The 144,179-nt window shown below is 39.6% G+C and overlaps 2 long non-coding RNA genes and 1 pseudogene across 2 annotated transcripts; 2 read left to right on the top strand and 1 right to left on the bottom strand.

The window, feature by feature from the left end:
- Positions 1-4,264: 4,264 nt before the first annotated feature.
- Positions 4,265-100,440, bottom strand: LOC103880529. Its single transcript, XR_004179735.1, has 6 exons — positions 100,353-100,440; positions 88,746-88,871; positions 88,519-88,645; positions 84,315-84,386; positions 59,479-59,662; positions 4,265-4,537 (listed from the first exon to the last, which is right to left on the bottom strand). It is a non-coding gene; the product is annotated as an uncharacterized LOC103880529 (long non-coding RNA).
- Positions 100,441-100,768: 328 nt separating this feature from the next.
- Positions 100,769-108,207, top strand: LOC108583546. The gene is made up of 4 exons (XR_001898291.2): positions 100,769-100,849; positions 100,981-101,318; positions 103,749-103,962; positions 107,267-108,207. It is a non-coding gene; the product is annotated as an uncharacterized LOC108583546 (long non-coding RNA).
- A 10,088-nt stretch (positions 108,208-118,295) lies between these two features.
- Positions 118,296-119,692, top strand: LOC116271273 (annotated as a pseudogene).
- Positions 119,693-144,179: the final 24,487 nt, after the last annotated feature.

Genomic DNA, 144,179 nt, shown 5'->3' on the forward strand with positions numbered 1-144,179 from the left:
CTCTCTTGGGGTCTGGATCAGGACCCCTTTCTGGTAACAATTCCAGAGGGGTCCCGCCCCACACCCGAGAGGAAGGAATGCTACCCAGAGAGGTCAAGAAGAATCTGAATAGACAGGCCTTGCTGGGTTTCCCCAGCATAATCTATCACAATATTAGATCATTCTCTTTTCGTGCAAACACATTTCTACATGGTTGTCAATTCTTCACCGAGCCTAAGCATAAAAACAGTCTTCTCTGGGTGTTTGGATCTTCATTTCTGAAGGTTCCTGTGTCCTGTAAGACTTTGATTAAATAAATGTGTTATGTGTTTCGCTTGTTCACCTGTCTTTTGTTATAGGAGTGCTGGCCGTGACCCTTATGATGGATGAGAAAAGGCATCATACCTTTTTGCCCTCCCATTCCCAATTAAGAACTATAAAGTGTAAAGAGAAAATTAATTTTCCTCCCCTACATTACACAATGTTAGCCACAGTAAAAAGCACTAGCCGATGATTCAACGATGGAAAGATATTAGCTATCAAGCCATGAAAAATCATGGAGTACCCTTAATGCATATTACTAAATGAAAATGAAGCCATCCTCAAGGGTTAACAAGAATTTTGAACAGAAATACGTTATAATTAAGTATGAATTAGGCTGCACTTTGCTACACTCCCTTGTAACCAAAAGTCACGTAGTACTACATACTGACCACATGCATCAGCATTGTTCTTATAGATAGGATCTCTGAGGTTAGAATTATAAGGCTTTTGTTTAAGAATTACTTAACATGTTTCCAGATTCTGATTTCCAGTGCCCCACCCCTACGCCATAGAGAAACTGAATCAGCATGAGAATAGTTTCTTCATCTCCCTGTCCCATGAGATAATGGACTCTTTCCAATCAATGATCGCCACGTTCCAGCCCACTCCAAAATCCTTAAAAACCTTAGCCCCAGACTCCCCGGGAGATGACTCTGAGGTCTCCTCCTGTCTCCTCATTCAGCAGCCCTCCGATGAAACCTCTTTCTCGGCAGCAACCTGGTGTCTCGGCGACTTGACTTGCCACGTACATCACACAATGAACCCATCGTGTTACAAAAGAAGCCAATCTCAAAAGGCGACACACTGTATGATTCCAACTATATGACATTCTGGAAAAGGCAAAACTATGGTGACAGTGTAAGATCAGTGGTTAGAGGGGAGAAAGGAACGCATAGACGGAGCGCAGGGCAGTGAAACTATTCTGTCTGATGCTGCAATCGCAGGTACATGTCACGCACTTGCTGAAAACCACAGAATATACAACACCAGGAGTGAACTTTACTGTAAACTGTGGACTTGAGTTAATTAATGGTGGATCAACATTGCCTCATCAGTTGCAATAAATGTATCACACTAACGCAAGATGTTAACAGGGGAAACTAGACGGGGAAAGGAAAGGAGGGGCATAAGGAAACTCTGTACTTTCCCCTCAATTTTTTGTAAACCTAAAACAGCTCCAAAAAATAAGGTCTATTTAATTTAAAAAAAAAAAAATCGTACAAGCTGTCATTCTTTTCATGTAATTTGAGAGGCTATTTCCTCAACCCTAAATGCATTAAGACACCCAAAGTCTTATCCATTTTTTAGTTAATTACAACCTGTTTTCTCATTACATTTCTAGATTCTATGTAACAGATGGTGAAAACGTCTATTCTGAAGGCCTAAAACGTATTCCTGTTCAAGAATAGTGGCTATTACCCAGCATCCCCTGCGCAGGGGTTGGAATACCCAGGGCTGGGTGCAAGAAGAGGGGGCCACACATGGGGCTCCAGGGTGGAAAACAGAAAGCAAATCCTCAGGGTGCTAACAAGAATAGAGGGAACTCCTAGAGGAATTAAAAGTAACCCCTACCAGGAACCTAGGGAAATAATCTATACAGAGAAAGAAACGACTTGTTTGAAATTCATTCACACTGGCAGGGTCAATAGAAAAATTTCAATGTAAATAACAGGAGACCTTAAATGCATGTTTGCTGAATGCTGAAGGATCCGGGGCAGAAACTGTGCAGAGGTTTCTGCAGTGGCCAAATGTTGCCTCTTATCACAGCAGAACAGCCATTAAAAGGGAAGTCCTGGGAACACAGTGAACGGAGATGGAGCCAATCAGATACCCCTGCGAGAGATTTTTAAAGATTTTTTTGTTTTTATTCTCCTTGTAGTCCATTTGGATCGGATAAGATTTGAGAGACTGATAATTTGCCATTATCTTAACCTCAAAGTTGAAGCAACATTTAAAGGCATTAATGCGGCTTTTTTTCCCTCCCAGGGGCATCTTCAGCTTCACACCACCGACTCTTCATTCGTCATCAGCAAGCTGGGGACAATTACTCACAAGACAATGGCAGCAGCGCCACAGCACCCTGGGTTTAATGCTATTTCTGTCTCTATAAAATCTTCAATAATTTGTTTACGACTTCCAAAATTCAACAACAGTGTGCAAATGCAATTCTACTTATGTTAATGTGCACCTCCTTTTCTCATATCACATTCTGAATAAAAATGAGGCAAGTACTCTGTTTTGAAAATATATAAGATGTGAACTTGCTTGGGGGGTGGGGGGACCTCCAAATGTACTATCCTATCAACCACATTTTTTTTAACTTAATAACTTAAGTGAACTGTTAGTGAAATTACAACCTGCTTGTGACACAATAAATTTACAACAAAATTCATTCCATAAATTATTCAATTCCAAGACTGCAGTCAAGGAGAGAAATATCACCAGGAGCAGGTGATTAGCATGTGAAAGGGAAAAACCATCTCCCTGCAGAAACAATCACTGTCAAAGCTTCCTATTGGAGTTTTGTAAAAATTACTGTTAAGAACACACATTTAAGGCTTTGTAGTTCCTATAAAAGGGCTAAGTATTTGATTTACATTAGATTCATTTGTTCTTTCTTCAACTGTCTCTTTCTCCTGCAAACCATAACTGCCTCAATAAATGCTTGCTCAATCAAGTGTGCATTAAAACAAAGGAATTTAACTTCAATAAAAGTGATGAATCAGGGCCAGAAGTTAACTTTTCCCTCCTCTGTGTTTCTTGCTACAAAGTAGGCAAAGCAGAAATTTACATCTGATGCTCCACAGGGGAATATCATTGGTTTGTATTGTGTGGTTGGTCATATTTGTAGATTCTTGAAGAAATCATTTGAAGCCAAAGTTGCGGGACAAAAGGGTTTCAACCAAACTACATTTGTGAACATGGTCTATAGGCAACCTATCTCTGTAAATGGAACTGTCTGCTTTCTACCAACTCAACACACAGAAGACAGTGCTGGTGGACAAAGAAAAGAGTTCCAGGATGTTTTCTGAAATCTGGCACACAAATCCCCAGCTGGTGGTATTTTCAGCCAGGTACTAGGAACATTTCTTACCTTCCGTGGTAGTTGGTCTTCAATAAAACAAAGTAGATATTATCACCTTTTTTCTTAATTCAAACAACAATGTGGGCTGTTCTCACATATTAATACATACGCTGTTCAGCAAATGCCTTAGAATCTGCTTTTCTTTAGGGGTTGCTCTTTTTCTTATAGGCATGTGTGATAGGCAGAACAATAGGAAATGTCCATGCCCTATTTCCCAGAACCTGTGAAGATGTTAGAATGCATGGCACAGAGGAATTAAGGTAGCAGATGGAATTAAGGTTGCTAATCAGCTGACCTTAAAATAGGGAGATAATCCTGGATTATCCAGGTGGGCGCAGTGTAATTACAAGGGTCTTTAAATGTGGAAAAAGGAGGCAGGAGAGTGGGTATCAAAGGGACATGATGTGAGAAAGACTTAACCAGTATAGAGACAGAAAGCTGCAATACTTTTTCATATCCATTATAAAGGTCAGAGCCAACACTTGCAACAAAAAACAGGTTAACAAGAGAAATGCTATATTCATCTGTTCTCATACTACTAATGAAGACATACCCAAGACTGGGTAATTTAAAAGGAAAGAGGTTTAATTCACTCGCAGTTCAGCATGGATGGGGAGGCCTCAGGAAACACAATCATGGTGGAAGGGGAAGCAAACACGTCCTTCTTCACATGGCAGCAGGAGGAGAAGTGCCAAGCAGAAGGAGGGAACGCGCCTTATAAAACCATCAGATCTTGTGAGAACTCACTATCATAAGAATAGCATGGAGGTAACCACCCCCATGATTCCATTACCTCCCACTGGGTCCCTCAGGACACATGGGGATGATGGGAACTATAATTCAAGAAGAGATTTGGGTGAGGACATACCAAACCATATCAAATGCATAATAAATTTATTTAATCAAAATTGTACAGGACACAGCAGCCGTCAGAAATGAAGACCCAAACACCCAGGGAAAACTGATTTTCTGTTTAGGTTCAGTGAAGAATGGCAACCATGTAGAAACGTGACTGGACAAAGAGAAGAATCTAATTGTGATAGACTGAGCAGGGAACACACAAGGCTTGTCTGTGCAGATTCTTCTTGGCCTCTCTGGGTAGCATTCCTTCATCTTCGGTATGGGGCAGGACACCTCTGGAATGAGCGCCTTCAAAGGAGAAAGCAGAGAGTGACATTTCTAGGTTTAACGGCTTGCTTTGGATGGGAGGGTTTCTAATTTCTAGGATCTACCTTGGGGAACAGGAATTCTGGTTTCTAAGACTTTGGAGGGGGAACAGGGGTTGGGTGACAGGAGGACAAGAGAAGGTCAGAGAGAGACTTTGTTTCTGACTCTGCTTTTGAGGCCTTCCAATGTCCTAGTGTTCAAAGCACTCAGTATGCCAATGTGCCATATTTTGGGGTATTGTTTTCTAAGCCCCAACACTGGCTGCTGCTGGCTCTGAAAATAGAGGAAGGGCAGTGGCTCATGCCTGTCATCCCAGTACATTGGGAGGCTGAGGCAGGCAGATTGCTTGAGCTCAGGAGTTCAAGACTAGCCTGGGCAACATGGCGAAATCCTGCCTCTACTAAAAATACAAAAATTAGCCGGGCATGGTGGCACACACCTGTGGTTCCAGCTACTTGGGCAGTTGAGGTGGGAGTAATGCCTGAGCCCAGGATAACAAGGTTGCAGTGAGCCAGGATCATACCACTGCACTCCAGCCTAGCTGAGTCTCAAACAAAAGAAAAGATAGAGGAAGGTACCGCGAGCCAAGGAATGCAGGTGGCCTCTAGGAAATGGAAAAGAGACAGAAATTAATTCTCCCCTAGAGCCTAGAGAAAAAACACAGCCCCATGAGATCTTACTCTCAGGCAGAAAGATCCCTCTTTGTACTTCTGACCTATCACTAGAGCTATAAGATAAATTTGCATTCTTTTAGACTCCTAAGTTTGTGGTAATTTATTAAAGCAGTAATGGGAAACTAATACAGAGTATTGACACAATACACCTGTTAACAATCTTAGCAAATTAAATTTAAGAGAGTTTAACTGAGCAGAGAACGAGACACAAATCGAGTAGGCTCCTGAGCAAAAGAGGTGCAGAGAGACCCTAGCGCAGCCATGTGGTGGGGGAAATTTACAGACAGAAAAAGGAAAGTGACATCCGGGAAATGGAAGTGAGGGACAAACACAGCCGGCCCCGGTTTCATCTCAGCCATTGCCTGATCTGAACACAGTTTGAACACTTGCCCCCTTTGCCGATACCTCACACCTTATTCTGAAAGGTAAAATGGTATGGAGAAAGGAAAGGAATTTGGCACATTGTTACTGTTTGTTAATAAAGGAAATCACAAAAGGAAAGGCTTAAAAGTTAATTTTACTTAACTCTCCCTAAAATTACATAGGTGGGAATATTTGTGGTTTCTGTCTGTTTTTTGAAACACAGTTTCACTCTGTTGCCCAGGCTGGAGTGCAGTGGCAAGATCTCAGCTCACTATAACCTCCGCCTCCCAGGTTCAAGCGATTCTTATGCCTCAGCCTCCCAAGTAGCTGGGATTACAGGTGCCTGCCACCACGCCTGGCTAATTTTTGTATTATTAGTAGAGACAGGGTTTCACCATGTTGGCCAGGCTGTTCTCAAACTTCTAACCTCAAGTGATCTGCCTGGCTCGGCCTCCCAAAGTGCTGGGATCACAGGTGTGAGCCACTGCACCTGGCCAGTAGGAATAATTTGGATGTGCAATTAGGTTTTGTTTTTTGTTTGTTTGTTTGTTTGTTTGTTTGTTTTGGTTTTTTTTGGAGATAGAGTCTTGCTCTGTCACCCAGGCTAGAGTACAGTGGCACAATCTTGGCTCACTGTAAACTCTGCCTCCCAGATTCAAGCAATTCTCCTGCCTCAGCCTCCTGAGTAGGTGGGATTACAGGCATGCGCCACCAAGCCAAGCTAATTTTTGTATTTTTAGTAGAGACAGGGCTTCACCGAGAATTGGATATCAGCTAGTATCAACCAGGGCTTCACCATGTTGGTCAGGCTGGCCTCAAACTCCTGACCTTGTGATCCACCCCCATCAGCCTCCCAAAGTGCTGGGATCATAGGTGTGAGCCACTGCACCTGGCCAGTAGGAATAATTTGGATGGGCAATTATGTTTTTGTTTGTTTTTTGTTTTTTGTTTTTTGTGTGTTTTTGAGACAGAGTCTTGCTCTGTTGCCCAGGCTAGAGTGCAGTGGCACAATCTCGGCTCACTGTAAACTCCACCTCCCAGATTCAGGCGATTCTCCTGCCTCAGCCTCCTGAGTAGGTGGGATTACAGGCATGCACCACCAAGCCCAGCCAATTTTTGTATATTTAGTAGAGACAGGGCTTCACCATGTTGGTCAGGCTGGTCTCGAACTCCTGACCTTGTGATCCATCCCCATCAACCTCACAAAGTACTGAGATTACCGGCATGAGCCACCACACCCGGCCTGGATAGGCAATTTTGTTTTAATTGCAATTAGCCTTCTTCCATTTATCAAAAAGATTCCTTAGTGTTTATGGATAGATATATCTTCCACCAGCAGTGGAATACTTTACTCTATCTAAAGCAATTCCTTCTTTCTTAGATAATGCCTCCTTCTCACCTATTGTCTGATTCTCCAGAGCCATAAGCCATTGCCTGGCATGTAGTTTGTGCTTTGATATACAGAAGCCACCTAAAAACCACCTTGACTTCCAACAGTAAATTGCTATTAGATTGTTCAGCGTGGAAGAAAACCAACATATAACTGCAGAATAAAGAGCTGAAAGGAACCTTATGCGATCTAGTTTAACCTCTTTATTGTATCACAAAAGTAAGTAGGATCCAAAAACTGGAATTCTCTTTGAAGGTCATGCAGTCTGGAGTGAAAGTAGCTTGAAATGCCAGCCCAGGTCTCTTCCCACAATGCAAGCTGCTGTCCGCTTGGGTTGTTTATATTCAGTCCTTCATTCATCCAACAGCAATTTACTGAGGGCCTACCTGTGTGCTGGGCACTGCTTTAGACACTGGTTATGCAGTGGAAAATAGAGAAACGAAGACCCTATTTTTTTGTTTGTTTGTTTGTTTTTGTTTGAGATGGAGTCTCACTCTGTCGCCCAGGCTGGAGTGCAGTGGTGTGCTCTCAGCTCAACGCAGCCTCCACCTCCCAGGTTCAAGAGATTCTCTGCCTCAGTCTCCCAAGTAGCCAGGATTACAGGTGCCTGTCACCACGCCCAGTTAATTTTTTTTTTTTTTTTTAATAGAGATGAGGTTTCTCCACATTGGCCAGGTTGGTCTCGAACTCCTGGCCTCAAGTGATCCACCTGCCTCGGCCTCCCAAAGTGCTGGGATTACAGGCATGAGCCACCGCGTCTGGTCCTCTATGTTAACTATGTAGTAACTACATAGTGAATAGTCTAGTGGGAGGAAACAGACACTACACAATAAATATGCAAACATGTGACAAGTGCTATTGAAAATGGAACAGATTGATGTGATAGAAAAAGACTAGGGGTCCATCTCAGATTGGCTGATCAGCAAGAACTTCCCCAAAAAGACCTGAATAACAAGAAGGAGACAAGCAGGATGTGAGCAGAGCCTTCCCGGCAGAGGGAACACAGACACAGACTACAGCACAGAAGCTGGTCTGAACTTTTGGAGGAAGGTCACAAAGGCCCATGTGGCAGGAACCTGGCACGGGAGGGCAACAGGGTGAAGGGGCAGTGTAAAAGGTGGGCGATGGCCCAGGCAAGCTCTGTATACACCTGTATTTCTATATGTGTTGACCTCCGTTTTGGAATGTGAAATGCTCATGGGGACGGATTTGTTTAATACACAAAGCACCTAATACTACCAAGTCAAATGAACTCAGACCTGTCCTGTCTTCATGGGGAAGGATTGGTTTCTTTTTTTTAAAGAAAAAAATTTTAGGAGATAAGGTCTCACTCTGTTGCCCAGGCTGGAGTGCAGTGGCACAATCATGGCTCACTACAACCTCAAATCCATGGGCTCCAGTGATCCTCCCATCTCGGCCTTCCAAGTAGCTGGGACTATAGGCGTGCAACACCACATCTGTCTAATCTTTTTATTTTTTGTAGAGATGAGGTCTCACTATGTTGCCCAGGCTCTTCTTGACCTCCTGGCTTCAAGCAATCCTCCCACCTCAGTCTCCCAAAGCGCTGGGATTACAGGTGTGAGACACTGCCCCTGGACCAAGGGTTGATTTCAAAAAAACAAAATCAACAAAATGAGTGGATTGTTGGCACTGATCAGTGGCATTGTGCTGGGTTTTATGAAGCAAGGGTTCACAAGAGCACTTCAAGATGGGAACGAAATAATTTCAACTAAAGGGAAGTCAGATATTCCCAGCATGGGGAAAGCTATTAGAAGTTACTAAGCGCACACACTATGCGCAGACAATCCAGTAGCTGCTTCCGCTCCATTATCCCAGTTAACACCCCGCTCTACAATGTCATATAAGAAGCCCTTGGGGCTGGGCGTGGTGGCTCACGCCTGTAATCCCAGCACTTTGGGAGGCCAAGGCGAGCGGATCACGAGGTCAGGAGTTTGAGAACAGCCTGGCCAACATAGTGAAACCCCGTGTCTACTAAAAATACAAAAAAAATTAACCAGGCATGGTGGCGGGCACCTGTAATCCTAGTTACTCGGGAGGCTGAGGCAGGAAAATCACTTGAACCTGGGAGGCAGAGGTTGCAGCGAGTCGAGATCGCGCCACTACACTCCAGCCAGGGCAACGGTGCAAGACTCCACCTCAAAAAAAAAAAAAAAAAAAAGCACTTGGATGCTGAGCAACCAGCTCGAGCCTGTATGCTGAGTGAGTGAGAGAATGGAAACTACACACTGGTCTCTCTCACTCCAAGGGTCATTCATGCCTTTCCCCTTTGACCATCTACCACTCACTTGACCAAAAACTAGTTTGCGCAAGTCATGTCATCTCTAAACAGTCCACTCTCTTCTTGCATGAGATGACAGGTCGGACCAGATGATCTCAAAAATCCCTGTGCCTCCAACATGCTGGGATTACGTGGTTCTAATCTATTGGAAGAACTGCCCTCCCTCATTCTTGCAGGCCTCTGTACCTGGAAATTTCCTCCTCTGTAGGCAGTAGAGCAGTTGCTACCTAACGATGAGAAATGCTTCCTACCGTCCAGAAGTCAGATTATTGCTTGCGTCGCTGACAACAGCAAGCACAAACCTGCCTTCCCCCACTGGTGGGGGAGGATAACAGGGTCATTACCAGCTCATGTTTCCTTTCATTTCCACCTCCTCAAATAAAAATCAACTTCCAAATCCCTGCGTCAATCTCAACACATGTATGTGCCAAGACACTATTGTGAGGAAACTGCATTCCCAAATGAACTTGAAGGGCAGCTTTCAGCAGCTTAATTTGCAAAGGCCAGTATTTCCCCTCTCCATAACGGGCTCACCTTCGTTGGTTCAACGTCAAATAGAAGCAAACAGAAACTTTGCTTCTAGAAAGCACAGATTATTTCAGGGGAGTAAAGTTCTCTGCCTTAAAGACTTTTCTACTTAACAGCAATCTCGACAATTTGGGAGGCCGAGGTTGAGAGTTTCGCTTGAGCTCAGGTGTTTAAGAGCAGCCTGGGCAACATAGGGAGACCCTGTCTCTACAAAAAATCTTAAAATTAGCCAGGCGTGGTGGTGCACACCTGTGATCTCAACTACTCAGGAGGCTGAGGTAGGAGGGTCTTTTGAGCCCAGGAGGTCAAGGCTGCAGTGAGCCATAATCATGGCACTGTTCTCCAGCCTAGGGGACAGAGCAAGACCTTGAAAGAAAAAAAAAAAAAAAAAACAGAGAAAGAAAGGGAGAGAGTCACCATCATGTAACATGTCAATAAGTCACATTTCCAGATTTGGCGTGTGGCTAATCATTTCTTCTTGAATTGTAAATAAATGAGAATTATTTTTATATTCTGGAATAAAAATTAAATATTTGAATATAGAGAGCCATTATTTTTAATATATTAAATTATCAAACTTAAAATATCTCATAATTTGGGTCAATTCTGACTACTCCATAAGGCAATGCTAGGACCAAAAAGACCCAGTCTTCCTATATACACTGCTTTTCTTTATATAGAGAGCAGGTCTTCCATGCCCTGAAAAAGTCATCTGACTCTTCTGAGTTGCCATTTGTTGTAGACAGTTGTTGTTTTTGCCTATCCCACATTCTGCATCTAGGTTTTCCTTTGGAAATTACCCCAGCCCAATCCAGTGTATCCATGGTTCAGGAGGAGTCAAATCCACACCCAGATCCAGGGGCAGGCACATGATCCAGGCCTTGTCAATCAGCCTATCCCATCCCCCTAATAGCAATTATGGCCCATAACACAAGTCTAATCAGAATTAATCTCTAGTTCATTGCTAGAGAGTCCAAGATAAAAATGTTCTCTTTCTCCTGGGAAAGGCACATCAACCTGGAGCTGCTGGAAGCCACTTTGCCAATACAGGTGGCAGCTTGCTTGAGAATAAATGAACACAAAGGAAAGTAAAGTAAAGATACAAGAGAATAAGTTTAGTCCAATAACACCACCGAAACTCCTGGATCCAACTGAGCCTGAAGCCTACATGGACATTTTAGGTATATGAGCCAATTCGTTCATTTTTTTTTTAATTAAGTTGGGTTAAGTTGTACTTTCTGTTACTTGCAACCAAAAAATTCCCATTGGATATATAAATATATATATTTATTATATATTATAATATATATAAATTTACATAAATTTATATATCGATATTTATATTCATTATATATCTATATATAAATTTATGTAAATTTATATTTTTATATCCATATATTTATTATATATAAAAATATATTTATATATTACATATTTATTTATATATAATATAATATATAAATGTATTTAAATATATTTTATATAATATATAAATATATTTTATATAAATATATATTTTATATATTATATATAATATAATTATATTATTTTATAAATATAATATTTATAATATATAAATATATAACATATAATATAAAATTTTTATATAAATATTAAATATAAAAATTTATATTTAAATATATATTATATATAAATATATTTATATTTATTTAATATAAATATATTATATATTATATATTATTAATATATAATATATTATATAAATTATATGTGTGTATGTATATAAATTTTATATGTATTTGTATATATATAATATATATATATTTTTTCCCATTTGGGGGTTGCAAGATCACAAAAATCCTATGAAAATCTACCAAGTGCATCTATAGAACAGAAACACAAAGTCTTAGAGAATTACTGGAAATCTTTTTCGACTAAGAAAAAAAAAATCACTGGTTAGGCATGATGACTCATACCTATAATCCCAGCACTTTGGGAGGCTGAGGCTAGAGGATTGCTGGAGCCCAGGAGTTCAAGACCAGCCTGGGTAACATAGGGATATCCCATTTCTACAAATAATGATGGTGTGCACCTGTGGTCTCTGCTATCCCGGAGGCTAAGGTGGGAGGATCACCTGAGCCTGGGAGGGCAAGGTTGCAGTGAGCTGTGATCACACTACTGCACACCAGCCTGGGCGACAGAGCAAGACCTGTGTCAGAAAAAGTGAAAAGAAAAGAAAAGAAAATGTGCTTATGAATGATTTCTAAGAGAAATAATGTAAGAGGATCTATATTCTTAGTTCCAGCAGCAGAAGAAAACTGTGGCAATCTGTTTTTTAAAAAATAAGCTCTCCCTAAAAATAGTAGCGTTTGATCCTGCAACTCCACTACTGGGTATATATACCCAATGGGAAAGTAATCATATCAAAGAGATACCTGCCCTTGTATGTTTGTCACAGCACTATCCACAAAACAACGTTATGGAATCAATCTAAGTGTCCAACAACAATGGGGGATTGAATAAAGGCCATGTGGCACCTATATACCCTGGAATACTACTCAGCCATAAAAACAAATGAAATCATGTCTTTTGCAGCAATATAGATGGAACTGAAGGCCATTATCCTAAGTGAAATAACTCAGAAACACAAAGTCAGGCCGGGCGCGGTGGCTCACGCCTGTAATCCTAGCACTTTGGGACGCCAAGGCGGGTGGATCACTTGAGGTCAGAAGTTCGAGACAAGCCTGGCCAACATGGCGAAACCCTGTCTCTACTAAAAATACAAAAATTAGCTGGGCTTGGTGGTGCATACCCATAATCGCAGCTACTCAGGAGGCCGGGGCAAGAGAATCACTTGAACCCAGGAGACAGAGGTTACAGTGAGCCGAGATCACGCCACTGCACTCCAGCCTGGGCAACAAGAGTGAAACTCGAAAGAAGAGAAAGAGAGAAAGAGAGAGAGAGAAAGAGAGAGAGAGAAAGAGAGAGAGAGAGAGGAAGGAAGGAAGGAAGGAAGGAAGGAAGGAAGGAAGGAAGGAAGGAAGGAAGGAAGGAAGGAAGGAAGGGAGGGAGGGAGGGAGGGAGGGAAGAGAGAGAGAGAGAAAGTCAAATGGCATATGTTCTCACTTACAAGTGGGAACTAAACAATGGTTCCACATGGGCATACAGAGTAGAGTAACAGACATTGGTGACTGCAAAAGGTGGGAAGGTGGGAGGGTGGGAGGCAGGGAAGGGGGTGAGGGCTGAAAAATCGTCTATTGGATATACTGTTCACTATTCAGGTAACAGAGACACTAAAAGCCCAGATTCACCACTATACAATATATGCAGGTAAAGAATCTGCACTTGTACCCCTTAAATAGATTTTTAAAATTTTTTTAAAATTTAATTTCTTCTATCCCTGCCCTCATGCTACATTTTTATTTTTATTTTATTTTATTTATTTATTTTTGAGACAGAGTCTTGCTCTGTTGCCCAGGCTGGAGTGCAGTGGCATAATCTTGGCTCACTGCAACCTCTGTCCCACCAGGTTCAAATGATTCTCCTGCCTCAGCCTCCTGAGTAGCTGTGATTACAGGCATGTGCCACTATGCCTAGCTAATTTTGTTGTAATTTTAGTAGAGACGGGGTTTCGCCATGTTGACCAGGCTGGTCTCGAACTCCTGACCTCAAGTGATCTGCCCATCTTGGCTTCTCAAAGTGCTGGGATTACAGGCGTGAGCCACTGCGCCCGGCCTCATGGTACATTTTTAGTTTGAATAGGCCATCAGCAGGTTATCTTTGTGATACAACATATCTGGGATGCCACTAGGGAATAAATATAATGTAGATAAATACCTAAGTGATGAAATACAGTTTTCCAAAAAGTGTACAAATTATGTGTAAGTATTATACATTGTCCTATGCTTGAACCAAAAAAGCCTTCTCTACTACACCATATATGCTTTGTCTTTAAATTATTATACAATTTGGCAAAATTTGTTTTTCCATTCTTCTAGGGAACAAAAATGTTACAGATCTGTAGTCATTAGTAAATCTAACGGTAAAAGCGATCTAAATTTGAAAAGTGCTTAGTGAGTGGTGAGATCACAAGCCATCTGGAGAAAGATGGGCTGATAGAGAAATGAAAGCCAGAACACAGTGCCATGAAGGCAAATCCCACGTAGCCCATTCAGGGAAAGTGTCAGGAGATAATGCAGAGAACAGACAAGGAAATAAATAGACATCGCCTGCCTTGATACTCCCAGTAACATTAAATAGATCAAGCAATGACAGTGATGACACCATGCATTTACTAGGCAGTGCTTGTTCTCCAAGAATCTCAAAGTACTTTGCCAAACTCTTACATCAAACAGTGACAGTCACAAGAGATACTGGAAGGCACGATTCCTATTTTTCCCATATGACAGACCCAAGGCACTCAGATTCTGAGAGGTCCGCCTTGGAGGGGCATGCATTGTGGAACACCTCTGATGAGACATTAAAAGACAACCACCAGGATAAAAAGTGGTGAAGGAAAAAAAAACAGAAAATATTAATCCACAAAACAGAGGAAACAATTTTGTCCAACAATTATTATGGTATGCCCTAAAGCAATGTTTAAATGTACTGTAGTGACCACAAGGAATTGTAAAGCTTAAGAAATACTATCGTTACAGAGTCACATTAGAGGTCTTAAGGCATTAACCTGCGATGAGATTGGGGTGTCCTGACCTAAATGGCAGTACTTACTCTGGGCGGATGTGATGGTTAATAATGAGTGTCAACTTGATTGGATTGAAGGATACAAAGTATCGATCCTGGGTGTGTCTGTGGGGGTGTGGCCAAAGGAGATTCACATTTGAGTCAGTTGGCTGGGGAAGGCAGACCCACCCTTAATCTGGGTGGGCACCATCTAATCAGCTGCCACCGTGGCCAGAATATAAGCAGGCAGAAAAATGTGAAAAGAGAGACTGGCCTAGCCTCCCAGCCTACATCTTTCTCTTGTGCTGGGTGCTTCCTGGCCTTGAACATCAGACTCCAAGTTCTTCAGTTTTGAAACTCGGACTGGTTCTTCTTGCTCCTCAGTCTGCAGACAGCCTATTGTGGGACCTTGTGATCGTGAGAGTTAATACTTAATAAATTCCCATATATATATATATATTCCATTAGTTCTGTCCCTCTAGAGAACCCTAATACAGCAGGGAAGGGTATAACATATGGAAATAGGCAGAAAACCTCATCGTGGGAAAATGTAATTAGCATAAGGACACATGATCAAGCTTGGAACAAATGTGGGCTACTGTGTCTAACCTGGAGTTCAGAGTAGGATAGGAACCAGGACTCCTGAGCAGGAAATTGTTTCCTTAGAAGCCAATTTTCCAGGACCCATCTTGGAACCACTTCACAGAAAGCAAAATGGAAAAACAGTGTGACAAGACTGAAATGATAGAATCCTGAGATTTCTGCTATGAGGGAAGATTGGAAGTAATGCTCACTGAAGGGAGATGGTTCAAAATGGATATAAAATGAGGTTATCAAAATGGATGAAAATGATGTTATTAAGATGCACAAGAGGATGGCAAAGGGAGGGCCATTACCAAGGAGGGGTATTAGAGGCTATGTGCAAGAACAGCCCAAGTTCAAAATGGTGTGGATGTCAAATTCAACGGCTACAGACAGTGTACCAGAGGCCAGATTTTGAAGAGTTTGTTAATGAACTCAGTTTTATAAATATTTTAGAATACTATCTTATGCACTACTTAGTACAATTCACAGTGACGGTGTTAGAGTTGGGAGAATCCACATATCAAACACAGTAGCAATTTTTATAAAGCCAAAACTACAAGAGATAACTAGGAAATATACATAGAAAAATACTAACAGCAGTATGTTTAACTGACAATTCTCATCGCAAGACAGATCAAATGGTCAGGTTAAAGTGAGACTATAGACAACTTAGTAAGGTAACTATATGCACATCAGTCAAACCAGGTACTCTGACAATGGAGAATCTACCTTCTCAAACATCCATGAAACACTCATAAAAAGAGACCACATTGGCACAAAGAAAATAAAACAATGCCCCACAAAATAGAAAAGATACAGAAGTTTCTGAACATAATGCAATAAAATCATTATTTTAGCAACAAAATCAATAAGCAAAAAGGCCTTGATTAACATTCTCTTCATTAAAGAACTCAGTTTTGGGGGTTTTTTGTTTTGTTTTGTTTTGTTTTGTTTGAGACAGAGTCTCACTTTTTCTCCCAGGCTGGGAGTAGAGTGTCACGATCTTGGCTCACTGCAACCTCCACCTCCCAGGTTCAAGCGATGCTCCTGCCTCAGCCTCCTGAGAAGCTGGGATTACAGGTGCGCACCACAATGCTGGGGTAATTTTTGTATTTTTAGTAGAGATGGGGTTTCACCATGTTGACCTGGCTGGTGTTGAACTCCTGGCCTTAAGTGATCCGCCTGCCTCCGCCTCCCAAAGTGCTGGGATTACAGGCATGAGCCACCACACCCGGTCTACTTCACAGTCTTAAATACTTATGTCAACAAAATGGAAAGACTAAAAGTAAATGAATTAAGTTTCCAACCCACCAAATAGACAAAGAACAACAACATTAACTAGAAGAAAGTATTAAGCCACAATTACTTTTGCACCAACCTAATAGAAAGAATTAATAAAGATTAAAGCAGAATCACTAGGTTAGAATACAGAAAAATAGTCAAAACTAACATATAAATAAGTACATAAGAAAACAAGCAAGCAAGCAGGTAATTTGAGAAAAGACAGTAAAATAGATAAGTAGTTAACCTACTAGTACAAAGAAGAAAGCAAGAAAAAATTCATAAAATAAATGACAAAAGAGGGGGTAACTATGACAACAGAAAACTTTAAAAATTATGAGATTTTTTCCATAACTCTGTAAATAAATTTGAAAACCTAAATTAAAATGTATCCTTTCTACAAAAGTATAATTTTTTAACTGAAGAGATAGAAAGCCTAATAAATAAATTTCCATAGAGGAAATATGGGAAGTTGTCAGTGACTCGACCCTCAAAAAGGGCCAGGATTATTAGGTAGTTCTACAGAGCAATTTCACAGGGAAGTTCTACCAGCCTTAAAGATCACATGATTCCGGTGTTAAACTTCCAAATATAGGAAGAGAAGAGAAAACACTCCAAATTCTTTTTATGACAGTATAAGCACACTGATAACAAAATCTGATAAAGATTGCAATAAAAAGAAAATGACAGACAAATCATCCTTAGAAATATCAGTGCAAATATCCTAAAGAAAACATTGGCAAGCAGAGCCCAGTGGCACGTTATAACCCGGAATAAGAGTTTCAGGAATGGAAGAAATATTCAACATTAGGAAGCCCACTAGTAAAACTCACTATACCAATCTAAGAGGAAAGTTCCTATAATCAACTCCACAGACGGAAAAACTGGTGACAAAATTCAATGCTAAGTCCAGGTAAAAACATGCAATACAATAGGAATAACTGGTGATTCCTCAAATACCCGGAGTCAGAAATACCATTTGACCCAGCAATCCCATTACCGGGTGTATACCCAAAGGAATATAAATCATTCTATCATAAAGATACACACGTGCGTATGTTCATTGCGGCACTATTTACAATAGCAAAGTCATGAAATCAACCCAAATGTCCATCAGTGATATACTGGATAAAGAAAATGTGGTACATGCACACCATGGAATACAATACAGCCATAAAAAGGAACAAGACCATGTCCTTTGCCGGGACATAGATGGAGCTAGAACCCATTATCCTCAGCAAACTAACAAAGGAACAGAAAACCAAACACTGCATGTTCTGACTTATAAGTGGATGCTGATTGATGAGAACACATGGACACAGGGAGGTGAACAACACACACAGGGCCCCTGTTGGCGGGTGGGAGAAGGGAGAGCATCGGGAAGAACAGCTAATGGATGCTGGGCTGAGTTCCTGAGTGAGGGGATGATCTGTGCAGTAAACCACCATGGCACATGTTTACCTATGTAACAAACCTGTACATCCTGCACATGGACCCTGAACTTAAAATAAAAGTTGAAAAAAATAAAAAAGCAAAAACAATAGAAACGGTTGTATACTTCCCTGTTAGTCTGAGTCCCCCGAGACAAGGATGTGTGTACCAGTAGTTGATTTGGGAGGTGATTTTCAGGAGGCACTGTGAGGGAGTAGGGAATTGAGACAAGTAAAGCTAATGAGAGGTGCATGAGGGGTTGACATTGTGGGCAACTGAGGTTCAGTCCCCCTTGAGATCTTCTGAGAGCCCATGTGGAACACGCCACTGAGTTGTTCCCTAGAAGGGTGAAAAGTGGGAGTATTTATCCATTGACTCCCAGACCTCATTGGTTGGGGGTCCCTTCTAGGGGCCATAGTTTCACAGGATACCTGGTGTGCCCACACAGGGCCACGCCCTCCCACTGCTGGAGAATGTGCTCAAGCAGTAAGTGGCAGGAAGTTTGCCGTATGGACAGGAACTATCTACAGGTGACCTCTGGGGTAGCTGCTGGTATCTGGGTGGGCAGGTGCATGTGTGTGCACATATCCATGTAAAATTGGTGCAGAAGCCAGCTTCTGACATGGGGGAGAAGCACTAGAAGTATTCCTGCTGCTGTTACACACAAAGATGCTCACAATTACCACTCTATTTAACACCATATTAAACCAACACAAGTAGACCAGAGAAGAAAACTAGATGCATAAGATTGGAAAGAGGCAAAGCTATCTCTAGTTTGAGATGATATGATTTTGTACTCATAAGCCCAATGAAGAAACTGAAATAGCACAACAAAATATAAGATAATTCAGTAAAATAGCAGTATGTAAAATTAATTAAAAAGAAATCATGGCCAGGCATGGTGGCCCATCACTTTAGGAGGCTGAGGTGGGAGGATTGCTTGAGCCCAGGAGTCCAAGACCAGCTTGGGCAACATAGAGAGACCCTGTCTCTACAAAAAATTACAGAAGTAGCCAGGCATAGTGGCATGCAACTGGAGTCCCAGCTACTAGGGAGGCTGAGGTAGGAGGATCCCTTGAGCCTGAAAAGTGGAGATTGCAGTGAGCTATGACTGCACCACTGTGCTCCAGCCTGGGTGACAGAGTGAAACCAGGAAGAAAGAGAGGAGAGGACGGGAGGGAAGGGACGAGAGAGGAGAAGGAGCGAGGGAGGGAAGATAGGCAGGCAGGAAGGTGATAGAGAGAAAGAGAGAGAGAGAGAAAAAAAAATCACTACCCTTTATAGAGTAAAACACCAGTGAGAACATATAATAGGATGGAATATCCCACTTTCAGTTAGGAGCAAACTTAACTAAAAATGTGTGAAACCAAATAATATGAGAAAAAATTTGAAGTATTACTAATGGCTTTAAAAGTATTTAGAAAAAGAAACAGCATATTCTTGGAAAGACTCAAAGTCAATTCTTCTTAATTTAAAGCAATCCAACAAAAATAACAGCAGGATTTTTTTCTGGAACTAGGCAAATTGATTCTGAAATTAACATGGAAACATAAAATTTTAAATAGCTAGAAGATGAAGAGAAATGATAGAACAGACCTACTAGGTATCAAAATACACCAATTTAAAGTGTGCAACTGGTATTTGAAGAAACACATAAGCATGTGGAACAGAATAGAAAGTCCGGAAATAGACCCAAATGTATAAAGGCATGTATTATATCATAAAGAGGACATTCCAAACTACTGAGATGAAGAAGGGCATTTTAATAAATTACAGTGGGACAACTGGGTGGCAGTCTGGGGAAAAAAGATAAAGTAAGTCCCCTACTTCACATTGTGCACAAGTATAAATTCCAAAAGAATTCAATGTTAAAAGGTAGAAAATGAAGTGCTAGAAGTGCTAAAGATTAAAAATGGAGTGGGGGAGGCCTTTGCAAGTAAGACTTCAAAATTCAGAAGCAATATAAGGTTGATAAATTCGACTAAAAAAAATTCAAAACCTTCTGCACGCCAAAAAAAACAAAAAAACACACACCATAAGGAAAATTAAAAGGCAAATGACTAATGTGGAGAAGATGGGGAGGTTATAATTTATATTACAAAGACTGAGCTCCCTAATTTATAAAGATTACCTGGCATGGCACAGTGGCTCACACCTGTAATCCCAGCACTTTGGGAGGCCGAGGCGGGCAGATCACGAGGTCAAGAGATCGAGACCATCTGGGTCAACACGTGAAACCCCGTTTCTACTAAAAACACACACACACACAAAAATTAGCCAGGCGTGGTGGTGGGTACCTGTAGTCCCAGCTACTTGAGGGGCTGAGGCAGGAGAATCACTTGAACCTGGGAGGTGGAGGTTGCAGTGAACCAAGATTGCACCACTGCACTCCAGCCTGGTGATAGAGTGAGACTCTGTCTGAAAGAAAAAAAAAAAAAAAAATTACCTACAATTCAGAAAGAAAACAACCAACAATTTGAAATAAAGATGACAAACAGCACAAACAGTCCTTGCAGGCGTTGGAGGCAGGATGCATGAAAATGGCCATCAAGCATATGAAAAATGTCTCAACCTTGCTCACAGTAAGATAAAGGTCGATAAAACTACACTGAGATATAGACCATTTACCACCTATTAGAGTGGCAAAAATCCAAAACTCTGACCACACTCTTGTCAGTGGGGCTGAAGAGAAAAGATACCGAATACACTTTGCTGGTGAGAAAGAGAAAATGGTGCAACTCCCGTGGAGAGCAATCCGGCCATTTCTACCAAAACACAACTGCACTTGCCTTTTCACCTAGCAATCCTACTTCTGGGAATCTATCCCACAGATAGATCTACCCACATTAAATGGCATACGTAGAAGATTATGCATTACAGCATTATTTGCCATAGCACAAGATTGGAAATGATCCAACGGCCCATGAATAGAAGACTGACTGAAGAAACTATGGATATATTAACCCAATCAAACACTATGAAATCAAATGAAAGTATGAACAGTATTTCTACTTAGTGATGTGGAAAGATCTCCAAAATATTTGTTTAAAAAAAAAAAAAGCAAAAGTTAAAGCTAATTGTGTAGTATGCTCCCCTTTCCATAACAGAAATAAATAAATATACATTTATATTTGCTTTCCTTTGATGAAAGATACACTGAAAAAATAAACAGGAATCTAATAGAAATTGTTATCAATGGAGGGCAGAACAATGAGGAGGGAAGGGGATGGAAGCAAGAATTCTGAGTGTAACTTTTAATTATTTTTAATTTTGAATTATGTAAATGTATTACCTATAATAAAAAATAACAATCTGAAATATTCCAGAGAGGAAAACATATATAACCTACAAGGAAATAAGAAACAAACTGATTTCAGATTTCTGATGGAACAATATAACACTAATATCCAAAGAGGAAAAGATGTGAATCTAAAATTCTGTAAGAGGTAAAAATATTTTTTCAAAATAAAGACCTTTCTAACATGCAAAGACTCCGTTTGTCATATACAAACTCTCTAACAAGTTTCTCGTACGCACTGCAGCAGCACATATACTAAAATGGAAATGAAGGATAACATGCAAATTTGTGAAACATTCCATAATTTTCCAAAAAAAAAAATTTAAATCAATATTTTTTAAAAGAATTTTTAAAGAATGCACTCCAGGAAGAAAAAAAGAATCTGAGAGAGAAACTGGATATAAAAAGCAGGGGTGAGCATAAAACCCGGAAAACTAATTACATTTAAATAAATGTTGATTGCAAAGAAAAATATCTTTTAACAATTTGGAACTAAAGACTTGAAAAATGTTGGAGTAGATAGGAAGTAAAGGAAGTAAAAATACATCAAAGTTTTCACCTTATTCAGGGACAGGGGAAGGGTAGTTGTCTTAGTCCATCTGTACCAGTCAGGGTTCTCTAGAGGGACAGAACTAATAGGAGATATATATATATCTCCCCATATATATAGATATCTCCATATATATATATGTCGCTCCACATATAGGAGTTTATTAACTTGCACAAGGTCCCACAATAGGCCGTTTGCAAACTGAGGAGCAAGGTGAACAAGCCCAATTCTCAAAACTGAAGAACTTGGAGTCCGATATTCAGGGGCAAGAAGCGTCCAGCACGAGAGAAAGATGTAGGCTGGGAGGTTAGGCCGGTTTAGTTTTTTCAAGTTTTTCTGCCCGCTTTATATTCTAGCCACACTGCCAGCTGATTAGATGGTGCCTACCCAGATTAAAGGTGGGTCTGCCTTTCTCAGCCCCACTGACTCAAATGTGAATCTCCTTTGGCAACACCCTCAAGGACACACCCAGGATCAATACTTTGCATTCTTCAATCCAATCAAGTTGACATTCAGTATTAACCATCACACCATCTATACTACTATAACAAGATATCTGAGACTGGGTAATTTACAAAGAACAGAAACTTATTTTCTCACAGTTCTGAAGACCGGGAAGTCCAAGATCAAGGCACCAGCATGCTCGGTTGTCTGGCGGAGGCTGTTCTCTGCTTCTAAGGTGGTGCCTTGAGCTCCATCCTGTGCAGTAGAGAGTCGTGCTGTGTCCTCACATGATGGAGGAGCAAAAGAAAGTGAACTCATTCCCTCCACACTTTTGTAAGGGTTCTAATCCCATCCGTGAGGGCTGAGCCTTCAAAACCGAACACCTCTTAAAGGTTCCACGTCATATGGGCTATTAAGTTTCAACACCTGAATTTTGGACGGGACACATTCAAAACACAGCAGTAGTTTACATGATGGTGGGAAGTATAATGCACGTATAACACACGTATAATCAAATACGTGTGTTAAAAGTCTAAGTGTAACTACTAGAAGAATAGGAATGGGAGGTATAACTTAGAAACCTGGAAGAAAAAAATGGAATAAAATAGATGATGGGATAATCCAGTCAACCAAAAATAGGCAGAAAGAGGGGAAACTAAAATGGCACAGTGTAACAGAAAAATAAATAAATAAGTTCAAACACATTGGTAATAATCATCTGGGTGAAGGATGAATTATACATTAAAATAGAATTTTCATTTTGCAATTAAAAAAACCACAGGCTATTTTTTAAAGGCATACCTAAAGATGACAGAAAGAGAGAAGACAAGAGTATAAGAAAAGATATACCAAACAATTCTAAACATCAGGAAAAAACGTAGAATTTTAGGCAAATGCAGTAAAAGGATAAAAAGGGATGTTTGCCAAGAAGATGTAACATATAAACTTTTGGGTATATTTGAGAATTGCAGCTTTCAGGAACCAGTAGATAAAATAGATGAACAAAAAGTAAGAATATAGAATATTTGGCTAATCTAATTAACAAGTTTGATCTAATAGATATAGAATATAACATTGAACACAATAAAGAACATCCTTCTCAAACACTCAGGATGCTCACAACAGAAAATTGATCATGTATTAGGTCATGAAGAAAAATCTCATCGACTCCCGTAAAGCAGAAATCATAGAAGCCATATTGATTGATCACAATGAAATAAAATTAGATTCATCATCAAAAAGATAGACAAAAAAAATCCATAGACTTAGAAACTTTAAAACCCCCTTGAGAATAATTCTTATGTTTAGGAGAAAAATCAATACAGAACTTACAAACTACATTTAGAAATGAATGACAACAAGGCCATCATGATTTAGGTAAAACAGTATTTAAGGAAAACTTAAAAGCACTTCTGGCCCTGCTCTTCCACTTCCTGGTATCTTCCTCAAAGGAACGTTTTCACTGTGCATCAAGACTTGTACAAAGGCTTTTATCGCACTATTGTTTGTCATGCTTAGCCGTTCCTCTATTGATGAACACAGGTTTTTTTCCAAGTCTTTCTAGCACCATTCTATGGAATACCATACAACAGTGAAACAGAATGAAATAGAGTTATGTGTGCTGAAATGGTAATACTTCCAAGGCATAATGTTAAGTAAAATAGACAAAATGCAGAAATAAAGGAGATGTGATACTTATTATATTATGATAATTTAACAAAAATTAAAACTATTGCATTTCTACAAGTACATATTCTATTTTACAGAGAAAAATATCAGGAAGGATAGATGCTGAACAGTGTACTACTTTTAAGGAAGGAAATAGGATAGAAGGAAAGATCAAGGGGACATTCAATTAATTCTACTGTTTGATGGTTTTTTACAACAGGAAGATATTTACTTAATATTTGTGTACTAGCAAAAGAAAGTTCTCTATGTGAATGATTCTAAGGTGATCATACATGAGTCATCTCTTAGAGACAAATTTTGTAGAAACCACTCAGTCAGCTTGTATAATAATTTTTGCCCAGGCAAGTTTTTACTGATAAAGCTAGCTTCTTTTGATTTAGAACCCGAAGGGAAAGTAAGGCATTAGATGATTTTCATCGTGTTTTGTTAATTACATCATTTCACATTTCTAAATTACAGACTAGAAAAATAGCTAAGATAGAAGGGGCAGAAGAACTTAACTGAAGCCCTATTTTACAAACTCTATTTATTGTTTAGAAATTGTGACGCTATCATCTGTAAAATAAATCTTCAAAGCTCTTACCTTCACCAATATTAACATATTTTATAGCTCTGCATCTTAGGTTCAGCCTTAAACATAGGGGTCTCTTTTAGAAGAAAAACTCATCAATGTCATTAGCAGTGCAAGACAGAAAGCAAAACATAAACGACAAATATGGGAATGAAATAAAATGTTACATGAAGAAAGCACAAGGCAAAAAATGTGTAACCCATTTCACTAGCTGCACAACAAAATATTAAAATAACTCTCAGATACACTGGTTGTTAAATGGGGAGGGGTATGGGTGAATTAAAAAGTTACTCTAATTTAAACAAAATTAATAAAGAAATGTTCTGCATGAGTTTTTTTTTCCTGTTTCTACTTCTAATCATTTATCATGCAAATGAAAGCAGTAATGGAAAATGTAAAGAAAACAAATTCTGCAATGTACTAAAACTAGTATCCAGCAAGAGATAAGATAGAATATCAGAAAGAAGGAGTCTGAAAATTAGCTGTCTGTACAATAACTGGGAGGGAAAATGGTTTTGTTTAGCCTGGAGGGATTTTTTTGTAGCAAACTGACTAAATTAAAATCCAGTCTATTAAATCCAGTATCATACTAGAAAATGCCTTTTCCTTGCACTTTTAGATAAATTTTCATTGATCTCATTTTACGCATGATTACATTTTTAATGAGTTATGCAATATTTCCAGGCTAATTTTAAATCCCCTCTCTCCTCTCCCCCTTCCACTTACTGCTTGCTGGATTAACATTTCTGATAAATTGTTGGACCAGAAAGAAGGAGCATTACCAAGATGAAATAAATTACTTCCATTTTTTTTTTTCAGCTCCAGAGTGATAATAGGAGAATACAAATGCCCACTGTTTAATTATGCCACATCTTCCAATTCATTTCACAAAAACAATTATTTTATTTTTATGTAATAGGCATGTTACCTTGTATTCATTATACATAACCCCGCATGGTATATAGTCTATTAGAATAAAAAAATTTCACCCTGACATTGATCAGGTAAACTTGGTGTATGGACATCCTAAAAAGGAATAGCCAAGAAGCAACTCATAATATAAAAAGGATATGGAGACAACTGGAAAGCCTACATGCTGACAAATAGTTATTTTTTAAAAGATTCATACTGTTTAAAATTAACCTTCAAGCAAAATACAAAAAAATACTGTGCATAAGTGTCTCAAAGAGTCTCAAAGAGATCCATTTCTGTATGGGATGGGAGGCTAGGGGAGTTCTTTGAGTACAATCTCCAATATAAGGAAAGTAAGGTCATTTTTCTCTATCTGCATCTTCAGGCCTACATAGCAAGAGGAGAGATGATTTGATGGGAGTCACTGGAATTCCAGCCTCTATCCGAGAAAGGAAGTCAGAAACCATTAAAGTTGGGACCTGTGACCAAGACATTTGTAAGAGTTCTTAAATATCTTCCTCCCATTGCAGTTATTTTTATAACTCCCTGTCTGATTCCTTGAGATGACTAAGAGGAAAACTTTTTAAATAGATTAACCTTTCTAATTCAGTGACATATTAGATGATTAAAACAAAATTCAGCTCTATGGTGCTTTAAAATTATGGATCTTGAAAGATTGAAACTAAACATGGGAAAAAATTTACCAGGCAAATACCAACCAGAAGAAAGTTGGTAGATGGTATAATAATTTTCGTAATGTACACACATGCACATATGCACATACATACATACATGCAAATGAGCACACACAAAGCATTAGCTTGTATGTTCCTAATACAATATAGCTTCAAAATATAAAAATTAAACACTGACAAAAATTAAAAGAAAAAAATGATAGAGGAAATGACAGAGAAAAGATTGAACATATTAAGTGAATACCTGAAAGATATAAAGAAAAAGGGCACAAATTGAACTTCTAGCAATGTAAACTATAATGTTTGAGATGAACAATATACCATATAAGATTAACAGGAGATTAGGCAAAGCAAAAGAAAAGATTGGCAAGCTTCAAGACATAGCAACGTGTCTATAAACTAGAACTATAAAATGGAACACCAATTAAAACAAATTAAAAGACAGGAAAAAATGAACAAAACATTAGTGAACTATGAGACAGCCTCAAATGGCCAAATACAATGTAATTGGCATCCCTAAAAGAATGCAGAGGTGATATTTAAAGAAATCATTAATGGCTGAAATTTTTCCAAACTTAAAATCTATAAGCCTATGAATCCAAGAAGCTCAATGAACTCCAAGCATAAGAAACACAAAATTAAGGCATGTCATAATCAAACTGCTTAATATCAGCAATAAAGAGAAAAATGTTAAAAGCAGCCAGAGAAGAGAAAAACAGACATATTGTATATGGAGAAATAGAGAAAGGGGAAGGCAGATTTCTCTCTGGAAACAATATAAGCTAGATAATGGTGAACCAACATCTTTAAGATACTGGCTGGAATACAGGGGAGGAAATCAGTGAAAATTGCTAAAAAATGAAGATGAAATAAAGAAATTTTCCAGACATACAAATATTGAAAGAATTAATCACCAGAAGACTGACACTATCAGAAATGATAGATAAGTGCTTCAAAGAGAATACAAGTGAGACCAGATGTACACAAATGAAAGAAGAATCCTAGAAATAGAAACTATAAGAGTAAACATAAAGAATTATTTTAAATTTAAATCTCTTTAAAAGATAATCAACAGCTTAAAGCAAAAATAATAGCAATGTATTATAGATATTTTAACATGTGTAAAAGTGAAATGTATGATCACAGTAGCTCAAAGGCCAGGAGGGGAAGTAGAAATTAAAATATATTATTGTAAGGTTTTTATACTATAAGTAGTACAAAGTCACTTGAAGATATACTATAATATGTTAAAAGTATATAATATAAATTCCAAAGCAACCAATTCTTTAAAAGCAGAGCTAATAAGCAAATAAAGTAGAAACATAGAATAATAAAAATATTAATCTAAAAGAATACAGAAATAGAGGACAAAGGGAACAAAAAACAAAAAAGACACACAGAAAACAAATAGCAAGACTTTAGATTCAAATCAATCATCTTAGTTCATCACATTAAATGTAAATGGTCTGAGCATCCAAATTAAAAGGCAGAGATTATCAGATTAGGGGGAGAGAAAATAACACCCACTCTATGCTGCTACTTTTTTTTTTTTTTTTTGAGATGGAGTTTTGCTCTGTTGCCCAGGCTGGAGTGCAGTGGTGCGATCTTGGCTCACTGCAAATTCCGCCTCCTGGGTTCATGCCATTCTCCTGCCTCAGCCTCCCGAGTAGCTGGGACTACAGGCACCCATTATCATGTCCAGCTAATTTTTGTGTTTTTAGTAGAGACACGGTTTCAACTTGTTAGCCAGGATGGTCTCAATCTCCTGACCTCGTGATCCACCCTCCTCAGCTTCCCAAAGTGCTGGGATTACAGGCGTGAGCCACTGCACCCAGCCTATAATTTTTTTAAGTAAAAAGGATGGAAAAATATATTCTTACTAATGTAAGTTGAAAGAAAGTGAAAATGGCTATATTAATATCAGCCAAAGTAGATTTCAGAGCAAAAATTATTATTGGGGATGAAAAAGGTCATTTTATAATAATATAGGACTTGATTCATCAAGAAGACATAAAAATCATAAATATTTGTGTGTTTAATAACAGAGCTTCAAAATACATGAAGCAAAAACTGAAAGAACTAAAAAGGAAAGTAGAGGAATCTACAATTATACTCTAAGATTTTCACTCATTTCAATAATTGATGGAACAAGTAGACAGAAAATTAGTAAAGACATAGAACATATGAAAAATGCTATTAACCAACTTTATCTAAATGACACTCATAGAATACTCCACCCAATGACAGCAGAATATACATCTGTTTCACATGCCTATGGTATACATAAGATAGACCATATTTAGGATCATAAAAGAAGTCTTAATAAATTTAAAAAGCATTCAAGTCACATAAATGCTTCTCTGGCCACACTGGAATTAAATTAGAAATCAATAATAGAAAGATTTCTAGAAAATCCTCAAATGTTTGAAAACTAAATTATACACTTGAATATAATCCATGGATAAAGGAAGAAATCAAACAGAAATTACACTATTTGGAATTGAGTGAAAACTAAAGCACAACATATTGAAATCTGTAGCTCTATTCTTCACTGTATTTCTTGGAATCAAACATTTCTTCTAAAACAATGATGGTAACTAGGATTACACTTAGGAGGCTCATCCAGTATTTGAGGTCTAAGATGCAGTACCAATTTCAACATTAACTAAAAATCTTCACCCTGGCATTGAAACAATAGAACAGTGTCATCACGACTGCCCAGCTTTTGTACTCATGGTATAAAAAGATGGAAGTTAATCTCCTTATGGTCTTTTTACGATCTTTTTTAGTTATCTCTCTATTTGTCCTCTCTGAAAAATAAAAGCAAATTATAATAGGATTATAGTATTTAAACAAACACCCAACTCTAACCAATTTCTGGATATGTTTGTCATTTCTACCAGAGAAACAGGTTTCAGGGAATTGAAGAGTTATAGTAAAAATCCAAACCGGAGACTAACTATTTTTAGTGATAGTGAACAGTAAATACATGACTAGAAATATAAAATATTAACATGAAAGTGAAACATAGAAAGGCTCAGAAAGTTCTGAGAGCCTAAAGGAATGTAGCAGAGGGTTTAACAGACTATAAAGCTCACAACAGAACTCGACAAGAATCTAATGCTCAAAATAGTAAAAGTCAATCTTATATTTGTTTAACTCACTGAAAAATTCTCTGTAGTCTGGACAGCCACAGTCTAAGACTTCAGCAGTGAAAATGTAATTAAGATATGCTAATATTGGACAAAAAAATTAAGACCCAGGTACGTGGAAATGCCTTCCATACCACTCAAGTGGTCAATACTTGAACATGGAATGGTGAGGTTTATTTGGCGGGGTGGAAGAGGATTGTAGAATGGTAGAAGTCCTGAAAAGTGTTTTCGTATTAGAGAAGCAATAAATCTCAAAGCTTGGAAGCAGTTTCCGTTAATGGAGACATCTCATAGACCCTGTCCCAGTCTGCATGCTGAGAACAAGAATAACTATTTCAGGGAAATTCTCTAAGCAAAATTCAGAGAAATTAACAAATCTGGTACAGATGAATTTGACAGCAGCTTCAAATAGAAACTTCATAGTAGGGGGATGGTTAATGGATACAAAAATATAGTTAGGTAGAATGAAAAAGATCTAGTATTTGATAGCACAACAGGGTGATAATAGTCAACAATAATTTATTGTACATTTAAAAATAACTAAAAAGCTATAATTGGAATGTCTGCAATACAAAGAAAGGATAAACGCTTGAGGTGATGGATACCCCATTTACCCTGATGTAATTATTATACATTGTATACCTGTATCAAAATATCTCATGGGCCCCATAAATAGATATACCTACTATGTACCCACAAAAACAAAAAATAAATGAAATAAAACAAAATAAAAAAGAAACTTCATAGTAGACCTGGAAAAAAAAAAAAAAAACTATCATATTTCAGTGCCAAAAGAAAAACAAAACAGGCCAGGGAGGGTGGCTCACTCCTATAATCCCAACACTTTGGGAGGCTGAGCGGGGTGGATCACTTGAGGTCAGGAGTTCGAGACCCACCTGGACAATATAGTGAAACTCCTTCTCTACGAAAAATACAAAAAAGAATTAGCTGGGTGTGGTGGCAGGCACCTGTAATCCCAGCTACCTGAACCCAGGAGGCAGAGGTTGCAGTGAGCCAAAATCGGGCCACTGCACTCCAGCGTGGGCGACAGAGTGAGACTCTGTCTCAAAAAAGAAAACAACAACAACTTTAAAGTCAGTAACTTCTGGCTTCCAATGCTGGCTCTGCCAATTTATAAGCTGTAAGAACTTGAGCAAGTTTCTGACTTGCTCCAAGACCAAGTTTTTTAAATCAAGAAAATAGAGCTATCTTCCTCACTGAGTTGTTGAAAGGATTCGCTCATGTACATAAAGAACTAAACTCAGCACATAGTAAGGCCTGAATAGCAAAATTATTAAGAATAATTAGGAACGCCTTTCGCAAAGGACCAGAAAATGATGGCTAGACCTAGAAAGTGAATATAAGATTGTTTTTGTAAGGACAACTGAAGATACATGAGAAAATATAATTTATGAAATTAAATGGTGCTTCTATTCACAACAGCCAAGGTATGATGGACAAGCTAAAGGTCCATCAACAAGTGAATGGATAAAGAAAATGTAGTACCTGTACAAATGGAATATTACTCAGCTATTTAAAAAGAATGAAATTCTATCATTTGCAACATTGATGGAACTGGAGGACATTATGTTAAATGAAATAGGCCAGAAACAGAAAGACAAGGCCAGGCATGGTGGCTCAACCTGTAGTCCCAGCACTTTGGGAGGCTAAGGCATTGGATCACCTGAAGTCAGGAGTTTGAGATCAGCCTCTCCAACATAATGAAACCTCGTCTGTACTAAAAATACAACAATTAGCTGGGCATGGTGGCACACGCCTGTAGTCCCAGCTACTCAGGAGGCTGAGGCACGAGAATTGCTTGAACTCAGGAGGTGGAGGCTGCAGTGAGCTGAGATTGTATCACTGCACTCCAGCCTAGGTGACAAAGCAAGACTGTTAAAAAAGAAACAAAAGAAAAGAAAAAAAAGGAAGGAAGGAGGGAGGGAGGGAAGGAAGGAAGGAGAACGGGAGGGGAGGGCAGGGGAGGGGAGGGGAGGGGAGGGGAGGGGAGGGGAGGAAAGGAAAGGAAAGGAAAGGAAGAAATAATTCATATGTTCTCATTCATATGTGGGAACTAAAAAGATGATCTCATGGAGGTAGAAAATAGATGATGGTTACCAGAGGCTGAGACTGGGAAGGGTAGAGGGGAAGCAGGGACTAAAATCGGTTGGTTAAAGGGTACAAAAACACAATTAGATAGAAGAAATTAGATCTAGTGTTGCATAACAAAATAGGGTGACTATCGTTAACAATAATTACATATTTCAAAATAACTAAAAGAGTAGAATTGAAATGTTCCTGACACAAGTGGATGATAAATGTTTAAGGTGATGGAGATCCCAGTTCCTGTGATTTGATCGTTACGCATTGTGTGCTTGCATCAAAATATCACATGAACCCCATAAATATGTATAATTATGATGTATTCATAAAAATTTTTTTTAATTAAATGGTGCTAATTTAAAGTGAATAATGAGGCTGTAATAGGTCTTCTCCAAAGACAGCCACCCTCAACTCCTCCTTTCCCTGTAGAAGCATGTCACACTGCCTATCCAGAAGTGGGGTCCACTTCCCTTCCCTTTAATTTGGGTTGGCCCTTTAACTTGAGTGAGAGTGACACTGTGCCAGATCCAGGCCCACCCTTGGAGAGGGGTGGTGCTACTGCTTTCCCCACTGAACCCCACTGCAGTGTAAGAAGTCTGACCAACTCGAGTTCTCCATGTTGTTAGGAGGCCCAACCTAGCAATTGACAAGCACACATGGAGAAGCACAAAAGCTGAGACATTCAGTGAAGTTTTCTTGGAACTTTCAGCCTAGCCAAGATGCCAACTAAATGCAGCAACATGAGGAAACCCATGTTGACATATGAGACAGGAAACCCACCCAGTTAAACCCAGTCAACCCACAGACCCACAGAATCACGAGGAAAAAACAAAGCTTTGGGCAATAGATATATGAAGCAGAGTCTAAACCTGCCAACTATGAACCGTAATTATCTATAATCTGAGCCCATCAGAAGCTGCTAATCAAATCATCTTTCTTCTCTCTCTCTTTCTCTCTCTCTCTCTGTCTTATTTTTTAAGAGACAGTGTATCACTCTGTTGCCCAGACTGGAGAGCAGTGGCATAATCATAGCTCAATGCAACCTCAAATTCCTGGGCTTCAGTGATCCTCCCAACTCAGCCTCCAAGCACCACCATACCTGGCTATTTTTTTATTTTTTATTTTGTGTAGAGACAGGGTCTCACATGTTGCCACGGCTGGTCTCAAACTCCTGGCCTCAAGCTATCCTCCTTTCTCACATTCTCAAAGTGCTGGGATTACAGGTGCCACCCATGTCCAGCCTTGTCTTTCCTCTCTGAACAGATTATTATTGGTGTAGGTGCACTAGGAGCTGTGATTCCAAAAACAATTTTCTTTGTAGGACAAGCCCAGATTCACTGGTTAGGGTCTACAAGAAGGGACCCAGCCAGTGAAAACAGCCAGAATGCTTCTGGTACAAGGGCAATTCTTTCTTACTACAGATGAAAGAATGTTTTATTAAAAATCTTTCTGACAGAGCTCATAGAAAAACAACTTGCAACTTATGTCTCACTTTCAGGAAATCGGAATTTATTACCAAAAGCCACTTGGCTAATATTTTTTCTCTCCCTACACAGAACTGATACTTAAGACACAACCACAGTCAGCCCTTTCAAATTCATAACTTCACTTGGATTTGATTTATGGTTTCAGAACATGTTGGAGTCAGGGTATTCCTCCCTTTTGTGAATAATAAATTAATTAACTAGCAGCCAATGCCATGATGGCATAAAATGGTTCAAAAATACGAGATTATTCAATAGACATGGAGTCCTTGAAATGCTTAGCCTTGCCTTTTGTAATTCTCTTTCTTTCCTTAGAGTAAAATCATTCTTAGTCTTTAAATGACTTGGCTGTCTTATAATCACCTTCAACTAATTATGGAATATAAAAAAGTTTTTCACCCCTTCCCACAAATTTTCTCCCTGACCCATTTCCCACACACTGTGGCAGGAGATGGTATGAAGAATAATTCTGGGCATAAAAGCTTTTCAGGTCTTTAATAACATGAACTCACCTCAATTAATTAGGTAGAAATATTTCTCTGATTTGCTGCCCGTGACCTTGCTCTTAATAGCCTTCAATGAAGCCACCGCGGCTTTCACTCTCTACAATTTCAAGACAGTTATTTACTGGTTTATTCCTTTTACTCCATCATTTATCTTCATAAAATAAAATAAGTTCCAAATTAAGCAAATTTTAAATAGCAGTTTCTAATAGCCAGGCCAGGAAGACTTAACTTTCAATCTCACAATGACCTGTTTTTACATTCAAAGTGGCATTTATTTTCACACACATCTTCCAAAGAGAATGAAAGAAATGGGCTTGATTTTTAAAATACAGAGGCCAAAAATTAAAAAAAAAAAAAAAAACTTAAGAGAAACGTCCATTAAATATTGAGTGGGAGCCAATTATGTGCCAGTCATATCCCGAGTTGTGGGAGTAAAAAGAAGAAACAATCCCAACCCTTAGGATGCCCATGGGTTAATCCAGGAAATGACTCTCAACAACAAGCTACATCAAACACTGTAGGAAAGGAAAATCTGACAATGAAATAAGTGCCATAAAGGGCTAGGAATAAAAGACTGACTATGCAGAGATGAAGCTGGGGGTGAGGAGGATGAGAACAGAAGCCTGGAAGCACCACGCACCTTCAGGAAATGTTAAGAATGAGCATGATGATGAGCAGGTATCAGAAGGTGTGATGGTCAATACTGAGTGTCAACTTGCTTGGATTGAAGGATACAAAGTATTGATCCTGGGTGTGCCTGTGAGGGTGTGGCCAAAGGAGATTCACATTTGAGTCAGTGGGCTGGGGAAAGGCAGACCCACCCTTAATCTAAGAGGTCACCATCTAATCAGCTGGGGTCTGGGTTTATATGGTTACAGCCTAGGGGGTGTGGAGAGCTAAAAGGCAGCTTTGGGATGCAAAAACAGGAATGCCTTTCCTCATTTAGGGCCATGGGTATCCAGGCTTGAGGGTGGGGCCTTTGCCAGGGAACTGCCCTCTTCTATCCAGTATTTCCGTATCTTCTGTCTGTATCATCTACACTCAAAGTTGGGGACTATTGAGGAAATAAAATGGGTTCAAAAGAACTGTCATCAGGTTAGTGATGGCAGCAAATTACTAAATATGGTTGCAAAATCTAATTAACCAGAGACTCTGTTGCTGGACAGTGCTAATAACTTTTGGCTTCTTTCACTATCTTCTAGACAAAAGAGAAGAAACTTTGGTGGGCCGGAGAAAATAGCCTTCACTTTCATGTATAACATAGAGGAAATTCTCAGTCAAGGCTCATTCAAGACAATAAAAGTCCATGCCTGGAATTTTAACACATGATATTTTATATAGGGAACTGCTTATAAAGGGTCTGGAAAAACAAATGGTCAAAGAAAAGAATGAGACAATGGAGACATTTGCAACAGAAAGAAACCACTATCCAGTTTTTCAATAAGTTAAATGCAGAGTTGCCATAGGATCCCGCAATTCTTCTCCTAGGTATGGGTATCCAAGAGAATTGAAAATGTATGCCTATTTAAAAAAAACTTGTACATGAATGTTTATAGCAGCATTATTCTTAATAGCCCAAAAAACCCAGAAACAATCCAAATGTCCATCAACTGATGAATAGCTAGAAAAGAAAAATGTGGTATGTCCATACAGTGGAATATTACTAAGCCATAAAAATGAAGTACTGGCCAGGCATGGTGGCTCATGCCTGCAATCCCAGCATTTTGGGAGGCCAAGGTGGGCAGATTACCTGGGATCAGGAGTTCAAGACTAGTCTGGCCAACATGATGAAACCCCATCTCTACTAAAAATACAAAACTTAGCCAGGCATGGTGGTAGGTGCCTGTAGTCCCAGCTACTTGGGAGGTTGAGGCAGGAGAATCACTTGAACCCAGGAGGTGGAGGTTGAAGTGAGGTGAGATCATACCATTGCACTCCAGCCTGGGTGACAGAGCAATACTCTGTTTCAAAAAAACAAACAAAAAAAAGAAGTACTGATACATACCACAACACAGATGAGCCTTGAAGACAGTACACTAAGTGAAAGAAGCCAATCATGAAAGGCCACATATTGTATGATTCCACCAATAAAATGTGCAGAATAAGCAAATCCATAGACAGAAAGTAAATGGTTGCCAGAGGCTTTGGGGAGAGGAGAATGAGGAGAGACTACAAATGGGTATGGGGTGTTTTTTTGAGGGGGGTGATGAAAATGCTCCAGAATTAGATAGTGATGATGGTTTTACAAGCCTGTGAATATATTAAAACTCACTGGATTGTACATTTTAAAGGGGTGAATTTTACAGACTCTAAATTCTATCTCAAAAGGAAGGGAGGGAGGGAGAAAGAAAAGAAGGAAAAGGCCGGGCACGGTGACTCACGCCTGTAATCCCAACACTTTGGGAGGCTGAGGTCAGGAGTTTGAGACCAGCCCGCACAACATGGTGAAATGTCATTTCCACTAAAAATACAAAAATTAGCCAGGCGTGGTGGCACGTGCCTGTAATCTCAGCTACTTGTGAGGTTGAGGCAGGAGAATCGCTTGAGCCTGGGCAGCAGAGAATGCAGTGAGCCGAGATCACGCCACTGCATTCCAACCTGAGCAACAGCGACAGAGCGAGACTCTGTCTCAAATAAAAAGAAAAGAAGGAATGAGTAAAAGGATCCACGATCATTGATCATCTCTTGGGCAAGAGAGACAAAGAGATGAGGAGGTTTTACCAGAGCTTAAGAGCCGGAGCCCCTAGCAGAAACTGGAGCCACTACAGAAGGAGCATGCGGTGGGAGCTGGCCCCAGGGAGGGGACACAGTCACAGCCAGGCATTTGTTAATAAGCAGAACCCCTGATTTTTCCCTTCCTCCTGCCCACCATTCTCTTGGTATTGGCCAATCCTGGCCACAAACCAGTTAGCAAGGGAATCTGAGAAATGTGGTTTGCAGGTGTTGGCCCTATGATACACAGAAGAGTAGGGAAGGGCGGGGTTTTTGTCTGAAAACAAAAAGGCAGACACCTTGCAGAGAAGCCTATCACTTCAAACATGAAACTTTTCCTTGTTGAGATTATGAATACAACCTAGCCAACAGGATGGGTAGTGTCATTTATGAAAACTCAACACAAGCCCTCAATGAATGCTTTTTTGGAGATAACGGAGGAATAAGAGGAGGAAGGGAATAATTATTTCAAAAGTAGTTACAACATGAAAATGGGAGAACAAGCCTCCCTTTAAGCCAAATGGATACTCTCACTGGGTCTTACATTTCACCAATATCTTTGAGTACCCTAGGAATACAGTGAAAGTGACACTGTCCTTCCCTCAAGGAGATTATTAAGGATCTCTCAGTATATGGAAGGAAAAAAATATTAACCAGGCCTGGTTAACATAAATCAAAAATTCAGGAATTATAACAGAATGGAAAGTGTTTATTTAAATATACATTTGAATAGTGCCTCTCTACCAAATATCTCAAAGAGCTTACAACTGGAAGGACATCCTTTGGAAGTGTGTCGAGGAATCCTCCATTCTCACTGAATTTCAATCTGTCTAAACATCGTTACCTCTGGGCACGCTGCAGTTTTCTAAACCATATTCCCACACACCTATCCCCTGCTAACACAATTGCTGCTCATCTTGGTATACTGCAAGGAATAACCTACTTACACACAGAACGGAACTTGTAGCTTAAACTTCCCAGTGAGAACAACTGGGGAGAAAACAAAGTCAGACTGAGACTGATCCAAGTTTCTGTAAACCCTTCTGGACATTTAACATTCCCAAGCAGATATGGCTCCAAACCAGCTCTTGACATTCAAATGGCCAGTTGTTATTCTGACATCTGTGGGCTGTTGCACCTTGCTGTTAATTTCATCCCTAGAAATAGTGTTGGAGGAGAATCGACCCTTATAGACATTAATTTGAACTGAGGCTAGATTCCTGCTGACTATACGAATACCTTTAATCTAGGGCATATGTCATACCTTGAAGAAATCCTAAAACAGAATTATTAAAGATGTCTTTCTTTAAAAAAAAAAAAAAAATCAGAAAGTTCTTTTTCCTTTAAGCAAGCATATCACAAAAGCAAATTTCCTTTTTTTTGCTTAAGGCCAAAACAATGTCAAATAAAATAAAGCAAAAGATAAACACATACCTCTGAGGCCATTCTTGTCTCATTTCCACCTTTCCTCTTGGATAATTCTCAATATTAACACAGTTTGGGAGGGTGAGGTGACCAGAATTGGGAAGAGGCAAGAGACAGAATTTAGCAAAAGAGCAAATGAAACTATTACTGCTTATGCAAATATTTCCAAAGATAAACTATTTCAAAGCAAATCCATAAATAACAAAGAACCGAGTCACCATTATAGTAAAGTCAGACTTTTCAATAGTTTATTAAAATATACCATTTATTTTAGGCTCTAGCCATACATCAAAGCACAGCACAAAACCTAAACATTTTGCTTCTCAAAATGTATTTATGAAAAGTAGAGTTGTATCAAGCAATAAACATAGCCAGTTTTGTTCTTGGATCTTGCCAGCTGTGTACACCTCAAGAAGTAGTGCATTTGGCTACAAGACTTTGAAGAGGTTTTCCTTCTTTCCAGAGCTCCAAAGGAAAACTATCAACAATTGATGATGTATGTGTACGAATCAGAATTGCTGATCAACATCTTAAAACACAGAAAAGCACTAACAAACATAAAATTTACCCCAAAAGTGACTTTAAATGCTTCCTTTAATTCATTTAATGAAGACAATTCCCAGTTACCAGCTTATTTTGTTTTCGTGTTCTTACTGAAATAATTAACCAGAAGAAATTAAAAATTATAGAAGTTGTGGTACTCCTTATCTCTTGATTACTGATACTGTCTACAGCCCAGCTGGGAGTTTTAAACTAAAATACTTAATCATCTCATTCACACAGAATAATCTGTAAAACACAAATATAGAAAGAACAGCCCACTCTTCTGAGATTATTTTGTGCCTACTTAATATGGAAAGAAAATCAAGGGAATACTCTGGGCAGATGAGGAGTCATAAAGTGGAAGGTGGGCATGTTGGCTGGAGTGTCTGTGAAATTACTAAACGTTGAAGATACCTGGTATTCATATGTTCATGCAAATGCACAACAGCAAATCATTTTGCATAATCTTTTCCACTAATGTGATCATAAAAACTGACTATGAAACACCACACTCAGGTTACCATTGATTCTAAAATAAAGATGTGGATTATATCTGTGCACCATATCTGAGATTCTCAGACGTTACTGTTAGCAGTTTTTAGTGGTCCCACACAATTTAGTGACTAATAATACAATGTCTTACGTTATTGTTTGGTATAGTGATCCCATCTTGATAACTAGATTAAATATTCCTCTACACTCCCAAATTTCCTTACACATATGACAGGCACTCAAATAAATACTTCCTGACTGATAGACATGTCTGTCTATAGTAGAGGTTTCTATCCTATAAATATACTGGCTGATATCCAATTCTCGGTTTCATTTTGTTATTTTAATGGCCAAAAGTTTATGTCTACATGTCAGGAACACTCATATCAACATTATGCATCAATATTCTTTTATTTACATTTCCCAGATATCCAAGCACAACTTAAATTTTTGTCTTACTCTAGAAAAAAAAAAAAAAAAACCTGTTGTGTAAATGAATAAACAGTTCAGGCAATTACTAGGGAGGGTTCTTTCCTTTTTCTTTTGTTTCTCACTTTGTTTTGATTTTTATATATGAAACATATGTGTAAAGTATAGACTTACAAGTTAAAATACTAATAAAATGAATACTGATAAAATGCTGCTCTTCTTTTTACTCAGATTAAGAAATAGAGCATGGCCACTTAGAGACTCCTGTGTCTCCACCATCAAATCACCTATTCTCCCTCAGAAGGTAACTACCCTAACTCTTGTTTTGGTTATTGTTTTACCACCTGTGTGTCTATACCCAGACAGTATATTGTTCCATTTGGCTACTTTGGGTCTTTACAGAAATAAACACATGCTGTATGCATTCTTATAGTGATGTGCTTCTTGCAATGCAACTCTACAAGTTTTATTATGAGTCCATGCTAAATAAGTATAGAAATCGAGGGTGTTTTGAAATTTTTATGCCTATTTGATGGTCATGTTATGTTGCTTGTATACTTTTTGGAATTTCACTTTTCTTGTAATTTATTTTTATTGTATTTAACAAAAGCACTACTCTACAATGAATTTAAAATTCAAAAACAAACTGGATTTTCACTGCAGTTAGTGTGAGAAGCCACAGATTTGTTTAGACGTCTCAGCCTCCCAAAGTGCCTAGCCAGAATGTGGCAGCACCTGGGGATAGCCGTACTCTAAGCTCAGACCCCTGTCCCAGCCCCTCCTCACCAGGCAACACCTTGCTCCATTAGGAGCCTCAAGTGCATACACGTGATCACCCAAGACTGTAAATCCAAGCTCCATTCACCCCCAACCACACACAATTACACACAAACAGCTACCCCTTAAGGCACGATAGCATGGTCCATCCTTGAAAGGAGGAACTCAGGGTGCTTTGCATGGGGAATAGTCATGGTTCAAGGCTACCCAGCCCACAACAGATGGCAGGCAGGACACATTCCATGTAGCCACACCCCTTTGGCCATGCAGACACCTTGTCCCATCGTTAGGAATACAGTCAGAAGAGGCCAAGGGGAGGGCTCTTTAATGCTCAGGGCTCAGCACAGGAACCCTCTTACCCAGTTCAGGTAGGAGACGGGACTTGACTCTGGAGGTGGGGCTCAGACACTGGACCAGATTTAGGACTAGCTGAAACAGGGAAGAGGTGAAAGCACCTCTCCATAAGACATGCCCACCGGTGTGCCTTGTCAATTTACCATTGCCATGACAACACTCGGAAGTGACCGTCCCTTTCTGTAGCAATGAACCAATGACCTGGAAGTTAACAACCTTTTCCAGAAATGTCTGCAAAATCCACCATTAATTTGCATGTAATTAAAAGTGGGTATAAATATGACTGCAGAACTGCCCCTGAGCTGCTACTCTGGGTAACGTAAGGAGCAGTACCTCTGCTGCCGCTGCTGTATACACCGTGGCTTCAATAAAAGTTGCTGTCTAACACCACCGGCTCGCTCTTGAATTCTTTCCTGGGGGAAGCCATGAACACTCCTAGGCTAAGCCCCAATTTTAGGGCTTGCCTGCCCTGCATCACAGTCAGAGGGCAGTCATGGCTGGAGATGCTGAAAGAAGCTGGAAGCAGGTGCCAACTGTGGCAAGCAGAAGAAAACAGAGAGGAAGTACTTCATCTCCTCCTCCTGAGCCTCCCATCAGGTCCCCATCCATAGAAACAAATTAGAAACCAGTTGCTCAGAAGTCTGGGCAATGTGGTTTGTGAAATGTCAGCTCCAGCATCACACAGGGCTTCTCTAAAGTTTCTGGATACATGTCCTTTGTCAGATTCTGCATAAAATGCCTTCTCCAAGTTTATAGATCTTTGTGTCTGTGAGTGTTGTTCTTTTTCTCTGTGTGCTAGCTTTTGATGAATTCTTATCTTTTTAATTTCATTTCAACTTTTATTTTAGATTCAGGGGGCCATGCACAGATTTGTTACATGGGTATGTTGCATGATGCTGAGGTTTGGGGTGCATAAGGAGTCATCAATCTCTTCCTTTCTGCTTAGGGTTAGTGTTTCATGTTTAAGAAATCCTTCCCTACCTTGGGGTCATGAAAATAATCTCCTGTTATTTTCTGAAAGTCTTATTGTTTAAAAACTATAGCTTAAAGACTCATTAAGGACTGTAATGCATCTGATATTGATTTCTGCCTATAGTATAAGATAAAGGTACAATTCCAATTTATTTTCATATCCATACTCCAATGTCCCAGCACCATTTATCCTGCCCTCCACTAATCTGCAATATCACATCTGTCACCTATCAAAGACCCTCATACGTGTGGATCTCTAACTGGGCTACCTCTCCTCTCCTGCTGCTCTATGCCTATCCCACCACCAAAGCATCTCAATTACTACAGCTTTGAAATCTTGATCTTGGTAGGCAACTTCCTGAACTCTGTTCTTTTTCATTGAGAATATGAAATGAAATTTCAGTCCCTTGCATTGCCATACATACTTTGTAAGTAGCTTATCAAATTTCACAGAAGAAAAATAATCCTGTATGGATTCTAAACAGAATTACATTGAATCTAAATCAATTATAGAAGAATCGACATCTTTACCATATTGAGCCTTCTGAGCCAGAAGCACGGCTTACTTATCTCTCTGTTTAGTTAGATCTGCTTTAATATCTCTCAATAAAACTTTACACTTTTTCCATAAAGGTCTTGCATATGCACTGTTACATTTCTTCCTCAGTGTTTCATATCTTAAGCTATTACAAGCCCTTTGTATTCATTTTCTAAATGTTTGTTGCTGGCATGTAGAAATGCAATTGATTTTTATACATTGATTTTATATTTAACTACATTTCTAAACTCACTTATTAATTCTAATAAATTATGCACAGATTCCTCTGTGTTTTCTACATAATCATATCACCTGTAAATAGTAACAGGTTTCTTACCTCCCATCCATTCCTGATACCTTTTATTCTTTGCTTTTCTTTGCTGTACTTGTGCGAACCTTCAATAGAGCCTCCAACCTCAGCCTCCCAAGTAGCTGGGACTACAGGCACATGCCACCACACCCGGCTAACTTTTTGTAGAAATGGGTTTCTGCCATGTTGCCTAGGCTGGCCTCAAACTCCTGAGGAGCTCAAGCCATCCACCTGCCTAGCCTCCCAAAGTGCTGGGATTACAGGCATGAGCCACCATATCCGGCCCTAATAGATTGTTGATTAAAGTAACTATAGGGACATTCTTGTCTTTTGCTAATCTCAAATATAAGGTCAAAGTTTTACTAGAAGTATGAAAGTGACTTCTTTTTATTAGAAACCCTTAACCAGTTTAAGGAATTTCCCTTCTCATCTCAGTTTGCTAAGAGTATTTCCTAATTATATTCAGTTTCATTCAATGCTTTGTATCTATTAAGGTAATCATATGATTTTTATCTTTTAACATACGAATGTGGTAAATAACAATGGATTTTCTAAAGTAGAACCCACCTTATATTCCTGGGACAAAAACAGTTTGCTCATGATTCTTTACCCTTTATATATATCTTACTCGTTTGGGTTTGCTAATATTTTGTACAGGATTTTTACATGTATTTCATTATAATATTGGTCTACAATTCTTTCTTATATTATCTGTTTCAGGTTTTGATATCAAAGACATGCTAATCTTTATTCTACGCTCTGGAATATAGTAAATTTTGAATTTTTTTCTTGAATGATTGATTTTGCTGGGATTGGAGTGGTTTTGTGGAAATATTTTTGACTATGGGGTAATTGTTTTAATGATTTTGTTATTGCTTGGGTTTTCTATTTGTTCTTGAGTCAATTTGGGTCCACTGTATTTTTCTAAGATTTTGTCCATTTCTGAACAACTTTCAAAGTGATATGGTTTGGCTCTGTGTCCCCACCCAAATCTCACCTTCGACTGGAATCTTCATAATCTCCACATCAACAGCAGGACCAGGTGGAGGTATTCAGATCATGGGGGCAGCTTCCCCCATGCTGTTCTCATGACAGTGGGTGAGTCTCATGAGATCTGATGGTTTTGTAAGCATTGCCTGGCATTTCCCCTGCTTGCATTCATTCTCCTGCCACCCTGTGAAGAGGTGCCTTCAGCCATGATTGTAAGTTTCCTGAGGCTTCCCCAGCCATGCAGAACTGTGAGTCAATTAAACCTCTTTTTTTAATAAATTACCCAGTCTCGGGTATTTCTTCATAGCAGCATAAGAATGGACTAATACACAAAGTTATAGCTTGAAATTTATTATAATCTTTTGTCATTGTAATATCCAGAACACCAATAATTAAGGTTTTTTCAATCATGATAACGATTACTATTCCTTGATCAATATCACTAGGGTGTTGTCAATTACATTAGTCTTTTCAAATAACTTACTTAGCTTTGTAGATTATCTTCATTAAAAGCTTAATTTCTATTGTATTGATTTCTGTTTTTACACTTATTACTTTCTTCCTTCTACTTTCTTTGCATTTAATTAAGGTGGAAGCTTGTTGCATTAATTTTTATCCTTCCTTCTTTTCTATTATAGCTTTTAATGCCATTCAATTCCCTCTAAGTTCTGCTTTAGTTGTCTTCTACCAGATTTGACATTTAATATTTTTATTATAAATCAATTCTAAGTATTTCTAATTCTCATTATAATTCATTTATTGAATCTTTAAGTGTTATTTTTTCATTTCCTAACATATGCTTTTTCTGATTTTTCCAGATTCATTTTAGTTGTTGATTTCTAAATTACATTATTCATTTAGTTATTATACATTATACATTTAATTTCATTACATTGTTATTGATTTCTATAATTACATTATAACCCCCAAGCATATTTTCCTTACTTGTATCTACATATTTGTATATATTCATCTTCCTCCCTTCCCCTCATCCTGGCCATGTCTACCTCCCTTTCCGCATCATTTTATTTCACGTTAAGTGGCTAATTTACAATTTAGTCTTTACGTTACAGAATATCCAGGAGGAATTGTTACTGAATTAGAAGAAAAATTAACATCATTCTGAGATGGATTCAGTAATAGGATCACACATCTTCCATTTTAGGGAGAAAGCAACTGCATCTTTGTATAAAAGACATTTTCACACTGTTAGGCAGAAGCATAATGTTATTTTTATTGTTGTTTTAAATAAAAGACTGTATATATGGGTGCTGAGCAGCCAAAGGAGTGGATTGTGCTGAACAGTGTCTGCTGTCCTGCATGTGCTCTTCAGCCATGTTCTTTCTAATGCCAGGACTGGGAGCCAGCAACTACACTTCCCAGACTCCCTTTCCAGTTGTCCTCCTGTTGGGTCTGCCAGTGAGAGGCACTAATAAGAGACTGAAAGGCAGAGGAAGGAAGAAGCTACTTTCTCCCGGCTGAAACTACTTTCTCCTGGCCTCTACCAGTGCTGCTGGCTGTGCCTCTAGCAGGGATGGCAGTAGCAGCAAAGGCATGACAGTGGCATCCCAAAAGCACATAAATCATCAATTTTGTATAACCATATATTCTGTTTTGTTTTTCCAGGCCTTTCAACACCTTTGCAACACATTTTCTGAACCCTGTTTGAAATACCCAAAATGGTCTTACTAAACATTGATAAATTTATACAAGGTTATTTTAGTTATTTTTTATCATGGATTATATTGAGATCAGAGAATGTAGACTATATAATTTGAATGCCTTCAAATATTTTGTGACTTGCTTCAAGATCCAGAATATGGTCAATTTGCATAAATATTCCATATGTATTTGAAAATATATGTATTCTGGAGTTGCTGGGTAGAGTGTTTTATGTATGTCTATTAGGTTAAATTTGTTAATTGTGTTGATCAAATTTTCCATACCCTTACAGAATTTTTGTCTACTTGAGCTACCAATTACTGAGAGAGAATATTGTGGTTTTATCTACTTTTCCTTATAGTTCTCCAATTTTTGCTCTATATATTTTGAGACTTTGTTACTAGGTGAATAAAAATTGTAATTGTTATATTTTCCTGGTGAATAACACACTTTATAGTTACAAAATGATCCTCTTTATCTTCAGTAATATTAGTTGTCTTAAAATGTATTTCATCTTATATTAATATAACTACACAATCTTCCCTTTGTTTCAAATTTTCCTGGTATACTATTTCCCATGCTTTTATTTTCAATCTTTCTATTTCCTTATGTTTCAGATGTTTTTCTTATCAATAACACATTGTTGGATTTTGTTTGTTCTTTTTTAACTCAATCTGATAACTTTTGTCCTCTAATTTAGACCACTTACACTTAATGTGATTACTGACATATTTGTATTTATATCTACCGTCTTATTTCAGGTTTTCTATTTATGTTGTCTTTTCTCCCTTCCCCTCCCCACTTTTTTATATTCTTTTGGGTTTTTGTTTGTTCTCTTTCCATTTTTCTCCTCTACTAATTTAAAAATTATATATTTTGTTTTTATTATTTAAGAGGTGCACAAAAACTTATCCAAGTCAAAAGTTCACCAATATATTTACCTCCTAAAAACACCACAAGGGCATTAGAACACTGGACTTTCAGTCATCTACTCCTAACTTATATATATTTAGATTAGGTTAAAGTTCCTTCACATTTAGACAGTATGAATTTAGGCTAGAAAACCCTATGAATATTGACTTGTGAGTCCATGTAGACTACTCTGATGAAGGCACTTGACCTTCCAACCACCCTCAATAATCTTCACTTCTCACTGTGCTCCATCTTCTGTATCCCTGATTCTTTGTATATATTCATCCTTTGCCTGGGACACACTTCTTTATTTGTCATCTGGCTCCTTGTTCTTATACATCACCTCTTCTAAGATGCCTTCCTTGACCACCCCCTCATCTAATTGCATGTTATTTTCCTTGTTTAAATATTCTCATCTTGTGCTTCTTCCCATTATAGCACCTATCACACTATTTTGTAATTGCCCTTTTTCTTATCTATATAGGTTTTTTGACAATAGAAACTATGTCTGCTGTTTCACTTGTGAATCCCCAGTTCTTAGCACAATGCCTGATTCTATTAATATTTGTTGAACAAATAGAGTCCCTTACTTGAAAATCTTCACTGGTTTTCCATTGCCTTCTTACAAAACCTCACAGGACCTGGCAATTATGAAAGTCCCATTTAAGCCTTTATGTTTGGTTGACAGGACACTACTTTAATTGTAGAATCTGGCCTGGCCACTGATCAACGCAGATACCTATATATCTGCCTGGTAATGCATCTCAAGAAAAAAGGGGATTGTGATTATACTAAGGTGGTCCCATGGCATCCAATGTGAATTATCAGAAGGTGTTCAGAACAGAGAGCAGGCTTAGACACTGCCATTTGTCACTTATAAAGTCAAATGACAAGCCAATGGACCTAGTATACCATGCCATTTAAATGTAGCCAGACCGTGCCAAGCTATGAGGATGCAAAGGCCTAAGAATGATATGATGAACTTTGGGGACTAGGTGAGGGAAGGTTGAGATGTGGGTGAGGGATAAAACACTGCATATCGGGTACAGGGTACACTGCTTGGGCGACAGGTGCACTGAAATCTCAGAAATACCACTAAAGAATTTATCCATGTAACAAAAAGCCACCTGTACCCCCCAAAACTGTTGAAATAAAAATAAAAATTAAAAATTAATGTAGCCAGACCAACATCATCTTGCACCTGAAAGGGAAAGAAAAATCCACTTGTCTGCTTAAATAATAGCATTCTTACTGCTGAATGGCCATTGTAATTTGAGACTGCTATGACTCAGGATTGTCAGTTCTAGAGCAGTGGGCATTTAATATCTTTACAGCTGCTTGAGAGTACTTCTATTAAAAAGACTGTTCGATATATGCTTCCTGAGTAAGAAATTAACCTTCTATACTCCAATAATATACTATAAAAGACAAAATCATAGAATTCTTGAAGCCAGAAGGAATTTCAATAAGCTAGTAATTCAAATTCCCACCTATGAGTAGGACTTAATCTAAGTCAGTTGTTCAGCAAATGTCTGATATTCCCTTGGCTGGTCCAGTACTTCATCAGACCTATTGTTAGAAAAGTCATCCTTGTTATTCCTCAGCTTTCTCTCTGGCCCTTTAAACCCCCTAGGTGCTTTCCAGCATTGAACAAACTAATAAAAGACAAGATAGGCCAGACGAACTCGTGTCTGTACGAGGATAACCCAAGTGACCCAGGGCCACTTGCCTAGAGGTGGCCTTTTGCCACCTGTTTCCAGAGCCTGGTTCCATGCTTTGGAATTTGATATCTGACTCTGATTGCTTCACTCATTCAATGATCTATTTGGCCTCCTGGCTTTGGCCTATGAACCTTGGATTTCTGATGAAATCTTACTATGCACACTCCTGATTTCAGCATCACCTGCTGCTTTAGAGGAAATAGCCAATCCATCAGCCAGCCTCTTTCTATGGCCCTCCCATCAGCCAGCTTAGTGTTCTCTAAAACCTTTCTTCTTTTCTTTGCCTGCCCACCCTGCAGAGCTGATTCTGCCCCACCAACCACAGACAGGTACTCAGACAATTTGTCAGCTAAGTCTCATTACTTCAGATGAATTTTGTATTCTCTGATTATATATTCTATTAAGATACAGAATATTTGGAAATCATCCTTCGTATAATCACATTCCTTTAAAAAAACTTAATAATGTTTTCTTCAAAATGAGAATGGGTTGGAAACATCACTGACATTAATTATATTCCTGTGGATTATAACCATTCAAGTCAACTCAACTGAATGACAATATTTGGAGTAGCACACCAAGAACACAATAGAAAGGGAAACATAAACTATAATCTTTCTATTAATATAGGGAAATTTAGATAATAGCTTTTATTCTGATTAAGGACAAATCTACGTGCCACAAAATAAAGTAAAAGGCTATGTAACCATCAGATAAAACATACATGACTGAGAGAGAAAGAGAAAAAAAAATGGCAAAGACCTCATTCCCCTGCCCTCCCCCACACAATTTGATAAACAGGATATCTGGAGAATTAACCTAAAAATGGAAACCGATCAGAAAATAACAATTATATTGGGTAATGGATGAAATTTTAGGCAGAGAACAAAATTAAAGTCACAGAAATCACAGAAAAGGTATAAAGAATTACTTGAACTCAGTAGGAAATGATTCTAAAAAAATAAGCAATACTTTGCCAAGAACCAAAAAATACTAAGCATAATGTAAACGTTTTGTGTCCTTTTCAAGAAATGGCTCTCTGTCCTTTTATTATTTTAATGGCTTCTATTTTCTATTCACTCAGAATTACTCACTCAAAATCCTCTTCGTATGGGGTTGTTAATAATGTTGTCCATCTCCAAGGAAAAAACCTCCACATACAAATACACACATTTTGGCTTTTCCTCTTGGTCTTTGTTGGATACATTATAGGTAGATGTCATGGTACTGTGCTGCTGGGATCTAACACCAAAGGATATCTTTGTTCGTGTTTTTCTTTTACTTATTATTAACATTTTTCTTTTACTTATTCTTTGAGAAAGACAGTAAATCATGCTGGAGCCACTATAGTTTAAGTTTGTTTGAAATTATACATAAAAGACAGAAATGGAAAGTTGGAAACAGTAGTGTTAATTCAGAAACATATCAAGCATTGGCCTTACAACCTACAGAGATACAAAAATAATGCAATTTACCACTCTGTTTTACCCCATATTTTTAATGGGTTGCATTAAAAATATCAATCAAAGCCTACTACATGTCCTTTCATATTAATTGCCTCAACATTCTACATTGAAAATTATTGTTGAACAGATGGCTTCCTGTACCTTTACAGGAGTGTGAGACTGAGGTTTACTGACGCATCTATGAAGCTAAACATGCATGTATCCATAAGAGATTTAGCACTTATTGAAACTAAGCATGATTTTCTTCCTGCAAGTACTATCCTAAGAACCTTTGAGCATTTGAAGTTTGTTACAGGTTACTCATTTCTTCGCTTTTATTGGCCTTCCTCTTAGGGATATTTCCTGATCTTCTTTTTGTCTGGGTCCTATAGTAGATTAAGAAGGAGACACAGATGGACAGCGGTGGAAGGAGACATACACTACCGACTCAACTTCTCTCCACCTCCACCATCACCTCCATAATCCAATCTGCCATTATCTCTTGCCTAGAAACTAGCAATCATTTCCCAATTGCTTCTTACTTTCCCTCTTGAACCCATTCAATGTTCCATCATATCATGTAGCCAGAGGGGTCTTTCTGAAGCACATGATCTCTCTGCTTAAATCCCTTCTACATCGTCTCTCTGCTACTAGGATAAAGACCAACATCCTCAACAAACCAACAAAGCCCTCTGAGTTCAGTCCTGCCTTTCTTATCCATCTCCTTTTATTCTCCATACTCCTGCCTTACTGGCCCCTTATACTTCCTCATGTGAAACGGGCTCACTCCCATCACAGAGCATTTGTTCTGTCTGCAAGAAAAATTCAATATAGACTGAGGCATAGAAGAGTCCCACCAGCATTAATATACCTGTTCAGTGTGCCCAGAATTCAATGATTAAATTTATTCCTTTCACCTCATTTATTCACTCATACATGTGAGAATGAAAACAGGGAATAGGGCACCAGCCTCGTAGCTGATATTTCTATGTAACATAGTATAGAAGGAGACACTTTGGGTCCATGAATTCTTCAAGCACTGATGTAATAACTCTATTTCTTTAGTATGAGAATTTAAGATATACTTTTAAAAATACAAAAAGTGTTATCTTAAGTAGTCATCATAAATTACACCAGCAACTTATGCTAGTATAATTTTTAACAGATATAATAAAAGATCTGGGCCAGGTGACTAATGCCTTAATTCCAGCACTTTAGGAGGCTGAGGCAGGTAGGCCACCTGAGGTCAGGAGTTTGAGACCAGCCTGGCCAACATAGTGAAACCCCATCTCTACTAAAAATACAAAAATTAGCCAGGGGTGTTGGCAGGCACCTATAATCCCAGTTACTCAGGAGGCTGAGGCAGGAGAAGAGTGTGAAGCCGGGAGGCGGAGGTTGCAGTGAGCGAAGATCGCGTCACTGCACTCTAGCCTGGGCAACAGGAGGGAAACTCCATTTCAAAAAAAAAAAAAAAGATCTGAAAGACATACTGACAGAAGGGTAAACATAGCACAGGGAATTTTGGGTAACAAGTAAAATAGGGTAATCCCCCTGGGAGAGCTAAAGATAAATATTAACTGTTTTGCTATTCTGTCAAAAAGCAGTCAATTTAAACATGTCTCAGGATTAGTGATCTTAAAATAATTTTATGGGATTTCTTATAAAAGTGCTATCAGCAGAACACACATTCTTTTCAAGTTCACAAGGAAAATTCACCAAAACAGACAGGCTGAGTCATAAAACTAGTCTCAATAGATATCTTAAGATTGAAATTATGTGGCGTATATTCTCTGATCATAAAGGTGTTATATTAAAAATCAATTACGAGTAGCTATCAAGAATATACCCTCAAATACTTGGAATTTGAACAGTATACTTTTGAATAACAAATGACCAAAGAAGAAATCACAAGATGAGAAAATAATAGAAACATAGTTCTTCAAAGCTGTGGGATATAGCCTAACCAGTGCTTAAAGGGAAATGTCTAGCCTTAACTGCTTTTCTATAAATTTTTTTTTTAAAGAAAGGTATAAAGTCAGTAATCTAAGCTCCATCTTGAAAAACTAAAACAAATAGAAAAAATTGAATGCACAGTAAGTAGGAGGAAGGAGAGAATAAAAATTAGAATGGAAATCAATGAAACAGGAAATAATAGAGAAAATAAATCAAAGTTGGTTCTTTAAAATAATTAATTAAATTGATAAACCCCTAGCAAAACTAATCAAGAAAAGATATAGAAGTTACCAATATGAGGAAGGTGACTATATATTCTAAAGATATTAAAACAATAAGCTTTCAATAAATTTAACAACTTAGATGAAATGAAAAATTCCTTGACAGGTACATATTACCAAAATTTACATTGAAAGAAATTGACAATCTAAATAACCCAGTATCTATTTAAAAACTGAATTTAAAATCAAAAACTTCTCCACAATAAAACCTTCCTGAACCAGATAGCTTCACTGGTGAATTCTACCAAATGTTTAAAGAAGATATAATATTAATCCTATATAAACTCTTTCAGAAAATAGAGAAGAGAATACTCATCAACTTGTTTTACAAGGCAGCACAGAAGCCTGACAAAGATATTATAATTAAAAATATATAGACCAGTATCCTTCATGAACGCAGGTTAAAAAAAAAAAAATGTTTAACAACACGTTAGCAAATTAAATTCAGCAATATATTAGAACAGTAATACACCATGACCAAGTAGGGTCTATCTCATAAATTCAAGGTTAACTTTTGAAAATCAATCAGTGTAATATACCACATTCATAGAATAAGAAAAAAATCATATTATCATCTCAAGAGATGTTTAAAAAATCATTTGAAAATATTCAACACCCCTTTATGATAAAACTTCAGCAAATTAGAAGTAAAAAAGAACCGTCTCAATCTGATGAAGAACATCTACAAAACCCATGCCTATCTTTATACTTAATTGTGAAACAGTAGCTCTTTTTCCCTGAGATCAGGAACAAGGCAAGGGTATCCACACTTACCAAGTCTTTTCAATATTGTACTAAAAGTTCTGGCCAGTGCAATAGGGAAAAAAATGCATAAAGATTGGAGAAGAAGAAATTAATATATTAAAGATTTATTGCAAGAAATGTATGAAAATACAGATACGCAAGCATATATTTCTACCGCCCAACCTACCACTGTTAGTATTTTGTTACATGGCCTTCTGTCTTCTATAGTTTCTATAAATACATATGTTTTTTCCCAAAAACAGATCATAGATTTTGTAGCCTACTTTTTCTACCTAATAAGACATAGTGAACTCTTTCCCATGCCCTTATTTTTAATAGCATCTTTTTCATTGTTAAATAGTATTTCATTGTATGAATATTGACTGTTCAATACACAATTTCATCAAATCCATGCAGTTAGACATTTAAATATTTCCAAATTTTTAGTTACTATAAATGATGCAGCTTTAGTTATATAATAGCCAGATATTTATGTATCCCATATCCATAACTATTTGTCAGATACAAATTCCAAGAAATTGAATTTCTGAATAACATTATAAGCACATTTTAAAGTTTTTAATTCGTATTGCCAGTTTCGTAACAGGAAGTATATGTCAATTTTTATGTCCAGAAGCAATGCATGGATAGTGGACATTTTATGTGGTTCCCCAAAATCTTTTGTCTGTCTCTTGACAGCATCCCCAATTTTTTATGCAGGCATTTTCACCTCTTCTATCCAACACACACACTTTGAGGGAAGGTGGTCCCACTCTTGATCCCAGATGGGAGATGTAGCTCAAGCCTTAACTAAGTAATGTAACCACATGGATCCAGCTGTTGTTTCAGGGATGAGCATATGTCTCAAGTTGGGCCGATAGGATCTAAAAAAGAAATTGGGATTCTGTCAAAGGAAATTGCTCCCCTTCTGAGAAAGCTTCCAGAATAACCCTCTCATTTACCCTGCAAGTAGGAAGCAGAGAGTCTCAGGAAATATTGATAATCTATCTTCTAGTGACAGCAATGAGAAGACAGTCTTAGGATGAAGCCAACACTTTAGAAAGCAGAGGAGAAATAAAAAGAAACTAGGTTCTAGATAATATTGCTGAGTCCCTGAAACAAACCAATCCTCTGGAATTCAAATAACAAGAGCCAATAAATTTCATGTTTTAAGTTATTTGAATTGAGCTTTCTATTACTTGTAACCAAATATATCCTAGTGCAATAAGAGAGTATCTACATTACTCCTCATAATTAATAACAATAATCTTTTAAAAATATTGTCATTTTATAGAAAGTTATTTTAAATTTGCATTTCTTTGACTACTAGTGAGGTTAAAAATGTTTTCAGAAATTTACTGGTTATATGCATTTCTTCTTCAGTAAATTTTCTGCTAATATATTTTATTTTTTTTAATTGGTATGGTTATCTTCTTGATTTGTAAAATCTTTATATATAGAATACTAGCACTTTGGCACATGTATTACAGTTATTTTATGAATTTATTTCTTGTCCTTGTTTTATATAGACAAAGCTACCAGTAATTTTCTTTCTAGTTTTTTGTTTTTTGTTTTTTGTTTTTTTCTTGAGACAGAGTTTCACTCTTGTTGCCTAGGCTGGAGTGCAATGGCATGATCTCGGTTCACTGCAACCTCCACCTCCTGGGTTCAAACGATTCTCCTGCTTCAGCGTCCTGAGTAACTGGGATTACAGGCATGCACCACTACGCCTGGCTAATTTTGTACTTTCAGTAGAGACGGGGTTTCTCCATGTTGGTCAGGCTGGTCTCAAACTCCCAGCCTCAGGTGATCCGCCCGCCTCGGCCTCCCAAAGTGCTGGGATTACAGGCGTGAGCCACCATAGCCAGTCTTTTCTTTCTAGTTTTATCTTTTAGTAATAAGCCTAGAAAGTCCTGCAGCACATTAAGATTACATAAGTAATAGGTACATTAATGGAAGGGTAAACAATCACTGTTGATCCCTGAAATAATGGCATAGCAGTTAAAACAGAAGAAATATTTTAAAATCTAGATAAAAATAGAGATTAAAATCAAAAAGGAAAAGATCCCAGGCCTGAGGAAATAGACACTGGAAATCCAGGAGGTGAATAATAGCAGTTACACAAGGAGAAGAGTAAAACTATAGAGGAGAGGCAATAATTAAATAACAGGAGAAACTGCCCCTGAGTTAAAGCCTACAGAGGGAAAAGGTTCATGTAGTTTCAGGTAAGAATAAGAAGAAACACACACTCAGGCATCCTGAAAAATTCCTGAACTCCAAGGATAAAAAGAAAATATGACAATTTTCAAGACAGCATGTGTAGGTTACAAATAGAGAAAAAAGAAATGAGGCTGACATCAGACATTTCATCTGCAACACTGGAACCTAGATGATAACGGAATAACATTTTTAAGATTAATGTGAGGGGGAAGAATGAACACCAAGAATTTGGGGACCCAGCCAAAATATGAAAGAAAAACATTTGTAAACATGTAATGAGTCAGGGAAAATATCACCCAAGATACAACAGAAGTTCTGATCATAAACTGGGATAAAGTAGTAAATTATCTCAGCAAAATGTAGGACAATGAGAGTGGAAGAGGAATGAGAATAAATAAAATATCCCTTGTTGTTCCTTGAGTATGAGAAAAAAGGAGAAAGTAGAGAACTGAAAATATTCTTAAGAGTTTATTTATTGGGAGAATAGTGTCTCTTGCAGATACCTTGTTTTAATATGAAATAATAATGATGATAGCTATCTATGTAGTGTGTAATGTGTACCACACACTGTTCTATGTGCATTACACATATTGTCACTTAATCCTCATGAAAACTCTGAGTAAAATTAAGAGAAAACAATAAACAAAGTGAGATGTACAGAATATAATTAAGCTAATCCAGTGTTACACTAAGAGACAGACACTGTCAAAATGCATTAAGAAACAATAATTAGTTATATGGTATTTAATATTTATATTTTAAATCTGAAAACAAGTTAATACTGCAAAGTATTTGAACCTAGAAAGCTGTCAGACTAGTAGACTCAGCTGATCAGAGAAAGCAAAACCTAGGCTAGCTGCACAACTTCAGAAAGGTTCAAGAGAGACACCAGGCAACTCTGAAGTTTGGGGTTCGGGGCACTGGAAAGTTTGTATAAAGAGGAATTAAAATCCCTATTCCAATTCAGCACAGCCAAGGTTTGAATCCCAGCAGACACACTGACCTCTCTGAGTTCAATTTCTTCATCTGGAAAATGAAGATGATAGTGATACCTACTTCAACCTAATACAAGCAAAGCCATTAGAAGAGGGTCTGCCATGCATAGTAAATTCTGAATACAGTTTAGGTATTCATATGAGGTCCAGAAAGAAAAAACAGAGGGAAGGAAATTATCAAAGTTATGATATTAAAAAAATTCGTAATTAAAGGACATGAGTTTCCAGCTGGTGTCCAATACAATAAGGAGACTCCCTTCAGAGAACACAATCTGTTTTAAAAATGAAAAGATCTAAAAACTCTCAAAGTGAAAAAATATGTCTCACACAAAGTATAAGAACTCAGAATAGCATCTGACCTCTCAACAGCAACTCCAAAAGCTAGTGTGTCTCACAAAAATTCTAAAAGAAAAATGAAAGGAGACTAAAGACATTTTCAAACATGCAAGATCTCAAAAAAAAAAATTACCTCCAATGTACCATTTCTCAGGAAGCTATGAGATATGACAAAACTGAAAGCTTAAAGCAAGGAAGAGGAAGACAGGATACAAAAATTAGGGGATCCAACACAAAGGACTAGTGACAGGAATTCACAGGATAGTGCTGAAGGAAGTCCCAGGTTGATGACTCTGCAACATGCTTGGAAAGCAAGCAGTCCATAGTGAAGCACAATGATAGAAGGTTCCAGGAGAAATGCCTATAAGAAAATAAATATCATTGAGAAATTATCTGTAGCTTTTAATTACGTTTTGCAACTTGGCAAAGAATGTGAGGCTGAATTGGTAATACATACTAATACACAGGAAATAAAATGAGAAATGCAAAACAATTACCAAATCCAGGAAAAACAAAAGGTTGAACATGCAAGATAATGTTAACATAGCACACAAAAAAAGATATAGTTGTATATGTTTCTGTCATCATGATAATAAAAATTCTGGTTATTGATTGAACCAAACATGACATCTCTGTAACAAGCGGACAGAAGGAATAGAACTGTGTGTGTGGTTGTGAGAGGGGAAAGACATAAGAAAATTAAAACTCATCAACACTAATAGGAAGTCCATCAGTAATGTCTAAAAATGAAAAAAAAATCACTCAATGCAGTATTTTTTTATTCTAAAATATCCAAGAAAATAACAGAGAAAACACCTAAAATGTTTTCAAGTAATTGCGACCAGGGAACAGGACTTAGGACTAAGGACACCTGCAATGTTATGTATCACAGGCCTTGTAATATTCTGCATTCATTATGTGATATTATGTACTTTGATTAAAATAAAATGTAAATTTAAAACAATAAAACCAAATGATGGGATGATCAAAGAAATTCCAGACAGATAGAAAACAAAATAAAGCAAGCATAGCGATTTTAACTGCAAGAAAATGAAAAATAAATTTAAGTACTAAATAAAAAGCAAAATTATGTAATAAAAAGTTGAATTTTTTTAATGATTCAACATTTATAGATCTGCTTGCATCAAACATACTGGAGGTAAATATATGAAGAAAAAAAGTTTAATGCAAATTTATTTACAATCCAATTACAGGGATTTCCACTTCTAACAAAGATGGAGTAACAGGAACTAGATATATCCTCCTGCCAGAAACAAATAAATAACGGTCAACATATATGAAAAACTGGACATTCGGCAGTGGAAAATGGTGATCCCTATGAGATACAAAACGAATAAAATGAGCCCTATGATTGCCTCAGCTTACAGCCTTGAGAAAATTTCTAGACCATGGTACAGGAAGGGGAAACTGAGCCAGCACCCGGAAAATGCCCTGATGAGGAGATACAGAACTCCATGTACAGTGAAAACATCTTTGAAAAACAAAAGTAAATAAAGACTTTCAGATGTATAAAAGCTGGAAGAATGCATTACCTGTAAGACCTGCACTATAAGAAATGTTAAAAGAAGGCCTTCAGATAAAAGGAAAATAATACCAGATGGAAATATGGAACTATACAAAGGAATGAAAATTACCAGAAATGGTAACAACACGGATAAATATGTAGATTTCTTCTTCTTATTTAAATCTCTTTAAAAGATACTTGACTGTTTAAATAAAAATAACTACAATATAGTATGGATTTGTGACATACGTAAAAGTTAAACATGACAATAGTAGCACAAAGGTCAGGGAGGGAGAAATGGAAATATGCTGTTTAAGATTTTTATACAGGGAGAGCATTAGGAGATACACCTAATGTAAATGACAAGTTAATGGGTGCAGCACACCAACATGGCACATGTATACATATGTAACAAACCTGCATGTTGTGCACATGTACCCTAGAACTTAAAGTATAATAAAAAAAAGGTTATACTACACATGAAATGATTTTATGTCACTTGAAAGTAAACTGCGATAAATTAAAGATGTACCAAAGTTAAAATGTGATAAATTAAAGATGTAAAAAAGCAAACCAGAGTTATAGCTAATGAACCAAAAAAGAAGATAAAATGAAATTACTAAAAAGGTTCAATTAATCCAAAAGGAATAAGAAGAGAAAATAGAGAAAAATGGAACAAATACAAAACAAATAGCTAGATGATAGATTTAGGCCTAACCAAATAAATAATCACATTAAGTATAAATGGTCTAAATACCCCAAGTAAAAAGCAAAGGTTATCAGATTGAAGACAAAAGCAAGACTTAACTATATTCGGCCTACAAAAACATATTTTAAATACAGTCACATATAAGTTAAAACTAAAAGGATGAAAAAAGATACACCACACTAACACTAATCAAAAGAAATCTGGAGTGATAATATTATTATCAGACAAAGCAGATTATAAAGTATATCACAGCTCTATGGGGATCAAATTGTCAATACAACATAATAATCCTAAACTGCTATGCACCTAATAGCACAGCTTTAGTGTATATGAAGCAAAATTCAGAGAAAAATAAACAGAAAATCAGTAAGGTACAGAAGAGTTGAACATCACCACCAACCAACACATCCCAATGGACTCCACTCAACAACAGCAAAATACACATTATGCACCTGTGGTCTAAGACCATTTTCTGGGTCTATCTTGTTTTATTGAGATAAGACAAATCTCAATAAAGTTAAAAGGATTTAAGTCATACAAAATATGTTCTCTGATTACAATGAAAAGGCATTAAAAGAAACACACAAAAATAGGATGGTTGTGGTTAGTTGTAACAGTAAGTTCTATGTAACTTAGCCTGACATATGCCCAAGTGTAAATTAGCAGTGAGTATTGTACAATGCTGTACCTGGTATATATGACAGACTAATATTTTGCCCCCAACTCCCCATTTCTAAAGATCACTCTTGCCCTCAACCCCCGACACTTCAAGCTTACAATTGGGTTTTTCTTAGGGTTGTTCCTCTTTGAAGGAAAGGGAGGCATTTTTTTCATGTGCTAGTTGGCTCTCCTCATAGTTCAATCTTTTCTACAGCATATTTTGCAAAAATCTCTCCAGGTTCCTGAATGTCAGTAGCATTGCAGCCTAGTTCCTAACATTGGCTTACCTTTTTCTCTAATTTTATATTCCTTCCGTTGTTTCAATGAGCATTTAAAAGGAATTGTTAAATGCCTATGCTCAAATAATTTCCTTAAATCATAACCCACATGTCTTTTCTAATAAAGTTTCTTTAAATTTCAAAGCACATAGAAATACAGAATTTCACAAACGTTTCTTGCCTCTTGAAACTGCATATTTAGTTTTTTCTCTAATTACCTCCAAACATCTAACTAAAGTAAAAAGGCTTCCATATATATTTTTTTCTGAGAGAGATATATATATCAGAAAAAAATAAATCCATGGAATTAATAGGCATATTCTTCCTTCATAAAAATGGAACTGAAGGATTTTCAGAATTGTAATACTGTCTGGGAAGCTGAAAGGTAAAGGAGGAGACTTGGGGAAAGGAGAGAAAAAAAAAAGGATAAAATTAATGACAGACCAAATAGCTAAAGTCCTTGTTCAATCATAGCCATAAAATGTGTGCAAGCACACACACAACACACACACACACACACACACAGAGCCTACTTCTTTATTAAAACGCATAAAGCAGCCAGAAGCAGGAGCACCAATAAATTCTTCTGTATAAGCAGAATTTTTTAATGGCTCCCCGAACACTAATAACCACTTCTCTCTTATGTGTACTTGACTCTGTTTAACCTTTTTCTGGTGCTTTTTAACTTCTCTAAGTCAGGTACTAATATGGAACTAATGTGGGGTTTATTTTCCCTATAGGAATAGCAAAAAGAGCAGTGCACATTATCGTAATCATACGAGTCCTTCTAGCAACGGTAGGACTTTAGATCAAAGCCTATGCATTATAGCCCAGGAAAAGAATTTAATAACAATTGCAAAGCTAAGCAATCTTGTTTTTAACTATCAGATATTTTACTGAATATTAGTCATGGAAAAAAATACTCTTGGCAAGCAAGTGGCCCAGCAGGAGAAAATATGGACATCCTTTCAGTCCTAGTTCAGTTGCTGTTGGCCTCAGCAGCGAGGATACCCATGTAATGACTGACTATCACAGCCTGACATTGATTAAGGATGGCTAGAAACGTGAACCCGTTTTATCTTTGGAAGATGAATTTTTGAGGTGGTTTTCACTGCTGGAAATAATACAATATAAGTGGATGGGGCAGGAACAATGTCACATTTCTAGCCATATCAAGCATGCGCCTCAATATTCCAGGTTCCTTGTGAGTTGCTAATTTGAAATGTATTAAAACATATCCCAGACTCAGCATTTCTGCCTGACCACTTCATCTTCATTTAAGGTTTTTGTGTGTATGTGTATATATGTGTGTGTGTTTATGACTTTTCTCTCACAAGATACCTCGGAGATGCAGCAAACACTTCCACAGTGGAAATGAACAAGATGCATCAAGATTTTTTCCCCCTGACTTTCAGCTGCTGGATACTTTTCACTTCTTTTATTTTTCAAATACAGAGGTCACCCCAGCATCCTGACAGCACAGTAGTTGTGTTCCAGCTGCATTAATCCATTTCCAGCTGAGCTTCTGAAGAAAGAGGAATTCATTTGACACCAGCAGAGAGAAGACAAGGGAAAAATTAAGAGATAATGAATAAATATATAATTTAACAAAAGAGAATAACAAGAACACAGTAAAGGAATACATGTGGGTATGTATGTATCTATGTAAAAATGGAGAGCCATGAGTGAAACCGTATAGAAAAGGAACCAGCATATATTCTTAAAAAAGAAAAAGAAATGAGAATGCATTAGTCTTGAGTGAAAGGTAGCTACTGTAAGGTTTTTATCTGAGTCCCATTTAAATATCACCTTGAAATAAGAATTGGGTTCACACTTCTCTCAGCTAAATAAAGACACGCCTACTGAGCAGTCCATAGCAATAAAATCCATTGCTTCCAATATCAACCCAGTATTTTCATCAAAGCTGTAGTTAGACATGGCTGAGTCAAGGCAAGTTTTTTGTTTGTTTGTTTGTTTTCTTGGTTTTCTGTTTTTTGTTTTTTTGTTTTTTTGTTTTTTTTGAGACAGAGTCTCGCTCTGTCTCCCAGGCTGGAGCGCACTGGCACGATCTCAGCTCACTGCAAGCTCCGCCTCCCGGGTTCACGCCACTCTCCTGCCTCAGCCTCCCGAGTAGCTGGGACTACAGGCGCCCGCCACTGCTCCCGGCCAATTTTTGTATATTTAGTAGAGATGGGGTTTCACCGTGTTAGCCAGGATGGTCTTGATCTCCTGACCTCGTGATCGAGTCAGTGCAGTTTTAAACCATCACCCAGACACCCTAAGTATGTTCAACATATTTGGAAATGCAGAATGTTTGCACCCATAATAATTTTCAAGCACAAGACCACATATACAAATGAACTTGGGTAATGTCTATTTCTTTTATCTAAGGTTAGCTGGGAATACCAAAATACCCTCTCCTAAGACACATATCTGCAGAAGGAAAAGTTGAAGCACACTTCCTCTTGATTTGTGAGATAACTAAATACAAGGCAATTAAAATGACTGGAATAAGCAGATATACCTGGTAAATAAATGTTGAAATACTGCTAGAGTAGTTTTGAAAATATGGCCCTAAAGAGATTATTTACAACATGACATCCAAGAAAGAACTTGTAATGCAGCATTCATAATGATGCAATAAAAAAAAGACGCAGGTATCTGGCTAATTAGCCAATATGCTTTTAACTTACATTTCTCATTTCCTTAAATCATATTTATACAGTGAAAACTTACATCAAAGCCATATATTTATTTTATGAATAACTTCCCTCTCACCTTCGAAACTGGAAAATTAAATTTTTTTGCAACTTTTTTTAAGTTCTGGGATACATATGCAGAATGTGCAGGTTTGTTACATGGGTATACATGTGCCACAGTGTGAAACTGTCTAGAAGAGGAACCAATATGTTTGCTGCACCTACCAGCCTGTCATCTAGGTTTTAAGCCCCAGGTGCATTAGATATTTGTCCTAATACTCTACCTCCCCCTCCCCTCACCTCCTGACAGGCCCCAGTGTATGATGTTCCCCTCTCTGTGTCCATCTGTTCTCCTTGTTCAACTCCCACTTATGAGTGAGAACATGTGGTGGTTGGTTTTCTGTTCCTGTGTTAGTTTGCTGAGGATGATGTCCATGTCCCTGCAAAGCACAAGAATTGATTCTTTTTTATGGCTGCACCGTATTCCATGGTGTATATGTGCCACATTTCCTTTATCCAGTCTATCATTGATGGGCATTTGGGTTGGTTCTAAGTCTTTGCTATCGTAAATAGTGCTACAATAAACATACGTGCACATGTGTCTTTATGGTAGAATGGTCTATAATCCTTTGCGTATGTACCCAGTAATGGGTATTGCTGGGTCAAATGGCATTTCTGGTTCTAGATCCTTGAGGAATCACCATGCTGTCTTCCACAATGGTTGAACTAATTTATACTCCCACCAACAGTGTAAAAGCATTCCTATTTGGAGAATTAATTTCTATGACCTCTCCTTTCTCTCATATTCTAAAGAGAGCAATGGCAGAAAATAAAAGATAGCGATCTGAAGTGTGCAGACACTATATAATTATCTTGGTAACAATTGAGTTAATAGTTGTAAGTACAGTTCTAGGTTAACCTTAATTGGAATCACGGTGACATTTAATTGAGACAATGGCCTCCATGTCTGAGAACTCATCTATGTGTAAGGCACTGATTTTGATGTGATTTCAACATCCCGAGTTTATAGATGAAGAAACTGAGGGTTGAAGAAATTAATGACTTTGTTAAGGTCCCATGACCAGAAGTCAAGATTTGAATGGAGGCTAGTTAAATGTCAGAGCTGATCTTCTCAGCTGCTACACTTATGGCCTCCCTAATACTGACACGCCCTCAGTTAAGGTACAGAAGTATATGATTCCTATTCACAGTGTTCCAATATTAACGTAAAACTGTAAATTCTTCTGTACATCTGGGAGTCTGTGTTCATCTGAATCCCAAGAGTCTATGTGTTACAAATTCTAATTTAAAGGATCATATTTTCAGTTTGACCAATAATACCGTATCTAAGCATTGAGATTTTCACTTACATGTTATACCTGGAAAATAATCACTGACAGCATCGGCTTCAAAAATGAAGAACAATAATAAGAAATCTACGTAAGCCATTTTCTTAAAGGAAACTTTTAATAAATTTTTTCTATTAGTTAGTTGTGTACATTTTTTTGAAAATATGAAATTCACAGCTCATTCTATGGCAGTTCTGCATTCCTTTTTAAATGGCTAGCTTTTACAAAGGGCAGACAGGTTCCCAGCTCCACAGAGCAATAACACTGATAATAATACCTTGTGTTTCTATAGAACCTTTTCTCCAAGGAACTCCAAGTTATTGGATTAACTCCACCAGTTTCCCTTGCCAGCACACTTCCAAATATAATATTACTTTTTATTGCTGTGCATTATAATAAGAGAAAAAAACATTTGAAGTGCAAATAGTACGCTGAAAAATCAACAAATATAGATTATCCCTAATGCAAACACATTTCAGGAAAAATATATGTATTTTAACACATATTTAGGCCCATTATTAGAATTCTTTATTTTCCTTCACATTTAACTGAATCGTATTTCCATAGCTAATGGTTACACATAAAGTTTTAACTACTTGAATGTTTGGTTAGAGCATAAGAAGATAACCAATTTGGCATTCTTGTACCTACCTTCATTATGAAATGGAATACTGAGAAATATTTCTGAATGTAGACAAGCACTTTTCTCTTTTAATTCAATGGCATCTTAGGAAAATATCATTTAATTAAAAGACAAGATTTAAAAAAAAAGACAACTATAGATTCTGGGGCAGCTAACCAACTGTTTTCTTGCTGTAAGCCAAGATTGTAACCTATGAACTTAATAATTACGTGTTTGTTTCTACCACAAGTATCCCCATATCATACTGAAATACTCCAACTCTTTAATTTGCCTACACTGTACTCATTCAAACACCACGACTGCCCACATATCATGAGAGTGAAAGTTATTTAAAGAATCAACCCCTAAATTTTTTTTTTTTTTACTTCTTAGAAAATATTATAATTATGTGGACAACATGATGCTGACTGAGCCACATGGCTTCTTTCTTTCTTTCCAGAAATATCCAGGCAAGTAAGAATCCAGACAGCCAGATGTGGAGTATTTACTTTTGTGATCTCATTGTTTATGACAGTCAAGTCAAACAGAAACTTTTCTGTGAATCAACCCCCGTTTCCCAGTTGCTTAGTTTGAATGCTCCTGTGGACATTTGCCGTAAATAGTTTGACCACATTTGTCACGTGTCTGGAACTCACTTCAGAAGCAAAATGAGAATATGTGGCATATGGGCATAGAATTCACAGAAAGTTCTCTCGTGAGGGGAAGGATCAGAATTTCATGATCACAGCAGAGGAAGTTGTTAACTCAGCAATTCCAGACGGAGTGTCCTGCCAAGCAGTGGAGAGTGAACTGGGGGAGACAGGATAGGGTCAGAAATTAAAACATGAGATGAGGGTGTCAAAAATTAAAAATTATAGTGATAAAGTAAAAGTTACAACAATGGCTAGACTATATTCATATAGTTTGCATATGCCTGTAAGAAAGGTGGTGCCTGGTAAGACCACAGTTATAGTTCATCACATTGTTTCTCCCTTTTTTTTTTTTTTTTTTTTTTTTTTGAGATGGAGTCTGGCTCTATCACCCAGGCTGGAATGCAATAGTGCGATCTCGGCTTACTGTAACCTCCACCTCCCAGGTTCAAGTGATTCTCCTGCCTCAGCCTCCAGAATAGCTGGGACTATAGGTGCCCACCTCCATGCCTGGCTAATTTTTGTATTTTTAGTAGAGATGGGGTTTCATCATGTTGGCCAGGCTGGTCTCTAACTCCTGACCTCAAGTGATCCATCCACTCGGCCTCCCAAAGTGCTGGGATTACAGGCGTGGGCCACCATGCCCGGCCTAATCACATTATTTGTTCCCCATAAAAAAAAGTTTCTAGAACAAAACAAGCTGATTTTGTAGATATAATATCCAACAGTTGCAAAAATTTATTCCGGGTTTCCCATGTGCCTAGAAATGTGCTAGAAGTGTTTTTTCTTTTATTTTTATTTTTTTGTATTTTTTAGAGACAGGGTCTTACTCTGTTGCTCAGGCTAGAGTCCATGGTGCAATCACAGCTTGCTGCAACCTCGAACTCCTGGGCTCAAGTGATCCTCCCACCTCAGCCTCCTAAGCACCTGAGACTACGGGTGCATGCCACCATACCTGGGTAATTTGTTTTTTTGTTTTTTGTTTTCAGAGGGACAAAGTCTTGCTATGTTGCCCAGGCTGGTCTCAAACTCCTGGGCTCAAGTGATCCTCCCACCTCAGCCTCCTAAGCACCTGAGACTACGGGTGCATGCCACCATACCTGGGTAATTTGTTTTTTTGTTTTTTGTTTTCAGAGGGACAAAGTCTTGCTATGTTGCCCAGGCTGGTCTCAAACTCCTGGGCTCAAGTGATCCTCCTGCCTCAGCCTTTCAAAGTGTTGGGATTACAGGCACGAGCCACCAGGCCCGGTGGCAAGAAGTACTTCTAAATGTTAAAAAGAAATAATAAATGCATCTAACCTCACTGGAAACAAAATAAATAAATAAATAATAAATTTAAAACCAACTGGCCACTATACCCTAACAACAGGTCAATTTCTAGATTTAGCAGACATGGCAAGATCATGTATTAGTAACACAGATTCTAATATTATCTTGAATTTTATTCTAATGGAAATGAATGGTAATAATCGCTCTACACATTGTTGTCAAAGCTTCCTTGTGACAAATGGTATAATACCAGTTTCATTGAATCCTGTTGCAAAATAAAAATATTAGCTACCTACATAAAATATGGAGAATTCAGCTGGATTCCACAATTTAGTTTTTACTCTTTCTTTCAAAAGTGTTATCAATATTGCCACAATTAACAGGAACAATAATCCCTTGGACCTACTGGTGTGCCCAATGAGAAGGGTACTATTCAGAGGTGACACCTTTCTTCAAAATCCAGTACACCAGCAGGACCCCGTGGCTCACACTTGTAATCCCAGCACTTTGGGAGACCAAGGCGGGCAGACCACTTGAGGCCAGGAGTTCAAGACCAGCCTGCCTAACATGGTGAAACCCTGTCTCTATTAAAAACACAAAAATTAGCCAGGCATGGTGGTGCATGCCGGCAATCCCAGCTACTCGGGAGGCTAAGGCAGGAGAATTGTGGGAACCCAGAAGGCAGAGGTTGCAGTGAGCCAAGATGGTGCCATTGCACTCCAGCCTGGGCAACAGAGCGAGACTCTGTCTCATAAAAAGAAAGAAAATATCTAGTACACCAAAGAAAGCCCATAATTTTCAATAGTGTGAGTCTCATCACCATCTTATAAAGCTCTCTATTCTCTCCTTGTGATGCAATTATGATGGTTTTTCAGAATGATTTTTGGGGATAGATTGTGTCGCCAAGGCTGGCTACAACATACATTTTGCAGTGTGACCTCACCACCTCTTTGTCAAAAGGTAGAGTCTACTTCACCTCTCTTTAAGTCTAGCCTTTCCTGGGACCTATTCTGATTACAGGACCAGTCTGACCGTGATGGGCGTGACTTTGTACAACATCATAAGCTGAGCCTTAAGAGATGTGGAACTCTCACCTCGCCTTCGGAATGCCCCTGCTTAGAATGCACCGGCCATGCCGTCAGCAAGTGGGCACAGCCTAACCCACCCTCGGCGTATGCTCTTTGTACCTTCTTTCTTGCTAGAGACGGTTTTAAATAACTAGGACTACCACAAATCCCAATGGCTATAAGCTTTAATGCCTAAAGTAATTCTTCACAAATAAAAAGTGTCAACTTCCTTAAAATGCTCAAAAGACTATCTAGATCAAAAGAGCCCACACATCTTTTTATTTGTTTGAAGGAAGCCAGAAGCCCTCTGCAACTAAAAACCTGGGTTTAAATCCCAACTCTGCCACATCATTTGAGTCTCTATTTTCTCACTTCCGAAATCAGAAAAATGGCCAGGTGCATTGGCTCATGCCTGTAATCCCAGCACTTTCAGAGGCCAAGGAAGGTGGATCACCTGAGGTCAGGAGTTTGAGACCAGCCTGGCCAACGTGGTAAAACCCCGTCTCTACTAAAAATACAAAAATTAGCTGGGTGTGGTGGCAGGTGCCTATAATCCCAGCTACTCAGGATCCTGAGGCAGGAGAACTGCTTAAACCCGGGAGGCAGAGGTTGCAGTGAGTCGAGATCACACCACTGCACTCCAGCCTGGGCGACAGAGAGAGAGACTCTGTCTCAAAAAATATAAAATAGGCCTGGCACAGTGGCTCACGCCTGTAATCCCAGCCCTTTGGGAGGCCGGGACAGGTGGATCACTTGAGGTCAGGAGTTCAAGACCAGCCCAGCCAACACGGCGAAACCCCATCTCTACTAAAAATACAAAAAATAAGCTGGGCATGGTGGCACGCACCTGTAGCCCCAGCTACTTGGGAGGCTGAGGCAGGAGAATCACTTGAATCCTGGAGGTGGAGGTTGCAGTGAGCCGAGATCACACCATTGCACTCCAGCCTGGGCAACAGAGTGAGACTCTGTAAAAAATAAATAAATAAATAAATAAATAAATAAATATTAAAAAATAATTAATTAAAATAAAATGAGAAAAATAATTGTGAAAATTCAGTGTAATCATATATGACATCTTAGTCAACTTGAGCTACTGTAACAGGATACCATAGGCTGAGGGGCTTAAACAACATTTATTTCTCACAGTTCTGGAGGCTAGGAAGTCTAAGATCAGACGGCCAGCCTGCTCCAATTCTTGGTGAAGACTCTCTTCCTGATTTGCAGACAGCCGTCTTCTTGCCGTGCCCTCACATGGCAGAGAACTCTGCTCTCTTCATCCTTTTCTATGAGCACCAATCCCATCATGAGGACTCCACCCCCCTGACTCATCCAAATCGAATTACCTGCCAAAAGCTCACCTCCAAACACCACCATAATGGGGAGTAGAGCCTCAACACGTGAGTTTAGAGGGGACATATTCAATCTATAGCATGTGGGAAGGGCTTATAAATCCTAGGACATGGAGCAAATGTGAGAAACTATTATTCAACAGGCCATTCTGCACACTGTAAGATGATAATCCCATACAGAAGTGGCTCTGGCTGGCTCTAGCTGGCTTTTCGGAAGCATGAATGTGGGCTGTGACTTTCTCAGAACTAGGGCACCAAGTCCAAGTGCAGGAGACTCGACAGACACTGACCTTCATGTATGCATTCCACAAACATTGACTGAACATCTATGGTGTGGCTGGCACTCTCCTCAACACGGAAATGCAGCATGAACAAAACACAATCTACCTTTTTTTTTTTTTTTTTTTTGAGTCAAGAGTCTAGCTCTGTCATCCAGGCTGGACTACAATGGTGCAATCTGTGCTCACTGCAACCTCTGCCTCCCAGGTTCAAGCAATTCTCCTGCCTCAGCCTCCCGAGTAGCTGGGATTACAGGCATGCACCACCATGCCAGGCTAATTTTTGTATTTTTAATAGAGATGGGGTTTCATCACGTTGGCCAGCCTTGTCTCGAACTCCTGACCTCAGGTGATCCGCCTGCCTCGGCCTCCCAAAGTGCTGGGATTACAGGTGTGAGCCACCACACCCAGCCAATCTATGCTCTCTTAGAACTCTTTTTTTTTTTTTTTTTTTGAGACACAGTCTTGCTCTGTCAGTCAAGTTGGAGTGCAGTGGCATGATCTCGGCTCACTGCAACCTCCGCCTCCTAGGTTCAAGCGATTCTCCTGCCTCAGCCTCCCAAGTAGCTGGGATTTCAGGCATGTACCACCATGCCAGGCTAATTTTTGTATTTTTAATACAGACAGAGTTTCATCACGTTGGCCACCCTGGTCTCTGACTCCACCTTTCTCCACCTCCCAAAAAGCTGGGATTACAAGCATGAGCCACTGCACGCAGTCGCTCTCTTAGAACTCTTATCTGCATGACTAGAGACATGCTATCATACTAATAAGAGCTAACAAGAACTGAATCCAGATAAGGAGACAGACAGTAACTAGGCCGTTTTAGGAAAGGCCTCTCAGATAAGGTGAGATCTGTGTGGAAACTACACATGTGTGCAGGAAGATATTCCACGTGATGGGAACAGCCTGTGCAAAAACCCTGAGGTGGAATCGTGCTCGCTGTGCCCAAAGACTAGCAGGGAGGCAGGTGCAGCTGGGGTGGAAGCAGCCAAGGGAAGAGTGGAGAGATGACAACAGAGATCTAGAGGTATCTAGACAGATTCCAGCCTGACGGGCCATGGCAACAACACTAGATTTTATTCTAAGTGAAAGGAAACAGCAAAGTAGGCTTTGAGCAGAGGAGAGGCGCAGCCGGATTTACCTTTCTAAGAGATGGGTGTGGCTGGCTGTAGAACACATCGGTGAAGGGAAGCAGGAGCAGGAACCCTGATAGAAGGCTACCGCAGCAGAGTCCAGGCAAGAGATGCTGCAGCCTGGACTTGGCTGTCATAGTCAGGAGGTGAGGAGTAGCTGCCTCCTGGATCTATTTCAAACTCAGAACCATAGGATCTGCCAATAATTGCGGTAGTGGGTGGGGAAAAAGAAAGGAGTCAAGAAAGAGGTGGAAGTACATGGTTTCCAAGAAAACAAAGGGATAATTTGGGGGTTTGTTTTGTGAAACGATAACCCCAAAAGAGGTCTTTTTTTAGCACCAAGTTTTCAATGTCTTGGCTAAAAATAATAATAATAATTTAATGCCAGTAATATTTTTAGAAACTATTTTACTGTCATATAAATGTACTAATTTGGGGAAATATGAGATGCATAAAAGCAACTCCAATTCTATTTGCTTTAGTTAAACCTTTATAACTAAGCACAGCTGCAGATTGCCCAGGCATAATTGTAGCTCCACCTGGCAGGCAGGCCCCTGGGTTCGAAGCACAGCATTTCATTAATGAAATGAAAGAATGTGTGAAATGGTATTTTTAAACAGTTGAAATGAAAGAAAACCTCATAGGTGGCAGGCTGTCTTTGCTAGGCCACAACCATGTGTTGAAATCTCACGTGAACACTGCCTGTCTCACATCTCTTCTTGGCACAAGTGAGGCTGTCCTTACCATGGATGTTCAGATAATGCACTGGACCTTCCGAATGCAGATACTCTTGGAATTTCACAGCATTCCAGGAAAGAAAAAGGCACAGCCCACAAGCATCCTTATTGCACTCAGGTTCTGAAAATCTCTTTATTTTCTTGAGACTACCAGGTTACCAAGGAGTAGCATTCAAAGAAAATGTGTACAACCAATAATAACTATACTGGCCACTCTCCAGGAATTTCTCCTTTATTTATTCAGCCAACTATTTGCATTTCACTATACCATTAATTATCGCATACATGAACTAGCAATCCAACTCCCATAAAAATGACACCTCCAATTCCTCCTAGAGCTACCAAGAAAATCCAAACCCTTTTTTACAACATCAAAAATCTAAGTTTGTGCTCTGTGTGATTTAATCCTTAATAAAGAGAAGAAAATTTAATTTTATATTGTTTCAAATTATCCAACTTACGATGAGAATAATTAGACTTTCTACCTAGACCCTAATGTTATAAACCCAAATAACATTCCTTCAAAACAAACAAACCAAAATATATTTTTAGAAATAAAGGAATTGGGCACAGTGGCTCACGCCTGTAATCCCAGCACTTTGGGAGGCCAAGGCGGGCGGATCACCTGAGGTCAGGAGTTTGAGACCAGCCTGACCAACATGGAGAAACCCCCATCTCTACTAAAAATACAAAATTAGCTGGGCGTGGTGGCGCATGCCTATAATCCCAGCTACTTGGGAGGCTGGGGCAGGAGAATCACTTGAACGCCGGAGGCAGAGGTTGTGGTGAGCCGAGATCACTCCATTGCCCTCCAGCTTGGGAAACAAGAGCAAAACTCCGTCTCACAAAATAAATAAATAAATAAATAAATAAATAAATAAGAAATAAATAAATAATAAAGGAATTGAAAACCACTAGAAGAGCAGTTGTTTTTAACACAGCTCTCTCAAAATTCTACAGAATAAGTAAACAAAAATGAGTACTGTCTATGAATAATTATTAAAGAATTAATTCAATAGCTCTATGGAATTCTTTTCAAATGTTCATAAAACTTTTTAAATTAATCTAATGATAATTTATAATGAAAATCATGCAGCCACATTCTTTGATCACAGGGCAATCAAATGAAGAAATTAACAACAAATACAAATCAGAAAAACTAACCACTTAGAAATCTTAAAACAGGCTGGGTGCAGTGGGTTACTCCTGTAATCCCAGCACTTTGGGAGGCCGAAGTGGGTGGATCAGTTGAGGTCAGGAGTTCGAGTTCTGCCTGGCCAACATGTTGAAACCCCATCTCTACTAAAAATACAAAAAATTAGCCAGGCATGGTGGTTTGCACCTGTAATCCCAGCTACTAGGGAGGCTGAGGCAGGAGAATTGCTTGAACCCAGGAGGCGGAGGTTGCAGTGAGCTGAGATCGCATCGTTGCACTCCAGCCTGGGTGACAGAGCCAGACTCCATCTCAAAAAGAAAAAAAGAAAAGAAAAGAAATCTTAAAACACTCTTCTGAGTAACTCAACATCTAAGAACGAAATTATAGACTATTTAGAAATTAATGATGTCTCCCAGTAATAAGAACCAGAACGTCTTGGGGAAACAACAGATTCGGATCTGGAGCAGGAACTGTACAAGGTAACAGACAGACATCTTCCTGTACCAGAAAGAAAGAAAGCTATCAAAGACCACAAGGGTCACATGGAAAGAACCTAACGCCCCCAGTGGTCAAAGATGGGACAACATGAACATCAAAAAAGTACTGACTACAATGGACTGAAACACATCAAACACATTAAAATCTATGTATTTGTAATAATACTATAAAAGTGGTCTGTTCTAGAGGTTTCTAGAGCACCAATTCATTACACTGAAAATGTTAAATAAAATATTCAAAAATTTATCCTGCCCTTCTCTGTGAAATTTATTTTAGGGTAAACATTTAGTTGCTATAAAGAAATAACAGAATTGGAACTCAGCATTTTGCAACCCTCAATGACATAAACTGTCTGGGCAATGATCAAGGATGACTGATAAAACCATCAGGTAAGACTGATGAGGAACCCTATAATGGACGAATCACACTCGAAACATCTACCCCATTGATCAATGTTAATATCATAAGAAGAGAAACAGACATTGTGGGTCTCTTAATATGATGTAAGACAAACGGCACAGCACCACCTAATGAGAGATTCTTGCCAAAAATCTTCAACTCAGATCTGAGTATGATCAAGTCTTTAGTTGTAACCACCAGTTTACAGGAAATACAGGGATAGAGGAACATGTTAAACAACACCATGAGGACACAATTAGGCAAGTCCAGAATTGGGAAATTTTACAGTACAAATGCCTTATTTTTTCACACAAAAAAAGTAAAAACAGAATGAGAAGAGGAAAGAAGGACTGTTACAGATGGAAAGAGGTGTGTCAACTAAATGCTACATACAGGCCTTATTTAAGTGCTGATTCAAACAAACCAACTATTAAAAAGACATTCATGAGATAAGTGGGAAAATGTAAATACTGACTGGCTATTAAATGATATAAGAAATTTTGTCACTTTTCCTTTGGAGATAATGTTTACTTAAAAGTCTGAATCTTAGAGATGCAAAAAGAAGACATACCTGCAGATAAAATGTCTGGCTTTGCTTTAAAATAATCCTGAAAGGTAGGGATAAACAAAATTGACCATATTTGTTGACACTGGTAGAATAAAACCAGGACTTCATTATTCTAGTGTTGTGTACTTTCTATTATGTCATTTCAAGAGATCCACAATTTCTTATTGGGCATGTCTACTTTTGTGTATAAAATTTTCTATAGTAAAAAGGGTTTTGGCCGGGCGCGGTGGCTCAAGCCTGTAATCCCAGCACTTTGGGAGGCCGAGACGGGCGGATCACGAGGTCAGGAGATCGAGACCATCCTGGCTAACACTGTGAAACCCCGTCTCTACTAAGAAATACAAAAAACTAGCTGGGCGAGGTGGTGGGCGCCTGTAGTCCCAGCTACTCCGGAGGCTGAGGCAGGAGAATGGTGTAAAGCCGGGAGGCAGAGCTTGCAGTGAGCTGAGATCCAGCCACTGCACTCCAGCCTGGGCGACAGAACGAGACTCGCCTCAAAAAAAAAAAAAAAAAAAAAAAGGGTTTTGTTTTTTTTTTTTAAAGAAATGAATGACAGTGAAAGCACCGCATATCAAAATGAATGCCACTTTGGCTTTCAGAGGAGGATGCCTTAAATTAATTTTTTAAAAAACAAGATATACCAGAATAGCTATTATTAAAAAGTCAAAAAGTAACAGATGCTGGCGAGGTTGTAGAGAAAGTGGAATGCTTACACACTGTTGATGGGAGTGTAAATTAGTTTAACCATTGTGGAAGACAATATGGCAAGTCCTCAAAGAGCTAAAAACAACTACTATTGGACCCAGCAATCCCATTACTGGATATATACCCAAAGGAATATAAATTGTTCTGTCACAAAGACATATGCATGCATATGTTAGTTGCAGCACTAGTCACAATAGTAAAAACATGGAATCATAAGTACTCCTCAATGGTAGACTGGATAAGGAAAATGTGATACATATACACCATGGAATACTATGCAGCCATAAAAAGAACAAGATCCTGTCCTTTGCAGGAACATTGATGGAGCTGGAAGCCATTATCCTTAGCAAACTAATGCAGGAACAGAAAACCAAATGCTGTATGTTCTCACTCATAAGTGGGAGCTAAATGATGAGAATACATGGACACAAAGAAGGAATCAATAGACACTGGGGCCTACCTGACAGTGGAGGGTGGGAGGAGAGAGATGATCAGGAAAAATTACTATTGGGTACTAGGCTTAATCCCTGGGTGATGAAATAATCTGTGCAACAAATCCCCATGACATGCATTTGCCTATGTAGCAAACCTGCACATGTACCCCTAAACCTAAAAGCTAAAAAAAATAAGATAAAGACATATAATAAATAAAACAAACATACAACTCTAAAAGCTAGAAGTAAAACCAAAATTAGTCAAAATAAAGAGGGAATAATTAATCAAGATAAAAGTAGAAATTAGTTTTTTAAAAAGCACACTTGAAAATAAACCCAAAATCTGTCATTTCAAAACACCAATAAAATAAATCTGTTAAGTATAATTAAGAAAATAAGAAATAAAACCCAAATAAACAGGTTGAAATTGAAAAATTGGTCATACTCACAAATATGAAAGAAATTTTAAACATAAAATAATCAATAATATTAGGTTGCAATAAAACCAAACTCTAGATAAAATGAATGACTTTTAGGATAATAAAAATGATTCAGCTTAACTCAAGGACATAAAACACAAACCTACTAATAAGCACAAAATAAATAGAAAGGATAGTTTAAGATCTAATCCCAAAAGTCATCAGTCTGGATTATTTTATTCATTTATTCTTTTATTGATTCAAAAATATAAATTGAAAACCAATATTCTATTCTTATTACTATACTTATACTATTCTATATACTATTCTTATTCTTATTCTTCTCAATGATGAGGATTCAAAAAGAAAAAAAAAATCATGCTCTCTTGGAATTTACATTCTAGTGATGATTGGGATGAAGGGGGAATACAGACAATAATAGCATAAATAGGTAAAATATATCATATGTTAGATGGTGTGGAGGTTAAGTAATGCCCTTCCCCCAACCCCCACCACTCCAAAGACGCCCAAGTCCCAGAACCAGTGAATATGTGACTTTACATGATAAAGGGGACTTTACAGGTGTGATTAAGAATCTTGAACTGGGAAGAGTGTCCTGCATTATCTGGTGCACCCAATGTAAACACAGGGGTCCCTTGTAAGAGGGAGACAGGGAGGTCAGAGTCAGAGAAATTTAAAGATACAGGAAGGGGCCATGAGCCAAAGAATGCAGGCAGCCTTTCGAAACTGGAAAAGGCAAGGAAATAGATTCACTCAAGAGCCTCCAGAAATAACCAGCCCAGTGGACACCTTGATTTTAGGACTTCTGATTCCCTGAACTGTAAGAGAATAAATTTGTATCGCTTAAGCTACTAAATGTGTGTTAATCTGTTACAACAGCAATAGGAAACTAATACAGATGGGAAAAAAAAAATGCCGAGTAAGAGCAGGGCCTGCCAGAGTGTGCAACTGACCTAAGTTAGTTAGGGTAAGGGTGCAATTGACCTCAGTTGGTTAGGGTAAGGGTGTAATTGACCTAAGTTTGTTAAGGTAAGTGTCACCTCTAATAAGCCTTGTTATGTAAAGTGTGACAAGGGAAAGAAAGAAAGGAAAGAAGGAAGGAAGGAAGGAAAGGAAGGAAGGAAGGAAGGAAGGAAGGAAGGAAGGAAGGAAGGAAGGAAGGAAGGAAGGAAGGAAGGAAGGAAGGAAGGAAGGAAGGAAGGAAAGGAGAGAGAGAGAGAGACAGAGAGAAAGAAAGGGAGAGAAAGGGAGAAAGAGAGAAAGAAAGAAGGAGAGAGAGAGAGGGAGGGAGGAAGGTTGGTTGGTACAATGAACTACTTCATGAGCAAAATTCAAAGACAAACAACAGGAAATTAGGAAAAATGAGATACAAATGGCAAATAAGCATAGGAAAAGGTATTCAATTTCAATATTAGTAAAAGAAATGGGAATGAAAACAATCAAATGCCACTTTTAACAGACTGGCAAACATTTCAAATGATTATTAACATCCAGCACAGGTGAGTGTGTGGGAAATGGCAATCTCTTACATTCTTGAAAAAATTTTAAACTAGTGTAATCTTTTTATAGGGCAATCTAGCAATTTCTACCACAGTTTAAAATATGCCTACCTTTTGTCCAGTAACACATTTGTAAGAATTATACTTTTAAAAGTTTGCACTAATGTCTAGGAAATATATGTGGTATTCACTCTAAAATAATAAAAACAATTTAAGTTTTACCCAGTGGAATATTATTATATAAATTGTGATACATCCATACAAAACAATTTAAAAGAACTTAAGGCAGATCTATATATACTAACTTGGAAAGATATTTACAGCACATCATTCAGTGAAAAACTCAAGTTGCATATCTATGTATATACTATGATCCATATGGGAGGTAGTCTCTCTGATGGCCCCCAGTGATCCCATATCCATACCTTTGTGTGATCCCTTCATCTTGAGTCTTGGCTGAACCTAGTGATTCACTTCTAATAGAATACGGCAAAAGTAATGGAATATCACTTCTACTATTAGATGTACAAAGAGATGGCAGTTTCTTCTTGCTTACTGTAATGGAGGCCAGAGAGCCCTGTGTAGCAAAGAACCGAAGGAGGACTTTGTCCAACAGGTAGCATATAACTGAGGCCTTCAATCCAACAGTCTCACAAAGAACTGAATCCTGCCAGCAATCACATGAGTGAGCTCATAAGCCGATCCTTACCCAGTAGAGTCTTCAGATGAGACCACAGCCCTGGCCCAAACCCTAAATGCAACCTCATGAGACACCTTGAGGCAGACAATTCCACTAAGCCACAGCCTGATTCTGACTCAAAGAAACTGTGAGATAATAAATGTTTGTTCTTTTAAACTGCTATATTTTAGGAAAATTTGTTACATGGCAGTGGATAACTAATATGGTTCCATTTTTATCCAAAGAAAACCTGTTAAACTATATTATTTTATGTGTATGTGTAGAGAAGGTTGGGAACAAGGATACATAGATAGGTGCCCGGAAGGGAAACTTCCAATTGCTGATGGAGGTCACTTCTGGGGCACTGAATTAGGAGAGAAAAAATTGCAATTCCTACTTTCATATTGTTTGAATTTATTACAGCAAGCCCTAATTACTTAGTATAAATATTTATTTTCTTAAAATTTTTCTGCATAATTTCTTTTATATTACATCCTCAACTCATTAGCAATAGTAAGGTACTGCTCTGTGTTGTTAGCCAAGCATAGTGGTGGATTTTCACCAATCCATTCACACACTTTTTCTTTTGTAACAACTGGCAAGTTCTTTCAGAGACAGAGACCCTCCCCATCCCACCAATGAAATAGGGCAAAACTAAGTGAGCCTTCTAGGAACTGAACCCATGGTTTTCCCAGATTAAGGAATAAACTTTTGTTAAAAAAAAAAAGAAGTGGATTGTAACTACCATTACCGCCAACTCCACTAACCTAAAACCCCAAATGATCAGAGCTACGTCTTCCATATTCTGAATAACTTTAATCCTTCCCAGCTCAGGTAATACATTACCATAGCAAAGAAATCCTAGGGTCATATATTGCTCCTTTCTTTCCATTACCAACCACACATACTCATGAACAAACCCAAGGAACAATCTATATCATGAATCTGACCACTTTCCTCTATTTTTGTTGCTACTGCCTGAATCCAAGCCACTCTCATTGCTCCTCTAGACCACTGTATAGACCACGGTATAGCTCTCTCGCTAGTCCTCCCACTTCCACACTTGCCAGCCTATAAATCATTCCTCACACAGAGGCCAGGATGTTTTCCAATTTTTTTTTTTTCTTTTAGATGGAGTCTCACTCTATTGCCCAGGCTGGAATGCAGTGGTGTGATCTCCACTCAATGCAAACTCCACCTCCCAGGTTCAAGTAATTCTCCTGCCTCAGCCTCCCGCATAACTGGGATTACAGGTATGTGCCACCATGCACAGCTAATTTTGTATTTTTTGTAGAGATGGGGTTTTGTCATATCAGCCAGGCTGGTCTCAAACTCCTGACCTCAGGTGATCCACCCACTTCAGCCTCCCAAAGTGCTGGGATTACAGGTGTGAGTCACCATGGCTTGCCAGTAATTATTTCTTTCTATCTCCAACAAATTAACAGTGTAAAAGAATATGAATTATAACCCAAATGCAAGATTACCTACAAATAATTCAACAATGAAGTTCTTCTGATTACAAGATGGGATTCTAAGGACAGGAATCAAAAATTTTAACCAAATATAATCAATGTTCATGGGTACTGAATGCATCTGTATAATAAAATATGCCCTAAACATTGCTCAGAACCACAGCAGCTACCTAGAATCATGAAGATAGTGCCACACAAGCTCTAATATCATGTGAACTCTAAAAATGAAATGACAAGAAGTGAAGAATGATCATTGCTATTATTTAGGGCTTTATGTCATTTCTCTGTAGTGCCATCCTGTATTGCCCCTACTCCAGGTAGCAATCTCTCTCCTTCCCACACTCAATGACAAGGATTACATGTTTGAATAAAATGTCAACATCACACATTATGCAGGGTAACGGGAATCCATCATCTAAATATCATTACAATCAAGAACTGTCATGTTCAAATTCTCCCTCACTACTCACAGCTGAAAGAAACAACATCTTTAAGACCTTGCCTGAATTTTCCGCTAACACCCACTTGATTTCAAGGTGACAGAGTGTGTTCTTAAGAGCTGTTACCACCCTGGGTAATTACTAGGTTGGTGCAAAAGTAATTGTGATTTTTGCCATTGAAAGTAATGGCAAAATATAAAGCTAGAGAAAGGCTGTGAGAGAGAATAGAAGTTTAACATCTGTGCCCACTCATGTAGTGTAACTGAGTCAGGGCCACCAGCCACCAAGAACAAAGAAAGCTGCTACAGTCTCTGCCAATTGGGAAGAAAATAGAAATAAGGTGGGAGTAAGGAAACCTTTCTCAACAATTAAAAATACAGAGTTTTAAAAATAACCAAAAGAGGCCAGGAGCGGTGTTTCACGCCTATAATCTCAACACTTCGGGAGCCCAAGGTGGGCGGATCACTTGAGGTCAGGAGTTTGAGACCAGCCTGGCGAACATGGTGAAACCCTGCCTCTACTAAAAATACAAAAATTAGCCCAGCACGGTGGTGGGTGCCTGTAGTCCCTACCACCTGGGGAAGAGGCTGAGGCAGGAGAATTGCTTGAAGCTGGGAGGTGGAGGTTGCAGTGAGCCAAGATTATGCCATTACACTCCAGCCTGGGCGACAGAGCGAGACTCCGTCTCAAAAAAATAAAATAAAATAGAACAAATATAAATTTAAAAAATAAGTAAAAGAGTATAATTGGATTGTTTGTAAAACAAAGGATAAGTGCTTGAGGGGATGGCTACCCCATTCTCCATGATGTGCTTATTTCACATTGCATGCCTGCATCAAAACACCTCATGTACCCCATAAATGCATACACCTACTATGTACCCTCAAAAATTAAAAATTTTAAAAAACAAAATACACAAAGTTTGCTTTATCTTTCTGAAAGCCACAGATATTTCTGGCCAAGAACAGACAGTTTTGAATACTGTCAAGGTCACAACTGCAAATACTGAGTTGGTTGGCAATATTAAAAAGTACACAAAGCAAAGGGATAAAAGTAAATAAAAAGATGGCTGAAATGCAAAACATAAGGAACTGGGCACAGAATTTCACATTTGGCATTGGCATGTGCATGAGGAATGGAGACACTGGTTAGTAAAGCGCTGGCATTATGTTGCTGTCATTGCAGAAGATCTTGGCCAGTGGAATTTAGAACTCCTCCTTTCAGTTTGGTTCAACTCAGAAAACATTCTCAATCAGTGACCTCCAAATCCTTGCCCCCAGAATACAAGAAAAAGACATCTAAACTTTTTATGCTTTTTCTTTTTTTAATTTGTTTGAGACAGGGTCTCACTCTGCCACCCAGGCTGTAATGCAGTGGCGCGATCACGGCTCACTGCACCACTGGCCTCCCAGTGATCGTCCCGCCTCAGCCTCCTGGGTAGCTGAGACCATGGCACACACTGCCAGACCACCACACCAGCTACTTTTTTTATTTTTTGTAGAGACAGGGTCTCACTATGTTGCCCAGGCTGGTCTTGAACTCCTGGTCTGAAGTGATCCTCTCACCATATCAGCCTAAACTTATTTTTTATCTCATTCTTTTTAAGTTCCAGGGTACATGTGCAGGATGTGCAGGTTTGCTACATAGGTAAATGTGGGCTATGGTGGTTTGCTGCACCTGTCAACCCATCACCTAGGTATCAAGCTCAGCATGCATTAGTTATTTTTCCTAATGCTCTCACTTCCCTCACCCTTCGCCAAAAGGTCCCAGTGTGTGTTCTTCCCCTCCCTGTGTCCATGTGTTCTCATTGTTCAGCTCCCACTTATGAGAACATACAGTGTTTGGTTTTCTGTTCCTACATTAGTTTGCTGAGGATAATGGCTTCCAGCTTCATTCATGTCACTGCAAAGGACATGATCTCATTCCTTTTTATGGCTGCATAGTATTCCATGGTGTATATGTACCACATTTTCTTTATCCAGTCTATCATTGATGGGCATTTGGGTTGATTCCATGTCTTTGCTATTATCTCACTCTTTTTAAATGTCTATCTTGTGTGTGTTATAAAATGTATAAACTACATTCAAACAATATGTAGATTACTAAATACACGAACAAGCATAGGGAAAGTAAATATCGGAAACCTTTTCTTTATGACCAGTAGTATGTGATCAAGAAAGTGCAGAGATTTTGATTCAGTAGCTCTAGAGTGAGGCCCTAGAATGTGCATTTTTAATAACTTCCCAGGTAACACTGGTAGACATGTTTTACATATATTCATTCATTTTCATCTTTACAACAATTCTACTATTAGGTGGTGTAATACACTCAGGCTGGCATTATATTAATAACTGTCCCTATTGTACAGATGAGAAAACTGAGGCATGGAAAGTTTAGGTGATGCCCCGAGTTTTCACAGCTAGTAAGTTGGGGAGGCAGAACTCAAATCCAGGCAGTCTGGACATATTCTCCATGACATATTCTCAAGAAGTCAGGAAACTGTGATTGACCCAAAATAAAGTTAAGCAGGAAAGATTGGAAATTTTAAAACCTCAGGTACAAGAGATGTCTGGGCATCCAGGAGGGTGCTTCATCAGTCTGGGTGACCCCTAAGGAAGGGTCATTTCACTCATGAGAGCCAACGTAGATTCAAAAAAGAAAATCCCTCACGTACATTAGTCACATTTGTTTAGCTCTTGGAGATGAGACTATTCTCAAAAGACAAAGATAGGAAATAAGACACAAAGATTGCTTCAATAAAATATCACCCAACCAGAGCAGCTCGTTGTCATTTTTTTTTTTATGGAAGCCTTTTACCGTATGGAACTAATTATCACCATCTGCCGTTCCATACTTCTATTTCCTGTCTAGCAGCTCATTCTTCAAAAACTCAGTAGCTTCCTCTCTTTACATTTGTAAATGCTGTTGACTATGGATAAAATCCATGTTTACTTTCTATTCAGAACCCCATAGGAAAGCTTGTTTTAATCACCCACAGATGTTTCATTCAGTTCTGCTTAGTTTGGCACAGAACTTCAGAAGGAAATAAAAGAAAAATCTTTATTTTATATTTCAATTGTAGATTGTTACAGACTAAATAAAATGCCAAATTGTTATTGGAAACAACACAGCCACTGTAATAATGATAGTCGACATCTTATTTTTACAATTATAATTTTTCTGGCATTTGTTTAACTCAAGATGGTTTCCATATTTTACAAAGGGCTTTTCCCCCTTCTCTGAATGAAACTCCATTGAAGCCATAGAACTTTGTAATTTATTTTCAATACATTCTTGTACATTTGAGAAAAATGGAAACTATTGCATGATTTATAGTGATTAGGCTTTTAAATACTTTTCACCCTTCTGGTGTCATGTTTTGATATGTGTTGTCCTTTTGGATTCCTTTAAGCCAACTCCAAAGAACACTTCATACATATCTAATATTATATGAGTCAGCTCTTCCTTATTTCCCTTTTATTTTTTATTTCTTAACTAAAAAAACATTAATGACATATAAACATTCACTGCAAATTACATTTACACTTTGCAATTATTAAATGTAAGGGGAAAAGGCAGATTTTCTGGTTGAGCATTTCTATGAATTTTTGGTAGACTCTCTGTCTCTAAAGCCTGTGACATGATTGCTAAATATCTCATTTCTTTACAATTCTACCCTTCCATTCAAACCAAAGCTAGCTCACCAGATTCACTGAAACCCAGAAATTTCTAACGAGGTTCTTTTGAACTTCTTCTCATTCCACTAATGCCAAGAATCAAACTACAAAGAAAAGAAAGAATCAAACTATACTTCACAAGACCTAAGTCCAAAATTTCCCAAATGTTTGCTTTTTCCTAACTCTAGTCATTCACATTGCTCCTTCAAAAAGCATTTTACTTAAATTATATTTACATGGCAGAACTCGTTTTCAACTTTCTCCTCATCCAATGTGTTAAAATATCACAGGTATTAACTCTGTTTTGTTTTTTATTCAATATATGTGGTTCACATTGAAGAAAAAAAAATCTTCTCAAATAAAGATAGCCCCAGAATGAACCTACTGGCTTGAAGAGAGATCCAGTTATGGTTCCTGAAATAGTCTGGATGTGTGTCTCCATTCAAACTTCATATTGAAATGCAATCACCAGTGTTGAAGGTGGGGCTTTGTGGAAGGTATATTATGCCATTGTGGCATTGCTATAAAGAAATACCTGAGACTGGGTGATTTATAAAGAAAAAATATTTAATTGGCTGACAGTTCCATAGACTGTACAGGAAGCATGGCAGCACCTGCTTTGTCAGGTAGGGGGGGTGGGAGTGGGAAGGCGGGGCGCTCAGGAAACTTACAATTATAGTGGAAGGTGAAGGGGAAGCAAGCACTTCTTACATGGCCAGAGCAGGAGCAGGGGGGCGGGTGGTGCCACACACTTTTAAACAACCAGATCTCACCAGAACTCACTCACTATCATGAGAATAGCACCAAGGTGGAAATCCATCACCATGATCCAATCACCTCCCACCAGGCCCTACCTCCCACACTGGGGACTACAATTTGATATGATATTTGGGTGGCCACACAAATCCAAACCATATCAGCAGGTGTTTGGAATATGGGGGTGGGTTTCTCATGAATGGTTTAGCACCATCCCCCTTAGTACAGTCCTCCTGATAGTGAGTGCATTCTCGAGAGATCTGGTTGTTTAAAAGTGTGTAGCTTTTACATGACTGTAAGTTTCCTGGGGGCCTCCGGAGAAGCCCCGCAGATGTCAGCACCATGCTTGCTGTACAGCCTGCAGAACTGTGAGCCAATTAAACCTCTTTTCCTTATAAATTACCCAGCCTCAGGTATTTCTTTGTAGCTGTACAAGAGCAGACTAATACAGTTCCTGATCATTGTTTCAATTCACATGTCAAAATTCTGGTTTCAATGTGCTTATTTTGCCCTATCGTAATTTTATCTTGTTGCTCTTCTCCATGTGTCTATTCAGAAAACCTCTAGGTCAAAGAACTTGTGTAATATTGGAGAAAAGAGTGCATACATGAAAGGGAAGGACTGAGATTGTGTCTAAGAGAAGCTACCAAATCAGATGTTTTAAGTCCATGTATGGAAGGAAAGAGTTTTCTTCGCACGGCTGTATTTTCCTCTGTCAGTGACAGCTCTTCAGAGAACAGCTCTGAACTCTGTGTTGATAGTAAGAAAGAATATTTACTTTCCCAAATTATTTGACCCTACCAGCTGTATACATTGGTGATCCAACATCAAAGACAATTAACAAATCCACTAAAGACACAAGGACAGTTTATGATGTCAAAGTTGTGCATATATTTTGTGAAACTAAGATCCTCTGCCTTTAATTAATTAAAGCTATTGGTGGCTATGAATGAGTTTTCTAAACATTATTTTACAAGTTTTTCATTTCAGAGAGGGAAATAAAGCTTATTCATCCTTTGATATCCAGACACTGTAATCAAGACAACTGGGTTCCTATGGGTCAAAGACAACAAATTATAATTTACCATACCCTAAGCGTAAACAAAACTTTAATGTACAATGAAGCTAAAGAGTTCTTCTTGTTATAGAATTCTGCCACCATTTACATGGTGATGACATCAAAGTCTTGTCCTCCAGACACTTGTCCCCTTTACAGAAAAGGGAGAACCACAGGACCAAGTGCTCACCATTTATCTATGCTTATGTAATATTGGGTGACCCTTTACAAACAGCAAATACAGGCACTTAGTTGCTGAGAAATTATAGAGGGAATAAAAACTGAGTGGTCAACTTTCTATAGAGATTATAACTTAAATGAAAAGCAGAGGGGAAAATAAAACTATTATACATATATAGGAATAGAGGCATTACATTTTATGCTATAATTGAAAGTTGGTGTAATTTAGTTCCTTTTAAAAATCAAAATATGGATGTATAAACATCTCAAACACTGGCATGCATTATTCTTTGTGGGTGGATCAGTCTAGGAAAGGTCAAGAAAGCTCCACCCACTTTTACAAAAACAAATTACATGCTTATTAGTTCTTAATCTGTGAAATAACCTGTGTACTACTGTATTTCCTCAAATTGAAGATTCCGTCCATTTTAAGACACACTACTATTTTATTTAGTGAGAAAAAGAAAAAGCTATGCCAATTAAGCTATGGCATATGATCAATTTAAAACACATTCCAATTTCAGAGATATTAAAATGTGAAAAAATGTGCATCTTAGATTTGAAGAAATACAGTGAAATCTTGTCTATACATATATTCATATAGAAACAAAACTTGATAATAGTTCTGGAATACAATAGGATACTTCTTAAGAATATCAAATGTATGATGAATTCTTTAAAGAAGAAGAAAGAGACATCTCACAAGAAACATGGAAAATTAACTTGTCTATACACATTCAGAAATATTTTGTATTTTCCAATACATTTTTTTCCATTATGGTCTTACATATTTATTTCTTTAAATGTATTGCTTTTCTACTGATCACATAAGTAAAAAGTGCTTATAATTTAAAAAGTGAAACTTTAGAAAATACACAAAAATAGGTTCCTGATAAAGATCCAGCCTGACTTTGATCTGTAATGATGCAGGCACTATTTTTTTAAATAGTCCCTCCTTCTTCTCTCTTGCTTTGTTCCTTAATTCCAGATATCCTCTTCCCACATACACAGCTGTTGCTGTAGTTTCTGCTAGAGCCCCCTTCAATCTCTACAATGCTTACCCAGCTTCTAGAGCCTTTGCCCAATTTGCAGTGGGAGACATTCAGCCTCAATCCTTCCATTCCATTTGATTCCTTTAGAGGAGGGAGAAAGGAAGAGGGACAGGGGTGGGTTTCAATTTTAAGATATTAGGACTCTGGATTCAGAAATAGCTTCAGGGAAGTTCAAGGTTAACACTTAATACTGTTTCAACTATTTCAACTACCTTACAGATACTAAGGAGAAAAGAGTGGTTATGTTTCTCCTCCAAGTTTCTTTTAGTGCTTTCTAGTTGATAGATTTCATTTTGATTAGCACGGTAATACAAACGCACACACATTAAGTAAAAAACTCAGAGTTTCATTGCTACTTAGGATGATGAGTGCCATAAAAAGAATATTGCTCCCACTCTAACAACCACAAAAGAGTCAGATAATCTACAAAACTGTAACTATTCTCGAGCCCATCAGAGGGCTGAAGTCCTAACGCAACCAAGTAACCTGAATTCCAAAGAGGGACAAGCTTTCTAAAGGGAGATTGCACACAAAGCTTTTTGCAGAGCAAGGAAGACAGAGGTGGTCACTATTCAGCTAGGTAAGAAAAAAATCAGCCAAAATTTGAATGAATTCTTACAGGGCAAGTGTGGGCTGGTGTGTCAATTTGGAATAGCTAGGAGCCGCAGACACAGGGGAATTTTCACTCACAATCTCAGCTTCAACCTCAGTTTCATGAGCCTCCCCTGGGTACGCATACTGAAGACAAAGACAGGGACCACAGCAGGAAACCTGAGAGTCATCCTTCAGAGACACATCTGCTGCTGATGGAGACAGGCACTGATGAAGACCCTTTCAAGCAGACACCCTTCTCTGTGGAGTTGGGCAGGAAATCTTGGGCCCAGGACTCTGCAATGATGCCAGACACAGGTCAGCTACTGCTAGGAGAGAGAAAAAAATTCTCTGCCACCTAAGGCCAACCACAGATACAAGGCAGAATCCAGCTGACATAGAGAGTAGATGAAGGAATGCTGAGAAAACCCCAGTTTCGAGGCCCAGGCATACACGGCCCGCCTAAGACTGAGGCTGGGCCATTACAAGAGAGAGTCCCCTCTGCCCCCACCCAAGCCCAAAACCAATTAACAAGCAACAGTAGTTTAACACTGAGAAGGGCAAAAACATGAAGAGAGACCCCTCTGTGTTTCAGGCAAGCAAGGTAGAACGAGAACACTGAGAAAAGTCATCCAGTACTCCAGATCCCACTCTAAGCTCAAAGGAATGGCAGCCATCACCAAGGGATGTGAAGCCTGTGATGAACTGATGATAACCATAGCAACAACAACAACAACAACAAAATGCAAACCCAACTCAACTCGAAAGTACATGGATTCAAACTCCACACTGTTTACATGAAAGCAGTAAGCCCATACCAGGCAAAAATACTATTCAACTCAGTCTCTTCAGTTCTTCTCCATACAATGTCCAGCATTCAATAGAAAAGTACAAGACACACAAAAAAGCAAGATAAAGGATGCTATTGTCAAATCATTGACCAACAGGTGCAAACACAGAGATGACTTCAATGCTGGAACTATTGAACAGAGACTTTAAAATCACCATGATCACTATGTTAAATGATCTAGTGAAAAAGTTAGACAACATGCATGAACAGATAGGAAATTTAAGCAGAGTGACAGAAACTATAAAAAGAGTCCAGTGGAAATGATAGAAATTAAAACATTATTAGAGATGAAAAATTTATTTGATAGGTTTATTAGCAGACAGGACAGAGTGAATGTAAAGATAGATTAATAGAAAGTTCCAAACTAAAACACGTAGAGAAAAAAGAATAAAAAGAAATAATTTTAAAAAAAAGAAGTAGAGTTATGGGGCAAATCAAATGGCCTAACGTATGTGTAACTGAAGTTCAAGCATAAAGAGATAATGGACAAGAATTTCCCAAAGTTAAAGAAAAACAACAAATCACAGATCCAAGAATCCCAGAGAATCATAAGCAAGATTTTTTAAAAAGGAAAACAAAAATTTAAAACACTGATATATTGCATAGTCAAACTGCTGGAAAAATATTTAAGACAGGCAGAGAAAAAAAAGAGACATTACATTTATAGGAAGAAAGTCAGAATCTTAAGTAGCATCACTTATTTCATTTAAAATCATAAAATTGTAACCCTCATATGGGGCAACTTAAATTTTATGTTTAATGTTTCCTCATATATTTTGTCTCCCTTATTTGACTGTAGACATTAAGGAAACAGACCTAGTCTTAACACTGTATTAATATTACGTTTATCCTCTTCTATGTTGCTTGACAAAGCATGGGTATTCAATAAGCACTTCTGACTTCAGAGCAGATTCACTTTTTACATGTTTTTTTTTTTTTTTTTTTTTTTTCATAGGATCAGTAAACTTTTTCTTACAGGCCATACGAAGTCTTAAGATATAAAAGTATTTTTAGATTAACTTTATGAAACTTTTAAAGCTTATATTCTCTACCTTTTATTTTTCAGAAAATTTTTTTAGACGTGTGAAACTGGCTCTACATTTAGCAAAATGAGACCATGGAGTCTCCCCACTCTGATACTTCCTTTCTCCAGCATTTACGTATTGAATTTTAGATAATACTGTCACCCACACAATGGGTGGGTTTTACCACTTGGTTGGTGACAGTCCAAAGACCACAACCAAGGAGGATTTAAACAAAGGGATTTTGTTTCCTGCAACAAGTAAGGAGGACAGCTGGGGCAGTTTCCCAAAACAGTACCTCCCAAACAATGGTGAAAACAGCTTTCATTAGGCTGGTTAGCTGAGCCATTGTATGCAGAGGCGGAGTAAAGGCAGAGCCGGTGAAGTAGCTGATCATGCTTCTCCATAGGTCACATGTATAGGAAATGGCAAATAAGCTCCTCCCTGGGTGGGGTTTTTAGTATGGTAATAAGGAAAGTTCACAAGGTTCATCTCCAACTCAGAGGTCTCTGGACCCAACCAGTTTTTATTCATCTAGAGCTGAGCTTAACTCTGGAACTTTTTGAAACAACTCAAGATGCAACAGTTACAAGTGGGTGCTTTTTCAGGGTGCATGCCCAAAAACCCGGGGATCATGGGTTACAATATCATATTCATCCACCTATTATTTTGTTATCTACTATTCTCTATGTGTAATTTGTGTTTTCCTCCACAAACAGATTGTCGATCCTTCAAAATAAGGTCCGTAATGTCTGTATTTTATATTTCATACACAACAGACAGATAATCAAATATTTGGTTACTAATGTTAAAATAATAAAAATATCTAGGAATGTCCAGCTCTGACATGCTATGTTTAGGTCCCAGGCTCAAAAAGAGGGAGCCTGCAGTAAAAGATGTGGAGTCCATTGCTGAACTCAACCTTGACCTTCATCCACACTCTCAGCTGCTTGTTCCCCACTGGGCTCAGCTTCACCTTTCTGCCTCACACACCTGTAGGTGGGGCCAGGTCTGAGGTTCCCTGACATATTTATCTCTCTGGTTCCACAACTATCATTTTATCCCCTTCTTATAAGCTGCATACCCAGTTCTAATTCCAGACCCAGGAGTCAGGCTCTGGACAAGAAATAATCTTGAAAGGTATGAAAACAAACAAATCTCTATATAAAGCCACAGTAAAAAGGTGGTATGATCGGGTATGTAAACCATTCTTCTACTAGGATTATATTTAAGAGAAATGCAGCACATTTTCACACAACAAATTTATATGAAATCAAAGAACATAATCCCCAAATTATTAGTTTAGCAGAATGTTTAAATAAATGGAATGTTTAGCCTGCCAACTTCTCATACAAGTAGACTAATTATTCCACAAAAACGTCACACTCTAAAGCCTAGGATTTGCCGGTGTGCTCTTGCAAATACATCTGCGCCTAAGAAAATTCCAAGTATCAGAGCTTCAAAGATGAGAAACACTGAAGTGTCCAATCCATTTCTTTGACCCACCCAAGGTGTTACAATCTATTATTGGTAGTTACGTTCTACTGAACATAACGGAAACACTGAATTAGGGAACACTGAACCATGGATCCCAGGGGAAATACAGAGTTGGGTTCCTGCAAATGTTGATCACAATGTTTCTATCAATCAAGACATAACCTTACTTTATGTGTTCATTTAAATAAACCTTATTTAACATATTATTGATTCATTAACATTGAACTGAGAACTAAAGCACCTTAACTCCTACCTGAATGAAGCTTATCTAACACACATATTTTCTCTGTGAGACACTTCGCAGCCTTCTGCTTAGGAATACTGGACACCACTTCAATACGAAGCTTCGGAGGAAGGAGGCATTTTAAACAGCAAAATCACTAGGAAATATCACAAAAATGTGGAAAATATGGCACTAAGCAGATTGCAAATTTAAAAACATTTATTTACAAGGGCTGAAATAAGAAGACAGAGCGTTACCTTATTCAACATCATCTGGGAACATCCATGTCGGATAACTCAAATTCTTCATCACTCTATGCTTATCCACAAACAACTGCAAAGGCACCATGAGTACTGATTTGGGGGATCTCAGGGATGCAGATTCTAGTGGGATGGGAGGAAAAACAACATTCTAATAGAGCTTTCTAAAAATGAAATGGGCCGAACTAGGAGAGGACTCTCCAATCTTTGACTTGTATGTAATTCAGATCTGTCACTCCCAAATCAGGTACACATCAGAAAACCTGGGTGGGAAGCTTGTTAAAAATACTCCAGTGTTTCTGACTTAGTAGATCTAGATGGGGCTCAGAATCTGTATTTTTATCAACAAATTTTTCATCGCTCTATGCATGTCCGCAAATGACTGCAAAGGCACCACGAGTACTGATTTGGAGGATCTCAGGGATGCGGATTCTAGTTGGATGGGGAGAAAAACAACATTCTAATAGAACTTCCTAAAAATGCAATGGGCCTACCCAGGAGAGGACTTTCCAATCTTTGGTGTGGTTGCAAAAAGGAAATTTTTGCAAATAGGCAACTTCACAAATAGAGAATTCATCATAATAAGCATAGACTTTATCTCCATCTCAAATGTCCTCCTCAATAGCCCAATTTGATACGTACCTTGCACATCCTCTCACCTCTCTCAACTTTCCAGCCATTGATCTTGTTACTTGCTCATCAACATCCACCCACCCACCTTGTCTCCAATGCACATTTTCATCCTTCCTAATCATAGAAGCGCCACGCTCAAGTGTGTACATTTTATTGTATGTAAACTTCATCTCAATATATATGTGACAAAATAAGTATAGTAAAATGTCAATAAGAGAATCTAGGTGGTGGGTATATGGGTGTTCACTATAAAATTTTTTCAACTTTTTGTGTGTTTGAAAACATTCCTAATAACATGGGAAAAGAGAATAGGAGTCACGTGTTCCAAAAACATTCTAAAAATATATTTAATGAAATGAAATTGAATCTTTCCCCAATCTTCTGCCCAACACCTCACTTCCCTTCATAATGTCTTCATCAGGTGGTCATATGGACAAGTGATTTCCAAATGCTGCTTCATGGACGAGCTGCCTCAGAATAACCCAGGTGCTGATAAAAATACAGGTTCTGAGCCACATCCAGACCTACTAAGTCAGAAACACTGGAGTATTTTTAACGAGCCCCCCACCCAGATTTTCTGACGTGTGCCTGGTTTGGGAGTGACAGATCTGAATTACATACAACCACACCAATGACTGGAAAGTCCTCTCCTGGGATGGCCCATTTAATTTTTAGAAAGCTCTGTTAGAATATTGTTTTTCCTCCCATCCAACTGGAATCTGCATCCTTGAGATCTTCCACTCATCTGTTCTTTTTATTTTGGGGGCCATACACTGAATCCCTCTTCCTCTTTATAATAACTATAGTTCTCATTATTATTATGTTTTTGTAGAGATGGGGTCTCACTACATTGCCCAGGCTGGTCTCAAACTCTTGGACTCAAAAAATCCTCTGGCTTCAGCCTCCCAGTGCTGGGATTACAGGCATGAGCTCCCGCACTCAGCCCACAGCTCTCATGATCAGTGCTGATTACATCGTATGACGGTACACTCTCTGCTACACTCCATGCATCCTCTCACAGTAGCCTTGTGGATGTCATGCCCCACCCCATCTTCCTACCTTTCCCAATACCAAGCAGTCAGGGCACCTTCACTTTCTGTGAAATCATGACATGACCTTCGAGTGCCTTCACCAATCTTTTCTGAAAACAGTCAAAAAGTAAACCTCAGACATTCCACTCTGCGTGAATGAATTTATCTAATCCTTTTTTTTTCTTTTTTTTGAGACAAGAGTCTCACTCCGTCACCCAAGCTGGAGTGCAGTGCCGTAATGATCTCAGCTCACCATAACCTCCGCCTCCCGAGTTCAAGCGATTCTCCTGCCTCAGCCTTTAAAGTAGCTGGGACTACAGGCATGTGCCACCATGCCTGGCTAATTTTTGTATTTTTAGTAGAGCTGGTTTCACTATGTTGGCCAGGCTGGTCTCGAACTCCTGACCTCAGATGATCTGCCCGCCTCAGCCTCCCAAAGTGATGGAATTACAAGCGTGGACCACCGCACCCAGCCTTAAAAAAGAAAAAAAAAAAAGTGTCTCCCTCTATTGCCCAGGCTGGAGCGCAGTGGTGCAATCTCAACTCACTGCAGCTTCGACCTCCCAGGCTCAAGCGATCCTCTCACCTCAGACTACCAAGCAGCTGGAACTGCAGGCATGTGCCAACATGCCTGGCTAATTATTGTATTTTTTTTGTAGAGACAAGGCTTCGCCACATTACCCAGGCTGGTCTTGAACTCCTGGCTTCAAGTGATCCTCCCATCTCGGCCTTCCAAAGTGCTGGGCTTACAGGCATGAGCCACCGCCCCCAGTCTGCTCTTCTTCTGCAAGTAGATCTTGACAGAAGTAGACACTAAACAACATAGAAAGGAGAGCCTGCAACCAGCTAGAAAATAACCATTGCCTACTTCACAGTTCTGCACAACACTGGCCCCATTTAAAGGGATATAATATGTTTCTCTATTCCGCTGAATAAAAGATTTCAAGTGATCTAGAAACCAGTTTCTACTATTTACAATTTAGACATGTTTGACTGAAATTTAAAATTAATCCTTTCAGCTGCCATATCCCAAGAGCTAAAAAAATATTTGTATAATATCTCAGTGTAAAATAATGTCACCTTGAGGTCTGTTTAATTTTGCTTTTTTGACTAATATGTTCAAACATTCCTGCTAAATGCAGAACTTTAAACAAGCTGGACTGAAAGATTTTTTTAATAAGATTTGGGGGATGAAATCACCACATTACCTGGTGTTTTTCAATAAAATTGAGATTTCTCAATTTTTTAATTTTTAAATGAAGTATCATTGCACTCTGCTATGAATCAGATGGACACTCACTGTTCAGTAACCCTCAGTCTAACCTTTACACATGTTGGTATTCTGGGATGTAACACTTTTTTTATGAATGTGATGTCTGTGTTAATGTATTCATAACGTGTTTTGTTAATACAGCCGTAATGTTTCTGGGATTATAGGTGTGAGCCACCACACCTGGCCCCACTGGTAATTTTTAAATTGGTGTTTTCTAAATTTCCCGCATATTTAGCCACTGTTAGGTTGACAATAAAATTGCCATTTTTCTTGGCCAAAATGATTCAATCTAATGCTTACTTAATTTGGGTTTTAAAAGATAAAGCAGAAATGCTGTCAGTTAGCAATTTTATTTATTCTGCCTCCCATGGGAATAATTTTCAAACGTTTTCCTCTCTACTGTGAACTAAAGTATAATTTTCTACTTGTATGTTCTTTTTCATAATTTTGAAAACTTTAGACCAGATGAGATGGCTCGTGCCTATAATCCCAACACTTTGGGAAGCTAAGGTGGGAGAATTGCTTGCACCCAGAAGTTCAAGACCAGCCTGGGCAACATGGTGAGACTCTTTCTCTTAAAAAAAAAAATAATAATAATAATAGCTGGACATAGTGGCATGCACCTATAGTCCCAGCCTCTCGGGAGGCTGAAGCAAGAAGATCACTTGAGCCCAGGAGGTTGGGGCTGCAGTGAGCTGAGTTTGTGCCACTGCACTCCAGCCTGAGCAACAGAGCAAGACCCTGCCACTAAATAAACAAATAAATAAACTTATACCTGTATCTATTTCCAAAACTATCTTTTCACCTTTTTGACTCAGCCATTCTGGAATAGCCAGCACCTATCCCAACTTTGGAAAACCACATGTTTACATGCAAAGTCAAGGATGACATTGAAAAGCAGAATAGAAATAAAGGTATTTTGTATTCTTCTAAATATTCTTTAAATTCTACTTCAAGTGACTCTTACAATTTTTATATAGAAAGTACTTAAAATTATTTCATGATATGGCAGAGAGCCCTAAGGAATCCAGAAAAATTCAGCACCTGTAAAGATCAGAACTTGATGGTATCGAAAGAATTTTAAAGAGTAAGTAAAATCTTTCCAAAAAGATGTCTACTTTTTGAATAGCATCCAAATATCACAAAGAAGATGTGGACAGAAGTTGCAGAAAAGAGTTCTGTTTCTTTGTCGATATAAAAAATAAGAAATTCTAAGCCTGTAATCCCAGCACTTTGGGAGGCCGAGACGGGCGGATCACGAGGTCAGGAGATCGAGACCATCCTGGCTAACATGGTGAAACCCCATCTCTACTAAAAAATACAAAAAACTAGCCGGGCGAGGTGGCGAGCGCCTGTAGTCCCAGCTACTCGGGAGGCTGAGGCAGGAGAATGGCATAAACCCGGGAGGCGGAGCTTGCAGTGAGCTGAGATCCGGCCACTGCACTCCAGCCTGGGAGACAGAGCAAGACTCCGTCCCAAAAAACATAAATAAATAAGAAATACTGCTTAATATACAAATGATAAATGCTTATGATGATGGTCATCCTAAATATCCTGACTTGACCATTACAGTGCATTTAAAAAAATACCACAGGTGGCCGGGCGCGGTGGCTCACGCCTGTAATCCCAGCACTTTGGGAGACCCAGGCGGGCAGATCACCTGAGGTCGAGAGTTTGAGACCAGCCTGACCAACATGGAGAAACCCCATCTCTACTAAAAATACAAAATTAGCCAGGCGTGGTAATACGTGCCTGTAATTCCAGCCACTCAGGAGGCTGAAGCAGGAGAATCACCTGAGCCTTGGAGGTGGAGGTTGCAGTGAGCCAAGATCTCACCATTGCACTCCAGCCTGGGCAACAAGAGCAAAACTCTACATCAAAAAAAAAAAAAAAAAATCACAGGTACCTCATAAATATGTACAAATATGATGAATCAATAAAACAAAATCTTTAAAGTAATATCTTATCTAGGATAATTTATTATGAAATATTTTTTAACCAAGGCTCATGATTTATATTTTCCAATTTGGATTAAATGTGTATTTTGAGTCTCCTGTCAGCTAATTCCTTCCCAGAATTCACCAATACTTTTCCCCTTCTGCGTTCCATGCTACTGCCATTCACTCAGCCCTCAGGTTGCCTTATTTCATTCATTAGTTTTGATACGTACATACCTGTCACCTATGTAAACACTCCTTAAGAAAAGAGAGTATGTCTTGAATACCTGTGTTTCTCCCTCGGCATCTTGTACACTGGAAACATTCTTGTATGCCAGATCTCTCTTTTTTGTTTAAATCAACTGTTTTTTTCCCTTGACTAACTTAATTACCCAAATCTGCATCTTCTCTCATCCATCTCTATTGCTATTTCTAGAAAGGCAATGGCCCGACAATATACAGTGGTCTAGGCACAGGCACAGACACACAATAGTTTTATTTCAAATGTATGACTCAGGTGCTAAACAGATTCATGCACTCGAAGCAGCTGTGCTCCATGTACTGTTCCCAGAATGTAAATAAGTACTGCGTTAAAAATTAATTAGGCATTCACTCAAATATCTAATGGTCAATTCAGACATTTCAGGCTTCAATTTTAATAATACAAAAATATTTAATAATGTTAATCTTTCAGAACTGTGTCAATGGGATCATGGATGAGCTGACTCACTTCACTGAAGAAATTTACTCTGTGTAGAAAAATGTAAGCCTGGCAGATTCAAATCGTTTATACAAGATCTAAAGGAATGTCTCTCGGATATACTTTCAAATACACATACAAAATATTTTCTGCCTTAATTCCTATATATTACTTTTGAGTAGAGTATGGACAGCCTTCCAAGGCTCAAATACAAGGCAATTGTTCAGATACCATTTTAAAATCACAATAATCATCTTAGTGATTGAAATAGTCTAGTTATTATCTAGATTTGGAATCAAGGGCCTAGGGTTGAATTCCTGGTTCTGTGACTACCTTAGGCTGGGTGGACTTGGATAGGGCATTTAATCTCTCCTAGTGTATTTTCTCATATCTAGAGTAAAGAAACTTCTGCTACCTGTTTATCTATTCAAAAGAGATATTCTGAAATCAAATTAGAGCAGAGTTCCCTGAACTTGGCACTGTTGCTGTTTGGGGTCAGATAATTCTTTGTTGTGATTCTGTGCTCTGTACGATGTTTAGCAACAGGTCCAGCCTCTACTCACAATGCCAGTAGCATGCATGCACACACATGCGCGTGCACACACACACACACACACACACTCCCCAGTTCAGCTGTAACAGCCAAAAGTGTCTCCAGATGCTGCCAAATGCTGAGGTAGGGGGGAAGTGACACACATACCCATCCCTCTGCCCCACTGAGAATGAATGAATTAAATGATTTATACGGAAACCTTCATTAATACATTGAATATATACTGATCACCTACTATATGCCACACACTGGCCATGTCAAATCAGATGTGACTCATGCCCTCTAACACAGAAGACGAATAAATCAGTGTTTGCGGTGACTGGAGTTAAGGTGCCCTTGGGGTCAGGAAGGGGGAAGGGAAGTGTAACATTAAGATATCAAAGAGTAGAAGCCACAGGAATTGGTGATTTAATGGATGCAGGGGAATGATTAAAGGGAGGAGAGAAAAACAATTCTTACAACATCAACAATGTTGTTGTTTACTACCTAAGTCACAAGAATTTTTCCACAAAAACAGAGACATTTCCCAAAAGAAAACTCATACCACATAAAAGTTCATAAAAATAAATACTGACTTCACTGTGGCTGTTTTAATTTTAATCAGTGGAAAGGCACACGTAGATAAATGACTCTGTTCTTCCACTCCATCTGCACTTCTATCTCTGAATTCTCAAGGCCAACAGAGGTTAGTTCGTTTCCATGCCATGGTTAGACTATCAAGGTCCACGAAGATGGGAGGAAGGGGGTGACGGACAACATGCATCATTGATGGGATTTTTATTGCATCCACTGAAGAACACATTCTTTTAACATTGTCTAAGAGTTCTGTTCGATATCAACTTTGAAACCCCAAGTCAAATGCATTTGTGCCAAGACCAAAAGAAAATAAAACCCACTACCAGGGTGAAAAACAGCCTTTCCTTCATGACCCTGGAGATGTATACATTTTCAGAATATTATTTGCATCTGAGGTCCTCCACAGATGTGACTCTATTACCTCCCGTCGCTGGGGTACAGCAAGGCAACAGCTATCCCATTATCTCATGGCACTTTCTAGTTCGTGTGAAACCAGAAACGTGTAGTTTCAAAACATAGAACATCGCCTTCATTAGAGGAGAGCTAGTTAAAGGTTGCTAATGGGGCCCTTCGGCTCCTCGTCCTGCTGAGGTATTTGGAAGAGGTCCATGTGCCTAACCACATCAATTTCAGATGAAATTCTCATTGCAAATGTATGTTACCCAACACCCCAAAATATATGAAGGCCTTCCTGGTTTTCAGAGCTTACAAGCCCCCTGACAATAGATTTCTGTGTGGAAATATCAAAATTCGAGTAACAGAGACAATTTTTGAGAGGATCAAAAATAGAAACCATTATTGGAGTATAAAAACATTTTAGTTACTTAAGAATCTATATTTCTAAGAAAAGCAGCCTCATTAACCGATATGTGCTCAATAGGCAATTTTCCCCATTTAATTTTCACAAATAGATCACTCTGAAATGTATTTCCCCTAACAAAGACTGCACATTAACAACAAATGATACATCTTCAAATTTTAATTAATGTCAAGAGCTTTATTTTGCTTCCAAGCAACTTATGAGAGACATGTTATTAATATAATTTAATTTAAGGGGACAGGCATTTGTTTTCTATTTTTAAAAAGGTGGTTTGAAATTCTGGCCCTGTCAACATCATTTAAACATTCCTGTTCCATGCTTCAATATAATAAATTGAATCAGCATTTTAATTGTGCCCATGCTTTGTGGTTCCTGGCAGTACAAAAAGATTCTCTGTGAGTGCACGACTCCCCCCCAAGAAAACCCCACTGAGTGATTAATTACTAGTCTGGAAGATATAAATATGTCTCTCAATAAAGACAGTATGGACTGCTGGAAGCTCTAGCCTTATACATCTCCATGGGGTGCCTTAACTTAGCAGACATCCTCTTAATTCAAACAAGATTCTGGCTCCAGCATTCACGGACGGCTCCCTCATCATACACTGTTCCTTTATTGAACAGCATATTTCTTTTAATTAGCATCATTTTGTACATGTACAAGAATCAAAGGAAATCAGGCTTTTATGTATAAATATATCAAATTTTCAAGGTGCCTCTGTTCCTTAAGAAAGAACTGAGGACAATAGTAAATAACCTTGCATTTTCAAAAAAGTACCATCTTTGTATAAAAATATTTTAGGTTACACTCAGACATTACTCATGCTTCATTCTGAGTTAAAGGTTTGCCCAAAAGACCATAAATTTATAAACGAAAACATGAACCGGCAGGTCTATAAGTCTATTCTTAAGCCTCACACCTATTGTATGAACTGAGAAGCCTCATGATCGCTAGAAGGGAGAGGAGCTTAGACAAAGGACTCATTGGCCACCACCGCTTACTCCACATAGTAAAAACAAGAATTGATGGAATTCCTAGGACTGTTCCTACAAGGCCAGAATTAGGTAAGAAGAGTTTATACTAACCATTTCAACCAGAAATTGCAAGCAACATCAACTAACTTGAACATAAAGATTAACACAAGAAATCAAGACTAGAAGTTGGCTTTTTTAAATTGGAAAATTTTCATGTATAAATTTTTAGTCTAATACTTTGCATTAATGATCATGGCATTTATTACTACAATTGAATAACCACATCCCAACACCCTTTCATTATGTTTAAAATGAGGGGATGGGGACAGGGGAACAGGATTATCATAAGTCATTTTGACCAATCTAGAAATCCAGACATCAGGTTGGGCACAGTTGTTCATGCCTGTAATCCCAGCACTTCGGGAGGCCAAGGCAGGTGGATCACTTGAGTCTAGGAGTTCAAGACCAGCCTGAGTGACAGCAAAACCCCATCTCTACTAAAAATACAAAAATTAGCAGGGTGTGGTGGCACACAGCTGTAGTCCCAGCTACTTGGGAGGCTGAAGTGGGAAGACCACTTGAGCATGCGAGGCAGAGACTGCATTGAGCTTAGACTGAAAAAATAAAAAATAAAAAAATAAAAGAAATTAAAAAAAAAAAAAAAAAAAAAAGGAAATCCAGACATCATGTTCCTAACCACCCTATTTGAAACAGGATGAAAAGAAAGGTTTTCTAAAAAGTTAATATGCATTCTGCCATGGAAAAATATTATTTGTATACAGACTTCTACTCTCCTACTATTCATATCTTCACCTGGCCCTGCCAAAGATATTTTTGAGCAGAATCATCAAACATAAATGCAAGCATTAAATCAGTAAGCAAACATGAATCTGAATTGGACTTCTGCTGTAGACTGCAAAATTAGTCATAATAGTTAAGCTCCTCCCATCAAGAAGTAGAGTATATTTTCCCACCCCTTTAATCTGGGCTGATCTTATGGCTTGCTTTGACCAATAGAATGTGCACAAATGGAAGCATATCAACCCCCCTGAGCTGAGGCCTTAGGAGACTCTACATCTTCCATTCTCAAATTTGTGGAACTCTGTGCTCACCATGGGAACAAATACAGAGTGGGATGAAAGAGTTTCAGAGCCAATGTGGAAAAAGGTCCCAATCATCCCAGCTGTCCCACGTGTTGCTATGATAAACCAGTCAGCCCACAGAATCTATCGGTTAACTACAAGTACACAAGCAACCTCAGACAAGATTAACCAGGCTTGGCCCACACTAGAAGAACCACCCATCTGGCCGGGCGCGGTGGCTCATGCCTGTAATCTCAGCACTTTGGGAGACTGAGGTAGGTGTATCACCTCAGGTCAGAAGTTTGAGACCAGCCTTACCAACATGGTGAAACCCTATCTCTACTAAAAATACAAAAATTAGCCAGGCATGGTGGCACGTGCCTGCAATCCCAGCTACTCAGGAGGCAGAGGCAGGAGAATTGCTTGAACCTGGGAGGCGGAGGCTGCAGTGAGCCGAGGACCACACCACCACACTCCAGCCTGGGTGACAGAGCAAGACACAGTCTCAAGGGCAAAAAAAAGAGAAGAACCACCACCCAGCTGAGCCCAGCCAAAATTGTCAACCTGCAATATTATGAGCTAAATTAAATGGGTTGTTTTTTTAAACTATGAATTTTGGGGTGGTTCATTACACAGAAATAGAAAGCTAATATAGGTTCTATAACCTCATAACTCAATATTTCCAGGCTTTAATTAAAAGACCGAGACTAGAAGAAAGTACAGAGAAAAAAACTAAAAATCCATAATATACAAAGAGCTCCTGTGATGCAAACAAAAACTGAGAAAAAGATATAAACTTATGATATTCAGAAGAACCAAGGAAAAACTGAAAAGATGCCTAATCTCACAGATAATCAGCAAAATGCAAATTAAAATAAAGTGTTTTATCATAAAGTTATTAAAGAGTAAAAAGACTAAAGAAGATACAATATTTGTGAGTATATATGGAAACAGGCCTTCTTGCATACTGTGGATAGGAATATAAACTGGCTTACAGGAGGAGAGTTGGGCAATATCTATCAAAATGTTAAAAGACACATCGCTTGTAACCCAAAAATATTTACCAAAACCTTGTTTTTAGTATTTAAAAACTGAAAAGCTAAGTATCCATCAATACTCTCATGGTATACAATGATTCATCTATATACAGAAAACTATGCAAAAATGTAAAAGAATGTGATGAGGTGAGGAGCAGTGGCTCATGCCTATAATCTCAACACTTTGGAAGGCCACGGCAGGGGAATCACTTGAGTCCAGGAGTTCGAGACCACCCTGGCCAACATGGCAAAACCTCATCACTACAAAAAATACAAAAATTAGCCAGGTGTAATGGTGTGTCCCCACAGTCCCAGCTATCTGGGAGGCTGAGGTGGGAGGATTGGTTGAGCCCTGGAGGTCAAAGCTACAGTGAGCCATGATTGTGCCACTGCACTCCAGCCTGAGCAACAGAGCAAGACCCTGTCTCAAAAAAAAAAAAAAAAAAAAAAGGATGAATTTTATGTGCTGACATGAAAGATTAAGCAACATTAAGTTAAAAAGGCAGCCTGCCAGCCAATATGGTGAAACCCCATCTCTACTAAAAATACAAAAATTAGCCAGGCGTGGTGATGGGTGCCTGTAATCCCAGCTACTCAGGAGGCTGAGGCAGAAGAATCACTTGAACCTGGGAGGCGGAGCTTGCAGTGAGCCAAGATCGCGCCATTGCACTCCAGCCTGGGTGACAGAGTGAGACTCGCTCTCAAAAAATATAACGCAGTTTGCCAAAAAATGTGCATAGTGTAATACCATTTTTTAAAAGAAGTGTATAAATGCATAGAAAAAAAGTCTAGAATGATCCACACCAAAATAATACTAATTTACTAATCATGTATTTGTATTTTTAATAATGATTAGTAAATGGGATGGGTTGAGGGGCATTGGGAGAGTAAAGGAAGACAATAAATTTTATATGCTTATGCATTATTTGGATTTTTCACAAGCATGGATTTATGTGATATGTGTGTAACTTGTTTATACTGCACATACCTGGGCAGCAGAGGACAGCAGAGCAAAGATGGATTCCACAGAAGAGCCAAAGAAAGAGTTGGGTCTTCACAGACGACGTCTTCACTTTTATCCTGGTTCAAACCAGCCGGATGGTCAGCATCGCCACAGACATGAACACATATTAGCACTGGGTACTCCTGCCACATGTCTTCCTCCGTGGCACAGGAGACACTAAGCAGTAAGCTGTGCTGGGGACCCTCTGTGTGGCCTCTGAGGAGCCTGGAGGAGCCTCCTCCTGGAATCTGGAATCAAGATACATAAGATGAGCTCCTGAAAGTTAAACTTGAAAATCAGCACAAACTGGATCAGAGGAGAGAGATGAAAGGCCACCTACATCACAATGAAGCTAGAAGTTACCAATTACCAGGCAACCTCCCTGTGCCAAACACCGCAGACTTTCACACTGTATATCGCACTTCATCTTCACAATGCCCCTAAGGTTGCTTATTTTTATTATGATTGAAAGGAAAAACAAGGTAAGAGGAGTTCAAGAAATTGGCAAGGGTTCCATAGCTTCTAGGTGGCAATGCCAGGGATTTGAACTCAGTTCTGTTTAATTCCAGTGCCTATGTTCTTAACTAACATAGTATGCTCTCTCCCTTAACAGACACAGAAAGGCTTCTGGGTTGGCAACACTTGACTATATCCTTGCTCTATGTGTAACAGGGTACAATGAATCAATTTTAAAAATCATATTGCTTACCCATGGAAGTACAGAGCCAACAGCTTCAGAAAAGCACATGGTAATAGTGCTGATGCAAATGCTTCCTGGGCAACAGGGACCCTGGCTCAAGTAACAGGCCAACTAAGCCACACGATGTGTAGACAAAAATCGAAGTTCCCAGCTTGCCAGGATAAAGGCCAGTGCTTAGACTGTGGATTCACTGAGGTAATGTCATCCCAAGAAGCCTCTTAAGAAACAGACAGCTCATCCATGAGCCCCACGTGAGTTCTTTTCCTATTTGGAATATCTATAGTCCATATTCCCACTGTCTCTTGCTACCTTAGGCCTGTTTCAAATTCATACAGTCTACATGGTTGACACAGGCATTGTCGAAGAACATGTTTCCCACAAATCTGTCACAAACCCAGGTCAGTGGATTCCCCTGTAGACCCAGAGTTAACACATAAAGAACTAGGGTGGCCAGGTGCAGTGGCTCACACCTGTAATCCCAGCACTTTGGGAGGCTGAGGCAGGAGAACGGCATGAACCCAGAAGGCAGAGCTTGCAGTGAGCTGAGATTGTGCCACTGCACTCCAGCCTGGGCGAAAGAGTGAGACTCCGTAATTGCTTGAGCTTAGGAGTTTGAGACCAGCCTAAGCAATATGCAAAACCTCATCTCTACCAAAAAAAAAAAAAAATACAAAAAATTAGCTGGGCATGGTGGCATGCACCTGTAGTCCCAGCTACTCAGTAAGCTGAGGTGGGAGGACCACCTGAGCTCAGGAGGTCAAGGCTGCAGAGAGCCGTGAGCTATGATTATGCCTCTGCACTCCAGCCTGGGCAACAGAGTAAGATCCTGTCTCAGGCCAGGCACAGTGGCTCACGCCTGTAATCCTAGCACTCTGGGAAGCCGAGGCGGGCGGATCACAAGGTCAGGAGATTGAGACCATCCTGGCTAACATGGTGAAACCCCATCTCTACTAAAAATACAAAAAATTAGCTGGGCATGGTGGCGGGCGCCTGTAGTCCCAGCTACTCGGGAGGCTGAGGCAGGAGAATGGCATGAACCCGGGAGGCGGAGCTTGCAGTGAGCTGAGATTGCGCCACTGCACTCCAGCCTGGGCGACAGAGTGAGACTCCGTCTCAAAAAAAAAAGAAAAAAAAGAACTAGGGGAGGCAGGTGGGAGGGAGAGTGCTGTGTCTTTACGATTGAGAAAGAGATGTGGAATAATTCTGGTAAGGCACACTGATGGAAAATTCATGTCCACGTTTATCTGCTTTATACATTGAGATGGAAAATTCATGTCCATGTTTATCTGTTTTATACACTGAGGTGGAAAATTCTGGAAAATTCATGTCCGCGTTTATCTGTTTTATACATTGAGGTTCCATGTGAATTTTTTTGAAGAATGAGGACCATAGCTTTAAACAAAAGTGTCTGGACACCAGTGAAGTAGAAGCAAGGGATGGCTGATGCCCAGCTGTGTAATGACTATTGGAAATAGTCTTGGAATTCTTTGGAAACCAATTCCACACATTCGGAGCTATGGCTGATGGAGACATATGGTTGGGAGTAGTTTCCAACGAGTTCCTCAGAGTGGCTCCATCCAGCGTTCTCTTAAGGGTCTAACTTATAACCATACAAGAGCCCTTATAATTCAAACCCTCACTCCTAACCCCACTAAATAGAGGGAAGTCTTTTAAGCATTATGATAGACACAAAGGGAATGTGGGATTTTCTGGAAATGCTGAATAATCCCTTTGGAATGGAGACCCAGATCAGGAGGCAGAGGTAGCTATCAATACAGCTCCAGACCTAGGCCATCTGAGTTCAAACCCTAGCGCTACTCCTTTCTAGCTATGTGGTCTGGGGGAAGGCTACATGTATTAGTCTGTTTTCATGCTGCTCATAAAGACATAACCAAGACTGGGAAGAAAAAGAGGTTTAATTGGACTTAGAGTTCCACATGGCTGGGGAGGCCTAGGAATAATGGCAGGAGGCAAAAGACACTTCTTACATGGTGTAGCAGAAATCCCTGGTAAGCCCCTTAGATCTTGTGAGACTTATTCACTTCACGAGAATAGCATGGGAAAGACTGGCCCCCATGATTCAATTACCTCTCCCTAGATCCCCCCCGACAACACGTGGGAATTCTGGGAGATACAATTCAAGTTGAGATTTGGGTGGGGACACAGCCAAACCATATCACTATGTAACCTCTCCAAGCCTCAGGATTTTTATATGTAAAAGGGAAACTACAAAGGAGTATGGTGAGAATTAAATGCCCATAAAGTGCTTGGTAGTGAGGCTTGCACAGAGTAATCCTCCTGGAATGCTGGCTTACATATTATCCCAAGAGAAACACAGGCATGAAGATCAGATGGAAAGCAGTGTGGAGAAGAGAAAGCAGTAGGCACAGTGGGGGCAGGAGAGTGAAGAAGGGTGACAAGGAGCTGAAGGAGCTTTCATGATTTGCTAAGGTTTGTATTTCAGTGAGTAGGGGATAGGGATCCATCAAAACTTGTTTAGGGCAGGCGTAGTGGCTCATGCCTGAAATCCAAGCATTCTGGGAGCCCGAGGCAGTGATATGGACAGGAGACAGGGAAACACTGGTTAGAAGAGGGCAGTTCCCTGGCAAAGGCCCCACCCTCAAGCCTGAAGACCCACGGCCCTAAATGAGGACAGGCATTTCCGTTTTTGCATCCAAAAGGCTGCCTTTTGACCACCACAGCTCCTATCCTGTACCCATATAAACCCCAAACCCCAGGCTCCACAAACAGACGAGCAGGCGAGGAGACAAGTAGACAGATGGCAGAACAACACAGCAGAGAAAGAGAGAAGAGGAGGAACATCTGAACACCAGGAGGAGTTTGGCTGCGGGCTATCGGAGAGGGGTTTGGCTGCTGGATGGCCAGGCTCCAAGGGTAAGATCAACTTCCCACTCCATCCCCTACTTCCGGCTCCCCATCCATCCCACTGAGAGCCATGTCCACCACTCAATAAAACCCCACATTCATCCTTCCAGTCTCTGTGTGATCTGATTTTTCTGGGATGCCGGAAGAGCTCGGGATACAGAAAGCTGTCACACTGGCCCTGTGCCCTGGCAGAAAGGCAGGGGGTCCACTGAGCTAGTTAACACTCAAGCTGTCCGCAGACGGCAGGGCTAAAAGGGCACACTGTAACACACGCCCCCTTGGGCTCCCGCACCTGTCTGTCTGCGTGCTCTCCCTCCCGTAAGGGGTTTGAGCAGCCACGGCAACCCAACAGACAAGCCACACTCCTGTCACATGTCCTGTGAGGGGGATCAGGGAACTCCCATTTCAACAGAAGGATCACTTGAGCCCAGGAGTTCAAGACCAGTCTGGGCAACATGGCAAAACCCCATTCCTACAAAAAAAAAAAATGTTTAAGTTAACTAGGCGTGAGAGCACGTGCCTGTGGTCCCAGCTACTAGGGAGGCTGAGTGGAAGGATGGCTTGAGCCTGAGAGGCCGAGGCTGCAGTGAGCTGTGATCCGGCCACTGTACTCCAGCCTGGGTGACAGAGTGAGAACCCGTCTCAAAGAAAAAAAAAATTTTTTAGTAATTCACTTGTTGAAAAAATACATACTAAGTGTTTACTCTGGGCCAAGCACTGTGCTAATAAATGAAAAAATAAGGCAAATAAGTCAAGACTCCTGCCCTCAAGCTTTAGTAGGGGACACAGAAACAAATAATCACAATCATAAAAGATAGAGATTGCAATAAAAGAAAACACAAAATGCCATGGGAACACAGAGGATGGAGTGAGTATGTTTGGCAGAGAAGGGAGATCTTCCTAAAGCCACACTCAGTCGGTGAGAGAGGGGATCACCCAAAAAAAAGAGGAGAGATCTTTAATAAATGTAAGATGAAGAGAATAAAGATCTCCATCCAGTGAGGAAGTTTAGAAAAGCTGAGATTATAACATATGTGTATCTCCAAGCATCTGGCTGAGCCTGAAGTGATGAATCCTAAAAATCTACTTCCTGAAAACTCCATAAGCCTCTGAAAGGCACAGAGAAAACAGCCCCAGTTGCTTAGGGAGCCAGCGCTGAAAGAAGTTTGCTCCCCCGAAGCTGATCACAGTTTTGACTCTTAGGGGAATCTTTGGAGAGGATGCAAACAAAACTCCTCTCTCATGTGCATTTAAGACATTCTCCTGTCATAGCCTGGCATGGTGGCTCACAACTGCCATCTCAGCACTTTGGGAGGCCAAGGGGACTGTTTGAGCCCAGGAGTTCGAGACCAGCCTAGAAAATGTAGTAAGACTCTGTCTCCACAAAAAATGATCCAGGCATAGTGGTGCATGTCTGTAGTCCCAGCTGCTCAGGATGCCAATGCAGGAGGATTGCTTGAGCCCAGGAGTTCAAGACCAGCTTGGACAACATAGCGAGATCAATCCCATTCCTACAAAAAAATTTTTTTTAATTAGCTGGGCATGGTGGCATATGCCTGTAGTCCCAGCTACTAGGGAGGCTGAGATGGGAGGATGGCTTCAGCCTGAGAAATTGAGGCTGCAGTGAGCTGTGAGCACACCACTGCAATCCAGCCTGGACCAGAGAGCGAGACACTATCTCAAAACACAAAGAACCAGAAGTTCACTGTCACTGCCATTTGAGAATGGAATGCTCTGTTCATCCACAAATGGAAATAAATAGAACGAAGATTACAAAAATTTTATTTAGTATAGAGTTGAAGGGCACAATGGTAGGCCAAATAATGTGCCCCCAAAGATGTCCACAGTCTTAATCCCTAAAACCTGTGAATATGCTCCCTTACATGGTAAAAGGGACTTTGCATACATGATTAAAGATCTCAAGAAGAAGGGAACGGGATATAGAAGCAGGGGCTGGAGCAATGCACTCTGAAGATGGGGAAGAGGCCACGAGCCAAGGAACACAGTCTCTGTAAGCTGGAAAAGACAAGGAAACCGATTCTCCCGGGGATCTCCCCAGAAGGAACACAGCCCTGCCAACACCTTGAGCCCCATAAGACTTCTGGCCTCCAGAACTGTAAGAGAACACATTTGTGTTCTTTTAGGCCACTGAATCTGTAGGAATCTGTTGCAGCACCGATAGGAAACTAACATGAGGGAGGGCGTTTTCTCCAAAGTCCTCCAAGCCCAAACAGTGTTTTATCAATCCTCTCAACATCAGGCAAAGGAGAAAGAAAATGGAGGAAGAGGGAGGTTAAAGCAAGTCATCCAAAACAAAAGCAAACAGCAGAGCAGGCCCAGGCATTTTATTTTGATGATTTATCAAAATTACAGAAAAAGGCCAGGTGTGGTGGCTCACGCCTGTAAACCCAGCACTTCGGGAGGCCGAGGCGGGTGGATCATTTGAGGTCAGGAGTTCAAGACCAGCTCAGCCAACATGGTGAAACCCTGTCTCTACTAAAAATACAAAAATTGGCCAGGCATGGTGGCACACACCTGTAGTCCCAGGTATTCAGGAGGCTGAGGCAGAAGAATTGCCTGAACCCAGGAGGCAGAGGTTGCAGTGAGCCAAGATCGTGCCACTGCACACCAGCCTCGGCAACAGAGCAAGTCTCCATCTCAAAAAAAAAAAAAAAATACGGAAAAAGAAGATGGGGTTCTGTATTTGGTTATCCTCTTTGCCAGCAGGATAACGTCCATCTCACAGAAGTGGTACAAACTGACTCCACAGCCAGGAGGGCGCAGCAAACTCCCCAGATTAAACAAACAACAAAAAAAGCATTAGCCACGGAGATGGAGAGAGAAAATTCTCTTGCCCTGCCACAGCAGTCAAAGTTTGTGCTAACGTTTGTGGGAGAAAAGGGAGAAAACAAAGTGAGGAAGAAAACATATCCGCATCATTCGTATCCCCAAGCAAACAGACTCAGGATACTGGGGAGTGCCAAATTTAGTTACTTGCAACTTTCCCCACTCGCAGATCCCTTGCAAACACATTCAAATGCAATCATCAATAACATCACTTCTTAAAATAAACATCTTTCCATTTATGAATTTTCTCCCCCATTTTGACCATGTGAAACCTACAAATGTAACATATGCCAGGAGAGGACGGTAACAAGGTAGACAATCTCCAGCTAAGAAATTTGAAAAAATACATATATATAAAGAATAGGGGGGAAAAAATCAACCTTTGATGAAATAATTGCTTCTGCTGTTATTTTTCACTATTACTTCAGAAATGTTCTGTCTGTCTCTTCCTTTCTTGTCCCTACAGCGAGGAGTCCTGCTGCTGTGCAGACGAAAGGTCCAGTCTCTTTAAAATTTCATGCAGAGCTCTTCACAACACGGAAGCTTTAAAGGCCCATGGCAGATTCAACATATTGTTACACTTGATGGAAGGAGATAAAAATTACATGCAAAATCTACTGTATATTCATTGTCTGGAAATACTATACAGTTACAGCTTCCTCTATTTCACTAACAGATATGGACATGTATTCTGATTTCGATATTTAGAAACACAAAAGATGCACATGGAGTGAGTATTGTAGCAAAAATAAGAATGAAACTCGAATCTCCTGAGGTTAGATTAGGGTCCTAGGATGCGTGAACAGTTTTGTTCATAGTTTTCCTAAATTGCTTAGATATGCGAAACATATTTAAAAGACAAAAAAAGATACAAAGGGATTAAAAAAAGATTTTCTAAACCTTGTATATAGCATGGGGTTCTTTGCCCTAAGTAGTCATTATTTTTGTATCTCTATGAGAAAAATATGGGAATGGCTGGGCTTTTATTTTTATGTATAAAATTATCTCAAAAAAAAATAAAGAGCAAGAACTGCAGACATTGGAATGAAGAACACGATGACCTCAAAAACAAGTTTGTCAATCACTAGTCTTTGAGGTTTACCTGTCACGGGTAAGCCTTATTTTAAAGTTGTTTTTAAATTCACAAATTGGACATCACTAATTTTACATCTAAATTTTAGGTTTGTGCTTTATTGTAGCCGTTTTTATGTGGACCCATTTAGTCAAACTCATTCATTTGTATTCATTCATCCTCTTCTTTCAAACATTTATCAGACATCTACTACATGCCAGGCACACTGCTAATTATTTGGGATGAAAAAACAGGCCAGGTGTAGTGGCTCATGCCTGTAATCCCAGCACTTTGGGAGGCTGAGGCAGGCAGATCACTTGAGTTCAGGAGTTCGAGACCAGCCTGGCCAACATAGCAAAACTCCATCTCTATCAAAAACACAAAAATTAGCCAGGCAGGGTGGCACCTGCCTGTAATCCCAGCTACTTGGGAGGCTGAGGTGGGAGGATCACTTGACCCTGGGAGGTCAAGGCTGTAGTGAGCTAAGATTGTGCCACTGCACTCCAGTCTGGGCGACAGAGCAAGACTCTGTCTCAAAAAAAAGAAAAGAAAAGAAAAGAAAAGAAAGAGAAACAGAAAGATGGGATCCCTGACTCCAGGAGGATTCTAATATAATAGGAAGAGGCGACCACAGCAAAGGGCATGTGCAATAAAGCTTCAGGGGTCCTACGGAAGTAGGTCTGGGAACATCATGGTGGCACAGAGAGTGTTTGATTTGTTCTTCCTGGAGGAAGAGGGGAAAAAAATACATGCAGGGATCAGTCCTTGACCAGAGACTGGGAAACTGTCTAGACGCTGACGGAATAAACCAAGGCAGTGGTAGTAGGTGGGAAGGGGGATAGAGCTCAGAAAAATCAAGAATACAAAATGAACAGCACCCGGCTACTGAACAGAAAGCAGGAGCTCAGGAGAGCAGGGTGAATCCCGGGTTTCTAACATTGGGATCGTCCACCGGCCCATTCACCGTTTCCAGTTATTTACTACCTAATACGCGCCAGGCACACTTCTGAAAATATTGAAGACACAACAGTAAACAAATCGCAAAAGAACCCAACTCCCTAAATGTAGAAAGGAGAAATGGAAAACTAGTAAACAAATGAGGAAGCGATATTAAAATAGATAAATGCTCTGAAGAAAATAAAACAGCAAGATGTGAGAAAGAGTAACTCGCGGAGGGCAGCTACTTTCTATTTGCATGGTCAAGAGAGATTTCTCTAAAGAAGTGACCCTCAAGTCAAAACTTGAAGGCTGGAGAGGAGAAAGCCATGCAGAGACCTGGGGGAAGGGCACTCTGGGAGAAGGAAGAACACGTGCAAAGCCTCTGAGGAAGGGACAAGGCTGGCGGGTTCAAGGAACCGAGAGAAGGCAGAGTTGGCTGTGGCACAGTGAGTGAGGGGAAGTTGCAGAGGCAGCCAAGCAGGGCCAGATCACACAGGTTTTTACAGCCCAGGGAAGGAGCCTGGACTTTAAATATGACAGAGTTTAATGTTTATTTTATTTTGAAACAGGGTCTTGCTCTGTCACCCAGGCTAGAGTATGGTGGCACAACTATGGCTCACTGCAGCCTCAACCTCTTGGGCGCAAGCAATTCTGCCACCTCAGCCTTCTGAGTAGCTGGAACTACAAGTATACACCACCATGTCCAGCTACTATTTTTATTTATTCTAGAGATAGGGTCTTGCTATGCTGCCCAGGTTAGAAACTGTGCAGGTTTTATGCAGAGGAGTAACAAAAGATCATTGGAGAAACAGATCCACGAGTAAAAAGGAATCAGGCCAGCTCAGAGGCTTACAGTGACCTGGACTGGAGATAACACTGGCTTGGACCATCATCCAAGAAAGGCAGCAGTGCAGGTGAGAAAACTCGGACACTTTCAGAGTCCCTTTCAGAGGTGGAACTGACAGGTCCTATTAAAGGATTGATAGTGCAGAGTGAGGAGAACAGATGAAATGGACCCCTAAGCTTTGGCTTCAGGGGCCAAGTAGATAAAGCAATGGAAATGGGGAAGACTCCACGGCAGAAGTCAGGTGGGGGAGGGAGATCAAAAATGGTTTGGGACATGTTAGGTTTGAGACACCTCTTATACATCAAAGTGGAGGTACCGTGTAGGCAGTCAGTTATATGAGACTGAAACTCAGAGGAAAAGGCAGGGCTAGATAATCCTTCAGGAATCTGTCAGTATACAGATGAAAAGTCATGGGACTGAATGAGATCAGCCAGGGAAAAGTGACAGGTTAAAAGACCCCAGAGGCTCCCTCACACTCAGAGGTCAGGCAGAAAAGACTAAGATCCACAAAAGAGCCCAAGAAGCCACAGCCACCAAGGTAGGAGGGGAACCGGGAGTGTGAGGTCACAAAAGCCAAAGGGACAAATAGTGTTTCAAGAAGGAGGAAGTGGTCAGCTACAGGGAAAGCACTTGAAAAATCGACGAACGTGAGGACATAGAAGTAACCACTGGGGTGGAAATCACTGAGGTTGTTGGCGACATTAGAGCTTCAGAGGAGTGGAGAGGACAGAAGACGGACAACTATGTTAAGAAGAGAATGAGAAGGGAAGGAAGCAGACACAGCTAGCATCAGCAACTTTTACGATTTAAATTTGCTGGTGAGGCCAGGCACCACGACTCACGCCTATAATCTCAGCACTTTGAGAGGCTGAAGGTAGGGGGATCACATGAGCCCAGGAGTTGGAGACCACCCCTAGCAACATAGACAAACACCGTCTCTAAAAACATTAAAAAAAAAAATTTAAAAATAGCCACCTATCACCCAGCTACTTGGGAGGCTGAGGTGGGAGAAGCGCTTGAGCCTGGGAGATCAAGGCTGCAGTGAGCCGTGATCACGCCACTGCACTCAAGCATGGGTGACAGAGTGAGACCCTGTCTCAAAATAAAAATAAATAAATAATAAAATTAAAACTAAAAAAATCTATAAAGGACATTTCCAAGCTTAGGAAATTTGAATATAGACTATAAATTAAATGAGATGATAGAATCCACATGAATTTTCTTGGTTGTGAGAATGATAATGTGGTCATGTAAGAAAATATTCTTTTCTTACGTGGGGATGTAAGAATCCCTTATACCCCTGAGAAGGGATGAAGTGATCTGCCATCTGCAACTTCCTGTCAAATGATTTTACAAAAAGATAAACAGATGATTGATTGATTGATACAAATGTGGCAAAATGTTAAGCACAGATGAATCCAGGAGAAGTTTCCTTAGGTGTTGGTGCTATTGTTTCAACCTCTCTATAGATTTGAACTTGTTTCAAATAAAAATTGCATGGGGGTAGGGGAAGATGTGGATTATAGAGGCCCAAGACAGCCCTCTCCCCACTAGATGTCCCAGTCATCTGCCTTTTTTTTTTTTTTTTTTTTTTGAGACAGAGTCTCACCCTGTTACCTAGCCTGGAGTGCAGTGGTACTATCTCAGCTCACTGCAACCTCCATCTCCCAGGTTCAAGCGATTCTCCCACCTCAGCCTCCCAAGAAGCTGGGAATACAGGAGTCCACCACCATGCCCAGCTAATTTTTGCATTTTTAGTAGAGACGGGGTTTCGCCACGTTGGCCAGGCTGGTCTCGAACTTCTGGCCTCAAGTGATCTGCCCGCCTCAGCCTCCCAAAGTGCCGGGATTACAGGCGTAAGCCACTGCACCCGGCCAAGTAATCTGCTTTTTATAAAATCTCCTAAGGTGACGCTGATTAGCAGCTAGAATTGTGACTGTATTCATTATCTGCTACCATGTGCAAACCATACCAAAGCTTATCAGTGGCTTAAAACAACCACTATTTTGGCCGGGCGCAGTGGTTCAAGCCTGTAATCCCAGCACTTTGGGAGGCCGAGACGGGCGGATCACAAGGTCAGGAGATCGAGACCATCCTGGCTAACACGGTGAGACACCGTCTCTACTAAAAAATACAAAAAAAAACTAGCCAGGAGTGGTGGTGGGCACCTGTAGTCCCAGCTACTCGGGAGGCTGAGGCAGGAGAATGGAGTAAACCCGGGAGGCGGAGCTTGCAGTGAGCCAAGATCCGACCACTGCACTCCAGCCTGGGTGACAGTGCGAGACTCCGTCTCGGGGAAAAAAAAAAAAAACACTATTTTATTTGCTCACATATTTATGGGTCAAGAATTTGAGTAGGACTCAAGACTGCCTAACTCATACGTGTGGCACTTTGGGGCTGGTTGTGCTCCACGCAGCTTCTCCCTCCAGAACAGCCTGGCCCTCTTTACATAATGGATGGGTCCCTTCCATGGGAAGAGAAGCTACAAGACCTGGGCATGGAAGTTGAGAACATCACTTCCATCCCTTTGCATTATTTAAACCAAGTTGCAGACCAGCCCAGATTCAAGGGGAAAGAGAAAGAGACCATTCCTTTTTTTTTTTTTTTTTTTTTCCCTGAGACAGTCTTGCTCTATCACCCAGGCTGGAGTGTGTAGCTCACTGCAACCTCCACCTCCCAGGTTCAAGTGATTCTCCTGCCTCAGCCTCCTGAGTAGCTGGGATGCACACCATCACACCGGCTAAATTTCTGTATTTTTAGTAGAGACAGGGTTTCACCATGTTAGCCAGGCTGGTCTCGAACTCCTGACCTCAAGCCATCTGCCTGCCTCAGCTTCCCGAAGTGCTGGGATGATGTGTGCCACTATGCCCAGCCAAAAGAGACCATTTCTTGATGGGAAGAGCGATAACATCATGTTACAAAGGGGTGTGGATGCAGGGAGGCATTGATTCACTGGGGGCTGTTATGATGATGATGTACTACAGACACCCACTGCATTAGACTACCAAAGCCCCACCTTAAATAACACAAGCTTTTGTTAGATCATAATTATCTTGTCCGTATGTAAATGGTTCCTCTAAAACTGTTTGAAAACGATTCATTTTCTTAATTTTATAGAGTCTTGCCATTTTCAGATGCTATTCATTTGCTCAATAGACCACAAGCATTACAGAAAATTCAATCTCTCCCACTGATTCCCAGCCTCTGGGACCGAAATTTAGATCCCAGCAGTTCTGTAAACTGAGGGACAACAGAAGAGGTTTTAGAAGAGTCTCAGAAAGTTCCCACCAACCTCACAGACAAATGGAGAGCAGAGTTAAGACGGGTGCTCTCTCATCCTCATTCCTGCCCTCTGAGTGATGACAGAGGTGATACCTACCAACCCTCCCCTTCAGTAACTTCCCAAAGGTTCATTCGCTGCTCACCATGTCAACAGACGTGGCCAGGCCTTTCACTCGGGATCTGGAATGGGAAGACGAGTGGTGGGTCAGGATGTCTCAAAGGAAATGTGCGTGTGTGCGTGTGTGTGTGCATGTGTGTGTGTGTGTGTGAGAGAGAGAAGATAACACCCATTGCCCCAGCTCTTGCCCCCATGACCACAGCTTTTGAAGTAGTGGCATCCACATTCACATAGTTTTTATTGTGTACATTTATGAGATTTACTAAAGCAATAGATACACATACATACATGTCATTGTCCAAGCTGGCTCTTAACACAGGGTCCTCACTATGAAAAAATTCCACTCAAGTCAGCCTCCAAATTCAAAAAGCAGTAGTTGATGCTACTGCTAATAAATTATTAAGGGCCTCCTGTTAATCTAGGCTCTATTTACATAAAATACCTTGGAGTGGTGCCCCCTGGAGTCGTGCAATGTGGCAGCCCTGAGTGTCGGCGCTAGATTTTACACCGAAGTTCATCTGCCTCAAAAGCCTGAGCTACTTGTACTATGCTAAGCAGTGATGAGACCAAAAAGGTATGAATCTCTAATCACAGAAACTGAAGGACAAAGTAGCTGAGTCAGGAGGCGTCTGACTTTCTGAAGGGCTCCTGAAATCACCCACAGAGGAGGAACAAGGCAGTGAAAATTGCATTAGAGTTCCTTAGGCTCTAGTTGTGCCTGTTCTATCATGAATAAGCTGTGTGGCCTTGAGAAGTCACTTCACTTCTCTGGGCCTCTACGTCCTCAACTGTCATGGGAAGAGTTTCTCTCATAGCTGACAACTGTTAACACCAAGAGTGTTTATATGTGATCATGCATGTTTATACAAAGAGCAGTCTATCAAGTGTATGCACACTTTAAGGAAAGATATGTATGATGAAAATATCGCCATCAATGTCAATGTACTTTATTAGAACTAGTAGGTTTTGGGTGTGTGTGTGTGTGTGTGTGTGTGTGTGTGTGTGTGTGTGTGAGAGAGAGAGAGAGAGAGAGAGATATTAAAAAAAAAAAAATACACACACACAGCAAGAATTTGTCTCTACAAAAATTAGCCAGGCATGGTGGCGCATGCCTGTAGTTCCAGCTACTCAGGAGACTGAGGTGGAAGGGTCACTTGAGCCCAGAAGTTCAAGGCTGTAGTGAGCTATGATCATGCCACTGAGCTCCAGCCCAGGCGACTGAGCATGACCTGGTCTCTTTAAAAATAAATAAATAAATAAATAAAACTTCACTTACGTTATCTTAACTATGAGGTGCTTCTGCCATTTTTGTCGACTCTTTTCTACCCCTATTATAGTTACTGAAAGGGATTATAGGAACTAAATGCCAATCAGTAGTTTTATTATACAAGAGTACAAATTATTACATCTCTAACACCGTTTATAAGTATCAATATCTAAGCAGCAAGCAGTGTATGTATCTCAAACCATCTACAGATGAGTGTAGTGTGTGTGTATATGTACTTCTGAGTGGCCTTTTCATGAACTTTCCAAATTTGATCATTCATTAAGATGTCCAGAGATCATCAGTTTAGGCAAAATCAAATGTTATAATTGGTCATAATCAGTAGTGACCATATACTAAAATAATATGATATAGAAAGTGTTTTGTGAATTGTGTAACATTATGCCTGCCCAAGTACTATTACGAAATTTAGGTAAGTGCTATATGGCTCCAATGTTTAGCTGATGGATATATCTTTGAAACGTTAAAATTCCAGATGAAAGAATCGAACAGAAGACAAATTTATCTCTAAAACTAACATACAGATGATCTGAAGGTGTGATGAATTTTCTAATAATTAATAATGGATGCTGGCTTTTTATTTATTTATTTATTTTTGAGACAGGAGTCTCACTCTGTCACCCAGGCTGGAGTGCAGTGGCACAGCGGCAAGCTCCGCCTCCCAGGTTCACGCCATTCTCCTGCCTCAGCCTCTCGAGTAGCTGGGACTACAGGAGCCTGCCACCATGCCCGGCTAATTTTTTGTATTTTTAGTAGAGACGGGGTTTCACCGCATTAGCCAGGATGGTCTCGATCTCCTGATCTCGTGATCCGCCCACCTTGGCCTCCCAAAGTGCTGGGATTACAGGCATGAGCCACCGCGCCTGGCCGGATGCTGGCTTTTATCGAGTAACAGTGAGGTCCCAAGCACAGAGCTAAAGGCTTTACCTTCATCATATACTTTTAATTCTCACAACTGCTTTTAACACCTCAAATTTCCCACTACTTAGCACATACAGAAACTGGGTTTGTCCCACTGCTACAGTCCTGGAGAGACAGGGCCAGGGATTCTCAGAACTTTTTTTTTTTTTGAGAGAGAGTCTTGCTTTGTCACCCAGGCTGGAGTGTAGTGTCGTGATCTTGGCTCACTGCAACCTCCACCTCCTGGGTTCAAACGATTCCCCTGCCTCAGCCTCCCGAGTTGCTGGGATTACAGGTGCCTGCCACCACGCTCAGCTAATTTTCTGGTATTTTTAGTAGGGACAGGGTTTCACCCTGTTGGCCAGGCTAGTCTCAAACTCCTGACCCCAAGTGATCCACCCGCCTTGGCCTCCCAAAGTGCTGGCATTACAGGCGTGAGCCACGGCACCTGGCCAACATCTCAGAACGTCTGTCTGAGAGGCAGACAAATCAGGGAGGTTCTGCCTAGGAAATAGGTTATCTCCCCATTTTAGAGATGAAGACACTGAGCCTTGAAGCATTAACCAACTTAGCCAAGGTCTCACAGCAGGTAAGACCTGAAGCCACAAAACCCCCAAAGTTGGATTTTAATCACTATACTCCAGTGGCTGGCTGTAAGGGAAAGTTTATCAAAAATCTTGCCATCAATAAATGAAACATTCAAGGAACAACTACTCTTAAAATACCCAGACTTCCTTAAAATAGCCTTTTGAGAAAGCAAAAACATTTATGTTGTTTTCAATCACTGAACTTGGAAAACAATGCTGTTGTCACTTTTTCAGCTCAGGAATCAGGCAGTTTTAAGCCCTGGGATTTGCTGAAATATCCCATGGGGTCCTTAGCTGCCTGATATTTCCCAAACGATTCCTTGCTCTTATTAGTAAAATATTAAGATTAACAGCTCTGCACCATATGAAGCTAACAACAGAAAGATACTACGTAACTTATATATTCTGCAAAAGTAATATTCACATGCAAATACTTATACAAAATTATAATTGAATTGGAGAGGTGCAACTGAATAGGTACTCTTTATTCAAAAGTCTCCTTGCAGTTCATCAGATAATAAAGAACACACACCAAAAGAATCACAGAAATAGAACGTACCCTCGAGTTACATCACAAGGAGAAAAAAAAAAATCTCCCTAGATAAGAAATTCAGGTTTATTTTATCTTAAATCAGACCAAGGGGATTTAGGTTGCTTTTTTTAATCTACTTGTGCATAACGATCTCTCAGATTAATCATACTGTTTAATAGAATATTATTATTAATTAGACATGTCAGCGCTTCAGGCAGAAAATTACTGGGAAGTAAAAAGGTCTATATTCCAAAGGCTTGTAAGAGAAAGATTTCCATTTCTATCACGGCACATCTCTTTCAGTTCCAATTCTCAGTGGAAATTCCTCAACGAATTCAGTCCTTGTAACAATAACATTTAGAAGTGTTTCCCATTTAAAAGATAGCTGAACTAGAGTTTGCCTCGTAAGGTATTTTCTATGTTGTTGGGAAGCCAATTACATTTTTTTAGGGCACGTAGTTTTGAGGAAAGTCCTTCAGTGTTGCCCAGATTTTCATCATCTCTCATTTGGAGGTCTTACAAGACTGAGGCACAGAGGAGAACAATTGGGTCATCAGTTTTATCCCACGGGCTGGCATCCTCTAAAATGTTCTCATTTCCATCCGGTCAGCTCTTACAGGTCACTGCTGCTTCCTCCTCATCCCCATAAGCCCCATGTAGTACACCTGTGCCACTCTAGCCACACGGGAAAATGTACTGGTCCCCCAGTAGGCCAGGATTCCATGGGGCTTTCTCAGGCACCCACCGACATTTCTTTTGATCCCACCCTGTGCTGCAGGCAAGACACTTCTAAAATCATCTTGCTTTCCAGGGCTCCAACATGGGAACAATGGTGCAGGTATCTTTTTGTCCCCATTTCTCAAACATAATATGGTCATATTGTCCATCAACCCTCATCCTCCATCCTCTCCTCCGTCTTTAACCTCCTCAGTGTAGACATTCAAGGAAATGACTGAGTCTCTTAACAGTAAAAAGTAAAGACTAGCAGAGCCAAACTCCCTCAACTTCTGGCATGCCTGCCAATGAGTTTTCCCAGCTGTAAAAAGCTCATCTCTTCTGTATCTCATCTCCACCTTCCTCTTCAGGAACCTCCCTCCACCCATTTTCTTTTTCCTCTGTATCTTCCTCCTGTCTCTTCTTTCCCTGCAGCTTATACAACAGATATGTGACTGTCATTACAATACACAGCATCAACAATCATAAGAACTACCACAAAACCCTCCCTTGACACTTTTATTTTTTTGAGAAGGGGCCTTGCTATGTTGCCCAGGCTGGTCATGAACACCTGGATTCAAGTGACTCTCCTACCTCAACCTCCCAAGTAGCGGGGGATTACAGGCATGCACCACCATGCCTGGCCTCTCTTGACCAGTTTGACTCTTACCTTCCCTCCATAGCTAAGCTTCTTTGAAAAACAGTGAGGCAAAGAATTTCCAGACAATGGCCATGGGTATAGCCCCTGGGATGGAAAATAACACAGCCCTTCAAAAAAACATAAAGGTTTGGGTGAGCAAAAACATAATGAGCAGGTGGAGGGAACTGACAAACACTAGACAACACTGGTCATATGAGCCATGGAGGATTTTAATCTACTTCGTGGATTTGTTTTGAAGATTAAATAAACATATGTATATTAAGTGCTCTGTGTTGGTAATAAAATATTATTATTTTAAAATATATGACCTTTGGCCAGGCACGGTGGCTCATGTCTTCATTCCAGCATTTTGGAGAGCTGAGGCGGGCAGATCACTTGAGGTCAGGAGTTTGAGACCAGCCTGGCCAACATGGTAAAACCCCATCTCTACTAAAGATACAAAATATTAACCAGATGTGGTGGTGGGCACCTGTAATCCCAGCTACTCAGGAGGCTGAGACACGAAAATCGCTTGAACCCAGTAGGGAGAAGTTGCAGTGAACCGAGATCGCACCACTGTACTCCAGCCTGGGCAACAGAGTGAGACTCCATCTCAAAAATAAAGTAAAATTAAAATAAAATAGGCAGATGCCATGGCCACCAGAAGCCCCATACTATCAGCCATGGTCAACCCCACTGTGTTCTTCGACATGGCCATCGACAGCAAGCCCTTAGGCCACGTCTCCTTCAAGCTGTTTGCAGACAGGCTTCCAAAGACAGCAGAAAACTTTCATGCTCTGAGCACTGGAGAGAAAGGATTTGCTTACAAGGGTTCCTGTTTCCACAGAATTATTCCAGGGTTCATGTGTGAGGGTGGTGGCTTCACACGCCATAATGGCACTGGTGGCAAGTCCATCTACGGGGAGAAATTTGATGATAAGAACTTCATCCTAAAGCATACAGGTCCTGGCATCTTGTCCATGGCAAATGCTGGACCCAACAAAAACGGTTCCCAGTTTTTCAACTGCACTGCCAAGACTGAGTGGTTGGACACAAGCATGTGGTCTCTGGCAAGACGAAAGAAGGCATGAAGATTGTGGAGGCCATGGAGTGCTTTGGGTCCAGGAATGGCAAGAGCAGCAAGAAGGTAACCACTGCTGACTGTGGACAACTCAAATATGTTTGACTTGAGTTTTATCTTAACCAGCAGGCCATTCCTTCTGCAGCTCAGGAGAGCACCCTCCACCCCATTTGCTCGCAGTATCCTATCATCTTTGTGCTCTCGCTGCAGTTCCCTTTGGGTTCCATGTTTTCCTTGTTCCCTTCCATGCCTGGCTGGATTGCAGAGTTAAGTTTATGATTATGAAATAAAAACTAAATAACAAAAAATAAAATATATGACTTTACCTCTCTTCTAACTTCATTAGGGCACCCTCCAAGGCTGCAGAAGTAAGAAAAATCTCTCAGCTACTTGGTTTGAGTCTAATCAATGATGCAGGATAAAGATGAAATCTCTCAGCTCTACATACAGGGCTCACTTGGAAGTGTTCGGAACCAGTAATGGATACACACTCAACATGCACTATACATAAACAGGCAAAAATTAGAAAGAAAAAAGCTTGCTCTGAAGTGCCATTCTGGCAGATGGAGACTGGGTATTGTGGAGTGAGAAACTGGGCTACAATTTGTCAATTAACGATGACTCAGTCTCGCAGGGAAATTAATTCAAAATGTAATCCTGGACTGGGGAGACAATGCTAAAAAGAACAACATTGGGAGAACTGATGACATTTGAATATGCACTGTAGATTGTACAGAAGGAATGTATCAATGTTAAGCTTCATGAATTTGCTGTGATTATGGAAGAGAATGACCTTATTCTTAAAAATATATACACAGAAAGACTAAAGGGAAAAAGAGGCATTATGTATGCAACCTACTCTCAAATGGTTCAGAAATTAGTAATATGTGCACATATGAAGACAGAGAATGCTAACATGTAAGTGGAAAATTGGTATATCTAAGCAAAGGGTATAGGGGAGTTCTTTGTACTATTTTGGCAGCATTTATGTTCAAAGGCTAGACCCTGAGCTGTCCTCCAGGCCCTCAGTGCCCCTGTTGCCTCTTGAGAGATGGCTCTTTCTCTCCTGGCCACCTGCTGAAATCCTCACCTGGGAACTTGTGGTCTGTTCTCCAGGGACTGCTGGAGTCCTGGGGATTCCCCATGTGTGGAGACTTGGTCTCATCTCAGCCCTGGCTTCTTGTGTCTGGATCCTACAAAAGGAGCCTTGAGAAACAGGAGTCCGTTTTCTCTCTCTGCAAAGTCTGGCTCTCAAAACTACTATCTCACTGTCACTTCCAAAAGCTTAATTTGGTAGTCAAAACTTAGCAGTGACTTGGTTGTTCGGCTCTTTCACCTTTCCCCTGACACTGAAACCTGTGCTTCAGTGAGGGGTAGGCCCCAGGGCATCTTGGTTTACAGGAATAAAAAAAATAAATCCACTTAATGTTTGTATAAAGGTAGCTCTTATACATATTTTCCATTCAGACAATTTAATTAGTCCCAACCTGTATTTTATACTTCTCCACTTTATTTTCTACTTTAGCTGACAGAATCACAGTTAACACTGTGAGAGTAAAACCCTCAAGATTTTGATAGTCATCAAGTACAATCAAAAATGACTATACTTGGCCAGGCACGGTGGCTCACGCCTGTAATCCCTGCACTTGAGGAGGCTGAGGCGAGTGGACCACTTAAGGTTGGGAGTTCAAGATCAGCCTGTCCAACATGGTGAAACCCTGTCTCTACTAAAAATAGAAAAATTAGTCGGGCATGATGGTGGGCACCCATAATCCCAGCTACTCAGGAGGCTGAGTCAGGAGAATTGCTTGAACCCAACAGGTGGAGGTTACAGTGAGCCGAGGTCACACCATTGCACTCCAGCCTGGGTAACAGAGCGAGACTCCACCTCCAATCCATCCCCCACAAAAAAAATGGCTATATTAAATATAAAATGCAGGTTTAAGTAGAAGAAAGGAGTGCATTTTACACACGCAGATTTTTACTACTCTCTCTAAATGATAAATTTTACTACTCTCTCTGAATGATACGGTGATTTGTTACATAAAGTTTTCATTTAAAAAATTCTACCTTGTATGTACATATTACTCACTTTCACAATAATTAAAATGTAGTATAAGCCACAGCTATTGCACCAAAGCAAAGCATAAAATTGTACCGTGAGTCTGTGGACCTGACCCTCCCCCATCTTCCACCCACAATAATAGAATCAGGATTAAAATATTCATTTCCTGCATAAACTAAATGATCATGACAGTCCTCAATGCGTATGGAAATTGCCTAGTGTTCAACAATTACAAATAGCCTAGGAAGGATTTGAGGTGGCAAAATTATTAAAAATGTACATAAAGAAGTTCAGCTGCCCCAAGGAAGCACACAGCTCTCCACAGTGGAGGCAGATCTGTGAGGCTTTCATTTGTTAGGGTCCTGGTTAGCTATAAAGTCACAACAGGGGCCTGGACACTGAGAGAAGGCAGAAGCAGGAAGACAATTTCCCTGCAACATGCGTGGGTCTTCACCTCTCTCTCTAGCCACTCTTCTGATGACCACATAAAGACAAGGATATATGTATATTTTTTAAGTGTCCTTTTAGGCTTACAAATCCCAGATGCAAAGAGAAAACTAAGAAGAATTTAAAACCTTGTTATTTTTGGAGTAATAAATTTTGGGGTCTTTGATTTCCTTGAAATACTTTTTTAAAAAAAAGAAAAGATGACTTTGCTTGATTCATATTAGGTGTGCTATTAATGTTGCTAAAAAAGCATTTATCCTTTAAGCACTGTAGATGCTTCTAGAAAAATCGACTTAATAAAGATATAGAAGAAATGTTTACTTTTAGCTTAACTTGAAATATTCTATGGCCTCTCTTTTTGTATCCTACTCATATGTATAATTTTATGTAAGTTTATTGAACATTTTTCTTATGAAGTAACATAAGGCTTGAAAAATCTTATAGAGCAAATAAAAATTCTCTTCCTTTAAAATTAATGTCCCCCAAAAAAGCAGTCCAATATTCTCCAAATGATCATTTTTTCATAAAGAACAAATTGTGGAAGTTTTTACTGACAAATTTTTATTATTTTTTGAGTGACTAAGAATAAAGAGTTATAATGAAATTTTCTTGGCGCTTTAGCATTGTAATTTATGACGACTCCAAAAATATACCTATGTATATTAAGTCTGTATTTTACAGGACTATGTATTTTAAATTATACACAAAATAGACACATGTGCATACCCTAAGATTATTAAACTTTACAAATCTACTCATATGTATTTTCTTTTTTTTCTTTTATAAAATTTCCTGGTTTTGTATTCATACTATACCTGATCACAAGGTAACCTAAAACACATTTATTTTAATAACTTTTACACATTCATAAATATTTTTAAACCCCATAAATGTTTAACATTAGTGTAGTATATCAAAGTACCATTCTTTTCTCTGTAAATAAATCATTTCTAATCTAAAGACTGGGAAGGAGTGGGGAGAGATGTCAAACGACACAAATCCTTCTGGCCAGGGAATCAAAAGGCATTCCCAGACATTAACTTTTCTTTCCAAATATGAAAAACATATTAAATATATATTTTATAATAAGATGTTTTCCTCATGTTTCCTTTAAGTAAAGTCTGTTTAGTGCATTCCTCTTCCCATTGTGCTACGAAATTCTTGGTCAACTTTGTGATTTCTCCCTCTGCCTGCTGGAAGAAAGCCAAAATCACTGTGATATCATTCACTCAACCAAGACTAACCACGTTAGGTACAGGCAAAAAAGAGCTATAATGTAAAAGAAAAATGAAAAATATATATAAATTATACATAGGGACACACACATACACATACACACACACACACACACACACACACACGCACTGCCCATTACACTACTTCTAAAGAAAAACAGATACGTCCCACTGTCTGTGTTTGGAAAAGAAGGCAGGCTGTGAAAACAGACATAAGGCATTCATAGGATTGAAATGAACTTTCAGGACGGCTCAATGTTCTACATTTTACATTTTTTTTCAAATTCATGTGGCCATCTGTATCTGTAATTAGGAGTGAAACCATAAGGGGTTTTTCAAGTGAACCTTTCCTAAAGCTACAAACTGTCATGGTACTTAAAGGAGTGGGTGCCAAATGACTTGTATGTTTCTGGGCAGCCATATCGCAACAAACAGCACATGTGGGTGGCCACGTTGCTTATATTTGAGGTATGCAAGTTAGTGATATTAGTTACACTTGCATCTCACTAGCACAGAAAGTCCTCATATTACTTCTATGATATCTTTCTCACATCTTTTTGCTATGTCTGTCACCAACTGATACACTATGTCAACTGGATATGTCTGGAGCTGTCAATAATGTTTCTGTATAAACATCCTCTTTGAATCAATCCTTTGCCACCTGAATTGTTCCACCTCGCTTCTTTTGAGCAGCACTAACTACTTCAAGAGGACAACCACCACTAAAAACATGACATTGAAGCAATCATTCGTTCTGTGCACACATTTTAATTTCATGCCCTACAGGGGGCAATCGCTATCGGCCTTAAGCAAAAATTGAGTCTTTAATGCTTTATTTTACGCAATTTATCTTTCAAATAGTCTATTAGCTCTTTATGAAAAAGAAAAAAACAAGAAGAACAGAAAGAGGGGAAAGGAGAGAAAGGGAGGGAGGGAGGGAGGAAGGGATGGACAGAGGGAAGAAAAAACTGCATTATTGTTTTACACAATTTATCTTTCAAATAGTCCATTAGCTCTTATGAAAAGAAACTGGGTGGCCAGCTGTTTGCCACGGCGCGAGCATAAGCGATGGCGGAGGATGGGCGACCTGACTGGAGAAGAAAAACTGTAATTGCACATTGTTTCCTTACAAATTTATCTTCAACAGTCTATTGTACCTTTTATGAAAAGAAAAAGAAGAAGAAAGGAAAAGAAGGGAAAAAGGAGAGAAAGGGAGGGAGGGAGGAGGAGGGAAGGAAGAAGGAAGGAAGGAAGGAAGGAAGGAAGGAAGGAAGGGAAGGGAAGGAAGGAAGGAAGGGAAGGAGGGAGGGAGGGAAGGAAGGAAGGAAGGAAGGGAAGGAAGGAAGGAAGGAAGGAAGGAAGAAGGGAAGGAAGGAAGGGGAAGGAAGGGAAGGAAGGAAGGAAGGAAGGAAGGAAGGGAAGGAAGGAAGGAAGGAAGGAAGGAGGAATAGTGACCCCAGCCAAGGATGGACACCAGATGGAAACAACTGGAATGAGCCAACATCTCCCCCTTCGCTTGCATATTCCATTGTTACCCCAGCACAGTGAAACCTAACAGGTTAGGCCAGCCCTGTTGTGACCACCAGAAGAGAGAGAAGCATTGTGTTTTTTGGTATCACAGATTTAAGATGGGTTTTGCAGTATGGCCTATAATGTACATCTCACAGAAAAAAAAAAAAAAAGGCAAAAGATGTGGGGGTGAGAGGCAGTGGAAAGCAGTGAAGAATAAAAAATAATATGAGCAGGAGAATGTATGAATGTGTATATATGATCAGAACTGGTCTGAAGTCTGTTACGTGAGTTTTGTTTTCCTTTAACACACACATTATTTTCTCATTGGCAGGAGCCTCCAGTGAAACATTGGTCTCTTCCTTTTCCCTGTATACACATTAAGGGTGTAAGATCATGAGTCAGTGAGGAAAAGCCGCCTCAGTCAATTAACAGGAGCATAGCTACACTAAGTCCTGCAGTTAGAAGCTCTGATTTAGAGCTGGAGAAGCAGAGAGTGCTGAGCGATGCTGAAAAGTCACTGCCCAGAAAAACGTAAGAAACTTTCCAAATCATCCACTCATAGAACTTTCTTTTTCAAGGGGAAATTTTTATATATTTTTTTTAAGTATTCGTGTAGAGTAAAGCACTTCTTCCAATAAAGACTTTTTTTGAAAATTTATATTTACAGCCCAGACTTTCCTGCCCTCTTGTGGAGAAAATACAGAGCTCTCTATTCATATAAATAGGACGATGGCTTTTTAAAACTTGCAGCTGGCTTTTTCAATGGTACATGTGATTTACTGTCACGGTCAGATCCCCCGATATTCACAGAAATTTACTAGCTGTAAAATCTGAATAACAAAGTAGAGCTAAATAGGTATTATACTGCAAGAAACCATCTAACTCCAGACAAGAAAAAACTGCATCAATTAGGATCTGTTTGTTTGTTTGCTGGGAGGCAGGGAAGGGCACAGAAAGCGAGAGGGAGAGAGCAATTCGTTTTTAATAGTACTTAGATTTATAAATAAATACATTTTAAATAACTAGCAAAAGAGAGAGGAAGAAAGAGACAGAGAGTTTTCAAAGGGGGCATCAGAAAGCTCTGGTTCTGTTTCCATCTTTCCACCCAGAGAATGGACCAGTGTCTCTCTCTTGTGGGGGCTGCCACAGCACAGTGCCACCTATACAGGACCAGCCTGGGACACAGAACACACGAATCCCTTCGGCAACTCCCATGAAATCACAAAATTCCCCAATTGCTGTAGGTTGTTTTATTTTGTTTTGTTTTGTGACTGTTGCCCAGGCTGGACTTCAAAGGCACAATCATTGCTCACTGCAGCCTCAATCTCCTGGGCTCAAGCAATCCTCCTGCCTCAGTCTCCCAAGTAGCTGGGACTAGAGGCATGTGCCACTATGCCTGGCTAATTTTTTAATTTTTTTGTGGAGATGAGGTCTCACTTTCTTGCCCAGGCTGGTCTCAAATTCCTGGGCTCAAGCAATCCTCCTGCCGCAGCCTCCAAAAGTGCCGGGATTACAGGCATGAGCCACTGTGCATGGCCTGCTTTTTTTTTTTTTTTAAGAAAGTTGGTTTAAGTGGGTTTAAATTGATCCAAGGAGGCAGGGGCTGAGGGTCCTCAGCTGCACATTCAACACCTAGCTCCAATCAGTGGCCAACTTATGCATGGTTTAGGCACAAATTTGCTTTGGCTGCCCACCAGAAGATGCTACATTTCATTCTAATCGTTACATGTTCTGAAGTTATCATATGAAAAGTGCTACAGTAGGCGGGCAGTGCGGTGGCTCATGCCTATAATCCCAGCACTGTAGGAGGCTCAGGCAGGCAGATCACGAGGTCAGGAGCTTGAGACCAGCCTGACCAACATGGTGAAACCTGTCTCTACTAAAACACAAAAATTAGCCGGGTGTGGTGGCATGTCCCCTGTAATCCCAGCTACTTGGGAGGCTGAGGCAGGAGAATGGCTTGAACCTGGGAGGTGGAGGTTGCAGTGAGCCAAGATCATACCACCACACTCCAGCCTGGGCAACAGAGTGAGACTCCATCTCAAAAAAAAAGAAAAAGAAAAGAAAAGGGCTACAGTAGAATCCAAAGTGTTTTTTTAATGGTTTTATATTGGTGGGGGAAGGAGAAAAATTCATGATCTTAAGTAAAATTATCATGGAAATGTCTTAAACTTCAGAAAAGCAGCATGATCTACTGTAGACAGAGCTTTTCCCTAAGCTGGAGACATTCAGAAGTTCACTAAGCATCCCAAGCATGATGCAAAGCACCAAGGGCAACATGAAAGAAACACAAATCATGAGTCCTGCTTTACATCACAAGGTATCTGCCCAAGGACCAATCACATGCAAGGGCCCAGTCCATCTGGGGAGACCAGGCCTATGCAACAGCTGGGCAGGAAGGCCCAAATGGGCAAAACAGACCCCATAATAAATGGGCCAGAGGGGGAGGCCAGAGCCTCTGTGATCTCCTGGGAGGAGATAGAACCTGGGGAGAGAGAAAGAAGAGAGAAGCCTGCTCCATGCAGCACAAACTGGGGATGGCTGATAAAAAGATTGAGCATGTTGAATCTGAAGGACTCCCAAGGTACGGCTCTCTAAGTAAAAAGTACCTGGCCCCAAAGAAGGCAAGATAGGCTGAACAGGTGGAACGGAACCAGATGAGATTTCAATGCTGCAATCTGGATTTCATCAGTGGGGACCCATGAGTGATGTCTGGGTAGGTTTATTGATGACATTTCTGCAGATGAATCTGAAGAGTGTTTCCAGCACCCTAAGAGTGGGGATGCAAGAGGCAGGGAGGCCGTCCAGGTGGCTGTTAAAGTGATTCAGGCTGAGCTAGAGAGAAGGCAATGAATCCACAAGCTACTGTCTAAAAAGATTAAGTACAGTGACTAGGTGACTAAAGGAAAGAGGGAAAAAATATCTGAGGTTCAAATCCTATGGGGATGGTGGGACATGACATTGATGAAATCAAGAAAGTGGGTGAGTGGAAAATTCACATGCGCTCTGTTTGCTGCCATATGTCAAGTCAGACTCACGTGCTGCTGTAGAAGAGTTGTAACTGCACTTTGCAAGGCCAAGGTGAGTGGTTTGCTTGAGCACAGGAGTTCAAGACCATCCTAGGCAACATAGCAAAACCCTGTCTCCACAACAAATACAAAAATTAGCCCAGTGCAGTGGTGTGTAGTCCCAGCTCCTCAGGAGGCTGAGGTGGGAGGACCGTGAGGCCCGATGGTCGAGGCTGCATGAGCCATGATCACGCCACTGCACTCCAGCCTGAGCGACAGAGCAAGACCCTGTCTCAAAAAAATAAAGTGGTAATTTTCCCCACAAAAAAATTTTTAATAAATTTGAAGTCACATAATGGTTTTTTAAAAATAAAGTTTTTCAATACGCCATTTTAAAAAAAGATTCAGCAAAGTCATTGTCTGAATCTCCTGAAAATGTATGCTTTGTCATAACTCAACACCCAAAAATCACATTGATAATTTCTCCATACTACATCTTTATTTAAACATTTACTGATAAGCTAATGTATGTCTAGTGCTGTGCTAATACAAGAAATTCAAAAAAATAAAATGTAGACCCTCATCTCGAGCAATTTTTAATCTATTAGAGGAATAAGACAGCTACATAAACTACTATAAATACGGCAAAATGTAGTCAATGCTGTCTTAAGGGAGTATGAACACAGTACATAGAAAATCAGAGGAAAGAAGCCATTTCAACTAGAAATCAGAGACAGGATTGTATGTTCTGGGTCTTGAAAATGAAGGTTGAAAATTTCTCCCAAACCTCATAGCCCAAGAATCTGTACAAATGAAGGGAAAGCACACTTCAGGTTGAGAGAGAAGCTTTTTATAAGACAAAAAGGCAACAAAAGAAAAAGATAATAAAAAAATTTAAAAAAAGCAATAGTTCTATTCAGGGTACGAAACACTGCATATAAACCATGAGAGATGAAACTAAAAAAGTAGGCACTGGCCAGTTTTGCAAAAGGTTTTGATTGGCAGATAAATGATCACTACGTAATTCTACGGGTCAGGGCAGCCTTTCAAGATTTCAAACAGGATTTTGGCATGATGGAATATGACCTGTATATAATTCAGCAAATGTTCTTTAAGAGCTTTTTTTTAAATAGAGATGGAGTCTCACTGTGTTGCCCAGACTGGTTTCAAACTACTGAGCTCAAACCATCCTCCCGCCTCGGCCTCCCAAAGTGCTAGGATTACAGGTTTAAGCCACTATGCCCCACTCCTTTAAGTACATTTAACCTGGCAAAACAATGTGCTTGGGATAGGGGGGGAAAAATGTTTGCAACAGGTGAGTAGGGGTAACAGAAACAATAATCATGTTAGATAATAACTATCAGCGTCTTAGAACAAAAGCAATAAATAAACTGAATAATCTAATATCATTTTTTACCAAATACCTATCATAGTCTCAGTAGTAAGTATGAGTGCGGACAGACAGACTTCCAGAAGCATTTAAATAAGAAACTAGCAGGATGCCTCCAGGTTATACTTTTTCACTGGAATTCTTAATACCCAGGCTGATCTTCCAACTTAAGTTGCCAAAATAAATGGATATAACCATTGAACAGAGTTCAAAATTGAGCCACAGATGTCAATTCATGTACCCATTAGTGAACTTTTATTAGTGAATATCGCAGCCCAAACCAACATTTTCATTACTATAATAGCAACTCTTCTAGAAGAATAAACATACTGTTTTGCGGTTGGAATAGCATGATTTCCTGCTCTCTGGCATTCTTCTCTCTACCTAGGATTAAACCCAAAAGATGAAAGCAATCTACTTATTCTTGGTGAGCCTATGCCCAAGGCCACCCACTCAATTCTTAATTATAACCTCAGATTATACTATCAAAGTCATTAGACTCAAGGGATAGTATCACTCTACAAACCCACAATTAATTCCTTCCATGTAAATTTGCTGGATTACGTACAGGTAAAATCCCATCACAATGAATTTAATTATAATAAAAAGATGTGGAAAAAGATCTGTGTCTCAAGAGAGGGATGCCCTACCAATGCAATGATTTCCACAACCAGGGAATTATTACTAATCTTTGATGTGAAATAATCATTTCTTTTGAAGGAATTCTATCTCCTTCCGATAGAAGGAAGAATAAGATTTTCTTTTGCTCTTTTATTCTTCATCAAGAAATAACTACCCTTAAAAAAATACATTTCATATGAGATTAAGGTGAAATTTTAAATCTGTCAAAATTAAAAACAGCAATAAGTCACCCGCATTTTCCTATAAAATTTGCAAATATCTATTTTGACGATAATAACCAGCTTTAGAGAGAGTGTGGAAGCATGAACTGGAACAATCTTTCTAGAGGGCAATTTGACAATATAGATCCACAGTGGTGAAATGTACATACTCCAATTCAGTAACTCCATTTCTAGAAATCCATCCTAAGATTAAGAAATAATAGTAGATATATGCAAAAATTTAGCTTTAAGGCTGTTCACTGAAATGCCATTCATAACAATATAAAACGAGAGCTTCCTAAATATAAAAATATCTAATTGTTTAAATGAATTATAATACATCCATATAAAAGAATACTACGCAGCTACTTAAAATTATGTCAAGAACATCTTTAAATTACTAAAAGACGTTACAAAACAGCACAGCATGACTCTGCCTTTTTTAAATATACATATTTGAATTTTTAATATAAATAAAAGACTGAATAAAGTATACTAAAATCATAGCTGTAGATTTCCCCGGTCATCAGTTCAGAAGTATTATTTATTTTTTTATTTATCCATTATTTCCCAATTTTCTTCAACAAATATTGATATAAGACAAAGGGAAAACAAATGTTTTAGAAACTACTCTTCAGCTGTCTTTTTTCTTCCACTCTTCATCAACCCCCAACCTGCTTCAGGAAAACCCAGGTGAACTCTCAGACTAACCACCAGAAAACAAAATACAAATACTGCACAAACAAAAATGCACCAAAACAGAAACATAATCCCATGGTTTTTGTTTTATTTTATTTAGAGACAAGATCTCATTCTGTTGCCCAGGCTGGAATGCAGTGGTGCAATCTTGGCTCACTATAGCCTCAAACTCCTGGGTTCACATGATCCTCCTGCCTCAGCCTCCTGAATAATTAGGACTACAGGTGTGAGCCACCATGCTCAGCTAAATTTTTTTAGTTAAAAAACTCCCATAGAGACGAGTCTTGCTGTGTTACCCAGGCTGGTCTTGAACTCCTGTCCTCAAGCCTTCAAGTGATCCTCCCACCTTGACTCCCAAAGCACTGAGATTAGAGTCATGAGCAACCTCACCCAACCTCAGTGTTATTTCCTAATTTCTCCTGCTCAACTTAGAGTACTTGGTTTCACTGCTCATTCATCACAGTGAGTCCATCTTCCCTATAGTTTCTATTGATAAGCATTGTACTCCTTTGACATGGATTCTTCATAACTAATTCTAATGCAACAAAAATAATTGGATTGTTCATATTTACCACACTACAAGTCGACTTTAATATTATTGGCTTGTACAATCTGGATAGACAGAAGGTCACTGTTTAATAAAAACTATGGTAATATCTTTGAAAATTTTGCCTATCGCATAATGGGAAACTGCAAAAAAATTATTTAAGACTGTGAGTTCTTCTTTTAGAGCTTTAACCCAAAGAGCTCATCCTAATGATGCCCGTGGTGGCAGGTAACATTTAATTTTTCTCTGTGTCATTGAAAAAGAATTAGATGTAAAACTCAGGTAAGAGATTAATATTTCACACCCTGAGGCTAAATACTTCAGCATGAATATTCATAAAGCCTATACTGAGTGAAATCTCATGTGGGCGTAGATTTAAAATGCTTGAATCTTTTACATAGTTCAGAGACTGGGCATCCCAGAGAGAAAGGCAAGAATTCAGTCAACTAACAGGCTATTAATGGCAAGTCTGAACATGCTACTATGGCAAAAAGCATTACACACACACACACACACACACACACACACACACACACACACTCTCCCACATGCCTACAGCCTCCTTCTGAAAGTCCAAACCTATCTTTCTTCTTGTGCTCCTGTAAGCGATGAAGGTGCTGATGGTCACTAGGAACAAAAATCAGGGTTTCTCCTTGGTGCTTCAGATGCCTATGAATGTGTCCCCTCCTAAGTTCCAAGGGACTTTAAGTGGGGGGCAGGGTGTGCTATGGTTTGAATGTGTTCCATCCAAAATTTATGTGTTACCAACGTGATAATATTAAGAGGTGAGGCCTCTGGCCAGGCATGGTAGCTCATGCTTGTAATCCTGGCCAGGCATGAGCATTTTAGGAGGCCAAGGTGGGTGGATCACTTAAGGTCAGGAGTTTGAGACCAGCCTGGACAACATAGTAAAATCCCATCTCTACTAAAAATGCAAAAATTAGCTGGGCATGGTGGCACACACCTGTAATCCCAGCTACTCTGGAGGTTGAGACAGGAAAATCGCTTGAACCTGGGAGGTGGAGGTTGCAGAGAGCTGATATCTCACCACTGCACTCTAGCCTGGGTGACAGAGCCAGACTCCATCTGAAAAAAAAAAAAAAAAAGATGGCCTCTAAGAAGTGATCAGGCTATGAGGGCTCCTTCCTTAGGTGTCCTTAAAAAGGGGTTTGATGGAGGGAGTTCATCGCTCTTTGCCTGTCCACCTTCTGCCATATGAGGATGCAGCAATCAAGGTGCCATCTTGGAGGCAGAAAGCAGCCCTCACCAGATGCTGGCACCTTGATCTTTGACTTCCCAGCCTCCAGAACTGTGAGAAATAAATTTCTATTCCTTTTCAAATAGCCAGTCTCAGGTATTCTGTTACAGCAGCACAAAATGAACTAAGATGGGGGGGCAGCAGAGAGAAGAAACGTGGAAAAGGAAAGGTAGCAATAGAAACTATAGGGAAGATGGACTCACTGTGATGAATGAGCAATGAAACCAAGTACTCTAAGTCGAGCAGGAGAAATTAGGAAATAACATTGAGGTTGGGTGAGGTTGCTCATGACTGTAATCTCAGCGCTTGGTGCTAGCTGGAGTCACTTTATTGTAGGTCCATCCACCCATCCCAGGATGACTGTAGGATCCCCCCCAAGGTAAAAGACTCCAGGTGAATGTCCTAATTTATCTTTCCCTGTGACAACATTGCTCTTGGTCCCTGTAGTAATTTCTACCTTAAGAAACAGGAAAACAAAAGGGAGTTGCTAAGGGCTGAATGTTTGAGTTCCCTCAGAATTCAGATGTTGCAACCTAATCACCAAGGGGATGGTGCTAGGAGGCAGGGCCTTTGGGAGATGACTGGGTCTTGAAGGTGGAACTCTCATGAATGGAACTAATGCCCTTACAGAAGAGACTCCAGAGAGCTGCCCCAACCCTTGTGTTACATAAGAACACAAGAAGACACATCTATGAACCAGAAAGCAAGACCTCACCAGACACTGAATCTGCCGGCACCTTGATCAGGAACTTGCCAGCCTCCAGAAGCGTGAGAAGTAAACGTCTGTTGTTTATAAGCCACGCAATCTATGGCGTTTTGTTATAGCAGCCCAAATGGCTCAAAGAACTCTCTTAAGCCTTATGGAACAAAGCCTGACAGTAGGTAGACATAAGCCAAAGATGGAAAAACAATATAAAATAATAAGGGCAGAACTAAAGAGATAAATATAAAAATAAACATTACGAATAAACTGTCTGGCCAAACAACCACCAAGGTAGCTAGGGAACCATGATAATAGCCAATAAATGCCTTCAAGGTATAAACAGAAGAGGAGAAAAGTTTAGTGTAGTATCCTGAGTGATGAAGCAATAGAACAAAATTTAATCAACGTAAAATGTAGGCCTAGGGTAAACTTCCCAACACATAGAGGATTTTATAGCCTATTCTTCCCATGGGGTAAGGTATTTTTCCCTCAGAATAACAAAACATGGCAGGACAAATCAGTAGATAATATTCTTTATGAAAGGATCTGGCCTTGACTCTCATATCCAGACTACATGGCTAAATAAATGCATAAGCCATCTAAAGATTCTTCTCACATCTAAGACCTGAGATGTGTGTTTTCTCAATCCTCACTTCTACCAACTTAATACTCAATACATGGCTGCTCCTCCATTCATGCCTGCATCCTTCTGCCATCTCAACCTTGTCAACTACTCTGTATCGCTTTACATGTAAACGTCTAGGGAAATAAACTTCAGCAATTGACAGAGGGTCAGATGGCAAAGCAAAGGTACCTCCTCTCAGGAGGTCGGCCGGAGCCCTGAGTTCCGTTCTGCTTCCTGCCAATTCTTATATCCACCATGGTGCACCTCATGCAGAGAGCAGACAGGCTTGTAGATCTGGTAACACCTAAGGATCTAGACCAGAAGGAATGAGGTCAGCTAGAAACACAGAGAAGCAAATCAAAGTACAGGGCTGGGATGATATGGAAAATCAGGGCTTACATTCATTCAACAAACATTTACAGTGTAGCTACTACAGGTGGAACTCAGGAAATGCAGAAGAGAGTCTTCAGGCATCGTGTACCAAGACAGCCAGGGGACACACAATTAACTACCATATAATGTGGTTATGATAGAAAAGAGGCAAGAGCACAAAGGACTAAAAGTAAGATATAACAGACAACGTAAGTGCTAAGCAAAGAAACTAATAAAACACCGTTCAGACAGGCATAGTAGCGTAAGCAACTATAGCTCCAGCTACTCGGGAGGCAAAGGCAGAAGGACCACTTGAGCCCAGGAGTTCAAGGCCAGCCTGCACAACACAGCAAGATCCCATCTCTTGAAAAATAAAAAAAAAAACTTACAGTTCAGTTTAAATAATTATTGATTTTAAAATATATAACAATCTAGAACTAAAATCCAAGATAATCTCAACATAGAAACTAATGAGATGGAGAAAATGAAGTAAAATATGCTAAGATTGTTGTTTCGTACATGAATAATAAGTATACAATTAATAATTTTAGGCACTGAAGAAAAATATAAATTTGAAGGTGATTACTAAAAGATCACTACAAAAGTTATACATAATTTCCAAAACATCATGGAAAACAATAGAACAGGAAAGAAAATGGAAGAAAAGTCATAAATTCAACAAAGGGAAAAGGGGAAACAGGCATAGTAAATTGAAAAGACATATAAGATGACAGGCATATGACTGTGTCTATAATTATAATATGCATAAAAAACTTAAATGCCTGATTTCAAAAGATAGACATTCTCAAATCAGTTTATAAATCTACATACATACAGCTGGAACAGTGGCTGATGCCTGTAATCCCAGCACTTTGGGAGGCCGAGGCAGGCAGATCACCTGAGGTCAGGAGTTCAAGACCAGCCTAGCTGACATGGTGAAACTCTGTCTCTATGAAAAATACAAAAATTAGCTGGCCATGGTGTGGGGTGCCTATAATCCCAGCTACTTGGGAGGCTGAGGCAGGAGAATCACTTGAACCCGGGAAGTGGAGGCTGTAGTGAGCCAAGACCTCACCATTGCACCATTGCACTCTAGCCTGGGCAACAAGAGCAAAACTTTGTCTCAAAAAAAAAGAAAAAAATCGATCTAGATGCTATGTAAATGAAACATTACTATAAAACATACCTAAAATAAATATTCATGGTTAGGTTGGGAACAAAGGGATGAAAAAAGATATTCCTAGTAACTGTGCCTTAAACAAGATAGAGGTTTATTTTTTCCTCACATTATTCTGCCTACCCCAGGGTTTTGTACCAGCCTTTAGTTCTGTCTTGATTATTTTCCCCCCAGATCTTAACTCAACCACCTTCTGGTCATTCAAACCTTGGAAAAAAACAGAGGGAAAGGGTCAGGGTTTGGTATATACAGGTTAGGTATTCCTTATGTGAAATGCTTGGAGCGTTTCAGATTCGGGATTTTTTTTTTTAATTTTGGAATATTTGCATATAGAATAATGAGATATCTTGGGGATGGAACCCAAGTGTAAACACAAAATTCATTTATGTTTCATACACATATGGCCTGAAGATAATTTTATACTATACTTTTAATAATTTTATGCATGAAACGAAGTTTGTGTACATTGAACTATTGGAAAGCAAAGCTGTCACCATCTCAGCCAACCATGTGGACAAAATCTGTGTTATTAAGCATCATGATCATTCCTCCCTCTGAATTTATATGCTACCAATAAGCAATCATTGTGTTACACTTACACACAAGTACTTAACTGTAAAAAAATACAACATACCGGCCAGGCACAGTGGCTCACACCTGTAATCAGCACTGTGGGAGGCTGAGGTGGGCAGATCATGAGGTCAGGAGATCGAGACCATCCTGGCTAACACGGTGAAACCCCGTCTCTACTAAAAATATAAACTATTAGCCAGGCATGGTGGCGGGCGCCTGTAGTCCCAACTACTTGGGAGGCTGAGGCAGGAGAATGGTGTGAACCTGGGAGGCAGAGGTTGTAGTGAGCTGAGATGGCGCCACTGCACTCCAGCCTAGGTGACAGAGCAAGGCTCCATCTCAAAAAAACAAAAAACAAACAAAAAACACGACATACCATTAATACAGTGAAGAAATAATGTGTTCAGGGTAACTAAACAACACAGTAGCATCTCCAGAACTTGCCACTAGCCTATCTGGTCTGCACACTTGCCATTTTCTTACCCTTTGTGGGCGTGCAGGGGAAAGATACATTACAGATGAAGGGGGCTGGGAAGGTTTTATTTCCCTGGGGACACTGAATAAATGGTGTGTGGCATTGCTGTGTTTTGACTGCAACCTTTCACAAGAGGTCAGGTGTGGAATTTTCTACCTGTGACATCAAGTCAGCACTCAACAAGTTTCCAATTTTGGAGCATTTCAAATTTTAGATTAGGGATGCTCAACCTGTATGACTATGGACTACATGCTATGTAGTTAAGGGAAAGTGTGCGTGCGTGTGTCTCTGTGTGTGTGTGCACACATGCACATGCATGCATGTACAGATGTTCATATGTGGACTGTAGGTGTAGGGATGGGATGGCGAACTAGAGGCAAGAAAGCCTGATAAACTGCAAACAGAAATGTATCTGTAACAAACCAAAGGCACTAGAGAGGGCACCACACCCCTGAGATGCATGATCATAGAAATCTACCAGATAGACTGGGTGAAACCAGAGACCAGAATGACTGAACATGCTCGTAAGGGAAACAGAAAGGCAAGATTAGTAGACAGGATGGGCTATGGGATAAATGACAAGAAAAAAAGAATGAAACTCAATGTATTCATTCGACAGCATTTACCAAGTACCTACCAACCACCCAGTTCAGTGGAGGACTTCCTTAGAATAACAGAGCCAGGCATACTCACAATGGTCTGGGACTGCACGGGGGTGAACGGGAAGATCTTGGAAATAAAAGGGTAGTAGGAGCATGACACAACATTAATAAGGGATTTTTATGTTGAAGCAATGCTGCACAGGGATGTAGGAAAACAATGACTAATCTTTGCTTGATTTAGTTACCTTATTCTTTTAAACTCAAAACAATACAGTCATATGGTTGACTATATTCATTGTGTATCTGTATTCCTGACGAGCAGTAGCTTGCTACTCTGATCCAAAGCTTGCGAGACCGAGTGTTGGCTCTCAGCACATAATTCTAGCATGGTATATTTCAATATTGCATTTACAAACTAGGAAAAAAAAACACTTAAACATATAGCCCATCTTCTGATTCACATCTTTGGTAAAAGACCACGACACCCATAAACATGCCTACTAAGATATATCATGTCATGAGAAAAACACATTAGAAAGTACACGAGCACTTTATTCATCATCTGAGAAAGGGACTTTTGTGAAAATGCAGTGACAGAAGTTGCGGTTGCTTCCCTTTGTACATGAGCTGACTTCTGCTGTCTGTTGTACATATTTGTCAGGCTTCTTAATGTTCCTCTTAATACCGTGTCTTTATTTAGTTCTCCCAAAGGAATAGCAGCAATTTGTGGGAGCAGGAGGAACACTTTCTGTCAATTCTGCATAATGACCAGAACAGGGTGATTAAATTACTTAATTGAAGCTCTGCAGCTTGTAACATGATGCATATTGGGCCCTATTCATTGTAGAGAGAAAGCAGTGGGTGGGTGTTCACGTAGACAGTATCAACAGAGAGCCAAATCATTTTCATCTTTATGTTTGCTTTATTTTTCTGAAGCTCATACAATCCACAAGGGATTCCCTCCTCAACTTTGTAACAGCCGAAGGGTTACAGGGTGGGGGAGGGCATAGGTAACTGAAACAGGAGCACATAAAAGCTTTGCATGTAGATTAAGAGTTTTATAAACTCATAACAATTTCTGTTAGCCCACAGAATTGCTAGCATCCCTGCCCTCACCTGTTGGCATCACGGCAAAGCTGCAGCTGAGAAACATGCAATTGTATTTACAGAGCATATGGCGCCAGTGTGCACCGGTCAGATTCTCAAATGTGGCTAACTTTGGGGCTCTCCTAAAAGCTTTCAGCTCCAGAGTCTATGGGTATAAGCTTGTTTGACTGCTGGTGTAGAAAATGCCCCAGGCAGCCTAAGGGGTGCGGATCAAGACCCCAGGTTCAAGTCACCTACACTCCTAAACAGTCACAATTGCTCTTGGCCAGTGACGAAATTACTGTGCCATTTAGATGATTTTGGGGCTAAGTCTCCTAATTCTGGATGCCTCTCAACTCCCCTCAACACAGGATCAACAGCACTTTCATATTGTAGAGTACATCTTGAGAAGAATCAAGCCAAGAGGAACTAGCAAAATTTAGGGTATTTAAGAATACAGTAAAAGTCCTATTATCTGATTCAGAGCTGATGTTTGACAGGTTATATATCCATGTAATGGTTAAATGTAATGGTTAAATGGTTAAATGTAATGGTTAAGTAAATATGTAATGGTAAATGGTTAAATATATATATGTAATGGTTAAATGAAGGAAAATAATTTTAAATGTCTATATCTTAAACATTTTATTTTACCCTAAAATGTAAATATATTCATTTAATAAAATCTAATATTAATTCATTAAAAGATGGATACTATTGTTCACATGTAGTTCCTCCATTGTTTAACCACCACACTGTTGATTTGTACTACAGATATAGGCTGTTGCCTAAGACACTGTAAAGGGGGCATTTTTTTGGCCACCACATAAGAAATTTTTACTACTAGATCGTTCTTATCATCTTCATATTCAGCTTTATCTTTTCTTGTGGCATATATGATTTCTGCATCATTCAATTGCATTTACAAGAAATTGTCACTCTTGATCCTTTGTCGCACACCATCTTCCTTAAAAAAAATTAAAAACACTGGAACTGATGCAGGACAGGTGAGCCCCAAAATTGGGGCTTAGTCTGGGGAGGTTCTTGACTTCACCCAGGAAAGAATTCAAGGACAAGGCAGTGGTGTTAGGCAGCAAGTTTTATTGATGCGGCAGTGCACAGCAGAAGCAGAGCAGGGTTACCCCATAGGCAGTGTGCCCAGAGTAGCAGCTCAGGAGCAGCATTGCAGTCACAGTTATACCCACTTTTAATTATATGCAAATTAAGGGCAGGTTGTGCAGAAATTTCTAGAAAAAAGATGGTAACTTCTGGGTCATGAGGTTGTTGTTATGGAAAGGGGCAGTAACTTCCAGGTGTTGCCACAGCAATGGTAAACTGAAATGACATGCTGGTGGTCATGTCTTACAGAAAGCTGCTTTTGGCTGGGCGCAGTGGCTCACGCCTGCAATCCCAGCACTTTGGGAGGCTGAGGTGGATGGATCACGAGGTCAGGAGTTCAAGACCAGCCTGACCAACATGGTGAAACCCCGTCTCTACTAAAAATACAAAAACTAGCTGGGTGTGGTGGCACGCACCTGCAATCCCAGCTTCTCAGGAGGCTGAGGCAGGAGAATCGCTTGAACCTGGGAGGCAGAGGTTGCAGTAAGCTGAGATTACGCCACTGCACTCCAGCCTGGGCGACAGAGCAAGACTCCGTCTCAAAAAAAAAAACAAAGCTGCTTTTGCCCCATCCCTGTTGTAGCTGGTCCTTAATTGATCCAGTGTCTGAGCCAAGCTTCCGAAGTCAAGTCTTGCCTCCTACCTCAGAACCCCTGATTTATTTCAGATCATCTAGCTCAGGTGTGTAATATTTTGGCTTCCCTGGGCCATACTGGAAGAAGAAGAATTATCTTGGGCCACACATAAAATGCACTAACACTAACGATAGCTGATGAGCTTAAAAAAAAAAAAAATCACCAAAAAAAAATCTCAATGTTTTAAGAGGCTGAGGCAGGAGAATGGCGCGAACCGGGAGGCGGAGCTTGCAGTGAGCCGAGATCGCGCCACTGTACTCCAGCCTGGGTGACAGAGTGAAGACTCCGCCTCAGAAAAAAAAAAAAAAAAAAAAAAGAAAGTTTACGAATTTGTGTTGAGCCACATTCAAAGCCATCCTGGGCTTCATGCAGCCTGCAGGCTGCCAGTTGAACAGGCTCGACGCAGCTAATAAACTATGTCCTTTAGTTTCTTCTGGTACATTTGGATTTTCTGCAGTAGCTGTCAATTTCAAGCCAGTTTTCTCCAAGATGGAGTATATGCTGAACTGGAAACTCCACTCCAATATGACTTATAAATAATGTCTATTAATGTTGGTGACTCTTGAAAATTTTGTTAACTACATTTTTACATTCTACAATTTGGGGTCTAAGATACAATATCCAGGCAACCCCTGAAATAAAATATTTTTCCTGGAGCTGAGCCAAGAGGAATAGGGTAGGTCAAATCTGTGCTGTTACAGTACTGAGAATACAGTTCCACAGCCAAAGCAATGTTGGAGATAATGCTGGAGTTGAAATTACAATTTTGAGGGAGAATCCATCCAGCTTCAGGACTAGCTATCTCAAGAGCTGAAATAAACCATGCAACAATATGCTAGTGCACTAAATTGAGGAGGTCTGAAAAGCTCCCATACAGAGTTAGAAAATTAAGACCCACATGTCTTCACAAATTAAAGTTGTAGTCACATGAATAGAAATGGAAGAGATCCATCCTGCTCAGACCACTTCAAGGTTTCTGCCTTACAATAAGTTAGCAGGTACAGAATTGTCACATGCCAGGCACCCTATTTAGGACTTCCTATGGATTATCTCATTTAATCCTCACAACTACCCTGCAAAGTGGGTTTTCCTGATGAGAAAAAAGCATCTGCCCAGGTGTACACAGACTAGGGCGAGGACTTGAGTTCAAAGGCCATGATCTTCCACACTGCTCTCCTGTCCCTCCATAATACATACTCCAACTCACTCAAAGCTCCCTTCCAGCATCACAAACAAGGAAATCTCAAACCACCAACGCTCATCTATCAATAAATCAAAGCTATTCACACACATGATCAGCTGCAATTATTTTCAACTTTGGGAACTCTGAAAACTCCTGAATGAAAGATGAGTTTGGGTTTGAAACGACAGGCACAAAGAAAAGATTACAAAACTAACACACAAATGAAAACATTTCTGTGTTCCAAAACAAAAAAGAAATTAGAAGGAAAAGAAACATATATAACAGGAAGCATCCTTACCAGCATTAATATGGACTATTTCCTGTTGTACAGAGCTTTGGATTAACACTAACTCATACTCATTTTCTGGCCCTTTTTAGCAGCAGTAATCACTGTGGTATCACTTTGTGCTACCATGTCTACATCTATGGAAATTTCCAGAAAGACTTATCACTTTACTTTCCAGATCAATTAGCAGAATAGTTTGGGATACTTTTAAAACATTTCAAAAACAAAAATTGAATAAAAATAACAGCAGAAACCAACAAGGCAAAAGGTAGCTTTACCAGCACTTTTCCTCTTGTATTATTTCAATTAAAATAGACAATAGGCCAGGCGCAGGGGCTCACACCTGTAATCCCAACACTTTGGGAGGCCGAGGCAGGCAGATCTCGAGGTCAGGATATCAAGACCATCCTGGCCAACATGGTGAAACACCGTCTCTACTAAAATACAAAAAATTAGCCGGGCATGGTGGTGTGCACCTGTAGTCCCAGCTACTCGGGAGGCTGAGGCAGGGGAATTGCTTGAACCTGGGAGGTGAAGGTTGCAGTGAGCCGAGATGGCACCACTGCACTCCAGCCTGGTGATACAGCAAGACTCCAACTCAAAAAAAAAAATTAGACAACAAAAACACCACACTTCACAAATCAATCCAAAATTATTGAAAGTCAATCTTTTTTTTTTTCCTTTAAAGCTAAATTCAAAGAGAAGTTGTTTCTGTATTATAGCAAGGAAAACTCACATGTAAAGATTGATTCCTTGGCTTAAAAATCCATAGAACCTGATTGTATTATTTGGAGTTTAAAAAAAAAAAAAAAAGATTTATGTCTATGTGATGGTATCTTAGGGTTCCCCCAAATTGAAAAGATATACAAGATGCAGATCCTGAGAAAACGCTGCAGGTCGTCTGAGAAGTGGTCCCTGGCCTGTTTGAGGGTGCACGAATGAGCAAGTTACCTCTTGAACATCCAGGGCATGGTCCTGCTGGAACCCTCTGAGGCACTCCATGGCACATGCCTCAGAAGTGACACAACTGGGGACAGCGAGGTGGGGCATCTATCTATCAACTCCCGTCCCTCCTTGGCTGAGGGTTGAGCACAGAATCAACTCCACTTCCAAACTTCTTACAGGATACACCTGTATTCACCCAGCTCCTAGAGGGAAATACTAAGGCAAGAAATTCAGCCTGCCTGGGACTAGCTTCAGCTGCAGGCAAATGCAGGTGGGCTGAGGGCATAGGGGTCAGGGCCTCAACAGTGCCTGCCATAGCCATAGCTTAGGGGTAGTTTCTCTCAAGCTTCCTCGGCTCAAGTATGGAATCTGTTTTTCCACTATACTTCACAGACCCAACTGTTCACAAACATTAGTCTATCTAAATTAGACTCCTTGTCAGTAGAAAAGACTAGAGACCCTAAGTAACTCTCCCACTGCAAATGACAAAAAAATGCTAAGTATAGTAATTTGAATACAACTCAAATGCATAACTGAGCTGATAAAAACAAAAGGACCCCCAGAGATCAAAAGCAAAGTGGAAGCTGGAATCTCAAAATACAAACAATGAACCAAAGTCTGCTTTTGTTCACCAAACCCTTGCAAACTTGACCATCTGCTTTGGCTACTGTGCAGTGGTGTGTAAGCCACAGGAGAACAGACCTAGGGCCTTCCCAACTGAAATGAGATACCCACCCCCACCCCATAACATTAAAATACCAAAGGGCCACTCTCTCTAAGAAAGGGTACCTAGAAATAAATTCACCCTACAGAAGAAAATTTAACTGTGTTGATCTTGGAGCTGGGAATATCTATTCAATATTTGAAAATAAACAGAACCAATAAATCAACTAATTAATAAACTCTGGGAGGCCACATAACATTTGTTGAGAACATTTAAACAATCTGTTCTACTTTGATTTTAGACATTTTAATTAGGTCCATTCAGAGTTGCTTACCATGCAAGACTTATAGGAATATCCAAGAAGTTAAAATATTTTCAAATGCACTTATTAAAATATGTGCTTCAGAATATGAAAGTCTCGGCCGGTGGTGGCTCACGCTTGTAATCCCAGCACTCTGAGAGGCCAAGGGCAGATCACCTGAGATCAGGGGTTCGAGACCAGCCTGGTCAATATGTTGAAACCCTGTCTCTACTAAAAATGCAAAAATTAGCCCAGAATAGTTGCGCGCACCTGTAATCCCAGCTTCTCAGGAGGCTGAGGCAGGAGAATCACTTGAACTCGGGAGGTGGAGTTTGCAGTGGGCCGAGATTGCGCCACTGCACTTCAGTCTATGCGACAGAGCAAGACTGTCTCAAAAAAAAAAAAAAAAAGACAGTCTCCTCTTCCTATCTTAGAAAATGTCACTTAGTCTACCACTAAATGACACAGACCTCAGACTCTTGAGCTCCTCTCTGTCGCAATTACATGTTCCTCATGATGTAGACCTCTTTACAGGACTGCCTGAGTGCCCTTAATATGCACCTGACATGGCAGCTGATTCTACCCAAAGCAACACAAAAGAGTCCCAATGGCTTTTATGACCTAGTCTGAGAAGTCACATACTGTCACATCTGCTTTATTCTACTCATTGGATGACAGTAGCCTATACTCAATGAAAAATGAAACTAGCTCACTTCTTCAAGTGAGGTGTATTATAGAATGTGTAGGTATACTTTTGAACCACCGCACTACCCAAACTCTAATACGCCAGAGACCAGCACTTGTCTTTTAGCTGTTTCTTGTAATCTCTACATCTTTATTTCTAACATGACTATCATGTATTCATTTTCTATTATCACCCTTATACTACTATCTACCCACTCACCCCACACAAATATACACACACACTCCACACACACACACACAATTCTTGTTACTTCATCTTCCCAATATAGTTGTATCATAATTTTTGCTTAAATCAATTATCAATATTTAAACTAACATGGTCATGTAGATATTGCTTCCAACTGGGCCTCATGGTACAATTTATTTCATTTCTATGAATAATTTTTAATTTATTTCAAGTTCTGGTACAACTTGTTTTTTCTAGACTTAATAACTGTTGGGGGGTGGGGAGTCATTGTTCTATTGGATCTATTACAAACTTATGAGGAGAGAAGCCATTTCTCTTAGTGTCTCCTGTTTCTGAAGAGGAGGAGGAAGTAAAAGTTGAAAAACAACAGGAAAGAAGTCAGTGGCAAGACCAGCCGGTGCCACTGATGACCTGGCCTGAGGTTAAAAGAGTAACCCACCCACTCTAACCACACGTGCTCTCAATCTATCACGACCCTTTCATGTGGAACCCCGTAGAGTTGTAAGCCCTTAAAAGGGCCAGGAACTCTGTCTTTGGGGAGCTGGGCTCTTGAGATGCGAGTCTGCCGACGCTCCCAGCCGAACAAAAAACCTCTTCCTTCTTTAATCCGGTGTCTGAGTTGTTTTGTCTGCGGCTCGTCCTGCTACACTTATACCTAAATTTTCTGAAAAAAATCATCTCCTCCCAATATGTTGAAACAAATCAGGCCATCTATCAATTGAATTTTTATATATATTATAT

The sequence above is a fragment of the Papio anubis genome, chromosome 18 (genome assembly GCF_008728515.1).
Source record: "Papio anubis isolate 15944 chromosome 18, Panubis1.0, whole genome shotgun sequence".
Taxonomy (NCBI): domain Eukaryota; kingdom Metazoa; phylum Chordata; class Mammalia; order Primates; family Cercopithecidae; genus Papio; species Papio anubis.